The 144179-nt window shown below is 32.0% G+C and overlaps 9 protein-coding genes and 3 pseudogenes across 12 annotated transcripts; 5 read left to right on the forward strand and 7 right to left on the reverse strand.

Moving 5' to 3' along the window:
• The first annotated feature begins 17257 nt into the window (after positions 1–17257).
• On the forward strand, positions 17258–36871 carry LOC145944380 (uncharacterized; annotated as a pseudogene). Its single transcript, XR_014426665.1, has 4 exons — positions 17258–17303; positions 22762–23156; positions 27683–27920; positions 36136–36871. The product of XR_014426665.1 is annotated as an uncharacterized LOC145944380 (transcript).
• On the reverse strand, positions 18396–21636 carry LOC145944584 (uncharacterized). Of its 3 annotated transcripts, none has more exons than XM_083052991.1 (5): positions 21620–21636; positions 21146–21384; positions 20890–21064; positions 20310–20765; positions 18396–20164 (listed from the first exon to the last, which is right to left on the reverse strand). In XM_083052991.1, exons 2-5 carry the CDS (start codon positions 21296–21298, stop codon positions 20145–20147), a joined length of 804 nt encoding a protein of 267 aa, XP_082909117.1. In that variant the 5' UTR covers positions 21299–21384; positions 21620–21636; the 3' UTR covers positions 18396–20144. The 3 variants fall into 3 exon arrangements, with proteins under 3 accessions (XP_082909117.1, XP_082909118.1, XP_082909116.1); XM_083052992.1 differs by having other exon boundaries at positions 18397–20164; positions 20319–20765; XM_083052990.1 differs by having other exon boundaries at positions 18398–20164; positions 20272–20765.
• A 6884-nt stretch (positions 36872–43755) lies between the features above and the next one.
• On the forward strand, positions 43756–48914 carry LOC145944761 (uncharacterized). The gene is made up of 13 exons (XM_083053312.1): positions 43756–43773; positions 45043–45229; positions 45731–45907; positions 46165–46254; positions 46854–46892; positions 47107–47199; positions 47311–47436; positions 47516–47578; positions 47668–47760; positions 47839–48101; positions 48188–48347; positions 48422–48587; positions 48669–48914. Exons 1-12 carry the CDS (start codon positions 43756–43758, stop codon positions 48541–48543), a joined length of 1431 nt encoding a protein of 476 aa, XP_082909438.1. The 3' UTR covers positions 48544–48587; positions 48669–48914.
• Positions 48915–59709: 10795 nt separating this feature from the next.
• On the forward strand, positions 59710–67607 carry Eif4b (eukaryotic translation initiation factor 4B). The gene is made up of 12 exons (XM_083052665.1): positions 59710–59825; positions 60041–60169; positions 61078–61259; positions 61402–61509; positions 61593–61803; positions 62758–62979; positions 63084–63354; positions 66374–66407; positions 66491–66602; positions 66714–66813; positions 66900–66966; positions 67036–67607. The coding sequence occupies exons 1-12, from the start codon at positions 59816–59818 to the stop codon at positions 67102–67104; spliced, it is 1515 nt and encodes a 504-aa protein (XP_082908791.1). The 5' UTR covers positions 59710–59815; the 3' UTR covers positions 67105–67607.
• A 15184-nt stretch (positions 67608–82791) lies between these two features.
• On the reverse strand, positions 82792–83355 carry LOC145944762 (uncharacterized). The gene has a single exon (XM_083053314.1). It carries the CDS (start codon positions 83353–83355, stop codon positions 82792–82794), a length of 564 nt encoding a protein of 187 aa, XP_082909440.1.
• Positions 83356–83435: 80 nt separating this feature from the next.
• Positions 83436–84158, reverse strand: LOC145944763 (uncharacterized). Its single transcript, XM_083053315.1, has one exon. It carries the CDS (start codon positions 84156–84158, stop codon positions 83436–83438), a length of 723 nt encoding a protein of 240 aa, XP_082909441.1.
• A 3444-nt stretch (positions 84159–87602) lies between these two features.
• On the forward strand, positions 87603–88219 carry LOC145944764 (uncharacterized; annotated as a pseudogene).
• Positions 88220–100854: 12635 nt separating this feature from the next.
• On the reverse strand, positions 100855–101379 carry LOC145944765 (ATP-dependent DNA helicase PIF6-like). Its single transcript, XM_083053316.1, has one exon. The coding sequence runs from the start codon at positions 101377–101379 to the stop codon at positions 100855–100857; it is 525 nt and encodes a 174-aa protein (XP_082909442.1).
• Positions 101380–101383: 4 nt separating this feature from the next.
• LOC145944766 (uncharacterized) lies at positions 101384–103123 on the reverse strand. Its single transcript, XM_083053317.1, has one exon. It carries the CDS (start codon positions 103121–103123, stop codon positions 101384–101386), a length of 1740 nt encoding a protein of 579 aa, XP_082909443.1.
• Positions 103124–110732: 7609 nt separating this feature from the next.
• On the forward strand, positions 110733–111614 carry LOC145944767 (uncharacterized). The gene is made up of 4 exons (XM_083053318.1): positions 110733–110893; positions 110995–111112; positions 111208–111482; positions 111602–111614. The coding sequence occupies exons 1-4, from the start codon at positions 110733–110735 to the stop codon at positions 111612–111614; spliced, it is 567 nt and encodes a 188-aa protein (XP_082909444.1).
• A 19913-nt stretch (positions 111615–131527) lies between these two features.
• Positions 131528–137982, reverse strand: LOC145944768 (uncharacterized). Its single transcript, XM_083053320.1, has 8 exons — positions 137941–137982; positions 137047–137140; positions 133708–133940; positions 133228–133398; positions 132938–133090; positions 132747–132799; positions 132624–132665; positions 131528–131536 (listed from the first exon to the last, which is right to left on the reverse strand). Exons 3-8 carry the CDS (start codon positions 133937–133939, stop codon positions 131528–131530), a joined length of 660 nt encoding a protein of 219 aa, XP_082909446.1. The 5' UTR covers position 133940; positions 137047–137140; positions 137941–137982.
• Positions 134455–143041, reverse strand: LOC145944769 (uncharacterized; annotated as a pseudogene).
• Positions 143042–144179: the final 1138 nt, after the last annotated feature.

Raw genomic sequence — 144179 nt, forward strand, 5'->3', positions numbered from 1 at the left:
CGCATTGTAAGAGAGACTTCTTGCTTTGAATACAAAGTGTGTTATATTTAGAATACCCACACAATTGAAGCTAGTTGTAGCAATAAAAGCTTACAAATTATTGGCGGAAATTGCACAGATCATTGGCGATGCATTTATTTTGATGGCACCAAACTTCACGTGTACGACAGCTTACCTGATACTACGTATGATAAATTGCATGCTAAAGAAAAAGAATATATTCGCCTTCGTTATCCCAAGATAAACGAATATGATATAACTTTCGAAGAAGTGCAAACACAACCGGATTGCACCTCTTGCGGAATTTATGCTGCAGCTTTCGCTACAACTGTAGCCTTGAAAGAAAATCCTTGTAATAAAAAATATTCCAGTGACGTACATACAATACATGAGACGTCATTTAATTAAAATTCTATAAAGCAACAAATTATTGTCTTTCCCGAATTAATATTTTTCATTATCATCTTTATAAGCTTTTATTGCTGTCATTATGCAAAAATAAGCAATGATAAAATAAGATGGTAAAAGTTATCTGCAATTGTCATTGTACAGAACATATAGTAATATGTAATTGTTACTCTATCGTGCATGCGAATAAAAATTTCGGAGAGACGATAAAAGGGTATTGGTTGCGTTCTCACGGAAATGGGCGTTGGAGGGGCCCATTCTATTTTTTATATATGTAATATTAATATGAAATTTTATGTTATACTTTTGTTTTGAAAATAGTGCATTGCACATTAGATCGCAATTTGAACTGAGGTGATTTCGTCGCAAAGTGTTAATATTATTAGATAGGTTTTGTTTTGCAATGTACTATTTTCAAAAATATATAGTAATAGGCAGATAAAAATTAAACAAATTACAAAATACAAGTATAGAAACACATATACATAAATGATATAAACAAAGTTACACGTAAAATAACAAGAAATATTTTATAAAGTATATTTCCCATAATATGGTTGAGGTCACTTTGCGACGCAATCATTTAACTTAGTTTAAATTGCGATCCACTCGAATTATTAATTCGTGTTGTTTATTAAATATTATGCACAGAAACAATAGCAATTACATACATTTAAATTTTTATTTACTTCAAATTATAGAATAGAATACAAATTAATAAAACAGATATTTAAAAGTATGTATGTTTATATGTACATTGCTGACTATTGTTTACTGTACATTGTATACATATTATTATACATCTTTATCCCATGAGATGAGTTATCGTACTGTATTAAAAAATTTTAAATGAAAAAGATCTTAGAAATACAATCAAATATATAATTAATAAATTAAATGTTTCATTGCATTGGAAAAAAATTGCATATATCAGACTTTTATTAACATTTGTTATTTATATTAATTATATTAATAAATCTAATATTTTTATATTTATATTACATATTTTTTACAATATTTTATATTTAATATTTATATATAACGATTTTCGGGATAAGAATATGTAACAATATGTTGTAGCGCTTCTGTTGTTGTGTTTCCGATAAGCGCAAAAAATAATGATTTTATTCTAACTCTAACTAATTGATATTTTAAAATAATATAATTCACATTGTTTTCTTTTCAGAAATGAACAATTTATTTTATTATAATTATATTGATATTAATCTATGTATGCAGCATAGAGTTGCTTATTGTTACAGATAGATTTGGAGTAAACATGTCTGAAGGGCGGATCATTTTAAATGGAGAGGCGTGGATACCACTGAATCAACGCCATTGTATTGCAGCAGGTAACGTATGCACAGTGGGGGTTTTAGTGAGTAAGAATCTCACACTACCCCGGGAAACCGGGGTGCCTTTTGAAGGTTTCCCCCACTTAAAAAAAAAAAAAAAGCTTCATAAATCATTTACAACTACACATGCACGCTCACGTTCACGCTCTCTCTCACACACACACACAGAGAGCTACTATATAGATTTATTATAATTTATTTACGGAATTATTTTGCATTTATATACAAAATCCCAAGTAGCGAGAGAGAAAGAAAGAAAGAGAGAGAGAGAGAGAGAGAGAGAGAGAGAGAGAGAGAGAGAGAGACAGAGAGACAGAGAGACAGAGAGAGACAGAGACAGAGACAGAGACAGAGAGAGAGAGAGAGAAAGTATACAAAAAATTTTTAACTCATTTTCAAAGATATTTTATAAATGTAAAAATAAGTCCCTTTTAATTCATTAAAAAAACGTTTATTATTTTCACTGTAATATACGTATAAATATTATTTTAACGTTTACAATATTTTATTAATAAAATATGAATTAAATACTAATAAAATAAATATTTAATAAGTGTTAAATAAATATTTATTTTATTAATATTTTTTATTAATAATTTTTGAAATATTAAATATTTAAACTTTAAATAAAAATAGTGTAAAATAAATAAATGTTTTTTAATGAATAAAAAGGTACTTTATATTTTAACATTTTTAAAATATCTTCGAAAATGAGTTTTAAACATTTTTTATACATTCTTGTGCTATTTGGGATGTGTGTAGTTGTAAAATGATAATATTTTCAATATTAAAAAATTTTTTAGTTTGTCGCCTTTACAAAATATATTTTTAATTTTTGTATATTCCAATATATTATTTAAAAAAGGAAAAAAAAGAAAAAAACATTTTGATACTGATAGATTTGAACTCGAATTTTCTGGGTGATAGACTGAACACTCTCTTGCATTATACGTTTTTCGTAAGTCCTTTTACGTTATAAGTTATTTATGGAGCAGATTATACAATATCAATATAATCGAAAAGAAATCAGGAATCAACATTTTCGTCGATCTATGGTTGCAACAAAATAATATACAAAACATTCGTTCTCTCCTTGTCTCTCTATCGCGCTGACGATATATAAAGGGTGCATTCCGTTTCTCGCATGATGCGCATGAAGTGACAGAAAATCTATAATATGCGTGACGTGAACTATAGATTTTCTGTCACTTCATGCGCATCATGCGAGAAAAGGAATGCACCCAAAGTATCGATGAAAAAGTATATAAATGAAAACTTAATACATATATAATTTTTATATACAAATGGTATATTTATACGCACATGTGTGCATAAGCATATAAAATTTACAAAAAGCGGGTGCTTATTAGTCTTGCTACGCTACTGCCTTCTGCTACGAAAGGCCAAAAAGCATTTTCAGGCCGTATCTCGCGTATAGCATGGTGTGTGTACGTGTACAGACATACACCACTACATAAAACCTGAGAGTTAGTTTCTCAGCGTTGGCAACACTGAAATCAGAGTTTCGCGTTGTCACCGCGCGAGGTCTCCAACATCAATTCGGAGTTTGCCTGGGTGCCACCTCCATATAGTTAGCAGACGAATTAGAGATTTCTTATTTTCTATTATACCAATCGCTTGGGAATTATTTGGGCAAATTTAGGAATAGATTCTCATAGTTTAGGAAATAGTAGTTTATTTATAATTAATTAAAATAAATTGAGCGTATAGTTAGCAGACATAAATTTAAAAAAAAAATTTTTTTTATTGTAATTAACGTAAAATTATTTGGGAAACACGTGTGTAATGTTCTTAACGTTTGGGAAATAATTATTTTATCTGAAAATCAAGTTTAAAGTACATTTATTAGACATCAGTTGGACAAATTTTATATTTCTTATTTTTTTTTATTATTTCTTATTTTTTCTTACTGTAATCATTTGAGAATCATTTGGGACATAACTTTAAAACATCTTTCTTTTTATTTAAATCAATATGAAATCATTTGGGAAACGCGTTTTTAACGTTGTCAACGTTTGGGAAGCAATAGTTCATGAGGAGAATACTCTCGAGGCTTAAGGTTTAAATCATCTATTGTGGACCAAGTCTTAGAAGCTAAGCTCAAGAAAGACTAGAAATTTTTTATTTGATAGCCAATTGCTATGTCCGACAAACTCGTCGTATGTACGGCAAATGTAATATATTTATTATATATAATATAATAATAATTATTATTATTTAAGTGTGTACAATATAGAAAATTTCTTGAGTCTATTTTTTAGCCAATCAATGCACTTAAACAGATTGTCGTACGACAAATTTAATATCACCCTAAAGGCCATTGCACGTACAAAAATTTTAGTCGTAATCGTAAGGCCGTAAGCAAATCGTTCAATCACAGTCAAGCATTCTTATTACGTTATGATAATTCTTCTCTATGATTGAACGATTTGCTTATGGCTTTACGATTACGACTAAAATTTTTGTACGTGCAATGGCCTTTAGGGCCATTACATACTTGACGCGATGAGCGATGAGCGATATCCAATAAGAGCTCTATTTTTCGTCACAATGTGATGAAAATAAATATTAAATAATAATAATTATTATTATATTATATACCGGGTGTTCAAAATAAAACGTTACAAATTTTTATGTCCAAAAATATTATTTCTAGAAAAAAATATTTCAAATAAAAATTGCAGTATTTCAAGGGGGCGATAAGTTAATGTTATAGAAATGTTTGTAGGAGACGGTTTCAAGGTTATTTTAAGGTCAACTTGATTTTTTTCAATGGAATTACCTTAAATATTTTATGTAAATAAATTCCTTGTAACATTCTGCATAAAAAATTATAAGGGTAAGATAGTCAAAAATCGAAGCTCTTATTGGATATCGCTCATCGCTCATCGCGTCAAGTATGTAATGGCCCTAAGGGTGATATTAAATTTGTCGTACGACAATCTGTTTAAGCGCATTGATTAGTTAAAAAATAGAGACTCAAGAAATTTTCTATATTATACACAGTTAAATAATAATTATTATTATTATATTATATATAATAAATATATTACATTTGCCGTACATACGACGAGTTTGTCGGACATAGCGATTGGCTATCAAATAAAAAATTTCTATAGTCTTTCTTGAGCTTATAGCTTCTAACAAAAGACTTGGTCCACAATAGATGATTTAAACCTTAAGCCTTGAGAGTATTTTCCTCATAAACTATTATTTCCCAAACGTTGACAACATTAAAAACGCGTTTCCCAAATGATTTCATATTGCTTTAAATAAAAAAAAGATGTTTTAAAGTTATATCTGCTAACTATTCATTCTTAATTAATTTTCTGTAATTATAAATAAACTATTAGTCTTAAAACTATGAAAATATATTCCTAAATTTGTCCAAATGATTCTCAAATGATTACAATAAGAAAAAATAAGAAATAATAAAGAAAAATAAGAAATATAAAATTTGTCTAATTGATGTCTAATAAATGTACTTTAAATTTGATTTTCAGATAAAATAATTATTTCCCAAAGGCTAAGAACATTACAGACGTGTTTCCCAAATAATTTCACGTCAATTACAATAAAAAAAATATTTTTTAAATTTATGTCTGCTAACTATACGCTCAATTTATTTTAATTAATTATAAATAAACTACTATTTCCTAAACTATGAGAATCTATTCCTAAATTTGCCCAAATGATTCCCAAGCGATTGGTATAATAGAAAATAAGAAATCTCTAATTCGTCTGCTAACTATATGGAGGTCTGGGTGCCCTGCCGACCCTTAAGATGGTGAAATAAGAACGGACTATGAATACCGGCCATAAAGTTAGTTTTTATATAAATAAATAAATATAATGTTAATTTTTACATTAGAAATAAATATTTTTAATATTATACACCTTTTCGGATGATCAAAAACAGGTTATAATACAGATACTTACAGATTATTAATGTCATAATATCGTACATATGGGCGCAGCCATATCTTCAAATGTACGACCGACGCATGCGTACTGGAAATTGGTCTCGCAATAGAACAAAGAAGTGTTGCTACTGTGTATACTTATACTGTGTCAGGGTAGCAATCATGTAACTTTTCTTTAGAGCAAAAACGTGAAAAGTGAAAAATTTCGCTCTGATTCCGCCAATCACGCATTGGTTTTCATAGTGAAATTGTTCACTTTTCACGTTTTCACTCTAAAAAAAGGGTGCAGTCCCACGTAGAAGAAAAAGCGGAACGGAAAAGAAGTATAGTGGGGGTAACCAATCAGAACGTTTCTCCAAAAGACATATCTGTTCCGATTTTAAATAACCGGGTTTCCCATGTACCGGAAAAAGCGGAAATAAGTAAGAGTAATAAATTATTTTTTATGAATTATAGTTAACAAAAATAATCAATTTTGTAAAAAAATATCTTTTTATAATAAATGGAAAATTCCAATGCGGAATATAATTTACGGAAAAACAAAGCTAATTCAAAATTATTGCAAATTTTAGGTTAGAATTTTTTCCGTTTTTGCGTAAAATATATTCCATGGAGAACCCAGTCATATAAAAGCGGAATGGAATAAAGAACTTTATAATAATATAAATTTAACAAGAGAAATATATTATTTTAGTGTAATTCTGTTATGTTTTTATATTGTCTAAAAATATAAAATTAAACTAAACTATTTATATGAAAAGATGATAAAATTACATTTTATATTGTAACAAATATTTTATTCAAAATAATATATTTTTAATAAATATTTTAATAAATATTTTATAATAAATATTTTTTATTTATTTTAGGAAATTGAAATAAAAGCAAATAAAATATTATTATTATTAATAAAGAGAATTAGAGAGTGGAAAACAACTCCACAATTAAGATGCCATAAGGAATTGCGTCGGAGAAAATTACATACATCCATACATACATACGAGAACGCTAGGTATGATGTCTTTTGGAGAAACGTCCTGATTGGTTACACCCACTATACTTCTTTTCCGTTCCGCCTTTTCTTCTACACGGGACTGCACCCTAATAAAGGCGCAGTCCCATGGTGCGGAACATGCAGAATGCGGAATTGGCGGAACGAAGTTCGTCCAATCACAGACATTCCGTCAATTGCGTTCCGCTGAAATGTATTTTCCTATGTCCCATGGAGCGGAAAATGCGAAAGCGCAATTGGCGCTGGCCAATCACAAGATTCTTTCTCATAGATCCTTTTGTTGTCTCTATCGGAACAATGTATATTATTATTGGCTCGCGCAGATTACGCTTCCGCGTTTTCCGCTCCATGGGACATATAGGAAATACAAATTTATGCGGATCAGATTCACATATATGTATACATGTATGCCTACACCCGTCAAAATTCATAAATTCCATATATAGCTTTCGAAACTGATAACAATTGTTAATTGCCATGAACTTTATTTCGAGGACAGACAAAATTTCTTCTTTCTTTGTATAGGTGGCACCCAATATATTTTCGTTTTCTTTTAATATTTTCATTTCTTTCTGCGATTATATGTATAAAATATATGAATAATATATAACTTATTTATAATCTTGTGGCGTATATAGTTTCTGCTTTTTAATAAATATATATCAACTTTATTTTAATTCATTTAATAACTCGCAAATAATGAGAAACAATTAAAAAGAAAAAATATAAAAGTAAAAACAAATTATATATATAATATAAATTAAACTATAAATAAATATCTCTCACTTTCATTTAATTTATTTCAATATTGCCTTTTTTTAACTATTAACATTGATCGTTTGCGTGTTTAATTTATTATGTTATTCGTTTTTACTTATATATATATTTTTTAATATCTGTTATTAGGTCTGTATTTATTTATTATTTTTCTATCTTATTATATCCATAATGACATTTTTAAAATTATTTATAATTTTGCTGAAAATGATCCAAAGTAATGATCACGAACGTCCGCTAATGTTTTTACTCGTGTTTTTATGTCTTTTTGATTAACGAACATACAATTCCGTACAATAAATGTGAATAAAATAGAAACTTGCGGATAGAAATCGGCGGAACGAACGTAAAATAGGTCGAACCAGTCACGAGCGTTCCGCCAATTCCGCAATCCGCATGTTCCGCACCATGGGACTGCGCCAATGACATATATATATAGACGAAGCATTCCATCTGTGGAGTGAAGCCGGAAATTGGCAGAATACGACAGAGTGAGATAGTTGTTTTGACACTCTTCTTTCTCACTCTATCGTACAGAAGAGAATATGGCCGCCCTCTAGCTGTCAAAGCTATCAAGTATACTGTCATGACAGCCAAAAGATAGAGTGAGAAAGAACTATAGAGTGAGAAAGGAAAAGAAAATAGAGTGGGAAAGAAGAGTGTCAAAACAACTATCTCACTCTGTCGTATTCTGCCAATTTCCGGCTTCACTCGCTGCTACAGTAAAAGTATAGGAATGCTTCGTCTATGTATACATATATGTCATTGGATTGCGCCCTTATTACGCGTGGTGAGAAGGCGACGCGATAGCCAATCAAATTTCCGCCGCGCGTCAAAGTTGGATTTGATCCAACTTTTATTGGCTAAGGCCGAAATCACACGGTACGGAATAGAGCGTGCGGAATAGAGAGTGCGTCATAGAACAGCCAATCAGCGCTATTCCGCGTTACGCATTACGCACGCTTTGGTGTGCTCTGTTCACATGGTACGTCAAAATGACTTGAAAGACTGACAAAAATTTGAAATGTTTTAAAAATTGAAAAAATTGATTAGAATGCATAAAGTATTGTAACGAAAATAATCTTGTATACAATTTGAGACACAATATGTCATAAAGTCGCGTAATCTTTAAAAATAAAAATTTATTTTCTAAATTATATCTGTATTGGATACGTCAATAAACCTTCTATGACGCACCATGTGAACAGAGCACACTGAAATCGTGCGTGATCCGGAATGCCTGTTTGTGCATGCACTGATAATACTGTAATACAGAATACAAGAAATGTTATTAAATCTACAAAAATTCGCATTTTTAAAAACATTTTTTATTCACTTACACTAGATTGTGCTTCAGTCATGCTACTAACATCACTATTCATGTCTATTATTTTAATAATAACAAACTTTCCGTTTCAATTTTGAAATTTAACGGTGACAAACTCACAACGCACTTGCAGACGACACGAAAAAGTACAGAAACGTGCGGAATAGCGCTGATTGGCTGTTCTATGACGCACTCTCTATTCCGTACCGTGTGATTTCGGCCTTTAAGGCCATCGCACACGGATTTCCGTAACTGTAAGCATAAGACGTAATCATAAGCTCGAGAACCAATCAAAAACTAGCTTTGATCTAAATTATTCCGTAAGATCAGAAATAACCATAATCTTAAGGGTCGGCAGGCGACATGGTGGAGACCTCCAGCGCCCGGCCGGGAACTACGGATTCGTTTATTCCATATTTTAGCCAAAATACTGAATGAATCTCATTAAAATCATGATATTTATAATCAGTAGGATTGTCCGCAAGTCGGTAAAGAGCTATTTTTTTGAAAAAAAGATGAAAATAAAATTTACATAAAACTTGGGGAAATGCGCAGCTAGCAGCGGGTAAGGTTGGGTTAGCCACGAGTCCGTATTTCAATAATAATAAATTATTGAGAGCAAAAATGCAAAATTCGGCTCTTTAGCACCTTGCATCATTATATAAAGAATATATTTAAAAAAGTTTCACGAAGCTATCTAACTTATTTGATGAAATATCTGGTATGAACGAATCTCACTAGATCTATAAGGAACAGGTTATAGGAAAATTTTTATGGTAACATACTGACAGCTTGACAAGGAGAGAGATAATCGTTCTGTCTTTGTCTCTCTTGCATTACGTATATAGTAGCGTCCATGTAGGCACAAATACTAATATGTTGAGCACACGGATGCGATTATTGAAAGATAATGTCAACAAGAACCGGCTATCGTATTACCTTTGTTTCTCTGTATATGTAAAACGAGGATAACGCGATATCTTAGATCTTGCTCCTAACAATATCTTCCAATAATTGTATCTTATTGTATGCCGTATCTATTATCGCATATATTATGTATCTCAAATTATAGAATAATGATTTATTAAATATTAAAATATATATTTTTTTTAAAGATTATTATATATGTATAATTTAGAAAGAATATTTAAAATATTTATAAGTTTATATATATTATATATTTATAAGTTTATATGTACATATATATATATATATATATATATATATATATATATATGATTGACAAGTATGTGTTATCTTGATTTCTTTTCGATTGTATATTGATGTTACTGTATAAAAATATCAGCTGCATAAAGAATAATATAAAGAACTTATGAATAACATCCCAGATAGCCAAATCTGTCAAGAGCATGTATTAAAACTGTCTGCTATATATTTTTGCCAGCAAAAAAACTGCAGATTTTATACAAAACTTGTTATATCAGATAATGATAGCAGAACGTTGGCAGAAATGTTATAAAATCTGCTGACATAATTTGGCAGCAAGTCAGTAGCAGAAATCAAGCAGGATTTGTATAGAATTATCATAGCAGATTGGTAGTAGAAACCGAGCAGGATTTGCACAATGCAGTTTGGTGTCAGATTAACGGCAGAAATTGAGCAAGATTTGCGCGCGCACAATCTGATGGCAAATTGACAACAGGATCTGCATTTTGCAGTTATTTAATAGTTCCTTCAGCTACCGCTATGTGATGTATTTTCTCGCAATCAAATTTCTGTTAAAAATAGATATAAAGTCTGCAAGTCGTAGCTATTAATAAAAGATCAAATTATATATTTTTCTATCAGTTTAATTTTTGATATCTGACAAGTCTAACATGACAATATTAAACTTATTAGAATCAATAGGATATATACATGAAAAATTATCCATTTACTTTCTATTTAAAGCATAAAGCAGAATTTAATTCTCATATAAATTATATCTTAAATTTTATAAATCATATAAATTTAATTATTTTTACAATTCATTTTATTAATTTAATTAATAGATTAAATTAAACATTTAATTGCTATGTGAGATATAACTACATACAATATAATATGTTATACATTAAATATCATATTTATGAAAAAAAAATTATAAGTAGCGGATAACACGTCTTATGCATCTGTTATATTCATCGAAAAATATTGAATTTTATTATATTTATATATTCAAATGGCAAGGAACTGTACAGATCCTGCTCGATTTCTGCCGCCAATCTGCTATTAGATTGCGTTTGACAGATCTGCTCGGTTTCTGCCGCCAATCTGCTGTCAGATTTTGCTTACTAACTATGCTAGCAGAATATCATCAATTGCGGACACAGTGGATAGGAATCTGCTGTAAAGTCATGATTAGATCTGCTGTCATACTGCCGACATGCTGCTAACATTTTGCTATCTGGGATATAAATAGCTCAATGTAAGGTGTTCGGTCTATCACCCTGAAAACTCGAGTTCAAGTCTATCGGTATATATATATTTTTTTTATATTTATTATTATTGGAATATATAAAAATTATTAACTAAAGGCGATATACTTAAGAATTTTTAAATATTGAAAATATTTCAATAATTTTACAACTACAAACACATTGTATATACAGGGTGTCCGGTAATAGTCGCATCAACCGTCGTGTGCAGGTAGAGCTAGTTAAACCGAGTAGAAAAGTCCTCTACCATTTTGCGATATTCTCAATAATAAGAGAGATATTAATTAATAAAGATCGGCCAATTCGCGTGACGACGGCGAGAAGAGACAGCCCAGTTTTATGTCGTTACTAAGCATGCGGCGAAAAGAAACAGTATAATGTTACACGGTTGCTAAGCGCGCGATGAAGCGGGGAGGAGCGCTTTACAAAAGACAGTAACTCCATACGAGTAGCGCTAACTCTGGACCCCCGAGTGGGCTGTCTCTTCTCGCCGCACGCTTATCATCGCGCGAATTGGCTGATTTTCTTTAATTTATTTCTCTCTTATTATTGAGAATATCGCAAAATGGTAGAGGACTTTTCTACTCGGTTTAACCTACTCTACCTGCACACGACGGTTGATGCGACTATTACCGGACACCCTGTATAAATGCAAAAAATTCGGTAAATAAATTAATCCAGTAATAAATCTATCTCTCTAAATCAGTAATCAATATATATATATATATATTAGTTATTGATTTATTACAGGATACATTAATTTATTCACGGAATTATTTTGCATTTTTATGTATATGATAGTTGTAAAATAATTGATATTTTCAATATTTAAAAATTCTTAAAGTTAATCGCCTTTAAAAATATATTTTTTTTAATAATTTTTATATATTCTAATATATTATTTAAAAAAATCATATCGATAGACTTGAACTTGAGTCTTCAGGGTGACAGACCGAACACCTTGCATTGAGCTATTTATAATATGTTACTCGTATGTTCTTTACATCACGATTTATATGGAGCAAGTATTCTTATACAGTAACATCAATATAATCAAAAAGTAAGTAATACATATTTGTTAGCCTATAAATCTACAATTGCCACTACATGTTAGACAAGAATTAATACTCGTTCTCTCCTTGTCTCTCTATCGCGCTGACAATACATAAAATATCGATAAAAAAGTAGAAGTGAAAAAGCAATAAATTGCCAAGTCTAATAAGCGCCCATGTCTTACATGTTGTATATTAGTTCACTCTGCGAATTATTATTTTATCATTATTATTTATCATTGTACAATTTGGAGACAGTGAGCAATATGTTATCAAAAGAAATTCATAAAGTACTCAAGTTTAAGAGTCGGACTTCCAATAACTCCATCAAAATGATAATATTATGATATCAATAAGTCCTCCAATGCGTTGATTTTAGAGGAAAGAAAGACATCACATAAACGACATCTAAAAGAATTCCACAATCTGACTTCTTTTAAATATCCAAAAAAGGTTACCGTTAAGAATTGCTATTTGTAGTATTATATTTGTACATATTTTTTTTTTTTTATATTAAAAAAAAATATAAATCTTAGTATACATTTCTTTTATAACATTTTATTAAAATTAAAACAGGTTTCAAAATGCCCATAGACCGAATAAAAAAAACTTTATGATTGCAACGTGCTTTTTGCAGACATAACCCAACTTCTTTAGTTGGATATAGAGGCAACATAGAACAAATAACAAAAATATATATAATATGAAAATATATAATCTCTATTTTATGCTCAAATACATATTTAATAATATTTATAATTTAAGAAAGAAAGATTAAACGCATTAATATCGAAGAACGTAAATGCTATCTCCTTGAAATTCAACTCAGAGCACGCAGTTCACACACGTATTATGTGGCTTGCCCATGTGCGGCGTTCGTAAAATAGCGCGCTTGCTAGAGACTCTACAGACATCTATGAATAGACAACATAAAGAGCTCTTCTGAAAGATATCTTACAAAAAGATAACTTACTGATATCAGTTTTAAGAGAAATTAATAAGGTCTTCAAAAGTTCTCTTAAAGAGCTCTTCTGAAAGATATCTTACAAAAAGATAACTTACTAATATCATTTTTGACAAAAATTAATGAAGTCTTCAAAAAGTTCTCTTAGGCCGGTATTCATAGTCCGTTCTTATTTCAAGACCGTCTTAAGTAATGTCTTAAGATGCAAATACGGCTCTGTGACTACGTTTACACGGCTTCTAACTTCGACTTAATAACGCTGATGTTATAACTCCTACTTAAGATGAGTTGCGTTTACACGTTCAGACTTATCTTATTGCCATCAAGCTGAAATAGCTTAATAACTTTCGTTCTGTACGTACTATGGTATGGAATACAGAATAACCAACTCTGCAAACAATGGAGAATTAAAATGTTTAATTTTTATGGTTGGCATTATTGCCATCGTTACACTGCGACCGTTTACATGTCCTTTTTACGTCGATGTAATAACCCTAAACCTCTTCATCAAATGACTTTGAGTTACTACATCGATGTAATAACTTCGTCATAAAAGAGCGTTTACACGGCATCTACCGTCGGTAGTTATAACATCGATGTTAAAACTTCGGCTTAAATCGGGCCGTGTAAACGTCGTCTGTGATTGGTTAATCACATCTTAAGATTATACTTAAGACATTCTTAAATATAAGAACCGACTATGAATACCGGCCTTAAAGAGCTCTTCCTCTCAATAATACTCACTGGGCCGATGTTTGTGTGTGGCGCCTTTCCATCCGGACAAAAACGTGGACGGACAAGTTCACGAACGCACCAGCGCCATTATACACTTCGTCCCTATATCCCTAAATATATACCACTCACTCTCTCACGTACCGTTGTCTGAAGTAGACGTAGTATTATACCAAAGACTGATACCATAGTTAGTTGTAAGATAGATTGTTATACAATATATTTTTACATACCAAAAACAACCAACGGAGTATATTAATCTGCCCGGTGTCTAGTAGTAGTAAATCGGCGGCTAGTGGAATAGGTAACTAAAATACATGAACCCCCACATGTGCAGGTGTAATGAAAACGAGCGTAAAGCCTGTGATTGGCCAAGCTCTTTTACGCCATACGCCGGTACGCCGTACGCTGCTCCATGGGACTGCACCTTCACAATTAGATTTAGTTACTATTTCTCACTCCGGCCGCAATATTACTGAGAGGGCGCTAGTACACAGCGCTCTTTTTCCCGTCACACGAACTCCCGTAAGACCATCGGCAGAGAGAAGCCTGAGAGAGGCCATGCCGGCGATTTTCGTGGGACGCTTTTACTAGGCCGTACAGCAGCGCCGTGCATCCACTTTTAGAAATTGGAACTACGTATCCACATCCATTTTTCGATACCATCGATTATTTGGTTCATGTCCGTGCTAAATACATCCTCTTTCATTTCGAGAAGTAAAATCTAAAATTATTTTTTACGCATGTCTGTCCACACATCTTATATATCCATAAATTATAGATAAGAAATACATTTCGCGTATATAAATAAATTTAAAAAATATATATATTTTATATATATATTTTATATGCGATATTTTACATTTTAACATATACATATATACACTACGTACGCGCACGGATGAATATATATATGTGTGCATATATACAATTAAAATAGTAAAAGTAAAATTATATAATTATATATTTAAAATTAAAATTATATAATTAAAATAGTAAAAGTAAAATTATATACATTTTATAATATATTTTACTGAATTTTTGCAATTAAAAGACATCAAACACGACTTAAATCGGATAATTTTTGATTATTCATATATATTTAGTAATTAAAAATTATCCAATTCATGCGTCATCGTGTTTGATGTCGCTCTAATAACTGTAAAAATTTTATTAATCTATTATACATTTACTATCAAAAAGGTAAAATAAAAAATAAAGGTTTAAATCCTTATATATTTCATAAGACATTTAAATTCGTAATTATATATATATTTGTTATTATATATATGTATATAGATTAATTATATTAAAGGTCTCCGGATATCGAAGCGAGAACGAGAACGAGGATCATGTCGTCAGTTTCGCAGTCTTTTACGCGAGGCTTTCTTTATTTATAGTATTTCACGAATACATATGTATATGTATATGTCATCTTACTATAGAAAATAACATTTTTATAATTCGCATTTTGTCTGCTGAAAATAATTTTAATGGTTTAAAGATTAAATCATCCGATTTATGTCGTGTTTGGTGTCATTTTAATCGCTAAAATTTTATTAATCCATTAAAATTATTTCCAAATCGATAAAATACAAATTAAAAGTTTTAATTTTTATGTATAAAATGTTTATATTCGCGTGAATTATCGTAGATAAGGAAAGGTTCCCGATGTCATCGAAGCGAGAGCGAGAACGAATAAAGAGCGAGCGAGATGACATATCATCAAAGAGTTCCGAAGTCTCCTCGCGAGGCTTCCTTTATCTAATCTTTAAGGGGATCCTAGTCGGATGGTCGAACTCCGATAGGTTAGCACCACACATATCCAAACATATACACGTATACACATATACACACGATAGGTTAGCACCACACATATCCAACATATGCACGTATGCACACATGTGCGTGAAAATGTTTTTAATATATAACTTTTTTATTAGACTTGCAATCTCACTTTTTATTGTTTACTAATATTTCTTCATGTTAACCCTATCGCGTATACTATATTTTATGCACAGATAAACTGCAGAACTATTTTTATTAAATAAGTATTGTTACGAGCTGACATGAAAGAAGCCGATAACAAAACTGTAATTTTTGATTTTTATATGATTTATATATGGAATTATAGCTAACGCGGTCCGTTTTTATAAGTACTTTAATCGTGGAAAAGGATTTATTGATCTGTATAGTCAATAAAAAGATATCCCAAAATAATAAAGTTGGTTCTGCCGTACCGACAGAACTAACTTTAGGATCCGACTAGGATCCCCTTAATATATCATGTCATGTTACTATAGAAAATAAAATTTTGATAATTCGCAATATATCGAATTGAAAATAATTTTAACGGATTAATGAGACTTTTGCGATTAAAATGACACCAAACACGACACGAGGGCGGTCCGATAAGTAAATCGGATAATTTTTAATTAAAAATGTAATCAAAATTTTAATTATTTATAAAAAAAATTGAATACCGTACGATTTTTTTTCGCGAAGTTACGGCGTATCAAAGTTACCTATGCATTTTTGCCTCTACGAGGGCAGTTCGATAAGTCAGTGACTTTTACAAAATATATGGCACTCAAATCGCAATCTAATTTTATTTCTGATATTTACCATCTTATTTAAGTATACACACCAAGTTTCAAGTAGATCTGTCAAATATAAATTTTTTGACAGCGTTCTAAAGCGGATAAGTTTGTGTTTTTTGCTAAAATGGAAAAAAGTGAATTTCGTGTGCTAATAAAACATTACTTTTTGCGTGGAAAAACCATTAAGGAAACTGAAGAAAAGCTAAAAAAGTATTATGGGGACTCTGCTCCGTCGCATGGAATGGTTCACAAGTGGTTCACTGAATTTCGTTGTGGTCGTACAAGCACGTGTGTGTGTGTGTGTGTGTGTGTGTGTGTGTGTGTGTGTGTGTGTGTGTGTGTTGGGGCAGGGATATATGTGTTCGTATTTAAAATTGTATATTTCTGCCTCGTCTTCGGATGACTTCTTGCAGGCGCTCACGCATATTAATGCAGGCTCTAATTGTGGCTTGCAGAATTTTGAACCATATTCGATGTAGGGCTGCTTCCAATTGCTGGAAATTGGTTGGTAGTCTTTCAAAATCATGCAGCCATCTTTCCATAAAAGGTCATCCGAAGACGAGGCAGAAATACACAATTTTAAATACGAACACATATCCCTGCCCCAACACACACACATACATACACACACACACACACGATGAGCAAAATCCGACCAGCAACTTCCCCGTAGTGCCCATCGGATAATGCTAAGGTTGGCGGTAATTGAATACATAGGCAAAAATGCATAAGTAACTGATATGCTGTAACTTCGCGAAAAAAAATCGTACGGTATTCAATTTTTTTTTAAATTTGTAGAGAAAAGTCCATATTTTACGATAGTTATGATGATATTTGCGAAAAAAATTTAGTACACTCCGTAGAATTCGTCAAACTATGCAATTTTTTGAAAAAAAAACGTCCCTCCTTTTAAAGGGATGGAGAAAGGGGGAGAGAATAAAATCAAAATCGAACGAAAGTTCCTTAAAGTAGACTTTACCCTTTAAAACAAAAAAAAAATTTTTGAAATACAATTTTTCGCGGAGATACGCTTATTTGAATTTATGCTAAATTTTGATATTAATTACGTGTTGCGATAATTTTTTTGACGAGTATACATATATATGAATAATAAAAAATTATCCGATTTAAGTCGTGTTTGATGTCTTTTAATTGCAAAAATTCAGTAAAATATATTATAAAATGTATATAATTTTACTTTTACTATTTTAATTATATAATTTTAATTTTAATTATATAATTATATAATTTTACTTTTACTATTTTAATTGTATATATGCACACATATATATATTCATCCGTGCGCGTACGTAGTGTATATATGTATATGTTAAAATGTAAAATATCGCATATAAAGTATATATATAAAATATATATATTTTTTAAATTTATTTATATACGCGAAATGTATTTCTTATCTATAATTTATGGAGTTATATAAGATGTGTGGACACACATGCGTAAAAAATAATTTTAGATTTTACTTCTCGAAATGAAAGTGGATGTATTTAGCACGGACATGAACCAAATAATTGATGGTATTGAAAAGTGGATGTGGATACGTAGTTCCAATTCCTAAAAGTGGATGCACGGCGCTGCTGTACGGCCTAGTATAAAGTCACTAGATAAACAAAGTACCGCAATCATCCGCCATTTTGACGCCAACACGCGGCTCGTTCAAATTAAATATTTGAATGAATGTATTTTGAGAATAAAATAGAAAACCGTAAATTACATAAATCAGTATTTTTATTTATGCTTATTGCTTATATGTGCTTTCATAGCAACGCTTCTACTATTCTTAGTATTTTTTATATCGTTATTAGTTTCCTTTTTTAAGGAAAAGTGAATGCGTGCTATAACAAATGTTTTAATAAGTTTATAAATAATATTGTGACACGATGGAATAAAACTTATAGGACAATCTTTTAAAAACATTTGCACGAACTGTATGACCGGTAACTTATTTGAAAGTAATTTTGTTTCATTTTTCCTAAATAATAATTCACATTTATATATAATGTTATAGATATCCATAGTTGGAAATGTTAAAATATTTTCCTTATACTCTCTAAGTCTAGAGAAAAAACTTATATTATTATTATTATTATTTTCATCACTCATACAATTAGTTACAAGACTATTAAAACAATGATCGCAAATTTTAAAGTTTTTCTTGATCTTATATAATAATGCACCTGTTAAATGATACAAAGCTGTTTGTATTTCATCGCTTAAATCTGTCTCATCTCCAAGTAATGGATCATATATTTCTGTATCCCATATCTGATCTTCAATACTCTGCTGGCATTGTACTTCTGAAGAGGTATTTTTTAAGTCACAATTTTTTATTTCGTTACAATATTGAATGATATGATGTGAGTCAACAGTCGAGTAATTGCTATGATTAATATTAGCTTGAAACTGTGATAAACAAACAAGTCTCAATGTATGTTTGATTTCACGTGCTCTGGTACAGATTTTCTTGCTCGGATGACGGAAAATAGATTTTCTAAGGCATCTTGAGTAAACCTTCCTAATAGTAAAAACTTAAAATTTTCTTTCTCTAAATATTCTTCTTGCAAATCTAGAGCAGTCTGTGTACAAAATATTAAGCCACTTTGAAATGGTTTCCATTTTCCATCTGAGACTGTTATTCCTCTAACAATTTCTATAAAATCTTTAAGAAATGTGATAGTATCTTTGTAAACATTTTCATGAAGATGTGACAATGCCAGCTTTTCATATCGACCAGTCATAATTTTAAACCATTTATATATAATTTTAAGAAACCAGGCAGTAGTTCTATGTATATTTGCAATACGTCCATTGGCTATATAATACAATATAGCTGCAGCAACACTACTGTTTAATAATGCTACACTTAAGTTGACATTCATTTTATCGAAATGAGATGGATTAATAGCTTTTTCTGTTAGATATGGACACAATTTCAATGTATCATTTTTGTCTAAATCATATACTTCGCGAATGGGTGTTATCGATATTTCGTTAGACGATAAGTTATATTTTCTAATAAGCGTCTCGTCCAAATAAAATCTTTTGCCCGCTGTTAACGAGCACACAACGTTTTTATACACATGAACTGAATCTGGCATAATATATAATTTTTCTCCATTATTATATGGATGTGCAGTATAATTATTGATTTTACAATATTTACCAACTGTGACATTCATGATTCTCCACCAACTCCTATTTTGCGGTCCCATATCGGAAACGACTGCTTTTATTTTTAACCCAATATTACTTGCTTGTAGAATAATTGTTGTAATTATTTGAACGATTTCTTGTGAACAAAATGAATTTGCTGTAAATTCATACGCTATAGTTTGCTTCCACTTCGAGGAAATGCCGCACAGCATGAAAACAAGGGCATGCGTTGCTCGTAGATGAGAGCTGTCAAATCCGCCTGACAATTGTTGGCCGACCCACAACTGAAGCAATGGAATGATCGTACTGTAAGCCAGGTTTTATAGACATTTCGTCTAAGACAAGTACTGCATGTTTTTCTTCAGAGTTGAACGTTTCTATCTGAAATAAAATTTGAAAGCACCATAAGCAAAGCTAAAAATAGTTACTATAAATAGGAGTAAAATCACACAAAAACAAAAAAATAATACATGCTTTATGATACTAACTTTCATTTTTAATACGTGCAGAAAATCTTGTAAAATACCTGGCTTACATTTTAAGCCTTGTATGTGATGTATAGTTCGAATGCTCGGATAAGGCAAATTTTGTCTACGCATCTCTTCATATCCTTTTTGCCCACAGGATACATACAATTTCAATCCTTTATTAATAGTCTCAATAGACCACGATGCTCCTCTTTGTGTGTTATTTGCGATAAACTTGATTTGATCTTCCGTGAATACTTTATCAAAATTTACATTTCTTCTTCGTAACTTTCTTTTCAATTCACTGCACTGCCGCAATGTCTTTCTCAACGTTCTCTGTAAGTGCTTTATCTGTTCTTTTTCACTAATTGTATTTGATGTAGTGTCTCTTAATATGTCCACATTGTTTGCTTTAGTATTGGCTGCTTCAGTATTGGCTGCTTCAACATTATTTGCTTTAGTATTGGTTGCTTCAGTATTGATTGTTTCAACATTGCTTGTTTCAGTATAGTCACCTACACATTAATTTCCATTCGAGTAAATTACATTACAGTAATACATGAGATTATAAGAAAACAACTCAAGTAATCTGCATCGCTTTCTTATAGTATGAGTATTATTGTTTTATATAAAACTTACGAGATTCTAAATTCTGGATATGATTGGAATATGTAGCTTTCTTAGCCATATCTCTCTCTTCCTTCTTTTCTTTCTCTGCTTTACGGTTCTTCAATAAATTTGGTATCGCATTTGGACGGAGCAGTTTTTTTCCATCTTGTCGAGCTTGTTCATATTGTTCCTCGTCAAAGTGCACCTGCCATATTTATTAATAATTATTATTGCAATACACAATGTTTCAAACACGATTCTAATTCATTATATTCATTAACTATACCTCACAAATGTCAGCCCTTGTTGACAATGTATCATTTTTTCCAATTAATTTTAGCCATTGTTTGCGTCTTCTATTCTTACTTGTTGGGATACGAAATAAACGAAAACCGTTTTCTCTTCTATTTTTGCAGCCATCTACGCAGCAACCTGGCATGTTTTTAATATCGTTTTATTGTTCGTTACGCTTCTACAGTTCCAAAACTCCAAATAACATCTCAGATCTCAGGTTAGAAAACTGCACTTAATGTGTATGTACATACGTTACAAAAGTGTGCACTATGTACACTTTTCGACGCCATTTTGACGCCAAATCCTTAGGGCCTGAGCAGAATAGCTGACTTACAAGATTTGAGACAAAAGACAGTATTGTGCGTTACTTAAGACAAAGATTTAAAACAAAAAACATTGTCTCAAATCTTATAAGTCAGCTATTCTGCTCAGGCCCTTATACATTGAGTCTTATGGATTGCGGTACTTTGTTTATCTAGTGACTTTAGCCTAGTAAAAGCGTCCCACGAAAATCGCTGACATGGCCTCTCTCAGGCTTCTCTCTGCCATCGGTCTTTAATAGTACCTCGTCAGTGGCATCACGCACGATTTCAGTGTGCTCTGTTCACATGGTGCGTCATAGAAGGTTTATTGACGTATCCAATACAGATATAATTTAGAAAATAAATTTTTATTTTGAAAGATTACGCGATTTTATGACATATTGTGTCTCAAATTGTATACAAGATTATTTTCGTTACAATACTGTATGCATTCTAATCAATTTTTTCAATTTTTAAAACATATTTCAAATTTTTGTCAGTCTTTCAAGTCATTTTGACGTACCATGTGAACAGAGCACACCAAAGCGTGCGAAAGGTGCCTTTTCATGGTGACGCTCGACGCTCATTTTCTGCGTCAAAAAAGTCACGTGATCACGATTGTTGCTAGCGATAATTGAAATCCATGAAAAGGGGTACAGCGTCAAATTTTGAACGATTTTAACCGAGAAGCCTTCATTTGCGCACAATACAATTGCACACGTTGCAATTGCACACCGTGCTATTAGACACATAAAGTTGCGCACAGTTCTTTTGCGCACCGTTCGTTTGCACACCGTGCAATTGGACACGAAAATGCGCGACACATGCTCTATTCACACACACACACACACACACACACACGGGGGGTGCAAGGGGGGCCTTCGGCCCCCCTCCCGCACCCACCTCACCGGTCGGGGTGCCTGTGCCTACCAGCACGGTGCGCAAAAGAACTGTGCGTAAAAGAACTGTGGGCAAAAGAACTGTGCGCAACTTTATGTGTCTAATAGCACGGTGTGCAATTGCAACGTGTGCAATTGTACTGTGCACAAGTGAGCCTCTCCCATTTTAACCTATTTTATAGTGGCAGTAACCGCAGTGACATTCATAAATATCATCACTTTGCATGCTTTTCTTTCACAAATTTTGTGTCATTATATGTATATCTTATAATTAGTGCCAAAAGTAAACAAAAATTACGACAAAGTAATTTAAAATAAATAAGAATAAGTTATTTTTTTTCACATCAAAAATGATCCTTTTACAAAAAAAATTGTTTTTATAGTGATGAATTCTTTTTCCAATACAGAACATTTGTATCAACATTAGAAATGTCGTTTACGTACAAATATCATGCGTGGCTAAAGGAATGCATGACAATCATCAATAAAAAAAAGAAGGAAAATAAGCGAAGAAAAATACTTGCAGCACTAGCGATTTACGAATTAAATAAAAAAACAGAGAAAGTTTATAGTGATAAACGGTTTTGGATTGATCCAATATTTCAAGAACGTCATACTCATATGGATTTTACTCAGCAATTTTCCCGGTTATGTCATTACATGAAAGTCGATTTAGAAATTACTTTCGTATGACGGCAACGCAATTCGAAGAACTACTACTCATAGTTGCCCCTCAAATCACCAAACAAACAGTGATTCGAAAACCGATTTCTGCTGAAGAACGATTATCATTGACATTAAGGTTATTATTAACAATTATTATTGACATTAATTACATTATTTGTGTAATAATATCGGTTATAATGACGATTATTACTATAATTACTTTGAATCAGTATCTTTATTAGATGTCTTTTATGTTTGCAATTGACTGTGTCTGTCTCTCTCCTTGCTATGTTGACGCCTCGCCTTTTTGCACTTGTGGCGCTATCTCTACTTATTACACCTTCCCCTTAAGAAGCAATACAAACAATCGAAATCTTATTTAAATGATAATACAAACATAAACATAAAATTATAAACTTAAACAACTAGTACATTACATAATTATTAAATTTGGACGGTGCTTTTCTTACTCTGGTTGGTCTCACACTTTCTTTAATCGACTCCTCCTTGGTCTCATTGTTACTTGTATTCATAATACTCTCTTTACTCGGATTATCTTTATTAGGAGTATCATTGATTTTACTATTCATATCTTGATTACTACTGGTTTCTAATATTTCATTATCTGAATCTATACCGGTTATTTCATGTTTTATAGTTGATTTTTTAAGATGACTACTGTTCCTTTTTAATGTACTTGATCCAGTATCAATCAAGTACGAACGAGGAGATTTATGCTTATCTACTATCAGCGCAGGTTGCCATTCCTTTTTATTCTTATAAACTATAATATCTCCTTTTTTAAAATCGTCTCGAGGTTTTGCATGTCTGTTATAATAACTCTTTATTATTTTATTCTTATTCTGTAGCTCATCTCTAAACTTTCTTAATTTTGTATTTACTTTCTCCATTATAGGCAATTTAGTTTTTAATTTTCTCATATATAATAGTTCTGCTGGAGACCTTTTAAGACCTGTGATAGGCATGTTGCGATACTCCATAAGTGCTACATTCACATCCTCAGATTTCTTAAGGATATTCTTAGCCGTTTGAACAAATCTTTCAGCAAGTCCATTGGATCTCGGATATCTCTTGGACTACTTGTTTGAAATTCAAAATCATACTCTCTCGCGAAACGTTTACATTCATACGAAGAGTATGGCATATTATCTGCTATTACAATATCTGGAATACCATAATTTGCAAATACTTTTTTAAACGTGTCTATAATGTCATAACTTTGTTTACTTTTGAGTAGTATTATTTCTAATCACTTTGTTAAGTAATCGACAATAACTAAGTATGATTTTCCTCTAAACTCTAGTATATCTGAAGCTATTTTTTGGAATGGCAGCTTTGGTATTTCATGTGCTATTGAAGGTTCCTTAATATTAGCATATCTATACCGTTCACACACTTCGCAATTTTGAATCATATTTTTTATATCCATTGACATCTTAGGCCAAAATAAAATTTCGCGAGCTCTATCATATGTACGATTTACTCCGAAGTGCCCTTCATGCAATAATTTTAACATTCTTTCACGCAATATCTTCGATACTACTACCCTGTCGTTATAAAATATAATGTTCTTATGCACATGAAGATCATTTCTAATCTGATAATATACTTTTAACTCTCCCTCATACTTTTTACACTTCCATCCACTTATACAATACTCACATACTTTGCTTAAAATTATATCTTTCTTAGTGTATAATCTAAACTCTTCCTTTCTTTTTTCACTCATTCTTAAATGTTTTTCAACAGAATGTACCATTTCATTCATATCTTTATCTATTTTCTCTACTTCACTACTATAATTTCGAGATAAACAGTCAGCTACGTATAAGTATTTACCAGGTACATATTCTATTTTTATATCATATTTTAGTAATTTTAATCTTAATCTTTGCAATCTTGGCGAATGTACCTGACAAATGCGTTTGTTTAATACACTTACATTTGGTTTATGATCTGTTACGACTTTTATCTGCCTTCCATATATATAATTGTGAATCTTTGAGTTGCATAAACGATACTAAGCATTTCTTTTTCTATTATCGCATAATTTTTCTCTGTTTCATTAAGCCCCCTGGACGCATATGCTACAGGCCTTCCTTCCTGCATTAAACAACATCCAATACCATTTAAAGAAGCATCTGTTTGTATTGTGATTTGTTTTTTATGATCAAAATTCATTAATATAGTATTTTTATTTATCTCATTTTTAATTGTGCTTAAGGCTTTGTCATGTACTTTCAACCATTGAAACTCTACATCTTTTTTCAGAAGATCACACATGGGGCTTGCTATTTCGCCTAGCTTTGGTACAAATTTTCTTACATAATTAATTAATCCTAACAGCCTTTGCAACTCTTTTTTACATTCTGGTGCTTTCAACTCATTTATTGCTTTTATTTTATCCTTGTCTATACGCATACCTTCTTTATTAAATATGTGTCTCATATATTTTACTTCAGTTTTTCTATACTGTAATTTTTCTTTATTAAACTTAACGTCTTTTTCTCTAGCTCTATCTATAACATTTTGTAATATTTTATCATGTTCTTCTTTACTATTAGCAGTTATTAGTAAATCATCAAAATAAATAATTACATTTTCGATATCTCCAAAATTCTTTTGATTTATTTTTTGAAAGATTTCTGGCGCTGTTTTGATACCAAATGGTAATCTTAAAAATTTATAACATCCAAACGGAGTTGAGAATACCGTAAATTTGCTGGATTCACTATCTAATTTAACTTGATAAAACCCATCCTTAAAGTCTAATATCGAAAAATATTCTTTTCCACTGGGTTTACTATTTATTTCTTCAAAACTAGGAATTTCAAAAAATTCTCTTTCAATACACTTATTCAATTCTTGTGGATCTAAGCATAACCGTAAAGTTTTATTTGGTTTTTCTATAATAACTAACGGATTGACCCACTCACTTGCACCATGAACTTCAGCGACTATTTTTTGTTTTTCCAGTTGTTCAAGCTTTGATTTTAATCTATTTTTTATTACTAAAGGTACACGCCTACACGGTCTAGCAACAGGAACACTATTTTTCTTTAACGTTATTGTACAAATATCTTCAAATGTACCTAAGTCTGTAAATACATCAATATTTGACTGTATGAATTTTTCTTTATTATTATTTATCTTAATACTGTTAATGTACTTAATATAGCCTAACTTTTGAACACTAGGCAGCCCGAGTATCGATTTTACATTTGAATCAACGACAAAGAATTTTAAAACTTCATCCTTATTCTTATTTTTACATCTTAGATTAACTTTCCCTATTGGCGTAATCTTTGTTCCTCCATAGGCTTGTAGTATTGTACGCGTTCGTCGTATCTGTTGATTCCCGTCCAGTGCTGTTGACTTGTAGATCTCGAGTGATATTATGTTGACCTCAGATCCCGTATCTATCTTGAACTTCACCTTCGCTTTTCCATTGACCTCTACGATTTCATTCCAAATTGACTTGCTCGTTTTCGATAATTCTCCAACTTTGACTATGCTGTTTACATACAAGTCATCATCTTCAGACTCAGTTTCTTCATTTTTTGTTACATCTTTCACATTCCTCAGCTTGGCTTTGCACATGCTACTAAAGTGATTCTTTCTTCCGCACCTGTAGCATGTTTTTCCATATGCTGCGCACTTTCTGTATCCATGAACTTGATTGCATTTATTGCATTTAAACTGTTTTTTGCTTTTTTCTTCAGTTTTTCCTTTTTCACTTTCTTCTTTTTGTTTATTATACTGTTTCTTTCTTCTGACAAGATCAACCGTAGCCTCCTCCTTATTCCTTACACTTTGCAGTTGCTTCTTGGTGGCTTCATAATTTCTGCATGTTTCTACTGCTGTTTCTATTGTAACATTTTGTATGTTGAGTAGTTTTTCTTGTACTTTCGAATTATTTGTGCCTAGTATTACCCTGTCCACTAATATCGTATCTTCTTGATTAGCATATTCACATGATTGTATTAATTTCTTGAGATCCCCGAAGAATTTATCAAAAGGTTCATCCACTTGTTGATTGCGACTGTTGAACATAAATCTCTCATACGTTCTGTTTTTTCTTGGGGCACAATATTGTTTGAATGCATTTACCACATCATCATAATTGCCTTTTTGTGCATCAGTTAACCTAAATGTGTTATATATTTCGATGCCTTCACTGCCTATGGTGTTTAACAATATCGCAATTTTTACTGTGTCTGCTTTTTTATCCTTTTCAGTGGCAACTAAATACAGCTCAAAGTTCTGATAAAATCTCTTAAAATTCTCATCGAGATTTCCATCAAATTTCATTGGTTCCGGTAACCTTCCAACTCCTTCCATTGCTTGTGTTTTCGTTGCAATTTGTGTCTAATCGACTTTATTTTATGTTCTTACTGTTCTTCCACGACTGCGCCATGTAATAATATCGGTTATAATGACGATTATTACTATAATTACTTTGAATCAGTATCTTTATTAGATGTCTTTTATGTTTGCAATTGACTGTATCTGTCTCTCTTCTTGCTATGTTGACGCCTCGCCTTTTTGCACTTGTGACGCTATCTCTACTTATTACAATTTATGTGTTTCTCTTTGTTTTGAATGTATTAATAAATATTTACAATTTTTGTTGATTTATAGATTCTTGGCATCTGGTGATTCCATGACTTCTATGTCTTATCAATACCTCATTGGTTTGACAACTGTGAGCAACATTATTGATGAAACATGTAATGCCATATGGAGTAATCTTCAAAAAAAAGTACTTCCTCCTTCTTTAATAAAGGAAGATTGGTTAAACATTGCTCATGATTTTGAAGATTCATGGAATTTTAATCATTGCATTGAAGCGATTGACGGAAAACATATCTTGATACAGGTATAAGTCCTGTTGTGTGCCTCGAACAAGGCACTGGGGTTGCGCCGAATTAAGGATGAGGATCCTCGGGTCGTGCAGGACTTCGTAGGAAGTTAGGAGTGTTGTACTCTTTTCTTTCTCTTCAAATACACTTTTATTTCGGATTGAATATGGTTTCGCTTTATTTCTCGTCCTTTCTTTAAATATATATTCGCGTAACATTCGATGAGCGTATATTCGTATTCCTCTCAATAATTCAGGTCGTTGTTAGTGAGTCTCGTTCTGATGTTTTGGTTTCTTATTAGCGACCACGTCTTGATGTTTAGGAATTGTATTCGAGACTCCGTCTTGATGTTTAGGAGTTGTATTCGAGACTCCGTCTTGATGTTTAGGAGTTGTATTCGAGACTCCGTCTTGATGTTTAGGAGTTGTATTCGAGACTCCGTCTTGATGTTTAGGAGTTGTATTCGAGACTGCCTTCGCGGGCGGGCTCTCCGTCCTATATCCTCTTTGTTTCTTGGATTTCTTTCGGGAGAGGCCCTTGGAAACAGGTCTCTGATTGGTTAACAATACTCACGCGTTTTTGGTCTAATTGCAAGCGAAGCAGGTCGAAGTCTCTGGTCTTCGCTTGCATCTCGCGGTTTCCGGTGCTTCGCGCGTGTCTCGCTGCGTTAGCGTTTTCACGCGACGAGCGTTTGTCGAGAGCGCTCTTTTATAAGCAAAAATGTTTTACAGTATTCTATAAAGATATTCAGTAAATTCTAATTTCTAATAACTACTGGTTATAGTTCGGGCTATAACATTCCTCCCCCGTAAAAAAAAGAAAAACGGAGGTACGAAGTTTTTCGCTTTCTTATCTTATTTTTGTTAAGATTATTTCTAATGCTACGTACAGTTATAATTCCCGTTTACAATGTAGTTTTATAATCGTTTCTTATTATTTTATTTTCGAGCTGACCGTCACATTGTATGGTTATCGTTTGTTCGGCGTCCGTCGAGTATAACCAGGTGTGCTCTTGGTGTAATGCTATCCATAACATGTGGGTTGAGACATAGTGTCTTACATTACATTTGCTCTGATAATGTTGTCGCTGCGTATACATTTGAATTTCGCATGGTGCGTCTAAATCTACGCGGTGTATAGGTGAATTGCGTTTACATACATATTGTGTATTAATTTTATTACAGTTTCGCAATTCGCTTTCCGTCATTGTCGCATATGTTAATTTGTCTTTATTTATAACAATTATTTGATTATCTATTTTGATATAATTGTATACATTATTATAGGATGGTGTGGGGAATTTTATTACTTTTACAATATCATAGGTCGGTTGCGCAATTAAAGGGAAACGCAAAATAATATATATTGTTGTCGGATCACAGTAAGTATATAACAGTAAGTATTAGTTTTCTATAAATAGCTTTAGTCTATTCGTATGCATGCGCACTGCTTTTCTTCCTTTTTTAATTGTGTAGTTTATGTCAGAATTCTTTTCGATTATTACGTAAGGTCCTGCCCATAGTGCATCTAATTTTTTCGATCGTCCCCGTCGGAGCGTCTCGTCGTATACTAGTACTTTGTCGCCTATCTTAAATTTTGTTTCTTTCGCGGATTTATCGTAGTACCCTTTGGCTTTTATTTTGTCTTCTTTAATATTCTCTTTCGCGAGTTGATTTGACGCCCGTATTCTTTCTTTTAATTCTTGCGAGTAGTCGTCGTAACTATACGTTAGTTTGGGCGGTCTCGCTAGAGCTGTCGGTAGGTCCGCTTGATGCCCGTATACTAATTCGAAAGGTGTATGCCCCGTAGCCGTGTGTGGGGTCGTGTTATACGTAAACATTGCGTAGGGAATCCACTCGTCCCAGTCTGTTTGGTCGGCATTTATATAGTGTCTTAAATATTCGGCTAACGTACGGTGTGAACGCTCTAATGCTCCGTTGCTTTCGGGGTGATAAGCTGTTGTCTGAATTTTATCGATTTTAAGTAATTTGCACGTATTCTTAAATATTTCACTTACAAAATTTGTTCCTTGGTCGGTTAGAATTTTTTCGGGAATTCCGTATTCGAAAATTATTTTCGTGGCGAATTCTTTCGCGATCGTGTTAGCTTCTTGGTTTGCGATCGGTATCGCTTTGCTAAATTTTGTTAAATTATCTTGGAAAGTTAGTAAATATTTATTTCCGTTATTAGTAATTGTTAACGGTCCGACTATATCTAACGCGCATTTCTCGAATGGTTTACTCGGCGTGTCCGTAATAATGAGGGGTGCTTTTACTCGTCGCGATAATTTATTTTTCTGGCAGGATTCGCATTTCGAGATATATTTTTCGACGTCTCTTGTTAATCCTGGCCAGTTATGTTTTAATCGAATTCTTTTTATTGTGCGTTCGATTCCCTGATGTCCTCCTGTGGGTGCATCATGATATTCGTAGAGTATTTGTTGTTTCTCCTCTTCGGTATATACTCTAGCGTTATCGGCGAGTTTTTCTTCTTTCTCTTCTTCCTCTTCTTCTACTTTGAAGATTTCCCTCTTTCTTTTCTCGCTTGCATCTCGAGTTACGTGTCGACTTAGCGCGTCGGCGTTCGCGTTTGCTCGTCCGGCCTTGTGAATTATCTCGTAATCGTATTCTTCTAATTTTAATCTCCAGCGGATGAGTCTTGATCCGGGGTCCGTGACGTTAAATAGCCAAATTAGAGGTTTATGGTCGGTTATTATTTTAAATTTTGTTCCATAGACATATGGTCGAAAATGTTTAACTGCCCATACGATTGCTAACAATTCTTTTTCGGTCGTATTATAATTTTGCTCTGCCCGAGATAACACTCGGCTGGCGTAAGCGATAGGTCGGTCATTTCCTACCGGTCCCTGTGACAGCACGGCTCCGATTGCGTAGTCGGAGGCATCGGTGGTCACGTTGAATTCTTCGATGAAGTCCGGATATTTTAACACTGGCGCGGTCATTAATTTTTCTTTTAAGGTGTCGAACGCGATTTGTTGTTCGTTTCCCCATACAAAAACTTCCGTCTTTTTTGTTAGTTTTGTTAACGGTTTCGCGATTCGCGAGAAATCTTCAATGAATTTGCGATAGTAGCCCGCTAGTCCGATAAACGATTGTATGTCTTTTATTTTTTGTGGCGTCGGAAAATTTTTTACCGCGTCTAGTTTCGACGGATCGGGTAATATGCCGTTCTCGGAAATAATATGCCCTAAGTATATTACTTCTTTACGTAAAAATTCGCACTTTTCCGGTTGCAATTTTAAATTATGTTTTCGTAATCTCTGTAGTACTTCCACGAGTCTTTTGTTATGGTCCTCTAAACTGGATCCGTATATTACGATGTCGTCGAGATAAACGAGACATCTGAGCCCTTGTATCCCTGTTAGTACCGAATTCATTAATCGTTGGAAGGTCGCAGGCGCGTTTTTTAATCCAAACGGCATTCGGTTGAACTCGTAGTGTCCATAGGGGGTTGAAAAGGCGGTTTTGTTTTTATCGCGCTCAGCCATCGGTATCTGGTGATATCCTGATGCTAGATCAAGCGTCGTAAAATATTTGGCGTTCCCTAACTGGTCCAATATATCGGTAATATTAGGCAGAGGAAATGAGTCGCCTATAGTTAAATCGTTAACTTTCCGGAAGTCTACTACTACCCTGAGTCTTTGTTTTCCTGACGCATCGGCTTTTTTCGGCACTACTAATAATGGAGCATTCCATTGACTCATGCTTGTTCTAATAATTTGGTCTTTTAGCATTCCTTGCACTTGCTTATTTACTTCTGCTTTATGCTTCTCGGGAAGGCGGTATGGTCTTACGTTGACGGGCGAGGTGTCGGCGCGCGTGTTTATCTCGTGCTTTATCGTCGCGGTGCATGTCAGTGGTTCTTCATTTAAATGAAATATATCGCTATATTCTTCGCATATCCGTTGTACTGAGCGTTTTTCTTCGACGTTTAGATGATCCGTGCGTAATAATTGTCAGATTCGTTCGTCGCGCGTTGACGAGTTATGAGTGTCGCCCGTGTGTATCATGTATACTTTGTGTGCGTTATCTTCACATATGTCTTCTACGGTTACGAGCGGCGTACTAATCTCTACGGTCTCGTCGGTCGTATTAATTATACTGACGGGGCACACAAAATTTTTTGGTTCTACCAGGCATCGTCCGATATATATTCCCGGTGCTGTTTCTTCGGCCTTTATCACGCCTATCTTATTACGATTCGTTGCCGCTTGTATTATCGTTTCGCTACGCGGTTTTAATTGAATTTTATTGTACGATCGTAATTTTAATACGGCGTTTCCTATTTGAATCTCCTGTTTTTTGTAATCGCACGTGACTTGTTGCTTTTGTAGAAAATCGATTCCTATGATCCCTTCGTATTCCATTGGGAAGTCGTCCTTTACGACATAAATCGCGTGTTTGATTTTTCGGCTGCCTAGATCGATAGTCGCGTAGAATTTTCCTATTGTTCGCGCTTTATGCCCGGTTATGCCGATCAAAGTAATTTTGTCGTTGTATATCTCGGTTTCACCTTTCAGGTGTTTAACTTTTATTAAAGAGACAGTAGCTCCAGAATCGTAGAGCATGTTAATCTTGCCGTTCTTTACTTCGCGTATAGGTAGAGTTATTAAATTCAGGCTCGCTGCTCCACGAGGCGTCTGTCGCACGTGAGTCACCTGATATTCTATCGCGCGTGTCTTTTTATTCTTTTCTTCTTGCCGTTCTTCTTCGTCACTGCTATACTCGGATTCGGTATCTCTTTTTCGCGATTGTGGTTTCTTACGGTTTTCAATTTTATTTATGCTTCGCGATTTTTTATTATCGGTTCCCTTATCGCGGTCCGGTGTATTTGTTTTCGGCCTTCCATTTAAAGTCCAACACTCGTCGCGATTATGTCCGCGTTTTTTGCAATAATTGCAGAATTTCTCTACGGTATTTGCGCGAGGGGGCTTGTCCGGTTTTGGGAGCGCGTATTTACTGCTGCGGCAATCGCGTCCGTAATGTCCCGATTTTCCGCATTTATAACATTGCGTGGTTTTATGTTGACCTTGTCGCGGTTGTTGCCCAGTTTTGCTTTGTGATGCATTTGTCATTCGCGATGCGTTAGATCCTATTAACTTTTCTTCTGCGGTTGCGCCCGTTATCGCTTCTTGGAGTGTTGTGTATCGTTGTGATCGCACGAGTATTTTCAATTCGTTACGTAACCCGAATTGGAAATTGAGTAATGCTTGGCTTTGTATGGTTTCTAAAATAGCACGCTTATATGTGCTCGAACGCTTTTCTCCCTCAATCATTGAGCCATATAATTTCCTGGCAAGTTTGTCGACGCGTTGTCCGAAACTCTGTGCCGGTTCGTTAAAGTTTTGCTTGAGCGAATTGAACTCGATTTGTAAATGCGCTGTACTCCGCTTACTTTGATAAGAATTTTCTAGTTGGTCTTTCAATTCTTCGAACGTTTGAATGTCTCGTGTCTCGAAATCTTGCATGGCTTTTCCCCGTAATTTAGTAAATAATATTCCTTGAATTAACGCTTCCTCGTCATCAGGGTGAATATTTTTAATTGCGTACGTACAGGAGTTTAGAAATTCTTGTAATCGGGTTCGCGTTGTGCCGTCGAACTCCGGTATCATTATTCGCGCCTCCTTTAGTGACATGTACCGTTGTGAGGCATTCCGCCGATTTCGGATGTCACGCTCGGTTCGTCCGTAAGCCATACGAGGCTCGTGCTCTTCGTCCGAATCTTGATCATAAGCGCGTTCGCGGGATCTAATCTGCCTATTGTCTAAGCGCCTATCCGCTCCCTGTTCGCGTGTGTGTTCGCGTAGATTCCGTCGATCTCCTGCGTCTCGATTTCGAGAGTAGTCGCGGTGATCACGTTGATTATTTCTGTCTCGCTCGGGAGTGAGTTCGCGTAGATCTTGCCGACTGTCGCATCTCTCTTCCGCATTTTGATTACGGGTGTGTTCACGGAGATGTCGATTATCGCGGTGCCTATTTGCATCCCGTTTGCGTGCGCGTTCGCGGGAGCTTTGACGACTCTCGTCTGATCTCTCTCCGCGTGACCTCCAATCGTACATTTTATTTATTTCTGTCCGCATTTCGATTTGTAAATCTCGTAGGCCTTGCAATACGTCGCGCATCATAGGATTTTCCTCGTTCGCGTTGTTTTCGACGGGTGTCCTATGTTCGGCGGGTGTCCTGTGTACGTCGACTTCTACGCGATGTACGTTTCCGCGCTCTATAGTTTCGCGTAGGCGACCAATTTCGCGGTCCACAGCACCCACGGATACGTCCGCTGCACCATTTGGTGGGGTGTGCATTACCGACATGTTATCTTCGTTAGAGTCAAAATCGCTACTATCGTACGTAGTTGACCATCCGCTTTTCTGTGACGCGTTGCTAGGGGTTTTGCTTGCGCGTATTTTAATTTCTTTTATATTTTCGTTATTACCGTCTGTTCGCGTCTTTAGTATACTTTCGTCAAAGCTATCGAAGGGGAACTCGCGCTTAACAATGACGTTCGCGGGTAATTCGTTTTCGCTTTCGCTTGAATATTCGTTTTCTAATTTTCTACGAACTCGCTCGAGTCTTTCTACAGTTAAGGGTAACGCTTGAATCGCTCGTTTGGCTGAGTCGCTATGTAGCCAAGATTTGTTCGCTATCGGTTTCGGGGATGTCTTGTTCCCTTCCGACATTCACGCAGAAATATTATAAGGATCGGACTTACAGTATTACGGTTCGCATCGTTACGCTCTTTATCGCTCGGTACGGCTTGGCTGCTGCTGCTGCAACTCGATCGCTCGTGGGCTGATAACGGCTGGCGGCTCGGTGCTCGTGATTGATACGGCAGGTCGTCGCTCGGTGATGATGCGTTGTCCGTGAGATTGTCGCAGGTCGGCGTTGTCCTTGGGACGTTGGCGATCCTACTCGATTCTCAGCTGCTTGCTTATCGCTCTTCGTACTGCTTGCGTTGTCCGTCCTTCACTTTCACTGCACTGTGACTTCTGCTTATTTCCGTCAGCTGTTTTTCTAACTGACGTGCCTGCTTCCACACGTTGTGTATGTGTGTATTGCGGGTCTTATTTTTTAGTATGCTGCTTTCTGTGTTGTCCGTCGATTATTTCGACGTGCCTGATTTTTCTAATACTTTTGTATTGTTTTCAGGTCTTCAGGTTCCTGCTGGTCCTGGCGGTCCGTCGGCGCAATCCCACCGCTGCCACCAATTTTGTTGTGTGCCTCGAACAAGGCACTGGGGTTGCGCCGAATTAAGGATGAGGATCCTCGGGTCGTGCAGGACTTCGTAGGAAGTTAGGAGTGTTGTACTCTTTTCTTTCTCTTCAAATACACTTTTATTTCGGATTGAATATGGTTTCGCTTTATTTCTCGTCCTTTCTTTAAATATATATTCGCGTAACATTCGATGAGCGTATATTCGTATTCCTCTCAATAATTCAGGTCGTTGTTAGTGAGTCTCGTTCTGATGTTTTGGTTTCTTATTAGCGACCACGTCTTGATGTTTAGGAATTGTATTCGAGACTCCGTCTTGATGTTTAGGAGTTGTATTCGAGACTCCGTCTTGATGTTTAGGAGTTGTATTCGAGACTCCGTCTTGATGTTTAGGAGTTGTATTCGAGACTCCGTCTTGATGTTTAGGAGTTGTATTCGAGACTGCCTTCGCGGGCGGGCTCTCCGTCCTATATCCTCTTTGTTTCTTGGATTTCTTTCGGGAGAGGCCCTTGGAAACAGGTCTCTGATTGGTTAACAATACTCACGCGTTTTTGGTCTAATTGCAAGCGAAGCAGGTCGAAGTCTCTGGTCTTCGCTTGCATCTCGCGGTTTCCGGTGCTTCGCGCGTGTCTCGCTGCGTTAGCGTTTTCACGCGACGAGCGTTTGTCGAGAGCGCTCTTTTATAAGCAAAAATGTTTTACAGTATTCTATAAAGATATTCAGTAAATTCTAATTTCTAATAACTACTGGTTATAGTTCGGGCTATAACAGTCCATATTAATCATAATAATTATTATAATCATTAAGGGCCATTTCACAATAGGTTGCAAATGCCCCAGAGTTGCCAGTTGACAATTGCAGATTGATCAATCAGAGCAAAGCAACTTGTCAGCTGATTGATCAATCCGCAATTGTCAACTGGCAATCGGGGCATTTGCAACCTATTGTGGAATGGCCCTATTTATAAGTCGATACTAATCATTATAATCATTCTTTTTTTCAGTGCCCTGACAATTCGGGTTCATCCTATTTCAATTATAAAAATTCTCACAGCATTGTATTGCTTGGAATATGCAAAAATAAGTATATTTTTACATTCGTGGACATTGGAGCTTACGGTCGACGTAGTAATGGTGGTATTTTTAAAGATTCCTTAATTGGCGAATCATTTCATCATAAACGAATGAATTTACCTGAACCAGAACCTATTACATCGGATGGACAACCTTTACCCTATATTCTTGTTGGTGATGAAGTTTTTCAACTAACAGATTACTTACTGCGACCTTATCCAGAAAGAGAACATCTAAATCAAGATCGAATAATTTTCAATTATCGTCTCAGTCGTGCTAGAAGAACAATTGAAAACACTTTTGGCATTCTAGTGAGTAGATGGAGAATTTTGAAGCGACCTATTATTTGCAGTATGGAAAAAATAATGAAAATAGTTCAAGCAATAGTATGTCTCCACAATTGGCTTCGCTTACAAGATATTGAAGAGAATCAATATGTTCCTCCATCAATGGTTGATCAAGATGGTCCAAATGGTTTCATTCCTGGTTTTTGGAGAACATGCATTGAAAATAGTGCACTTTGTGACATAAGTAAATGCGGTACTAATAACAGCAGTCGCCAAGCTAGAGAAATTCGAGAAGAATTCTGTAGATATTTTAACAGTGAAGGAGCTGTACCATGGCAATTCGACCATTGTTAATTCGATCATTGTTATTTGTACATATTATCATCATGTTTTACCTCTATTCAAATTATCAAAATATGATATTCAATTCAATTAGTAATTTGCATTTGTGTGTGTATGTCACTTTATCTGTTTTTATAACCATTTTTATAATTTTGATTTTTAAAAATAAAAACCAATATAACATTTGATAGAATTTATTCCCAAAATTATCATTACATTAAAAGTACATTAATAAATAAAAACATATTATTCATATTGTTCTGTTAAAGCATCGTATGTTATAGTCAAAATTTTTTTCATTACTTCTCTTCGTTTGCGTAATGCCAATTCTCTCAGTTGGCATCCCAACATGGACAAGAAAGAATCAATCTCGTCTGGAACTGGGGGAGGCGGAAGATCAGGCATAACATCATTATTATCACATAATGCGTTTGCAATTCGTTCTATGGCGCTGGTACACGTAATAGAATCCCTTTTTTTTGTTTCGAGGTCCATGACCTAAAAAAAAGTATACATTATAAACACTAATTACTTTTTTTTAATACTTGTATGTACAATGCCATGGAATATTTTATTATCAATACATACTTGGTCCAATGTTTTCTACGCTTTCGCCGTTATCTTCAAAATCATTATTCATTGGGTCTTCAATGTTACTTACTGTGCTATAAAAATAAAAAAAATTATAAATTATACTAAGAGGCATATTCTGTAACCTTTAATGATGTCGTTATGAATCATTGCGCAGCTTTTACATGATATAAAAAATCTGCGCATGTGATGCATAACATTGTTAAAAGTTACAAAATAGGCCCCTAAATATATAATACCTGTACGGAACACACACCATAACACATAATGCATAATGCATAAGAGGAAATGAAATAATCAGAATCTTTTATTTTTAAAAGTAAATTATGCGTTATGGAAAAGTATATGCTCCCAACTTAACATTTATGTAAGACATAATTTTTACGTTTTCAGCAAGCAAGAATCTCGTATAAATTCCATTGAATCATAATGAGCCCATTTCTTTCCACTTTCTTTTCTGGCAGATCCACTGGCGCAAGTTTCCAATCTGATTATTCGTCGGTACGTGTCGTGAAGACTTTAAATTTTGCTTTTGCTTCATCGGCCGTAATTTTTCCGTTCAAGGCATTCGCCACTTCCTGCCACAAATTTTTTATAATTCTTATGTTTCGTTGTGGTAGCGGAAGTTTATAGTTCCAAAGAGGCTCTCGTGACCAAACTTCTAAAATGAGAGTTTCTTCATCGTCGTGATTCAGTTTGGCCCTTATTATGCCTTCATTTGAATTTTTGGGGGATTTCTTTGAAGCATTTTGTACTTCAGATAATACTCTTCTCCGTATTGACATAATGGAATCTATAATACAAAATTTAAATACATTAAAGTGCTGTATTTGCAGCATTTGCGTATTATGCGATTGATCAATTGATGAATTAAAAATATTGCTCCATATATGCATATAATTCTCATATTAATTACTTGTCTTCTTTTCCTGCAATCGCGTCGCTACCACTTGTTCTTCGTTGTTCGGCATTCTGCTTTTTCTAATTATGGTCACTCCATCATCTGCAAAATATGATTTAAAAACATCTAGTTTTATTTTAAATATAATATAATAATAAAAATGAATTTACCTAATAAAGGATAAAAATAAAACGTCTGAGGATCGGTTATGTACTGTGTGTATCCTTCAAGGCAAGAATGATTTGCGATGTCTGGTTGATCACAAATCATCTCACATAATCCACACGTTTGTACTAAGGATACGTCCTGAAAAATACATGAAATTTAATTAATATTACAAATAATTATATTTATATTTTATTTTATATTTATATTTTTATTATTATATTTATATTTATATTATACAAATATTTCTATTTATTTACTTCAACATTTATATTTATTTATTTTATTTATTTTTTATAAATATATTATTTTGATTATAATCATAATTTCCCATACAGCAAATGAAACTAAAAGATAACTAGAGGATGTCTTTTTCAAGTTATCTTTTCGACAAAGTGAGAAGATGTCTAAAAGACATCTTTTGGTCTTATCGAAAAAGACATCGTAAAAAAGATATCTATAAGACATCTTTTATACGTATCGAAAAAGACATCATTAAAAAGATATCTATAAGACTTTTTTTAATGCTCTCTTTTTTGGTAAAATGAAAAAAAAATAAAAATATCTTTCCGACCAATCAAAAACATATTATATATTTTATATTATAATTTAACATATTATTAAACTCCATTACTCAATATATCGATCAAAAAGTAAAAACTGTTTTATCATGCGTGCTGCAAGTTCAACTCGTAGCCCCCTCAAGATGCGAACTGCGACTGGTCTTGATCTCTTTTGTTCTCGACCATCACGGAGAGAAGAGCAGGTGCGAAGAGCGATCCCGCATATTCTTCATATTCTAAATAAGGTAATTCTTATTTCTTTTAATATAATTATAAGAAATCTTTAAATAAATTATTAGAAAAAATAATTTTATACTTATACATATATATATATATATATATATATATATATATATATTTGTTTTTTTGCTAATAACTGATTTTTTGTAAATTATATATATTGAAGCAGAGGTTATGCTCGCGGAACGCCAGAACCTTTATTAAATATTAGATCTTTTGTTAATTATTAGAACATTACCAAAGAAATAAAAACTATTAATCTTTTAATTAATACTATATTTTAAGAAATTATATACATTTATATAATTCATCGGCACAAAAGAGTAAAACAAAAGAATACGGGTACTTTTCCGTTTTACATGCCGAACAGAGGACCGTCGTGCACTGTTGCCAGTTTCGAAACGCGCAACATGCCAACCGCTTGGCTACCGCTTTGCTTCTTGCCGCGCGGTAAGCGTTTCCGCGTCCTATGTGAAGAAGCCCTACGACTTGGCGTGTTGAGCGTCCCGAAACTGGCAACAGTTCCGTCGTGGCACAAAAAAAAAATACTTGTTTTTTGCAAAGTTGATTTCATACCCCATGTTCCGATATTACTGCCAGTACTGAAAATATATAATATACGTAACGTAAACTATAGATTTTCACTACTGGCAGTAATATCGAAACATGCCCATAATGTCACATTTATCGAACAACATTGTTATAATGCTTTATATTTTTCTAGGAGAGAACAGTGACGATTTCTCATCAATAATTTTGAGGATATCGGAGGACTGGTTGTACAGTGAGTGCAACGATAGAAAAAGTTGACTTCCCGCAAGTGATGTAAATAGTTGTGTGTTGTGTCAATACACTTTCGTGCTTATTCCAATCAAAACCAGGATATTGAAGAATATAACGGTGAGTACAATAAAAACAATATCCAGAAATTATGTAAATAAACTTTTGTATAATATCTGATTATTCTCTCAATATTTTGTATACAGTTTGTATTAATATATATTTGCATGCTTACTTGTTTTTCGCAAAGTTGATTTCATACCTCATGTTCCGATATTACTGCCAGTACTGAAAATATATAATATACGTAACGTAAACTATAGATTTTCACTACTGGCAATAATATCGAAACATGCCCATAATGTCACATTTATCGAACAACATTGTTATAATGCTTTATATTTTTCTAGGAGAGAACAGTGACGATTTCTCATCAATAATTTTGAGGATATCGGAGGACTGGTTGTACAGTGAGTGCAACGATAGAAAAAGTTGACTTCCCGCAAGTGATGTAAATAGTTGTGTGTTGTGTCAATACACTTTCATGCTTATTCCAATCAAAACCAGGATATTGAAGAATATAACGGTGAGTACAATAAAAACAATATCCAGAAATTATGTAAATAAACTTTTGTATAATATCTGATTATTCTCTCAATATTTTGTATACAGTTTGTATTAATATATATTTGCATGCTTACTTGTTTTTCGCAAAGTTGATTTCATACCTCATGTTCCGATATTACTGCCAGTACTGAAAATATATAATATACGTAACGTAAACTATAGATTTTCACTACTGGCAATAATATCGAAACATGCCCATAATGTCACATTTATCGAACAACATAGTTATAATGCTTTATATTTTTCTAGGAGAGAACAGTGACGATTTCTCATCACAATAATTTCGAGGATATCGGAGGACTGGTTGTACAGTGAGTGCAACAATAGAAAAAGTTGACTTCCCGCAAGTGATGTAAATAGTGTCAATACATTGCACTTTCGTGCTTATTCCAATTAAAACTAGGATATTGAAGAATATAATGGTGAGTACAAATAAAAACGACAATTTCCAATTTCCAAATTATGTAAATATACTTCTGCTTAATATGTGGTATTCTATTTTAAAACATGCATTACTATTTTATGAAAACCAAGCCTTTCGTCGAAAAGTGTTTTGTATAAAAGTTGTAAAATTTTTAGGGGGATGTTTTGTTGTAAGCATAATCTTATTCCAAATGGAGACATATTGGAGATTTAAAGGTCATTATTATATTTTTAAATGGAACTACCATAATTTTCTTACATAAATCGATAAATCGATTTCTCGTAATATTTGGCGTAAAAAATTGTTAAAATGGAATAGTCGGAAAATAAATAAAATACGAAATATTTTATGCTTTATTCTGACATTATTTTGACCAAAAATATGAAATATTTTATAATGCATTCTTTTTTTCGATAATCATATCTTAATAATTTTCTGTATAGAATAAGGAGATGAATCAATTTGTATAAAAAAATCTATAATTATTCAAAAGAAAGGTACGTAGTTGCACATTGTAAATTTTTTTTTTATTGGAAGTTTTTTTCTTACATCGATTAATTTATCTCATTATTTTATGCAGAAAATTATTAAGGTAAGATTATCGAAAAATGAGTATATTATGACAAAGTAAATAAGTATAAAATACCTCGTAAACCATTTATTTTTCGACTATTCAACTCTATACAATTTTTTATGCCAAATATTACAAGGAATCGATTTATTTAAGAAAATTATTGTTATGTGTAAATAGTGGTTCAATTATTGTTATGTGTAAATAGTGGTTTAAGAAAGTAATGATCTTGAAATTTCAAAAATGCCTCCATCTAAAATAAGACTATAATATGTTTACAACACGATGCCCGCCTCGAAATGCTATAACTTTTGTATGAAACATTTTTCGATGGAAGCCGCGTTTTAGAAACATAGCAATGCATTATTTAAAATAGGACATCCTGTATATACAGGGTATTCCACATAAAGTGTTACAAAAATCGTGTGGATCATTACGCTGAACACTCTGTATATATATCAATAAATTATGTACAATTTGTTTCTAAAAGTTTCGCCTTTGTATTGTTTAGAATATATAAAGATAGCTGTTATAACAAATCACATAAAGTTTCTCCGTTTTTTTTTTTTAACTTTATATGAATTTGTATATGATTTAGAGAATTTTTACCGTATGTTTTATACGTGCCTTATATTTCTTTAATTATACAAAAAGTCAAAAACGTTTATATTTCTTATTTTCTTATTTCACACACACATTATTACACTTACATTGTGCAAGATTGTTTTATAGTGTATCCGATTTTCTCGTAAATTTTAAATTTAAAGTTTAAAAAATCATTTTAAATATTTTGAACTGTATTTTTTGAGAATTTTTGCTTACGAGAATATCACTTTGCAAGGATATATTTGAAAGTTTATGTTTTCTGATATATACAAAAGATAATCATTTAAACATAATTACGAAACATGATCATTAATTTCGTATAAAGCATAAAATAGCTGATCTAAAGATTTATAAATGATTGTAATAAATATAATTTATTTCAGTTTAAATGGTTGTTTCCAGTGTGTTAATTAATTTATTGCAAAATTCTTTTTCTTTTTATAATCAGTTATATATATATATATATATATATATATATATATATATATGGATATATAATCAAATGAAAAGTATATATTTTATTAAAGTAGATTTAAACAGGATATTATGTTTTAATATTAATTTGTTTTTATAATATATAGGTTCAACAAATAGCACTAGAAAATGCGACAAATGAAAAGATTTCGTGAATTATCGCGGCGACAAAAAAATCGTCGATTAAAGCAGATGCAAAATTCTAACAATTTCGTTCCACAAATTGTTAATAATTTAAATCAGAAAGCAAGCAATCCTTTATTTGATAGAAAAATCTGTCATCATGTGCCTCAATTTGTTCTTGATAATAACATTTGTGATAATTTTTCTGAAAATATGGTTACCAATGCAGCAATCAATCGGTCTAATGTAGTAGATGATTTTACATTTTCTATTTCTTCTGAAAGAGAACATCTGTTATCTAATAAGCAACTTTCACTTGGTAAAAAATTAATTCTTTGGACTGATAAACATAAAATTGAACAAAAAAGTTTAACTTCTTTACTTGGCATATTAAGAAGCGAAGGTCATAATCTCCTTCCTAAGGACGGTAGAACATTAATGCGTACTCCATGTTCTACAATACTTTATAACCGATCGGGTGGACATTACTATCACTATGGTTTGCAAAATGGAATAATTGATCAATTAAAACAATTAAATATATTAATTTCGAATAATATTATTTACATTAATGTAAATATCGATGGTCTTCCTATTTCCAAAAGTTCTAAAAGTCAATTATGGCCTATCTTAGCTCAAATCGTTTGTGAAGATTCTGTACCTTTTATTGTGGGCGCATACCATGGATATAGTAAGCCAACTTTATGTAATAGTTTTTTACAACATTTTGTCGAAGAGTTCAAGCAATTAAATACAGTTGGTTTTTCATATGAAAATCATATGTATTATGTTAAAATTAGAGCAATTATATGTGATAGTCCAGCGCGATCATTTGTAACTTCTACAAAAGGTCATAATGGTTATTTTGGATGCAGTAAATGTACTGTAGAAGGAGATTATGAAAATCGTCGAATGCTTTTTCTTGATGAAAATTGTCCTTTACGAACAGATGAATCGTTTAAGTTACGAAAAAATCCAGAACATCATACTGGAACATCTCTTTTTGAAAAAATTCCATTACCAATGGTTACGACTTTTCCGCTTGATTACATGCATTTGATATGCCTTGGTCAAATGAAAAAATTGCTGAGTTTATGGTTAAGAGGATCTACTCAAATTAAGTGTCGATTATCCGGCGAACAAATAAAAAATTTAACTCTGGATATGCTTACTTTAAAAAAATATGTTTGTTCTGAATTTGTCAGGATTCCAACTAATGTTGAAGAATTGGATAGGTGGAAAGCCACTGAATTTCGAGTTTTTTTATTATATCTTGATCCTATTTTGTTATATAAATATTTCCCCTACAATTATTTAAAACATTTCACTGCATTTCATTGTGCAATTCGAATATTATGTGATCCTCAAGATTATTTAAAAAATAATCGGTATGCAAAAGAACTTTTACTTTACTTTGTTCAATATTATAAGATTTTATATGGTAAAGATAATATGATTTATACAGTTCATAATTTAATACATTTAAGTGATGATGCAAATCAATTTGGACCGCTGGATAGTTTCAGCACTTTTCCTTTCGAAAATCATTTGCACAGTTTAAAAAAATTGTTGAGAAAGTCTGAAAAGCCTTTGCCACAAATTCATCGTAGAATAATTGAGAAGAATACAGCAAATAAATATAAGCAAAGTAAGAATATAATAAATTATCCAATATTAATTTCGCAAAAAAAAAATGACATTCCATTTGGATACTCTCATTCTTATGAATCGTTGAAATTTCGCGATTTTAAATTATCCTGTTCTTCACAAAGAGATTGTTATTGTTATTTAAAAAATAATAAAATTTCGATGATAAATTATATAGGATTACAAAATGGGAATCCTGTCATAATTGGTCAAGAATTTAAAAATTATTCATCTCTTCAATTTTATCCATGTAATTCCCAATACATGAATGTTTTTGTAGTCAGTAACGATTTAACTGAACTAAAATGTTTTTCTGTGAACGAAATTGTAAGAAAAGCTGTACTGCTTCCATATGAAAGGGACCAATTTTGTGTCTTTCCACTTCTTCATTCAAACTTAATATCAGATATATAAATTGATGACGGCACAAAATTAGTTCTTAATTTTTTATACTATTAATATAATTTTATATTGTTTTCTCCCTTTTTTTATATAGATGATGTTTTACGTTGCGATTGGTCATAAGTGGTGTTCAGTTGTACCACAATCATGGATTAATATTGATGAAAAATTATGCGCATGGCCATCACATGGTGTTAATACGTCAAAAGCAATTAAAAAAGCATTATTTCCACAATCGTCATGGGAGAACGTTTCATATAATTATCTCTTGGGACCATTTAGTATGAATAACAATATAAAAAATAATTTTTTAATATATTGAATCAGGCAAAGGATGGGCTAATGAGAGCCCCAGGAGCGGAAATAAGGCGCAATACTCTTGTTTGTTTAAAATGTTTTATTCTAATATGAACGTTTCGGCCCTTCCTTCGGACCATCCTTAGCAAATTAGGTAATAAAAATTTTATTGCATTTTCTTAACATCTGTCGACATCTTCAATTAGCTCTCTATTAATTTGTTTAAAAGAAGTGTAAAGAATTTCAGATAATCGGAGAAGTTTTATTCTTTCATTTAATTTTGTTAAAGATGGTCCAAAGGAACCGAAACGTGTTCATATTAGACTAAAAGATTTTAAACAAACAAGAGTGTTGCGCCTGATTTTCACGCCTGGTTATCATTAGCTCATTCTTTACCTGATTTTATATATTGTATATCACAGTCTTTTTTGTATTATAATTTTTTAATAATTATTTACTATTAATATTTTTCATCATTTTTGTAGATTCATTTGAAGAGGCGAAAAATAGAGAGAAAGATGCCGAATTTGTGTCATCGGATGATGCAAAAATAAACGCTCTCCAAAATAAAGAAACTATTCTTCCTTTAAAAAGAAAAATAAAATGTAAAGTATATGATAGTTACAATGATACAGAATCGACTGACACAGATTCGATTTCTGGTATGTCTTTTACATTTAAATTAAATAATATTTTTAATTTTTTCCTTCTTTCTTAATTTTTTGTTTTTATATTTACATTTTACTCTTAATTTTGTTTTTATATTATGCTTTTAATAATAATAATAATATTTTTGGTAAAAAATTTTTTGGAAAATAATCAAACTGATGTTAATTTTTTAATAATAATAATTATATAGTTTATATAGTTTTATAGATTTTTTAAATGTAATATCTTGTATATTTTTTTATATTTGCAGATGTGAAAACTGTTAAAAAAATTATTTTGACTCCTCCAAGTAATTATGACATTTGTAATAAAAATTCAAATATAGATTTTAGGAAAGAAGGTAATTTTTTATATGATTATAAATAGAATTTTAAAACAAAAAGTTATTTTTTAAATATAATTAAAGCTAGATTATACAGTTTTTATATAGTTGTATAGATTTTTTAAATGTAATATCTTGTATATTTTTTTATATTTGCAGATGTGAAAACTGTTAAAAAAATTATTTTGACTCCTCCAAGTAATTATGACATTTGTAATAAAAATTCAGATATAGATTTTAGGAAAGAAGGTAATTTTTTATATGATTATAAATAGAACTTTAAAACAAAGTTATTTTTTAAATATAATTAAAGCTATATTATACAGTTTTTATATAGTTGTATAGATTTTTTAAATGTAATATCTTGTATATTTTTTTATATTTGCAGATGTGAAAACTGTTAAAAAAATTATTTTGACTCCTCCAAGTAATTATGACATTTGTAATAAAAATTCAGATATAGATTTTAGGAAAGAAGGTAATTTTTTATATGATTATAAATAGAACTTTAAAACAAAGTTATTTTTTAAATATAATTAAAGCTATATTATACAGTTTTTATATAGTTGTATAGATTTTTTAAATGTAATATCTTGTATATTTTTTTATATTTGCAGATGTGAAAACTGTTAAAAAAAGTATTTCGATTCCTCCAAGTAATTGTGATATTTATAACAAAAATTCAGATATAGATGTTAGGAAAGAAGGTAATTTTTTATATGATTATAAATAGAACTTATTATATATATGTACACAATACACTAAACATAATATTTACATATTTCATATACAATTATACACACACACGTATACACGTGTATGGATTTTCATTATTAAATTATATTTTTCGTTTTTTTATTCTTTTTTTAGATGCACTTGAACAGATTCAATGTTTGTCATCATCAGATTCTTCTGATGATATGAATGAATCAACAAATATAAATGAACAATTATTGGATTATGGTAATTATTTTTACAAAGCAATGAATTTTTTGAAGTTAAAAGTTATTTGCTATTAACAATATTTATATTGCTTACAAAAAATTAATTACAATTTATATATTGTTTTAATAGATAATATACAGAAAGATATTCAAAGAGATAAATATTTGGAAAAACATCCAAAGAAGATAAACACATCTATGAGTGCCCCTTTATTTAATGTGAAAGAAAAGCGACCTGTTCCTGTGATAAAACACAGTATGTAATAATGCTATTATAATTTTATATTTTATTTATATTTTTTATATTTTTTCTTTTAAATTCTTTTGTTTTTTAGTTGATTATAATCCCGCACTTAATGTTAAGATCACGAAAGAAATGAAGCATGAATTTTGTAATGGTAATTGGAAAAAATATTTTTTATAGATTATTTGTACAATTTTTACCATCGGTCTACATCTTTAATTTTTGACAATTATTTTTTTCCAGTAAAAAAGAATGATTCTGCATTACAAATAATGCAAAAGTATAAAAATCAAAATGTAGAAACGGATGTTAATGTAAAAGAAACTTCAAACAAAGGTATTTTCTAGTATATTCGTATACTTAACTGTTTTTACATTTCATTTAATTATTTTATATTTTATTTTGGATTTTTAGAAGAAGATGCGCCAGAAGATTTAGTATCAATAAATCGAATACTGGAAACAGTCTTGGTTGTAAATAGAAAATTGGATTCGCTGTCTGCGATGAACCGAAAATTGGATTTAATCTTGGCCTTTAATGATGAGCAAAATCCATTATTAACAAATTGCTCTGAGGAACTGTTACCTGATTTTCCATTAAAGTCTATGGAAGACTTTAAAAAATTTTGTACGGATTTAAATCAAGAAAGCAAGCATGAGGAACAACGAAAACAATTTGTAAGTTGTTTTAAATTATTTTTATAAAGAGACAAATTAACACCTAAAATGAACATTTTAAGTAATATTTTGTATTTAATTTATAGCAAAAAAAGATTCGTAATATGGGTGGAAAATCGGCAGAAAATCATTTGATTAATTCTTTAGTCATAACTCTTACCAATGAACTTGCTACGAATCTAACATGGGAAGGGCAACGCCAGACAGAAGGGATTAAAAATACAGCTTTTGCGAATGTTATCTTAGGTAATTATAAATTGATAAAATTTCTTTAATATTAAACTAAGTTTTAATATTTTTTTTATAATAATTCTTTTTAGGCACTATTTCAAACATGTACACTTCATCAAATTATTACAATTTGAAAACTAAATTTTCGGAATGGTTGCGAAGAGCGGGAGACAGACATCGATATCAATTAAAAAAATTTAATCATACGTAATTTGATTTCATGAATGGAGGCTCTTGAAACAAGATATTGCAAAGGTAAAAGTAATGTTGCTTATTTAACATCGCACATCTTGTAGTTATCTTGATCTTGCTAAATTGTCGTTTCTATTTATGTAGGTTGCAAATTGTTCGTTGAATACAACAATGGCAACATTCCATCCCATGAGTGAGTTTAAGTCGTACGGCTGCAGTTATTTCCGGTATCGCTTCGGTCTCAGGACATCTCAATCATTCAGTTCAAGTTGCACGGCTTCAATTGTTTCCGGTGCCGCTTCGGTCTCAGGACATCTCAATCATCAGTTCACAGTTTGTATTGTATTCTGTATTTTATCCAACCGCACTGTTGCAATTTATTATTTAGTATCAAAACATTTCTTTGTTTCGTTAAGTTGTTGAACTTTGTTTCGCGAATGCAGCGGTAAGCTCAAAATCTTATTAAGGATGCTCTTGCAATGAAATTATAAAAATGCAAACTTCGATTAATACTAATTGTAAGTGTAGTTTTTGTAATGCAATAGCAATTGATATATATTTTTTATATTCTTTTTTATATGTTGCACATCCATTTATTAAATAACGAAAGTTAAAGTTAATTAGACACAGAGCCAAGTTATAGTCTCTATAATAGCAACTGTTTTTTATCTATTTGCACATATACATGTGTATGCATTTCATATATTGTATATACATATATGTACGCGCGCGCGCGTGTGTGTATGTGTGTGTACAAAGTGTCCAGTAATAATCACTTTACCTTTTGTATGCAAGTACAGCGGATTAAACCGAGTAGGGAAGTCTTCTATCAGTTTACGATCTTCAAAATAATTAATGAGAAATTAATTAAAAAAAGATCAGCCAATTCACGCGAGCAGAAGCACGCGGCGAGAAGAAACGTCCTATGATAACGCGATAGGTGCACAGCGAAACGGTGGGAGGAACGCTCTACAAAGGTCGATCGCTATGAAAAGTGGCGCATAACACTAGAACCTCGCGCCTAACTATTTTCTCTCTCTCAGAGAGAAAGAGAGGGGGAGAGAGAGAGAGAGAGAGAGAGAGAGAGAGAGAGAGAGAGAGAGAGAGAGAGAGAGAGAGAGAGAGAGTGTGTGTGTGTGTGTGTGTGTGTGTGTGTGTGTGTGTGTGTGTGTGTGTGTGTGTGTGTGTGTGTGTGTGTGTGTGTGTGTGTGTGTGTGTGTGTGTGTGTGTGTGTGTGTGTGTGTGTGTGTGTGTGTGTGTGTGAGAGAGAGAGAGAGAGAGAGACGGGAATAGACAGCAAACAGAAAGGAACAGACAAACGGACATAGAGGAACAGACAGAGAGAGACAGACAGACAAACAGACAGAGACAGGCAGGTAGGCAGACCGACACAGAAAGACAGACGTAGAAACAAACGAACATACAGAGAGGGATTGACAAACAGGGGTGCTTTCGCGAAAGATCAAAATGATCCAGATTAAAATGATCCGTGCATTCCGTGCGTTATAATTGGTCAAATCTGAAATTTCATTGAATAAAATTTCAATGAGATTGACTCTCATTGTAACTTTATTCAATGAAATTTCAGATTTGGCCAATCACAACACACGGATCATTTTAATCTGGATCATTTTGATCTTTCGCGAAAGCACCCCAGACCAAGACAGAGCGGCACAGAAAGACAGACGAAGAAACAGACAGAAAAGGACTGACAAACAGACAGAGACAGACAGACGATCACCACAGACAGACAGACAAATAGTGAGAGAGGGAGAGAGAGAAAGAGAGAGAGAGAGAATAATTTGATACGAGGCTCCAACATTATACGCCGCTCGTAGCCATCGTCCTTTGTAGAGGACTCTTCTTACCTTTTTGCCGCGCGCCTAGTATCGCGTTACCGTAAGATGTTTATTCTCACCGCGCACTTCTACTCACGCGGATTGGTCGATCTCTTTTTGATCAATTTCTCATTAATTATTGTGAAAATCGCAAAATGGTAAAGGACTTTCTTATTCGATTTGACCCGCTCTACCTGCACACGACAAGTGAGGCGATTATTACCAGACATCCTTTATACCTGTATACTGTGTGTGTGTGTGTATTCCGTTCAGCGAGAGCATACCCACCGATCGCACAAAAACTCGTTCGTTTTGCGCAGGTCTCCGCCTAAAAAACTGCACTCTGTACTGCTCGTGCAGCTTATACCGAATAGCGTGTCCTCACTTTGTTTGTCTATGCACATGGGTCTTGTTGTTCTTGTCCGTATTAAAAAAATATAAAAAAGCCTTTAACGAGTCATGAAAATGTGTGACTTATTATGTCTATAAATCCTAGATCGATGTTTTATTGTTCTGAACAATGGCGTACAACTTATGGTTTTTGGATTAACCAATACTACGTATTTTAATTGGCTTTATATTCGTAGTTATTTAATATCGACGGATGCATGTGCACATTATTTTCAACAATTTCTTTGATAGACGTTTGATCTAACATGAGGCGAGAAGTATAATGTTCTAAATATTAATTTATATAAATTTTGCCTTTGATAGATGTTTGATCTAACATAAAGCGAGAAAAAAAGCATAGCATATTCTCAATATTCCACAACTTCTGCCTTATCTTAATAAGAATTGACAATCTCTTGTCATTGGAATAAAGAGTAACTCTTCTTACTGAAAGTTGCATTCGTAGACATGTTTATTTTTTTGATTTGTCCAAATATTTATCTGTGGATATTTCTCTTTTTGAATATTATCTTTGTGTTACTCTTTATTCTAAGTCATCTCTTGTAAATATAAATAAATATTAATTTATACAACTTCTGCTTTTGATAGATATGTCTGATCTATAATACGAGGCGAGAAAAAAGCATAATATTCTCAATATTCGACAACTTCTGCTTCATCTTAATAAGAATTGACAATCTCTTAATTGTCATTGGAATAAAGAGTAAAACTCTTCTTACTGAAAGTTGCATTTGTAGATGTTTATTTTTTTGGTTTCTCCAAATATATTTATCTCTTTGAATATTTCTCTTTTTGAATATTATCTTTGTGTTACTCTTTATTCTCTGAATCATATCTCTTGTAAATGTAATAAAGTATAATAATGTTAATTACTGTCTTACTGCTCAACCGTAATTGGTTGATTCGCTTTACTGCGCTTACGTTTTTCTAAGGTGCCAGATCTCTTATTGGAAGTTGTATTTATGTATGAATATACATAAATACAACTTCCAGTACTGGAAAAAGTCTAGTATTGTAAACATATATGTTTGTTATATTGTTCAAATATTTGTTACATTGTCTTCAAATGTTTATTACTGTTTCCAAATGTTTATATTGTTGTTTCCAAATATTTAAAAATAAATTTGAATTAATTTTTGAAATATATTTAATTATTTTAATATTTAAGTTAACCTAACCCTAACCTAAAATTAAGAGCATAACCTCAAATCTTCAAAACGACTAAAAGATATCTAAAAGAAGTCTTAAAGACGTCTTAAAGATCTTTTAAAGCGAATAAAAAAATAACTAAAAAAAAGTCTTAAAGATGACTAAAAGATATCCAAAAAGAATCTTTAAAGCGACTAAAAAGATGTCTAAAAAATGTCTTAAAGATGACTGAAAGATGTCTACTATTGGTCATCTTTCAGTCATCATATGGATAAGACTTAAACGTGACTCAATTCGGGTCATGAGCCAACTTTAAGTCATCTTTTCGGCAACTAAACGCTTTGACTGAAAGATATCTTTGACTAAAATATGTCAAGTTTTAGTAATCCTTTAGACGTCTTTTTGCTGTATGGGTTTTTAAATATTTCTAACCTCAAAATCTTTAGCAAACAAAAATCTTCAGAAATTATATTTCTTATTTATATATAAAATATTACTATAAATCTGTAAAATATTACTATACTTAAAGATATATTACTTGAAAATATTTTACGTACTTCAAAGTCCATTTTTGTATTGGAATGCTCAACGACGATTCAGCGATGACGCTGGATATTGAACAAACCCAACTTTATTTCTTTGACGCTAGCATCAAAGTAAAATCATGTGAACATCCCTTGACGCTCATTTTTAGCGTCTCATGAATTGGCACCTTTACGCGTGCGTGCGGAATAGAAAGTGCGTCATAGAACAGCCAATCAGCGCTATTCCGCGTTAAGGCTGGTTTATAGAGGCCGTAAACCGTAAATTTAAGGATTCAACCAATCACGTTGCCGAATCAAGCAACGCGATTGGTTGAATCCTTAAATTTACGGTTACGGAAAAAATTTATGGCCTCTATAATCCAGCCTTTACGCATTAAGGCGCAATTTCACGTGCCGCTAAAACAAGTGATTGACAGATTTGTCGCTCATAATCCAGCGCCAACAATTTTGTAGTTTGAATCAGTTCAACTACAAAGCATTTACTGCTCAAACGCTGACGCACTGTTGATAGTGTCGTGTATACTGAAGAAAACATAACCACAGATTACTCCACGGTTAACGACACATAAATAATAAGTAATACTTATTTATAATATATAAATACATATTTATTTATAATATTAATACATATTTATAACATAATTTACACGTTAATACAGACGTTATTGCACACAGAACCGAGAATTATTAAAGAATACGTGGAAGATGCAAAGATGAATTCATTCGAGGAAAATGAACATGATTTGTCAACAGCAAAGGAGAAGCCTTCATTTGTGCACAGTACAATAGCACACGTTGCAATTGCACACCGTGCTATTAGACACATAAAGTTGCGCACAGTTCTTTTGCCCACAGTTCTTTTGCGCACCGTTCGTTTGCACACCGTGCAATTGGACACGAAAATGCGCGACACATGCTCTATTCACACACACACACACACACACACACACACACACACACACACACACACACACACACACACACACACACACACACACACACACACACACACACACACACACACACACACACACACACACACACACACACACACACACACACACACACACACGGGGGGGGTACAAGGGGGGCCTTCGCCCCCCCCCCCCTCCCGCCGGTAGGGGTGCCTACCAGCACGGTGCGCAAAAGAACAGTGGGCAAAAGAACTGTGGGCAAAAGAACTGTGCGCAACTTTATGTGTCTAATAGCACGGTGTGCAATTGCAACGTGTGCAATTGTATTGTGCGCAAGTGAGCCTCTCCCACAGCAAAGTAATGGCAAAAATAATATCATTGTTATATTTGATTTCACTTTCTCGAATCATACGATTACAATTTAGTAGCCAATTGTGATATTTTTGTTTTCTAGAAGCCATCGCGTAATATACAAGTTAATATAACTGGTTACACAAATAATGCAAAATTTGTTTTTAACTGATTACACAAACGATGCAAAATCTGTCTCTCAACTTTCAATTCTGTCGCGCTGCTATCCTTTTCATGTACAAAAATTATCGCTGTTTAGTTCAGCGACAAAAGTTGTCACGTGATTATTTTTGTCGCTCAAACAATCGGTTTCAGCGGCTCGTAAAAAGGCACCTTGACGCTTAAAAGCGCTTTAGACCGTTATTACATTTGTCGTACGACAAATGTAATATCGGCCTTAAGCGTGTAAGCGCCCAAACCGAACGCACCCATAGTCCAACCATCCGCCATATTGTTAATTGTGCGCGGCGCTTCATTTGAATAATTGAAATTAAAATTGACGACTATTGTAAAGTTACATATGATATATTATGATATATCTATGCAAGTGCTTTTTATTATTTAAAATTATTTATAAGATAGTGGAAAAAATATCTATAAAAATATTAAAATATATATATATTTAAAAATATTAAAATATTGGTATTATAATAATGTTATTAAATATTATTATCTTTCTATTAATATTATATATTTGTATGTATTATTAAATATTTTTATTAATATATTTATATATATTTTATAATTATTGTTATATGAATACAATTATAAAAATTGTGTTCTGTATATTTAATAAAAATTAAAAATAAAACATTTTCACATAATAAATAAAATACATATTTTATTTATTTTAAAAAAATATTAATGTTAATAAATTATTAATAACTTAATAAATTAATAAATAGATAATAGTAAATTATTTATTTTTAGGTTATTTTGTAGGAAACTCGACATTTCATGTATATAGCATTTTATCTTTAGTGTATATACTAGTGCATAATACTACGGATTCACTAATAAAATAAATAATATAAATTCACATTAATTTTATAGTTAAAAAACAAAAATATTACCGATTATTTACATTATACGCTGTGTCATCAGATCATCAGACTGCTATCGCCGCCATGTTATTAATTGTGCGATTCGTGCATGCGCGAGAACATACATTTGCCCTGAAATTTTAGGAAGTGAAACTACTGTTCTTACTTAAGGCTCATTCAGACAGGACGCGTCAAGCGTCAAGCAGCGAGCAGCAACCAATAAGCGAGGCAATATTTTTTACGCCATTGCTAATATTACCTCGCTTATTGGTTGTTGAATGGTTGCTGCTCGCTGCTTGACGCTTGACGCGTCCTGTCTGAATGAGCCTTTAGGGTACTTTCCGATTCACGCATGATGCGCATGAAGTGACAGAAAATCTATAGTTCATGTCACGTATTATAGATTCTCTGTCACTTCATGCGCATCATGCGTGAATCGGAAAGTACCCTTTTACTGTGGAATATTAGGGCCATTCCACAATAGGTTGCAAATGCTCTCGTTGCCAGTTGATAATTGCGGATTGACCAATCCGAATCAGTAACGTGATAACCACGGACTTAAGTGTACGTACTACGAGTCGGGTTCAATTCCCGTCACTCGCACTTTTTTTTATTATTTATGCAAATTAGAATATTTATTCGTCAAAACAAAATTAATTCAACAATTTTTTTAATTTGCACTATCAATAAAGCGTTTTATTATTTGTTTCATTTTATATTAAATATAACGTGTAAAATCAGGTTATAAGTTGAATAAAAATTATATCCAGTTTCTTGAGTAAATTAAAAAAATTGTTTTTTGAAAGCGCAAATTAAAAAAATTGTTGAATTAAATTTGTTTTACATGAATAAATATTCTAATTTGCATAAATAATAAAAAAAAAGTGCGAGTGACGGGAATCGAACCCGACTCGTAGTACGTACACTTAAGTCCGTGGTTATCACGTTACTGATTGTGAGTTGGGTTCGATTCCCGTCACTCGCACTTTTTTTTTTATTATTTATGCAAATTAGAATATTTATTCATGTAAAACAAATTTAATTCAACAATTTTTTTAATTTGCGCTTTCAAAAAACAATTTTTTTAATTTACTCAGGAAACTGGATATAATTTTTATTCAACTTATAACCTGATTTTACACGTTATATTTAATATAAAATGAAACAAATAATAAAACGCTTTATTGATAGTGCAAATTAAAAAAATTGTTGAATTAATTTTGTTTTGACGAATAAATATTCTAATTTGCATAAATAATAAAAAAAAAGTGCGAGTGACGGGAATTGAACCCGACTCGTAGTACGTACACTTAAGTCCGTGGTTATCACGTTACTGATTGTGAGTCGGGTTCGATTCCCGTCACTCGCACTTTTTTTTTATTATTTATGCAAATTAGAATATTTATTCATGTAAAACAAAATTAATTCAACAATTTTTTTAATATGCACTGTCAGAAAACAATTTTTTTAATGTACTCAGGAAACTGGATATAATTTTTATTTAACTTATAATCTGATTTTACACCTTATATTTAATATATTTAATTTTTTATATATTGCCCAAAGTTTAACGTCATAAAATTTTGTCCTTCTCGAATTACGTGACACGCTACGCACGAAAGGCGAAATCTCGTGCCTGCCGCCGCATGAATCCGCGAGACGTTCGTTGGTGGGAAAAAGTCAGAGCGATGGATTGTTGGTCCTTGTCTGACTCATCTGGTTCTCAACTCGGTTCTTATCCGAATAGTTTGGATATGAACCATATCACGGATTCGAACCATATTCTATATTTTTTACCGAGCGTTACGACGTAGTTCACGTCTACTTTCTCAGGGGGCGCATCAGTACACGCGTCCACTGAATCGCAATGGCCGCTCTCAGGTTTCTCTCTGACCGTGCTATTAGACACATAAAGTTGCGCACAGTTCTTTTGCCCACAGTTCTTTTGCGCACAGTTCTTTTGCCCACTGTTCTTTTGCGCACCGTGCTGGGGCCCTATTCTTGAAATAGTTGCGTATACGTAAGTTGCACATTGCGAATAATCGCACCTGAAAATCCCTAGAACGTTATTCTTGACGGTCGCAACTGAAACGTATACGCAATTTTTCATTCGCAATGCAACGAATGGGTCATACTATACTTTTCAAGAGAAACGTATACGTTTTTAGAGTTCGTTGTCGCTCATGGCGTGATATATGATTTATAAAAAAAAATATATATAGTATATAAATAAACATAAGAAATAAAAGAAATATAAGAAATTTAACGAATTTATAAGATAAAGATATAATAAAAGGCTCTGCCCACAATAAAGAAAATATTAAGAATAAAAATAAATATTAAATATACTAAAGAATAAAAATTAGGAATAGATATTAAATATATGTAACGCACAATGAAAAATATCAAAACATAATAAAGTATAAATATTAGAAATTGTGTCATTCAGTCATAACATAACAACCAAAAATATTTATATTTTTATAAATTTGCAAATTTAAACAATATATAGATTTAGAAATTATTAACCAAATATAATCTTAACCAAGTAAAAAAATCTGTAATCCCAGAGCAACATTTTTATTATTATGTTTAGTTTTTTAATTAATGGGAATTATATTTATATTAAAGATAAAAATATATAAACTTTGGAGAAATAGATGCTAGTGGATCTCATTAATTTACAAAGAGATAGTTCTAGATAATTTTTAAATATTTTTGTGAAAGAGCTTAGAATTTAAATGATGCAGATTTCTTTTTTCGTTATACTAAAATGACATCAGAAATATATTATAATAATCTTTCTAATTCTTGGTTCTGTTGTACATACCATAGGAGGAATAAAGCTGCGTCAGTTTGATTGAAATATCTTTGATACCTTTATTTGACAAAACTTTTATTCAAAATAATTTCAATGGTTTTTTCTTTGGTATTTTTTTTAAATTTGGAATATAGAATTAAATTTATATAAATTAGATAAAGCTAACTTAGATTAATAATAAGATTAGCTATTTGAGTATTCACGCGCATATCTGTTAATTTGCAATACTATTTATCTGTAATAAAATAATATTTGTACAAATAAGTAATAAATTTGAAAGTAATTAATCTATATAAATAATTTTAAAAAACAGTAAAAACGTTTGATTCAATTTTTTAATTAAATTAAGTTATTTAGTTATTTAGTTAATTTATAAAAAGTGTTCATTATATTTAATTACAATTTCATTAATTTTTTTATTTTTATGTGCAGTCATATTATTAAACAATCAATTTTTAGTTACAAATTTTTTACATTAAGGTTTCCATTAATTTTGCAGATTAGAAAATTATAAAAAGATATTATTATGTATATGTGTTGTTATTCTAAATAATAAATTTTTTATATTTATAGAAATATATTTTCTAAAAATAAATAAAAATGATATAAAATTTCATTGATACACAGAGAATTTTCTCTCGGAATTTACCCTGAAAATCGTGGTAGGTAATCGTGAGACAATATGGTATGGAAAGAATTTTGAGAATTTCGTTGATTAATATTGATCACAATAAAAATAATATCTATATCACGATAAAATATAAAACATGTTTGATTAATTTTACTAAACTGCATAGTAAAATTAATCAAACATATTTTATATATTTTGTTGTATAATAGATATTATTATTTTCATTGTGATAAATATTAATCAAAGAAATTCTCATAAAATTCTTGCCATACTATATTGTTCCACGATTACCATGATTTTCAGGGTAAATTCTAAGAGAAAATTTTCTGTGTATATAATTTCATAGTAAAACTTGAAATGCAAATCTTTCTGCAATTTATTTGTATAAGATTTTATCTTCTTAAGATATTATATATGTATATATAAATAATATATACATTAAATACATCAATACATACACTGATATACACGCGATATGTAACACATGTTGATATTTGCCCAATGTTTTTCGAAAATACAGTGCAATACAAAACGTATACGTTTCCAATTGCGAATATTACAAAAAAGTGTTCAAGAATCTACTTTCAGAAGCGTATACGCATTTTGATCGTACGAGACATGCGCATACGCAATATTGCGAACGAAGTCAAGAATAGGGCCCCTGGTAGGCACCCCTACCGGCGAGGTGGGTGCGGGAGGGGGGGCCGAAGGCCCCTCTTGCACCCCCCCCCCCCCGTGTGTGTGTGTGTGTGTGTGTGTGTGTGTGTGTGTGTGTGTGTGTGTGTGTGTGTGTGTGTGTGTGTGTGTGTGTGTGTGTGTGTGTGTGTGTGTGTGTGTGTGTGAATAGAGCATGGTTGCGCATTTTCGTGTCCAATTGCACGGTGCGCAAAAGAACTGTGCGCAAAAGAACTGTGGGCAAAAGAACTGTGCGCAACTTTATGTGTCTTAGGGCCAATTTCACCAACGTCGGTTAACTTTAACCTCCGGTTAAACTATATGTTTGTCTCTTTTTAATGAACGTATCTGAAACAAGACAAAGATATAGTTTAACCGGAGGTTAAAGTTAACCGACGTTGGTGAAATTGGCCCTTAGGCCGGTATTCATAGTCCGTTCTTATTTCAAGACCGTCTTAAGTAATGTCTTAAGATGCAAATACGGCTCTGTGATTGGTTAATCACATCTTAAGATTGTACTTAAGACATTCTTAAATATAAGAACCGACTATGAATACCGGCCTAATAGCACAGTGTGCAATTGCAACGTGTACAATTGTACTGTGCGCAAATGAAGGCTTCTCTTGTGGAATGGCCCATAGGCCGGGTCTACATTGGTCGTAGAATCGTAGATCGTAAGAAAATTGACCAACCACAGTCAATTATTTTAAAAATAATGAACTGTGGTTGGTCAATTTTCTTACGATCTACGATTCTACGACCAATGTAGACCCGGCCTAGAATGGGTCACATATAACATATACATCATACATCTCATACAGATATAGTTCATGCTTTACTGGTCGTAAAGTTGGTCGTGTGCTGCGCATAGATTCTGAGTAACACGTATTTTCGTGGATTTTGGATCGTTATCATGTCTTCAGGTACAATTTTATGCATATTGATGATTCCTGATGGAAAACGATTCTTTCAGAAGCAAAAATAATCCCGAAAATGTCGTTCGCATTGCCGTTTTTACTCCGCATGCTTGCATCTAACCAAACTGCTCGCGACGTGGTCACCATGCTTTTAATATTACACCAGCTCTGCGGTACACTTTTGACAATGACACGTTCAAATGATTTTGCGTATTTTGCAGGAAAGAAGGGTAAGAAGAAGAAGGGTGTGACTGTCGATCTATGGTCATTTCTGGCTGACGGAAACGGGCCGACTCCTAATATACCCATGAAATCTTCAAATTGGGTTGATGAAGTAGAGGATGAGCATGGTAAGGCCATTGATTCGCTGTGATGAATCATTTTCATTCGAATAATGATAAAAGTCAAATTTTTTTCTTGATTAAGTACATCTTTGTATATCCCAGATAGTCAAGTCTGCCAAGATCATGTATTGCAAATTATGTGCTGCATATATTATGTTGGCAGAACTCTGGCAGCAATTGAACATGATCTGCCATCTGCTATGTCAGTTAGTGTCTGCAAAAATATAACAGAAATTGAACATGCATTACCGTCTCGAAAAAGTAAAGATGCAGCAAAAACAGCGAAAAATACAGGATAATCTGTTGTAAAATAATGGCAGAAACATAACAAGATATCGATAAGATATATTATACTATCATATTTTTCATTTATTTATACAATGTGTATCTACATCGTATTCAAATCATCAAATTTTCATCAGAGACAATTATAAAAAATATACTTTATATCAATATCTGATATAATAGATTTTGCACGATACTTCCTATATATTTGTTTTTATTTTGTAATAGCAAATAATGCTCAATTTTTGTTGCATTTTTACTGTTCTACTATATCAGCAAGCTGCGCTGCTAGAAATTAAGCGCAATAAGAATGCAGCATACCGGAATCTGCTGCAAAGTTATTGAATTTTCTGAGATACTGCTAGCGTTTTGCTATCTGGGTACATGCCAAGAATACTAACTTATAAGTACTGTTTTTGTGCACATGTAAGATACATAAAAAATTATTTTATTTTATATTTATAAAAAATAGGATAAAATAATTTATAAGGTATTGTAATAAAGGATAAAATATTTGAATGCTATATATACTTCTCTGTAATAATAAATTTATATTGATATATGCAGTACTATTGGAGCATATACACATTTTTTTTTTTCTTATTACATTAATTTTTTTAACATTACAGAAGGGTATTCATCAAGGAGCAGCAAAGATCCAGTTATTTTACCAACAGCTCCACGAGCTGCACGAGGACCTGGAATTGATGAGGAAAATATTCCTACAAGTCCTCCATATGTAGCCTACATAAGCAATCTGCCCTATGATGTAGATGAAACTGATCTAGCTGATTTTTTTGCAGATATGAAGGTCGATTTCTGCAAATATTCTTATTAATATAAAATTTTGTTTACACAAATCTTAAGTTCTACATGTTGATCAAATATAAAATTCTAAATATTCTATTTTTATAAGCTAGTCACAAATTGTGTATTTTTTTTTTTTTGCACAGGTTTCTAATATGCGTTTGCCAAAAGACGCAAATAAAATTAGGGGTTATGGATATGTCGAATTTGTGGATCGCCAAAGTCTAATTGATGCTCTTTCTATGACAAATACAGTAAGCAGATATTTGTTAGCAAATGATACTTGTTAGCATCATTAAAATTTGAAATCATTTATGTCAAACATTTTTCTTTTCAGACTATAAAGACGAGACGAGTAAGAATCGAAGTTTCAAACAGCAGTAATGATGATCGTCGAGGTAGGATGGGTAGAGACAATCGTAGAGATAATTACGATGATCCAGAACGTACATCTGGCGATTGGAGAAGTGGACCGCGCGAAGATTTATTGGATGAGGATTCTCATCGCAGTCGATACGACGGTAGAGACCGGCGGGATGATAGAGACAGTATGTATATCCTTTCTAAATTGTATACAGGGTGTCCTATTTTAAAAAATGTTTAAATATATAAAAAACATTGCGTTTTAAAAAACAATGTTTCAAACAAAAGTTTGAAATGTTCATAATCTTAATTACAGTCATTTTTCAAGATCATTTAAAGGAATCTAGTTTTTTAAAATTAAATTATATATATCTTAATTTTTTATATAAATTTTTATATAAATCGATTTCTCGCAATATTCACTATAAAAAGTTATAAGGGAAAGATGGCCAAAAAGTAAATAGTTTATGAGATATTTTATACTTAAGTTTGACATAATTTTACATAAACTACAAAATATCTCATAAAACATTCATTTTTCATCGATCTTGCCTTTTATGCATAAAATAATGAAAGGAATCACTCGATGTAAAAGAAACACATAGTTGTTTGTAAGAAAAATTATATAATACATACTTTTTCTTACAAACTATGTATTTTCTTTATACCGATTGATTTCTTTCATTATTTTATGCATTAAAGTTGAGGTAAGATTATCGAAAAATGAATATTTTATGATATATTTTAGATTTTATGTAAAATTATGTCAAATTATAAAATATCTCATAAACTGTTCACTTTTTGGCTACTTTACCTTTATAACTTTTTATGCTAAATATTGCAAGGAATTGATTTACGTAAAAAGATTAGGGTTTCATTTAAAAAAACCTAGGTTGACTTTCAAATAATTTTGAAAAAAATAATGTTAGTTAAAATTCAAGATTATATATCAACTTCTTTCTTCGTCAAAACCAAACAACTTTTATTTGAAATATTGTTTTCTAAAACGTGATGTTTTGTTTTATTTTTATATATTTAAGCATATTTTTCAAAATGGAACATCCTGTCTTTATAAATCAAAATAAAAATTATTGTATAAAAATCAATTTTACGATGGAAAATATTCTTATATTAAATAGGATGTGATGATAAACCTGGTGCATGGCGTGAAAGAGATAACAATGATAAAGGATTTAAAGAGAGAAGTGGCTTTAGAGATGATAGTAGAGATAGGGACTGGAATCGTTATGGCGATAGAGGAAGGAGCAAAGATCGGGACGGGGATAGGAGCAGCAGTTTTGGACCACGTCGTAATTATGGTGACTCCGATTGGGATCGCCGGCAAGACCGAGATGCGAAACGTAAATATATAATTATTTATAGAATATATAGGTATAAAAGATACAAGAGGATATTGTATTTCTAATTAAATTATTTATATCTCAATTTAATTATAATTATTTAGCCGAGTCGCGACAAAGACCAAAATTGCAACTACAGCCTCGCACGAAACCCGTGGAACCTGTTACAATTTCGGAAGATTTAACTAAAGAAAGTTCGGCGGAATCGAAATCAACAACGGGATCGGAATCAACTCAACGAGCTCCAGCTCCCACACCCGTGCCGGCAGTCAACATTTTTGGCGCTGCGAAACCTGTAGATACTACTGCCCGTGAACGAGAAATAGAAGAGCGTCTTGCTAAGTCTTACGCCGAATCACGATCCCGAGAGGAAGTGTATGTATGACATCTAAAAATAAGATTAGAGCTTATGAATAGCCAGATGCCGACATTTTTTTAAATGTAACAATTAAATTTCCTGTATAGCAGGGCTATAATATCTACTTTTGACATCTCGAATTATTTAGCCACATCTATTTTTTCACATTGCTAGTATAATCGCCATTTGATGCATGTCCATGCAATATAACATTGAACAAAGAGAGATAATTTCATTGACTTTATTTCTTTTGCATAGCATAAGTGTAGCGTTTGTGACACTAGCGGATCCTGACGTCGATAATGGGGGGGGGGGGGGGCAAAATTATTTGATTTAATATTTTTGGTTTCATGTTTAGCTTTTATTCCAGAATCAACGACGTCGATAGCTCTTTAACGTTTATTTTTCTTTACTTATATTTTTTAAACGGATTTAGTAAAACTGTTTCTTTTAATTTGCAAGGGGGGTTTACCCCCCCCCCCCCCCCCCAAGGATCCACCAGTGGTTTGTGAAGGCATTTATACCAATATATTGTGTGCGTGTGCATAGATGCGACACTGAAATAACATATAATTATAATATTATTTATATAATAATACAAGTAATATAATAATAATAGAGCGAATGTTTAAGATTTAGGTCAAAAATATTTTTTGGCTTCTGGTGGAAAACAATAATGTAACAAGGCGTCACTTTTTCTGAATTTTACATTTGCACATATAAGCACTAAGCACATATATACATACATATTGTAGTTAAAAATTATATATGATTGAATATTATATGAAAAAGAATAATAACAGAGTGGAATAATGACTAATAAAGTAATCAAATATATGTATACATATATTAAGTAAGACGGATGTCTGACTGACCATTTGATTTTCTAAAACTTTTGTATTTAACATTTTCTTCCATAGTCATTATTTTCCAAGATATTTGACCGTTACGAAACTTTTTGCATCACTGCATATATTTTCATGTACTCGTTGCTTATTAATTTCATTTCCTTGGCTAAAGGTCAATTTAGTGGCCATTGCAGTGAAAAAGTTTTACTCATAATTGTAAGGTTTATATATTATTTATATATTTGTTATATATTTATATATTTATTTATTTGTTTATTCTATTTTTATCTATTATTTCATTGTTATTATTCTTTACCATACAATATATAGGGTGTCCCATTTTATTTTTGTCAGTCAAATATCTTGATATCACGTAGTTTTAGAAAAAAATGTTTCAAACAAAAGTTGTGTGGCTTCAAAGGGCATATGATAGTGGCAAAGATTTGACATTGGATAGTCGTTTGAAGGTCACCTTCAATTTATTAAATAAAACCTAATATTTTTCACTGCATATTCTTGCAGCTTATCTCGAGAGTTTTCCAAAACACTAAGTATTTTTCTCTTAAGTATTTTGAGTTATAAGGTTTGAAGTTAACAATTTTTTGCCATAAAATGTAAAATATCTTGTAAAATATTCAATTTTCGGTATTCTTATCTTAATACTTCTATGCACAGAATAATGAGACCAATCAATTGGTATAAAGAAAACACATAATTGCTTTAAAAAGTATGTAATTTGCAACATACAGCTGCGTACTTTTTTTTAAAAGCAACTATGTGTTTTTTCACACCAATTGATTGGTCTCGTTATTCTGTGCATAAAAGTATTAAGGTAAGATTACGTAAAATTGAATATTTTACAAAATATTTTACATTTTATGCCAAAAATTGTTAACTTTAAACCTTATAACTCAAAAAATACATTATAGTGTTTTGGAAAGCTCTCGAGATAAGTTACAAGAATATGCAATGAAAAATAGTAGGTTCCATTTAAGAAATTGAAGGTGACCTTTATGTGACCTTCAAATGACTATCCAATGTCAAGTCTTTGCCATTATCTTATGTGCTCTTTGAAGCTATACAACTTTTGTTTGAAACATTTTTTCTAAAACTATGTACTATCGAGATATTTCGCTGACAAAAATAAAATGGGACACTCTGTATATTCAATTACATACATAATTTTTAGCTATAATTTGTATACCTATAACTGAAAAATCATAATCACGTGGAATGTAAAGTATAATCTTTTCTTTAAAAACAGTACAAGTTTTGATTCGTTTGATTACGTTCATGTATTATTATAATATTTTTCATAAGTATATATCATCATTTTTGTTATGGGGCGATAAAATATTGAAAGATATACGATAAATTTTGTGTAAAATTGTAAGAGATCGCCATGGATTGTTATGAAAAGTTAAAAAAAGCATTTGATGATCATACTTCGAGCATGTTCCGATATTACTGTCAGTACTGAAAATCTATAGTTTATGTTACGTATATTATATATTTTCAGTACTGGCAGTAATATCGGAACATCACGTGCTTTTACTGACTTACAGCCAATCAAACACGAAAAACTCAGGCTCTACGAGTATTGTTTGATTGATTGTCGTATAATTGATAGGTTGTAGGTCAGTAACTATCCATTATGATCTTTGAGCCTATCCACATCTTTTGTTCAGCAGGTCATAAACTACAACATATGAGAAAACCAGTTGATTTTACCAAGATCTAATTTCATATAGGATTATGGTGCCTGATTCTTTAAGAAATATATACATAAGTAATTAAAATAGTAAGATAATTAATATTATGAATTATTATTGTTATTCAATATGAATAACGATAATAACTTTACCTGCTTTAATTACTTATGCTACTATTTGTATATGATAGCCTTTAATTTGCAGCCTTTAACATTTAATCGAATTTGCTAATACTTAAAACATGAGTAGAGATATGTGTATATATTTGACACACCTGTATATTGCACAACTGCAAGTATATGGCGATTGAGTTATAGTGAGGGTACTATAATAATTTTAAAAAAATTTTCCGTTCTTAAACTTTGTACCGGAAGTTAACCGCTTTAGACTGGAAAAATTACTTACGGTATTGTAAATTAATATAAAAGAACGCTCAGCCTTTACTTTTATAAAAAATTTTGATATTTTTCTTCCAGGGACAGCAAAGAACGTAAAGATCGACGTAATGGCGTAAGTATTTCATTTTGTACATAAATAATTTGGATTATTAAAAAAAAATATGACAATGCATGCTAAATAATTGCCGCTTGTAGGAAGGACGCGACGATAAGGAAAGAGGCCGACCAACTTGGCGATCAGAAGAAGACAGAGCTACTCGAGTCGAGAAATCCGCGCCGCAATCTCAACTTGCTTCAGCGCGTTCTGGTAAATATTATTTTTCAGATACTTATGAAATCTTTGTTTTTAATCCTTTAGCGAAAAATACTAATAAATGTGACTTGCAATGTATTTAATTGAAATGTATTTGCAAAATAGAAGAGCAAAATGAGTCCAAAACAACTTCGCGTCCTGAACCATCAACATTTAAAGTATATCACAAATCTACTGAGAAAGATACTCGTGCGACTTTGGAAAGGTATTCACAAAGAGAGATATTTATGAATATATTTACATAACACATATTTTGTGCTTATTTGTACTTTATTTATTTTGTTATTATAGAGATCATAAAGACAAAGAGAAAGATGAACTTAGCAGAATGCCAAAGGCAAAGGATGAACAAGCTCCGGTGAGAAAACTTAATTATTGTATATAACTACATTAATGAATGGTATATAATATTAAGATTTTTTTGCAGAATTTTGTAGCTTCCAACAAATATTCCATGCTACCTGATGATGTGGATCCCGATAATATTGATGAATAGTCCTAATCGATTTTCAATTTGCATCATCGACTAAATTGTGCCACATGCAACATTTGCGATTATGCATTTTATTAATAATTTGTTTTATCTGTATTAAATATTGTATGGATTCATTATACACCAGGCATTATGCTCTTGGCATTACTTTATTGGAATTATTGTTGATTTGTATTCAATCTCAATTTTAATTATTCTCAATATAATTATCTACTTATATATTTACTTTATATTTCAGTATAAACACGCGAAATGTTTCGGCATTATTAAATCGCAACATCGTAAATTTCTCACAATTTCAAAGTAACACTAATTGCAACGATTGTATCGATCATTTTACATTTGATTACAAGAATAATTATACAAGAAATGACAGAAATTGTGAAACTTTATACATCATATTAAATTTGTTGTACAATAATTGTACGATATTGTAACTTTCACTTTAAGTGTAACATAACAATGCCAATATAAAAAGATATAATTAAATTAATAATTAATATGGGGATATAATTATAGCTTACTTTAATTTTTAATTTTCCCTGCATGTATAAATATATTTTAAAACATTTAAATTGAATATATCAATGTTTCAAAAAATTGTTTGTGAAATAAAATATTTTACTACAAGAGAATCCTTGAAAAATGAAGTAATAATAAAAATGTTTGCGATTTTTTATTTTAATCAGTAGTTTTTAAAAGAGTACAAACGTCCATTTGTCTATATTCCGATTAGATACATAGATACAAAATTCTGTATATTATCGGGATGGACGTTCCCATTAAATTCTATAATATTGTGCCGCCATTTTTTGAAATCATATTTTTGTTAATCACGTATCGCTTTTATTCTTACATTATACTGATTGTGAGTGTTCAAAATAAACTATTACAAATTTTTATCTCTAAAAATATTTCTAGAGAAAAATGTTTGAAATAAAAGTTGCAGTATTTCAAAAAAGACATGATTTTTTTAAATGTTATAAATGTTTGTAAGTGACGGTTTTGAAGGTCATTTCAAGGTCAACTTGATTTTTTAAAATGAAATTACCCTGCTAAGTGTTTTATGTAAATAAATTTCTTGTAACATTTTACATAAAAAATTTTAAGGTTAAAATAGCCAAAAAATTTTAAGGTTAAAATAGCCAAAAAATTTTAAGGTTAAAATAGCCAAAAATTTTACGAGATATTTTACATCTTAATCTGGCATATTTAAAAAAATATGTAGTTGCATGTTAGCAAATCGTATATTTTTTTTTTAAACTGCATTTTCTTTGCATTAATTGATTCGTCTAATTATTCTATGCATAAAAGGTATTAAGATAAAATTATTGAAAACTAAAAATTTTACGAAATATTTTGTATTTTATATAAAAATATGTCAGGTTAAGATATAAAATATCTTGTAAATCGTTCAATTTTTTATTATTTTACCCTTATAATTTTTATGCAGAATATTACAAGGAATCTATACTTACCCAGATAGCCAAATCTGTCAAGAGCATGTATTAAAACTGTGTGCTATATATTTTTGCCAGCAAAAAAAACTGCAGATTTGGTATAAAACTTGTTATATCAGATAATGATAGCAGAACGTTGGCAGAAATGTTATAAAATCTGTTGACATAATTTGGCAGCAAGTCAGTAGCAGAAATCAACCAGGATTTGTATAGAATTATCATAGCAGATTGGTAGTAGAAACCGAGCAGGATTTGCGCAACGCAGTTTGGTGTCAGATTGACGGCAGAAATCGAGCAAGATTTGCGCGCGCACAATCTGATGGCAAATTGACAACAGGATCTGCATTTTGCAGTTATTTAATAGTTCCTTCGCCTACCGCTATGCGATGTATTTTCTCGCAATCAAATTTCTGTTAAAAATAGATATAAAGTCTGCAAGTCGTGGCTATTAATAAAAGATCAAAAGTATATTTTTCTATCAGTTTAATTTTTGATATCTGACAAGTCTATCATGAGAATATTAAACTTATTAGAATCAATAGGATATATACATGGAAAATTATCCATTTACTTTCTATTTAAAGCATAAAGCAGAATTTAATTCTCATATAAATTATATCTTAAATTTTATAAATTATAAATTTAATTATTTTTGCAATTTATTTTATTAATTTAATTAATAGATTAAATTGAACATTTAAAAAATTGCTATGTGAGATATAACTACATACAATATAATATGTTATATATTAAATATCATATTTATGAAAAAAAAATAATAATTAGCGGATAACACATCTTAATATGCACCTGTTATATTCATCGAAAAATATTGAATTTTATTATACTTATATGTTCAAATGGCAAGGAACTGCTCGATTTCTGCCGCCAATCTGCTATTAGATTGTGTTTGACAGATCTGCTCGGTTTCTGCCGCCAATCTGCCATCAAACTATATGTGCAGATCTGCTCGGTTTCTGCTGCCAATCTGCTGTCAGATTTTGCTTACTAACTATGCTAGCAGAATATTATCAATTGCGGACACAGTGGATAGAAATCTGCCGTAAAGTCATGATCAGATCTGCTGTCATACTGCCGACATGCTGCTAATATTTTGCTATCTGGGTATATAACATCCCAGTAAGCAAAATGTTAGCAGTATGTCGGCAGATTGGCAGCAAATCCAATCAGAGTATTGCGGCAGATTGACATCAACTGCGTCCGCATTGAGCTTGTGTTTTGTCAGCAGATTCTGCTGACATAACATTACAGCAGATTGGCGGCAGAAATGGAACAGATCTGCACAATACGTTTGATGGCAGATTGGCGGCAGAAACGGAGCAGATCTGTCAAACACAATCTGACAGCAAATTGGCGGCAAAAACTAAGCAGATCTGTCAAACACAATCTGACAGCAAATTCGCGGCAGAAATCGAGCAGGACCTGCAGTTTCTTGCAATTTGAACATAAATATATTAATAAAATTAAATATTTTTAAATAAATATAACAGATGCATAAGTTGTTATAGATTAATTATAATTTTCTTTTCATAAATGACATTTAATGTATAACATATATGTTATATCATAGTTATATCTCATATAATAAATGTTCAATTTAATTAAATTTTAATAATAAAATAAATTGTAAATATAAATTAATTTTTAAAATTTAAGATATAATTATTTATATGTGAGAATTAAATTCTTGCTTTATGCTTTAAATATAGGAAATAAATCAATATAGGAAGTAAATGGATAATTTTCCATTTATTCTATTGATTCTAATCAGTTTAAAACTGATAGAAATATACTTTTGATCTTTTATTAATAGGCCACGACTTTTGCAGACTTTATATGTATTTTTAACAGAAATTTAATTGCGAGAAAATACATCGCAGTAAGCGAAGGAACTATTAAATAACTGCAAAGTGCAAATTCTGTTGTCAATTTGTCATCAGATTGTGCGCATGCAAACCTTGCTCGATTTCTGCCGCTAATCTGACATCAAACTGCGTTGCGCAGATTCCTAGCAGATCCTGCTCGGTTTCTGCCGCCAATCTGCTATGATAATTTTATACAAATCCTACTTGGTTTCTGCTGCTGACTTGCTACCAAATTATGTCAGCAGGTTTTGTAACATTTCTGCCAACATTCTGCTATCATTATTTCATATAACAGATTTTGTATACAATCTGCAGTTTTTTGCTAGCAAAAATATATAGCAGACGTTTGGCAAAATCTGTTCAAACAGATTTGGCTGTCTGGGTGTGTATATATATATTATAAATTTGAGCTAAATTTTTCTTTTAAAAAAATACTGTGAATAAATGTTTTATTATTTGAAAAGAAACATCGTCATTTCGAAATATATACATGTACGATATATTTAAGGGTCGGCAGGAGACACGGTGGAGACGCCTGTCGGCCGACCGGGAATTACGGATTCGTATAGTCCAGATTTTAGCCAAAATAAGGGTCGGCAGGCGACACGGTGGAGACGCCTGTCGGCCGGCCGGGAATTACGGATTCGTATAATCCAGATTTTAGCCAGAATACTGAATGAATCTCATTAAATTTACGATATTCTTAATCAGTAAGCTCGACTGTAATCAGCTAAAGAGCTATTTTATTAAAAAAAGGTGAAAATAAAATTTTTTAATAAACTTGGGGAAATGTGCAGTTAGCAACGGGTAAGGTTGGGTTAGCCGCGAGTCCGTATTTAATTTATTATAAATTTTTAAGAGCAAAAATGCAAAATCGGGCTCTTTAGCTGATTGCATTATTATATAAAGAATATATTTAAAAAAAATCACGAAGCTATGTCACTTATTTGATGAGAAATCTGGACGATACGATTCTCACTAGATCTAAGGAACTGGGGAAATTTTCGTGGTAACATACTGACAGCTTGACAAGGAGAGAGATAATCGTTCTGTCTTTGTCTCTCTTGCATCGCGTATGTAGTAGCGTCCATGTAGGCACAAATACTAATATGTTGAGGACACGGATGCGATTATTGAAAGATAATGTCAACAAGAACCGGCGTCGTATTACCTTTGTTTCTCTGTATATGTAAAACGAGGATAACGATATCTTAGATCTTGCTCCTAACAATATCTTCCAATAATTGTATCTTATTGTATGCCGTATCTCGCATATATTATGTATCTCAAATTATAGAATAATGATTTATTAAATATTAAAATATATATTTTTTTTAAGGATTATTATATGTATAATTTAGAAAGAATATTTAAAATATTTATAAGTTTATATATATATATATGTATATATATGTGATTGACAAGTATGTGTTATCTTGATTTCTTATTGATGTTACTGTATAAAAATATCAGCTGCATAAAGAATAATATAAAGAACTTATGAATAACATATAAATAGCTCAATGCAAGGTGTTCGGTCTATCACCCTGAAAACTCGAGTTCAAGTCTATCGGTATATATATATATTTTTTTATATTTATTATTATTGGAATATATAGAAATTATTAAAAATATATATTTTTAAAGGCGATACTTAAGAATTTTTAAATATTGAAAATATTTCAATAATTTTACAACTACAAACACATTGTATATATAAATGCAAAAAATTCGGTAAATAAATTAATCCAGTAATAAATCTATCTCTCTAAATCAGTAATCAATATATATAATCTAAATATATGTTCCGGTTCCAGTTTCGGTTTTTTGATAAATAAAAAAACCGAAACCGTTTAAATTATGATTTTTTCGGTTACGGTTCCGGTTTTTAAAAATTTTTACTTTTTGTTTTTCTAATTAAATTAATTTCTAAATTATATTACTTAAAAAAATTATTATTAATTTTTATGCCATAAATAAACAACACTTCATATTATACATAAAAATATATTTAGATATAGGTATATATAATATAGATACATATATAAATATATTTTCATATGTCATAAAAATTAATAATAATTTTTTAAAGTAATATAATTTATATATACTTTATATATATACCTATATATATATATATATATATATATATAAAACAGAAAATATAATATCTTCACAGCTATCATTATTGCGATAATACATACACGTTTCAGAACATTTAAAAAATAATTATAATTAAGCAATTATTGTAAACGACCCAACTGGCTTAATTGATCTTTCTTAATTCGATATCATATATAAATATACAGACTACGTTTCGTGCTTTAGCAATTATTAGACAAGATTCCCTTAACAATATGTAAGTTCTTATTATGGAAATGTTCATCAGATAACAAAATAGCGTGATCGACTAATTGTAAGTTGTTAATGATGTAACCAAAGCGTTATAAGCAAACATAGAAATGAATATTTACATGACTTTAAATGGACAACCTTTAATATTTTACATCGTGAAACACATACTAGGAAAAGAGAGATAGCTGAAATGTTTTATATAAAAAAATTTAACAACACGATTAACCTACATAAAGACACAGAGAATTTAAACCCTATATGTGATAGAATAATAAAGGATGTCTAACTTAGTTCGTTTTTTACCATCTATACGAAACGTTTAGTACAGAGAGAATTGTAACATGTTGAAAAAAGAAAAAAAATTTAAGTAAGGTATGTTTTAATCATTTACTTTATAATAATTGTTGTTTTCAACTTGGTTTGCGCTATGCTTTTATAAAATGATTCCTTCTATATAGTATTATCCTTTAATTTTAGACTTGTTAAGGACCTGAACCAAAGGTCGAAACGTAGTCTGTATATTTATATATGATATCGAATTAATAAAGATCAATTAAGCCAGTTGGGTCGTTTACAATAATTGCTTAATTTTATTCTTCACTGGCGACACAAAAATACTCTTATAATTATAATTGTATAATATTGCACTTCGAGGAGACAGTTATCATGACACTTCCGTCATTTGCGCAAAAACAGAAAAAAATACCGAAAAGAACCGTAAACCGAAAATAATTTAACGGTCCGGTTATGGTTCCGGTGTTATAAATTTATCAGAATTTCAATACGGTTTACGGTTTCTGTTCTACTAAAAAAACGGTTATGGAACGGTTATCGGTTTTGGTCCGGGTCCCTGATATATATATATATATATATATATATATATATATATATATATTAATTATTGATTTATTACAGGATACATTAATTTATTCACGGAATTATTTTGCATTTTTATGTATATGATAGTTGTAAAATAATTGATCTTTTCAATATTTAAAAATTCTTAAAGTTAATCGCCTTTAAAAATATATTTTTTTAAATAATTTTTATATATTCTAATATATTATTAAAAAAAATCATATTGATAGACTTGAACTTGAGTCTTCAGGGTGACAGACCGAACACCTTGCATTGAGCTATTTATAATATGTTACTCGTATGTTCTTTACATCACGATTTATATGGAGCAAGTATTCTTATACAGTAACATCAATATAATCAAAAAGTAATTAAGTAATACATATTTGTTAGCCTATAAATCTACAATTGCCACTACATGTTAGACAAGAATTAATACTCGTTCTCTCCTTGTCTCTCTATCGCGCTGACGATACATAAAATATCGATAAAAAAGTAGAAGTGAAAAAGCAATAAATTGCCAAGTCTAATAAGCGCCCGTGTCTTACATGTTGTATATTAGTTCACTCTGCGAATTATTATTTTATCATTATTATTTATCATTGTACAATTTGGAGACATATATATAAATTTTTGATACTATTTGTTATATATACGCACATATGTGCATAAGCATATATAAAATTTACAAAAAGTGGGTGCTTATTAGCCTTGCTACATTCCTACCTTCTGCTACGGAATGCCAGAAAGCATTTTCAGGCCGTATCTCGCGTGTAGCATGTCACGTGATTAGCACGGTAGAGGAACAAGGATAACGTGATTATCGATCCTTGTCTCTCTACCGTGCGTCCGCGTGAGCAATGCAATAGTGTGTACGTGTACGGATATACACCACTACATAGAACCTGAAATTGGTTTTTCAACGTTGGTAACACTGAAACCGGAGTTTCGCGTTGTCACCGCGCGAGGTCTCCAACATCAATTCGGAGTTTGCCTGGGTCGCCTGCCGACCCTTAATGAATCTCATTAAATTTGCAATATTCTTAATCAGTAGGATTGTTCGCAAGTCGCTAAAGAGCTATTTTTTTTAAAAAAAGATGAAAATAAAATTTACATAAAACTTGGGGAAATGCGCAGCTAGCAGCGGGTAAGGTTGGGTTAGCTGCGAGTCCGTATTTAATTTATTATAAATTTTCAAGAGCGAAAATGCAAAATCCGGCTCTTTGGCACCTTGCTTCATTATATAAAGAATATATTTAAAAAAATTTCACGAAGCTATGTAACTTATTTGATAAGAAATCTGGATAATACGATTCTCACTAGATCTAAGTTGGGGAAATTTCCGTGGTAACATACTGACAGCTTGACAAGGAGAGAGTATCATTCTGTCTTTGTCTCTCTTCCATTGCATATGTGTAGCGTTCATGTAGGAACACACACTAATACGTTGAGCACACGGATGCGATTATTGAGAGATAATGTAATAATAATAATAATGTAATAATTATGCACTTCAAATTATAGAATAATATACATACATAACATACATATAAATATATGTACAAACGCACACACACACACACACACACACACACACACACACACACACACGCGCGCGCGCGCGCGCGCGCGCGCGCGCGCATATATAGATATAAAAAGAATATTTTTTATGTATAAAATAACATGAAATAAATATACACGTACGGATAAAATATAAAATATTTATTTTGAATAGTATAAGTAATAATATGTAATAATAACACATTATTATAATATTAATACATATAATGATAAATGTAATTTAAATAAATTTTAAATGAATAAATATTATGCCGACAATATTAAGTACAAGATGTTCAGTCTGTGCCATATAAAAGCTCAAAGCTTCCATCAATAATTAATAGTCCAATGAATATAGTATAATCAACAATTATTTTTATATAAAATTGTATATTTGAATATATAAAAATAATTGTTGATTACTATATATTCATTGGACTATTAATTATTGATGGAAGCTTGAGCTTTTAACATATATGGCACAGACTGAACATCTTGTACTTAATATATTGTCTGCATAATATTTATTCATTTCTTATTTATAAAATATAAAATATATAAGTATATATATATAAATATATATATATATATATATATATATATATACACACACACACACAAACACACACATACACACACATATATATATGACTGACAAGTATTATCTTGATTTTTTTCGATTATATTGATGTGTAAGGACATCTGCTCCAATATTTATAACGTGAAAGAACTTATGAATAATGTATGATAGCATGTTCAGTGTGTTACCCAAGAAACTCGAATTCAAATCTATCGATATCAATTTTTTTATAATATATTGGAATATACAAAAATTAGTAAAAAAATATATTTTTAAAAGAAGATTAACTTAAAAATTTTTTAATATTGAAAATATTTCAATCATTTTACAACTACATGCACATTGTATAGAAATGCAAAATAATTAAAATAAATAAATCCAGTAATAAATCAATTGCAACTACACATGTACGCTCACACACACACACACACACACACACACACACACACACACAGCTGCTATATAGATTTATTACTGGATTAATTTATTTACAGAATTATTTTGCATTTATATACAATGTCCCAAGTAGCAAGAGAGAGAGAGAGAGAGAGAGAGAGAGAGAGAGAGAGAGAGAGAGAGAGAGAGAGAGAGAGAGAGAGAGAGAGTAGGAGAGGGAGAGGGAGAGAGGGAGAGGGGGAGAGAGGAGAGGGAGGGGAGGAGGGGGAGAGGGGGAGAGGGGGTGAGGGGGAGAGGGAAGGGAGAGGGGGAGGGGAGAGGGGGAGAGAGGGGAGAGGGGGAGAGAGGGAGAGGGGAGAGAGGGGGAGAGGAGGGAGAGAGGGAGAGAGGGAGAGAGGGAGAGAGGGAGAGAGGGAGAGAGGAGAGAGGGAGAGAGGGAGGAGAGGGAGAGAGGGAGAGAGGGAGAGAGGGAGAGAGGGAGGAGTGGAGAGAGGGAGAGAGGAGAGAGGAGAGAGAGGAGAGAGGGAGAGAGGGAGGAGAGGGAGAGAGGGAGAGAGGGAGAGAGGGAGAGAGGAGAGGGGAGAGGGGGAGGAGGGGAGGGGGAGGAGGAGAGAGGGAGAGAGGGAGAGAGGGGAGAGGAGGGAGAGGAGACGAGAGAAAGTGAAAAAAATAAGTCCCTTTTTAATTCATTAAAAAAACGTTTATTTTCACGTTAATGTAATACACGTATAAATATTAATTTAACGTTAACTTAATTTCATTAATAAAATATGAATAAAATACTAATAAAATAAATATGTATTTATTTCATTAATATTTTTATTAATATTTTATTAATATTTTATTAATGAAATATTAAATATTTAATAAACTTTAAATAAAAATAATGAAGCAGTGGTATCAACGCAGAGTACTACTTCTCATTATTTTAACATTTTTAAAATATCTTTGAAAATGAGTTTTAAACATTTTTTATACATTCTTGTGCTACTTGGGATGTGTGTAGTTGTAAAATGATATTTTCAATATTTAAAAATATTTATGTTTGTCGCCTTTACAAAATATATTTTTTATAATTTTTGTATATGCCAATGTATTATAAAAAAATTGATATTGATAAATTTGAACTCAAGTTTTCTGGGTGACAGGCTGAAAATTATTCTTTCATTGAGCCATCATACGTTACTCCTAAAAGTTCTTACACGTTATAAGTATTTATGGAGTAGAGATTATACAATAACATCAATAATGTAAAAGAAATAAAGATTCATATGGCACGCCGTTTTGCTATTTAATACTATCATAAAAATTCTACTAAATTAAATTGATACTGAAAGAAAAGAAATTATTATTATGTCTAGACATATTTATAATTCATCGAATTATTATTAAGCTATCATTTAATTAAACACGCAGAATTAAAATTATGTCTAGAGAAAATATTAATTTTGAATTTATTTTATGTTATAACATAAAATTTTTTCGGGAATTAAAATTATGTACATAATTTTAATTCCTGAATTTTTATTATGTACATAATTTTAATTCGGGAATAAAAAATTATGTACATAATAAAAATTCAGGAATTAAAATTATGTACATAATTTTAATTGCTGAAAAATTTTTGTTATAACAAAATAAATTCAAAATTAATATTTTCTCTAGACTTAATTATGTACATAATATTAAAATCATGTAAATAATTATGTCTAGAGAAAATATTAATTTTGAATTTATTTTATGTTATAACAAAAATTTTTCAGCAATTAAAATTATGTACATAATTTTAATTCCTGAATTTTTATTATGTACATAATTTTAATTCCCGAATTAAAATTATGGGAATTAAAATTATGTACATAATTTTAATTCGGGAATTAAAATTATGGGAATTAAAATTATGTACATAATAGAAATTCTCAATAAATATTATGTCTTGACATAATGAAAATTTCTTTCGATTTAAAATTTAGTATGAAATCTAGAATTAAAATGACAGTAGCACGTAATTTTAATTTTCAATTTTTATTATGCCAAGACATAATTTTAATTCATTTTTATTATGTCATGAGATAATATTAATGTATTTTTATTATGTCGTAACACAATTTTAATTCATTGAATTATTATGATAGCTTACAAAATTTATACTCCTGCAATTATTATTATGTTAAGACATAATAAAAATACATTAATATTATTTCATGACATAATAAAAATGAATTAAAATTATGTCTTGACATAAAAATAATTCCACCTACGCTGTATCTTTCTCTATGTATTTTGAATTAATTTTATGTCAAGACATAATTTTAATTCATTTTTATTATGTCATGAGATAATATTAATGTATTTTTATTATGTCTTAACATAATAATAATTGCAGGAATATAAATTTTGTAAGCTCTCATAATAATTCAATGAATTAAAATTGTGTTACGACATAATAAAAATACATTAATATTATCTCATGACATAATAAAAATGAATTAAAATTATGTCTTGGCATAATAAAAATTGAAAATTAGAATTACGTGCTACTGTCATTTTAATTATAGATTTCATACTAAAATCGAAAGAAATTTTCATTATGTCAAGATATAATATTTATTGAGAATTTCTATTATGTACATAATTTTAATTCTCGAATTTCTATTATGTACATAATTTTAATTCTCGAATTTCTATTATGTACATAATTTTAATTCCTGAATTTTTATTATGTACATAATTTTAATTCCTGAATTTTTATTATGTACATAATTTTAATTCGGGAATTAAAATTATGTACATAATAAAAATTCAGGAATTAAAATTATGTATATAATTTTAATTCTCGAAAAATTTTTATGTTATAACATAAAATAAATTCAAAATTAATATTTTCTCTAGACATAATTTTAATTCTGCGTGTTTAATTATATGATAGCTTAATAATAATTCGATGAATTATAAATATGTCTAGACATAATAATAATTTCTTTTCTTTCAGTATCAATTTAATTTAGTAGAATTTTTATGATGGTATTAAATAGCAAAACGGCGTGCCATACCAATCTATAATTGCTACAGGATAATGAAACAAGACTCTCCTATTATCTCTCTATCGCGCTGCCGATACATAAAAAATATCGATGAAAAGTATAAGTGAAAAAGCAATAAATTGCCAAGCCTAATAAGCGCCCGTGTCTTATATGCTGTGTATTAGTTCACGCTACGAATTATTATTTTATTATTATTATATATCATTGTACAATTTGGAAACATATATAAATTTTTGATATTATTTGTATATATATATGCACATATATGCATAAGCATATATAAAATTAACAACAAACGGGTGCTTATTAGTCTTGCTACGTTACTGCCTTCTGCTACAGAAGGCCAGAAAGCATTTTCAGGCCGAATCTCGCGTGTAGCATGTCATGTGATTAGCACGGTAGAGGAACAAGGATAACGTGATTATCGATCCTTGTCTCTCTACCGTGCGTCCGCGTGAGCAATGCAATGGTGTGTGTACGTGTACAGACATACACCACTACATAAAGTCTGGGAATTAGTTTCTCAGCGTTGGCAACACTGAAACCGGAGTTTCGCGTTGTCACCGCGCGAGGTCTCCAACATCAATTCGGATGTAGAGATTCTAAGAAGAATAGAATGCCAACACCGAAGGTTCTTACGACCACGCGCAATAAATTGAGTCACACTGGTTAACGTATAACAGAATTTATTATTAATCAACAAATATATCAAATTTCCGAGATACAATGTTTGTAGGAACTACTAGAAGCTTAATACGACATGAGCAGGTTAATTGACGACATGAGTGAATGGTATTAAAGACAGAAACATTTCACATGGATGTAATGATTAGGTCGCGACTAAGCACGCACTTACAAGACTTATTAAGACTTCCAACCAGTACAATGGTTCGCACGCGAGAGACAAAGCACATGTAATCTCTTTGGAAGGCGGAAACGATCCGCACGCGAAAACTCGCGAGAGAGTTATAGACGCGCGCAGGCGCCGACGAGTTATAGAGAGACGCGCGCAAATATCGGCAATCGCTTGCCGATTGGTTCGCACGCTAGGGACTTAGAATCGAGTGGCAGAAGTCGCCACATTACTCCCCCCCGAGTGACTCACGGACGGTTCGTGAGGCGCGAAAGTAACGCGTTTACGAGGGGCTGGAGGATATGTTCTCGGGGTCGGCATTGTTGATGCCGGCTCCGCTGATGTACTCGGTACAGGCTCCTCTGTCGCTGTCGTCTCGATAAAGGCGGGTTTAAGCCTCGCGATAGTAATGGTTGTCGACTGGCCGTCTACGAAAACGTCGTCGCTCGGGCGGCTCTGCACCTCGTATGGTCCCTCGTATGGTGATTCAAGTGGTCGCTTTGCGCGATCAACCCTGACAAAAACATGAGTACAAGTATACAAAGTCTTATGAGCAAAGGGTTTACGTTTATTATGATGCGCGGTTGGAGCTGGTCGGAGCAGTCGCATGTGCTCACGTAACGGTTCCAGGAAGGTCCGCGGCTCGGTCCGTGGTTCTTCGTGCAAGAAAAATTCACCGGGAAGCCTCAGTGTAGTACCATACACTAGCTCGGCTGTGGTAGCTTTGAGATCCTCTTTTATGCAGGTACGCAGGCCTAACAGGACAGTAGGCAGTATGTCGACCCATTCTCGTTGGCCATGACACGTGATAGCTGTCTTCAGGGAACGATGCCATCTCTCGATCATGCCGTTTGAAGCCGGGTGATAGGCTGTGGTCCGTATTCGCTTGCTGCCGATGAGATTTGTCAGTGCGTGAAATAGAATAGATTCGAACTGCGTGCCCCGGTCCGTGGTGATCGTGACCGGTGCGCCAAAACGCGACACCCACGTACAGTAGAAGGTCTTGCTGATAGCTTCCGCTGAAATGTCTGTAATAGGTGTGGCTTCAGGCCACCTCGTGAAGCGGTCAATCATTGTCAGGCAGTAGCGTTGTCCTCTCGATGGCGGCAGTGGTCCGATGATATCCAAATGTACGTGATGGAAACGCACATTAGGCATCGCTATGTGCTTTGGAATGTTTCTCACGTGGCAATGAATTTTACTGCGTTAGCAAGAGAGACATTCCCATGTCCAGGTAGCAATATCGTTGTTCATGCCCGGCCATACGAAACTGCGTTGAATGGTCTTCCGCGTCGTCCGTCCGCTGGGATGAGATAATCCGTGGATTGTAAATCGTGTGTTGTAAATCGTCCAGCGTAATGATTGCGGGACGTAAGGTTTGACATCTTCTCCTGATACGTCGCAGTATAGATGAAAATCCGTATTTGGAATGCGTAGTTTGCGAAGATCCAAAGAAGATCCGCTCTGCAGAAGCTGTTTCAATTCGTCATCGTTGAGTTGATGTGTCGCCAGCTCGTCTGTTGTTACGATAGTTGGCATATTGATAGTGTTAATCCTCGATAATGCATCAGCGATAGTGTTGCTGTCGCCAGCAATGTGTACGATCCTGGTGGAAAATTGGCCGATCCAGTCGAGATGTCTCATTTGGCGTGGTGTTGCTTTATCTGATTTTTGTTTAAAAGCATAGATGAGCGGCTTATGATCAGTCGCTATTATCAGTTCTCGACCTTCGATGAAATGTTGGAAGAACTTGATAGCTCGATAGATAGCCAGGAGTTCGCGATCGTACGTGCTGTAGTTCACTTCCGCTGGGCTCATCTTCTTGGAGAAAAATCCAAGCGGCTGCCAGGAATTGTTGCAACGCTGTTCGAGGACGGCGTCAATCGCCGTGGCGGATGCGTCGGTGCGTAGCAGTAACGGTGCGTTATCCAGCGGATGCGCAAGCAATGTTGCGTCGGCCAACTGTGTTTTGCATGTCACAAAAGCACTTTCCGTCGCTGCCGTCCACGAAACTGGGCGCTTGTCTCGTCTTTTTGCCCCGGTGAGTAGGGCGTGAAGTGGGCTCTGGGCTGCGGCCGCACCTTTGATGAAGCGTCTATAAAAATTAAGCATGCCCAGAAAACGTCGCAATTCGGTGATATTATTCGGTTTCGGAAAATCACGAATTGCTTGAACTCGAGAAGGTAGCGGCCTGGTGCCCTGTGCGTCAACCAGGTATCCCAGATACTCCACCTCGTCTTCTCCGAAATAACATTTTGATATATTGATTGACAGGCCGTGTTCTCGCAATCTTTCGAGCACCAATTGTAGATGCTGATGATGTTGATCTGGGTCAGGCGATGCGATGAGGATGTCGTCAATGTAGCAGTGCGCGAAATCTAGTCCGCGCAGCACTGCGTTCATCAGACGTTGAAAGGTCTGTGCGGCGTTACACAGGCCGAATGTCATGACGTTGAATTCGTACAGGCCGAAAGGTGTGATGACGGCGGTCTTCAGACGATCCTCTGGTGCGATTGGTACCTGGTAATACGCCCTTACCAAATCAAGCGTCGTGAAAACGCGACAACCTTGCAGGCGATACGAGAAATCATGCAGGTGTGGCAAAGGATAGCGGTCAGGAACGGTGACAGCATTTAAACGACGGTAGTCTCCACAGGGACGCCAATCTCCCGTCTTCTTCTTAACCAGATGCAGCGGACTAGCCCAAGGGCTGCTCGACGCAAGTACCCTCGGCCAGTATATGCGCGAATTGCTTGCGAGCGACTTTCATCTTCTCGGGTGGCAGGCGTCTCGCACGTTCAGCGACAGGCGGTCCTCGTGTCTGAATGTAATGACATACCTTATGCTTAGGCTCGATGCGGCGCGCTGGTCTAGTGATTTCAGTGAATTCTCTAAGTAGGTCGGCGTACCGGACGGTACGATCAATCGTGGAAACAGCGGGAGACGGAACTCGAACGAGTCGTCCGACGGAACCCATCCTTGTCTCTCCATCCACAAGCTGACGTCGTCGAAGGTCAATCATGAGGTTGTGATGTGCGAGGAAATCAGCACCCAAGATTGCTTGCGTTACATCTGCGACGATAAAGATCCATTCGTATTTGCGGCGTTTGCCAAGGTCGACTGCGACTAATTTTTCTCCGTAAGTAGCGATAGTTGATCCGTTCGCAGCAAAGAGTCGATAGGTTTTCGAGATCGGATTATCTCTGGCTGCTTTGCGTGGTAGCACGGAGATGTCGGCTCCAGAGTCAACCAGGTAGCGCATACCGGATATAGCATCAATGAGTATGAGGCGTCGTTCTGTTTGACGGGCCTCCCCGCTTGCCTCGATGCGGTTTGGCAGATTCAGTTTCCCGACGGCGGGGGTGTGCCAGACCAGGCACACGGCTGTCGGCATTTCCTTGCATCGCTTCCAAATTTCGAGTGGTAATAACATACAGCTGTCTTCTGCTGTTGAGGTGTGCTTCGTGCGCGATAGCGTGGACGCGAGCGCGAACGGCGTCTCGTCCGACGATCAGGAGTATGACTTTCTCGGACTTGACGTGACAGCTCTTCGATGCGGCGATACAATTCGGCAACTTCCGTCGAACGTTCTGGCTGTGTCGACGGAGAACTCACGGCGTCGACTCGTGAAGCACCTCTCGTATAGTCCATTATTTTGTCGGCTTGAAGTGCGAGTTGAACTAAGTCTGCGGTATCGTTGGCGACGAGGATTCCTCTGACAGGATCAGGTAGTCGCTCTAAGAAAAGGGTGCGCAAAACGGTGTCGGTGCACTGACCTCTTGCCAAATTCCTCAAACGCTGCAGGCAATGAGACGGCCTTTCCTCTCCAAGGTCCAATCCCTGTAGCAGACGTCTGAGCTTCGACTCGCTAGATTCATCGAAAGACGCGATGATGCGATCCTTCACTGCTCCATATTTATTATGCGCGGGCGGTGATGTAACAATATCTGTGATAAACGGTAAGACGCTTGAGTCAAGATTGAGGATAACGTACCGAAACTTTGACTCGTCGCTCGAGATGCGCGACAGTGCAAATCCAGCTTCGACCTGGGCGAACCAAAGCATCGGGTTCTCACGCCAGAAAGGTGGCAGCTTGATCAGCCTCGCTGTGTTAACACTGGCCTCTTCGATATCACGCGAATGTGAAGGTCATATTGCACTCGCATCATCTACCACCGGTTCATTGTCCGCGGGCAAGGTATCGCGCGATGGAGAACGTCTGACCGACATCGTATATAAAACTCTCTATCACGACACTCAGATCACCCGATATATTCACGCGTCACGAAACGTTCGCGAAAAGTCTAGCGACACAATATAATTCTGTTCAAATTCGCAACGGATGTCTGTTTATACCGATGTCCTTGTGCAAAAGAGTGTTTTCCCGCGGCACAGCACGATCAAAACACGTGACGATCAGCTGACTCAGCGGTCACACAGGGTTGCGATCACGTGATCACGCGCAAGAATCTCGTGGCTCGCCGACACTTGAGAATGTTCATCACCCGCGAAAGAAAAATGTTAAAAAAAAAAATGTACGTCAATTAACGCCCGTAATTACGATGTCGCGCAATTATCACGCTGGTCGTGCGATTAATATCACGTCAGGGTCACCAATTTTCGATGTAGAGATTCTAAGAAGGATAGAATGCCAACACCGAAGGTTCTTACGACCACGCGCAATAAATTGAGTCACACTGGTTAACGTATAACAGAATTTATTATTAATCAACAAATATATCAAATTTCCGAGATACAATGTTTGTAGGAACTACTAGAAGCACAATACGACATGAGCAGGTTAATTGACGACATGAGTGAATGGTATTAAAGACAGAAACAATTCACATGGATGTAATGATTAGACCGCGACTAAGCACGCACTTACAAGACTTATTAAGACTTCCAACCAGTACAATGGTTCGCACGCGAGAGACAAAGCACATGTAATCTCTTTGGAAGGCGGAAACGATCCGCACGCGAAAACTCGCGAGAGAGTTATAGACGCGCGCAGGCGCCGACGAGTTATAGAGAGACGCGCGCAAATATCGGCAATCGCTTGCCGATTGGTTCGCACGCTAGGGACTTAGAGTCGAGTGGCAGAAGTCGCCACACGGAGTTTGCCTGGGTCTCCTGCCGACCCTTAAATAATTATATATAGATACGTGTATATATATAAATATTTCGTATATACTCGTATGTCGTATATACATAATATACACTCTAAAATGATTTTTTTTTTAAATTGCATTTCTCGTGTTACTATATACATGTATTATTTTATCATCTCTTAAGGTACATTTTCATGCTGACGCTCGACGCTGGATTCGAGCGTCAAATCTGGCCATGTGATAGATTTTTAAATTCCCGCGTCGAGTGATAAAAGCTAAACAGTGTTTAGCTTTAACGCTCGACGCTCATTTCAGTCAATCCAGTGGTTAGGCTATATTTCGCGTCCCTCTGAATTTTTAAATATATTATTGTTAAAAATTTACCACAAAATTATATCGATTCCGGTATTATTTTGAATATCTATTATAGTAGAGAGCAAGATGGATTCCCAACAGGTAAATATCAATTAAAATTATATTGGTATCAATGTAACCTCCAAATATGTTTTTTATTACAGAAAAAAATAGAATAATTGATGATACATTTTTTTTTACATATTTAGCAAATTCGTATTGTGTATACTTTTGTGGTTTGTGCGAGGAAATTTGCGAGAAGATTCAAGGTCATTCCTGTCTAGAGGGTTACAACAAGTTTTACTAAGGCTCTGTAAGAGCAGGTATAATCGTCCGCCATTTTCCGTCCAACCGTATGTAAAAGTTAGGTTCTCGCATATATAGGACACGTACGTCAATACGCCTTTCGGTCTCGCGATTAACCTAAAAATTAAACTTAAATATTTATTCCTTAAACGCGCGATAGTAAAATTCGTGTTATAAGTGTTGTATTTTTCGTTAATCAACGCTTCGTGTCTCGATTTCATTGCCGCATAGTCCTACTTGGATTTTTTAAATTGTCGTCAGTTGACATTTTACAAATAGCCAAAACTTAATCTAAAAACACAAAATATGAAAATATGACAAAACTGCAATATGAAGACAATTTTTTGTGATAAATATTATTTAAATAACATACCTTCGGCCCTTGAAATTGCTCCAAAAACGTGCTGATCCAAATACATGCAATAAAACGGAGACACGATGTGTTGATTTACGAAAAATACGACTTATAAAACAAATTCTACTGTCGCGCGTTCAAGAACACACCTCTAATCAATTAAAAATCAATCAATACTTATTTTGAGTTTCACATAAGTTAAATTTTTAGGTTAATCGCGAGACCGAAAGGCGTATTGACGTACGTGTCCTATATATGCGAGAACCTAACTTTTACATACGGTTGGAAGAAAAATGGCGGACGATTATATCTGCTCTTACAGAGCCCAGGTAGCAAAATAAGTCATTTTGACGTCATTTTAACATCAAATTACGTCAAAATGACGTCAAAGTGACTAATTTTGCTACCTGGGAGCCTTAGTTTTACATTGACGAGAATCACTACTTTTACCCCATGCTAGGTATGTAATGTATAATGAAAGTAATTTTTTATTACAGAATATTATATTATTTGTTTCTTACTATCAAAAATGCGCTAATTGAAAAACAAGTCGATAAAATAATACAATGAAATACGAGAAGCCTTCATTTGCGCACAGTACAATTGCACACGTTTGCAAGAAAAATTATAGATCGGATGATGTACGAGTTATTAAACCGAATTATATAGGCCGTCACGTAAACATCTGTACGCGCTGTACTACGCCGGATACAACAGCGTAAAATCTGTGATGGCGTAATGAAAACGAGCGTAAAGCCTGTGATTGGCCAAGCTCTTTTACGCCGTACGCCGGTACGCCGTACGCTGCTCCATGGGACTGCACCTTGACGCTATTGCCTCCTCCACAGATAGAGCGTCAAATGTAGTCACGTGACCAGATTTGACGTTCGAATCCAGCGTCGAGCGTCAGCATGAAAATGTACCTTTACAATTAGATCGATAGTTACTATTTCTCACTCCGGCCGCAATATTCATGGAGGTAAGAAATAAGGGTGCGATTTCACTATCAATTTGTCGCTAGCGTCTAACTGATCACGTGATCTGATTTGTGACGCTAGCGTCAAGAAGAAAAAGCTTTGGCTGCATTTTCACTTGACGCTGTGACGCTGGATTTCAGCGTCAAGCGTCAATAAAAACAGCGTCTATTGACGCTGGCGTGAAAACAGCCTAGCGTCCAAGTTTAAATAGCTTGATTCAGCCTAGCATCCAAGTTTAGCTTGATTATAAGCTATTTTGCTATTATATAGTAGCCTGATTTTTTATCTTTCTGATTATTAGAAGTAGATCTTAATTCGGCTTAAAAAAATGTCATTTAATCAAAGATATTACGAATGGCAAACAAAATGTTTGAAAATAATAAATTAAAAAAAAAGAAAAGACAAAATGGAAAAACGTTTAATTGTATGTGTAACAGTTATTAATAAATTGGAAAAAATGCAAAAAAACCATATAACAAAAAACGTTATTGGGTTGCACCAATATTTGAAGATCGAAAAGTGCATGGTTTTTATCATGCGATATTTCCCAATATCCTCTTAGAAGAAAGCACATTTAGAAATTACTTTAGAATGACAGCTACACAGTTTGAAAATTTGTTACAAATAGTAGGACCTTTTATAAGCAAACAAATAACTTCTTTTTGTGAGCCAATATCCGCTCCTGAACGATTATGTTTAACATTAAGGTTTGTTTTTATTTGTATATATTTGTAATATTATTTGCATTATTATTAGTATTACTTGCATTTTAAATGCATTACATTTTATAGATATTTAGCTGCTGGTGATTCTATGAGATCAATATCCTATCAGTATCTAATTGGCGTAACAACAGTATGTAACATTATACATGATACATGTAATGTTATTTGGTCTGTTCTTCATAAGGAGGTTCTTCCATCTACTTTAAAGAAAGAAGACTGGTTACGCATAGTAGATGAATTTGATGAAAAATGGAATTTAAAAAATGTCATTAATAAGATTGCTAGAAGAAAGAAATAACATCAGTTTCTTAAAAAACAAAATTCATATTCTTACCATTTAATGCATCGGACACTTCCTGCCACAGTATTTTCGTAACTTTTGAACTTCTTTGTTTCACATTCAATTGAAAATTCCATAATGGTTCCCGTTTTTGCACTTCTAGAATGAGCAGTTCTTCCTCGTCAAACATGTTTTTTTGTTTCTTTGTTCTGGAATTGATGGAGGAAGGTTCCTTTTTAAATGTTGATTACCTGTAAAAAATAATTATATATTATTTATTATATCATATTTTTCAATGGATGTATTTGCATTTTTAATCATATTGTTATAGCCCGAACTATAACCAGTAGTTATTAGAAATTAGAATTTACTGAATATCTTTATAGAATACTGTAAAACATTTTTGCTTATAAAAGAGCGCTCTCGACAAACGCTCGTCGCGTGAAAACGCTAACGCAGCGAGACACGCGCGAAGCACCGGAAATCGCGAGCTGCAAGCGAAGGCCAGGGACTTCGACCTGCTTCGCTTGCAATTAGACCAAAAACGCGTGAGTATTGTTAACCAATCAGGGACTTGTTTCCAAGGGCCTCGCCCGAAAGAAATCCAAGAAACAAAGAGGATATAGGACGGAGAGCCCGCCCGGGAAGGGAGTCTCGAATAAAACTCCTAAACATCAAGACGGAGTCTCGAATACAATTCCTAAACATCAAGACGTGGTCGCTAATAAGAAACCTGAACATCAGAACGAGACTCACTAGTAAAGACCTGAATTATTGAGAGGAATACGAATATACGCTCATCGAATGTTACGCGAATATATATTTAAAGAAAAGGACGAGAAATAAAGTGAAACCATATTCAATCCGAAATAAAAATATATTTAAAGGAAAAACCAAAGAGAATAATTCTCCTAACATCCTATGACGTCCCGGTCGACCCGAGGATCCTCATCCTTAATTCGGCGCAACCCCAGTGCCTTGTTCGAGGCACACAACAATATTTTTTACTTGATAAATTTTCTGTATTAACAGAATTTTCTTTATTTGCTGTATTTGATCCTTCGTTAATGAAAGTTTTTTTAATAATAGTTTGTTCGTCATCTGCAATAAAGTAAATATTATATATAAGTAGTTTAATCCTTACATTTTATAAAATTTTACCTGCCCAGATAACACACAATATTGCATGAATATTCTATGTAGCATCAAATATATTTTTTGAGAATATTCTCAAAGACATCATCTATACATCTCTATAGAATATCCTTGTTTATAAAGAATAATCTATAAATCTACCTAGAACATGTTAAAATCAGCTATAGGAATATATTGTTTATATATTCCATAAATGTTCACAGAATATTCAAATGTATTGAAGATGTAGATGGCGTTCAGAAAGATGGAACAATCACTCATTACCCATAACCAACAATCTCTTTTCCGCTTTTATTAATAAGTATACAGTTCGTTGAGTCCGTTCATGGTATATATATAGTGTACGATAAGTAAAAAGTGTGTAAGCTTGTACAGAAAAAGAAGCTCTTATTGAGAAGGTAAGTATATATTATTATCAAAAACAATAAATATTATTATCATTTCCTCACGTTGTATTATTTGCTTACAGTGATAGATTTTCTAACCTTTGATTTCTTACAAGCTCTTTTAATCATTAATTTATCATTAAGAATTTCACATCAATTTTTCCAAGAACAATATAATGAAACGTCGTAGTAAAGCGACTTTTTATAGAAATGTTAAAAGAGGAAGCGCAACATGTTTTACATTATCACAGGAGAATTGTAATAATTCTAAATATGATTGTATAAATGATAATGTTTTAATTACAAAAAATACAGAAGATTTCCAATGTAATAGTACTTCTAATAAAACAGAGGACTGTTTTAATACAGATTGCTTTAATGTTTCACATGACTCATATAGCCAATCTTCTGATAACTCTGATAATGTTATTGAAAGTTTAATGTTATTGATACTCCAATATCACAACAAAATATAGAAAATCAAAATTTACATAATCAAAGTATAATAATTTTATTAATGAATTACGATCATGGGCAATATTGTATAATATTTCACATAACGCCTTACGAAGTTTATTAAGTTTATTAAAATTAGAAACAAATATTTCTTTGCCTCAAGATCCCAGAACTTTACTTTGTACTCCTCGACATGTACCCTATAAATCTGTAGGTTCAGGCACTTATGTACACATGGGAATTCAATTTGCAGTTCAAAATTTAATTAATTTGTTAGAGAAACAGCCAGAAAAAATTAATTAATTTATTAATATTGATGGTTTGCCTTTAAGCAAAAGTTCTAGTAGTCAGATATATCCAATATTATATTCAATATCTGAATATCCACAATATGTATCTGTGATAGGTATCTATCATGGTTATGAAAAACCTAATAATGTTAATTTGTTTTTAGAAGATTTTACAGTTGAAGCTATAAAGTTATCAGAAGATGGTTTTATTTATAATAATCATGCTATACCATTTGCAATTAAAGCATTTGTATGTGATGCTCCAGCAAAATCACTCATTACTTCTTGCAAAGGTCACACTGGATTTTTTGCATGTACAAAATGTATGCAAAGAGGAAAATATATAAAAGCCAGAGTGTGTTATCCTGAAATAAATTATTCTGAAAGAACGGATGAAAATTTCCGTAATAGAGTTTAACCTGAACACCATACAGGAACATCAATTTTAGAAAAAATACCTTCGATTAACATGGTAAAAAGTTTTCCTCTTGACTACATGCATTTAGTATGCCTTGGCGTAGTAAAAAAACTAATAAATATATGGCTTTTTGGACCTATTTCACATAGATTATCAAAAACCAACATACAATCTATTTCAAGCTATCTCATTGAAATAAAATCTTGTATTCCTCCTGATTTTGTAAGAAAAACCCGGTCTTTAAATGAAGTTGCACGCTGGAAAGCAACTGAGTTTAGATTTTTTTTATTGTATTGTGGTCCAGTTATTTTAAAAAATATCTTATCATTTGACAAATACTTACATTTTATATCTTTACATATTGCTGTTAGAATTTTAATTAATGCTAATTTATATACAAAGTATTTAGAATACGCATGCTCATTATTAAAATATTTTGTGAAACAATTTAAAGTCATTTATGGAGCAGAATACATTTCACACAATGTGCATGGATTAATTCATGTTGTTGATGATTGCAGAGTTTTTGGACCTTTAGATCTTTACAGTGCATTTCCTTTTGAAAATTATATGCAATATCTAAAACGATTAGTTAGAAAATCTCATTATCCATTAGCACAACTTGTAAAGCGTATTCATGAGTCACAAAATATATTGATAACTAAACCGTCAAAAAAAATAAAATTGCAAATGGTACAAGAACATCATGAAGGTCCTTTACCTATCACACATTTTTCTGCTCAATTTAAAAAATTGATTGTAAATAATATGTCATTTAGTACACATTTTGGAAATAATTGCTGTTATTTAAAAGATAAGAGTATTGTGTTGATAGAAAATTTTGCTATTAAAGATAATAAGTACTATTTAATTGGAAAAAAATTTATTAATGTAACAAGTTTTATTTCTGAACCATTTCAATCTTCAAATTTTGATATATTTTCAGTACATGAACTCGGAGAATTATCTATGTCACTAGTGGAAGATATTTCCAACAAAATGATAATTTTTCCATATAATAATACTTATGTTGTGTTTCCTCTCCTTCATACATTGTGTTAATAATATAAATGTATAAATGTATATATGTATATATATATATGTATCTGTATATGTAATTATATGTATATGTCTTATGTAAATACGATATTAAGAAGAAATCTATATTAAATATTATATAAGTAGTTATAGTATATTAAGTATTATTGTGTTGCATGTTTAGCTTTGTTAACCAAATGAGAATGAAAAGAGTTTTGTAATTATTTCGACTTCAGACTAACAATAAGAATATAAGATATATAGTTGCCCAATGGAGTGGATAGTAGTACATTTTATAGAAGAAAATTTAGTCGAAGCTGTACCGGTCGCATGGTTGCATGATGATATGTGTTATTGGCCACCATACACTGGCAAAAAATTAATTCATTCTGTCGCAGTATGTGAAAAACCAGTATTTGGTGTATGGCCATTATTTAGAATTCGAAAAGTGGGGAATGGACGTACCTACAGTAAATGATATTCAAAGAATTAATTTGTTATAAAACATTTAGTTTTTGTCATATTTATTTTTGTTTTATAAGTAATTATTACATATTGCATTCTTTCGTTATAGCTGATTTAGTAAAAGCAAGAGCAAAGACGTGTACAGCAGAAGACACATCAGATTTGACATCAGATCCTGAAGGAAAAAGAATTCGGAGAAAGAAAAAATATCTTTATGATACAGACGAATCACGAAGTTCATAAATTTAATGAAAGTTCATCAGATGATGAAATCACAAATTCAGCAGATTTTCCTACTCTACCTGATTCTGATAACACAAGTAAGTTTTCAAAATCCATGAAAAAAATATTTTACACACACACATCTCATTAGACATCCTGTGTGTATGTACACATAGAGTGTTTGATAAAGGAATAACACACCACTCATGCAGTAAAAAACATAGATTAAATTGACTAGAAAAATATTTTGCAATTTTTGCAATAATTAACGAGAAATTAATTTATATGTAAAGATCTGTAAATGAATACATACATTAATTATTATAAACATTACAAAATGTTACAGAACTTTTTGATTAAATTTAGTCCTTTCTATTTGCCTATGAATGGTGTAATGCATGAATTATGAGACACTCATAAATATTTTTAAAAAATAAAATAAAAAAATAATTTTGTTTTAAAAAGGGACGTCAATAAACGCATAAATCCAGGACCTTCATTTAAAATAATAAATAAAGTATAAGAAAAGGATTTTGATACTAATCCCGAGGAACAAATAAATAAGACAAAAAAAAAATCTGTTATCAGTACAAGTGAAGCACGAAATGTATCGTTTACTGAAATTTCATCGAACAATGAAGATGGATGTTCTACACACTTTCCTGTTGTATCTGATCGTACAGGTATACTTTTTCAATTCAGAATTAAAAAAAACATTTTATAAATAAATTAATTAATATATATAATCTTTAAAAATAAGTACATATAATTTTAAAAATAAATATATATAATCTTTAAAAATAAAAATTTTTAAATATTATTTTAAAAATAGATGCGAATATGTACATAACTGATGCAAAACCACTTGGAACAAATGCAAAAAAAATTATTCGCGATAGCAATAAAGAAAATGCAGTAAAACCTGTAAACATTACAAGTAACACAAATAAATTGCAAAAAAATATAACTCAGTATTCTAAGGATGATACAATTAAGGAAAATATTCGTTATATTGATGAACCTGATAATGGTAAAGTATTTTTAGTAACTTTTGTTGTACTTACATACACACGCGTGTACGCACGCGCACACACACAAAATACACTAACCGAAATGCTATTATTAATTGACGAACATTTTCTATAATATGTACTTAACATTTTTAAATATTCTTTTAGATATTGCATTCAAACGACAAGTCTTACGTCAATTAAATATTAATTTAAGACAATCGCAAATGTCTGAAGATATGCAAATAATTTTAAGAAAGATTGGAACACAAGAGGATAGAACATTAATAAAAGATGATGAAGATAGTATTTAAAAAAAATTTGATTTTCGTTTGAAAAACATTAGCGAATTAAATGCTATAGAAGAGTATTTGACGGACGAAAACAATACTAATATGCTTGTATAAATAGAATTTAAATAAATAAATAAAAAAAATGAAATTTTTCTAAATATTTTTATAAATATATTATTTTACATTAATAGGTGATTGAATTATCAAAAATTGGTGGAGCTACGTATAAACATACTATTAAAAGAATAATGATTCAATTATTTTCTAATGAAGTGGCAGAACAATATAGTTGGATAGGATTTAAAGGAAAAAATAAATTTTCCTTACTACGTATTTCTGCTGCTATAATAAGTGAGTATTAATTTAATTTATACACATGCATATATATACATATATGTAAAACTATAATATCATAATTTATTTTACAGAAGCAGTGCAAAAAACACACAATACAATAACATTAAGCGATATTGAAACAGTTATGAAGGCATGGCTTGTAAAAGCAAAATTTAGAAATGCTAAACAGGCAACAAATCAATAAGCGCTATAGTGCAATATGAAATTTTATTATAACAGTATTATAAAACTATTATTATAATAATTATTATTATAACATTAGTATTTATTATAGCATTATTATAATAGAGTATTATGAAACATTTATATAAGTGCAATACTTAGGTATTTTATTATACGAATTTTTTTTTATTGCACAAATTTTTTTTTATTGTATGAATTTTTTTTAATAACATGTTTAACACGTACATGAAATAAATACTAACATGTACGTGTAATAAATACTAATATATGTAATAAAAAGTTGAAATTTATATTATGCATACAAGTTTTTATTATTACATATCATCGATCAATCAGATTAGATGCAAATACATATGTTGATAGAAAGGAAATAAAAATGAGAACAACAAAATATGTTTTATTATATAATTGTAATAGAGGATTAAAATTATATGTATATTTATATGTATTTGATAAATTATTTTTTCTCAAATATATAATATATATAAATTATAATCCTATATCACAATTATATTTTTTTATTATATATGATAAAACATATTTTGTTGCTCTCATTTTTATTTCCTTTCTATCAACATATGTATTTGCATAAATATTTAGAATATTAAAATTTAGTTCTGAAATATTCCATAAATATTCATTTAGATTGTCCTAAACATCTTCTTTGAATATTCTTGGAATATGATAAAAAATATTCTTTTAACCTTACCTGGAATATTTAAATTGGTCTCATTTCAACGTTCTGTGTACATTTATAAAACATCCTCTAGTACATTGTAAGAATATTCTAATATTCTCGACAAATATTTATAGAATGTTTATAGAAAGTGTTTGTGTTATCTGGATGTGTTTAGCATTTTCAATCTTATCATTTTGAGACTATATAATTATCAGAGTTATATTATTATATGTACCTGTCATTGGGTAAAAATAAAATGTTGAAAGATCGGTATAATATTTAGTATACCCTTCCAAACAGGGATGAGTTTCTACATCCCTTTGCGAAATTATCATTTCGCAAAGTCCACATGTTTGGACTATGTCCAGTTCCTATTAAACATTAAAATAATGTATATTATTTTATACACTTTATTATATAAATTGTACACGTAAAGTAGGATCAAGAAAAACAAATCGTAAAAAACTATTGTACAATAAACGTACAATAGCCTTTTACGACTTACTTACGTTGTATAATAATCTCTTTTTACAACTAACGTTTTTCTCTGCCTCTTTATGTTTACAACTATGACAAGCGTCTCGTTCTTCGTTCTCTGAAAGCTGAACAAAAGCCTTTTAAGTAGGGGGAGGGGGGGTAACAACACCAAATGTGATTGGTTGGCCACAGTAATATGGCGTTTTGTATTTTTTTTTTCATCTTATCTAACCTAACTGAACCAAGTAAGTGAGAAACACGTTTGGCGAATAAATCGGATCTCACATTAATTTTGTTTTAAAAAGATATAAAAGTTATAAAATATTATAAAATAAAATGCCCATGCTACTAAATACATACAGATTCGCTTACAATAGGCTTGTTTTCTATTCCTGAACTGATGCAATAAGTTAGAATGAGTACAATAAAGTATATTTTGTCTCACTCTAACTTATTGCACCAGTGTGCACAGTCACCGACGAGATATACCTAGTCGGTGGCACAGTTCAGCCAGTGCAGGAATAGAAAACAAGCCTTATATGGCATAGCACAATATATATATATTACTATTATACATACAATATATATATATATATATATCATATTTATAAATATTATTTATGAATTTTTTCTTTTTTTGTGTGTGCTTTCATCACTATTTCAAATGTCGCGCTTCGATAAGCCACACCAATATGGCGCTTAGTGTTCCCCCCTTACGTCTGCTTGCCAGGCAAGGGGGGTATATCCTCCCTTCTGTTATTTCTTACCTCCATGGCAATATTACTGAGAGGGCGCTAGTACACAGCGCTCTTTTTCCAGTCACATTATAACTTCCGTACACGGTCGTGTATACAGGTTTGCAACTCGCCCAATTTTCAGTGGTGGGGGTAGGTCGCTTATTGAAGCAGTTTCATTCGCTTTGCTGCCACGAGGTGAGGATCGTTGCGATCGGGTAATGTTGGCAAACGTAAGCAACAAATTATGATGAATTAAATTAAAACATTAAATTAAATAAAATTAAATAAAAACATTTTATTTAATTGTTTAATACTACAAATATTTATAAAAAATTATAAAAGTGTTCCAAATTTTAATGTTTAAATTCATGTAGAATTTCATAATTATGACGTATTTTTTTTAGTTTTGCGTACTAATTTTTATAATTTTTTTTTGTAGAATTTTTTCCGCCAGGGTGGTAAGAAAAATTATTTTGTCTACTTTTATATAAGAGATGCTTTATTGGTTTGTCAATTTCGATAATTTTTTTTTATGTACAAACTGTTTTTCCATATTTATATTCTTCTGATGAGCGTATTGTCTTATGCGTAACCTAATGCCTAATGTAATAAACAATTGCGTTGAAAGAATTTCGGAGGCATGTTGTGTGCAAGGAAAAGAAAATTTATATGTAGTCAGTACTTCGTCGACAGTAAAGTCAAACACATCGGAGCGAGAGCAATACTTTGTAAAATTGTAAAGCATGCTTCGACGTGGCGGATGAGATCAAAAAACTAAACGACGACAACGGACTGAACCACGACCGTGCGGAAAGCGAATGAAACTGCTTCAATAAGCGACCTACCCCCACCATCGGAGTTGCAAGACCTGTATACAAGACCGTGCTCCCGTAAGACCATCGGTCTTTAATAGTACCTCGTCAGTGCCTGTACGTTTGCATTGTGCGATTGGCTTAATAAGTATTGTTGTGAGCTGTCACGAGAAGCTAATAAAAAAAACTTGAATTTTCTAATTTTTTGTCTTTTTACATTAAATTCGGATCGCTTCGCCCTAAATTATTATATTCATTTTAATCCTGGAAAAGCTTTTTTTATTCTATTAAACCAATAAAAAGTTCTCGATATAGAAAAATATAACCGTTTTAGTCGGTAAGACAGACGCTTTAGGCCGGGTCTACAATACGTGCAGTAAGCTTTTCGCCTTCCAGCTCTAAGCCCTAAAAAAGGAATTATATCGGTCGAAAGTTTTAAGTCGTAAGCTTTAAGAGCTGGAATCTGGCCAGCTCGCTTAAAGCTTAGAGATTAGAGCTTCAGACAGTGCGGGTTACATTTTTAGCCAAAAATTGCGACACACTTTAGGGCTTAGAGCAGAAGGCTAAAAGCTTACTATACGTATTGTAGACCCGGCCTTAGGATCCCCTTAAGGCTCCTGGCTCCTTGCCGACCATGTCGAAATCGTAACGTCAGAGGCGAGAAAACACACGCTAAAATTTCTTAGATGCCATTTCGAAATAAAAAAATTTTTCGATGAAACAGCATTTCAGATGGCTTTAGCACATTCTTAAAAAACCCCGAAAACTATCCTTTCCCCTTTATAATCAATCAACAGCTGTAAAATGTAATATTATGAAGCCCAGTCCGTCTGGTCTTTGCACATGCGCAGTCATTCCGCATGTCAAAGTCTGATATCTCGATCATTTTACAGATGTTGATTGATTATAAAGGGAAAAGGATAGTTTTCGGGAGTTTTTAAGAGTGTGCTAAAGCCAACTGAAGTGCTGTTTCGAATCGAAATATCTTTTCATTAAAAAATGGCATCTAAGAATTTGCAGCGTGTGCTTTCTCGCCTCTGACGTCACAATTCAATATAGCCGCGGTGAGCACCCAGGAGCTTTAAACTCATTTAAACTATCATCGCTAAAAGAACTCACTTCAAGCAGTTGACCGGCTAGATTAAACCATTCCTAAAAAATCAATAAAATCATATAGACGAAATAACTATAATGAACAAAATATTCTAAGCTGATGAATAACTATATATGGAACAAGAACGGTATAAAGTATAAACAATTAATAATATAATACACCAGAAATTAATTTAATTATAGAATTAATATGGAATGAATTAATCACTAGAATAAAAGTAAGCGAATTAAATAATCGTTTTTTCACCATTATATACCGGGTGTTCAAAACAAAGCGTTACAAGTTTGTATCTCCAAAAATATTGATTCTAGAGAAGAAATGTTCCAAATAAAAGTTGCAGTCAAGGGGGATCTAAATTAATGTTTATGACGATTTTTAATTAAAATCATTTCAAGGTTAACTTAATTTTTTAAATGGAATTACCCTAAGTATCCTAGACAGCCAACTCTGTTTGAACAGATGTTGCCAAACGTCTGCTATATATTTTTGCTAGCAAAAAACTGCAGATTGTATACAAAATCTGTTATATGAAATAATGATAGCAGAATGTTGGCAGAAATGTTACAAAACCTGCTGACATAATTTGGTAGCAAGTCAGCAGCAGAAACCAAGTAGGATTTGTATAAAATTATCATAGCAGATTGGCGGCAGAAACCGAGCAGGATCTGCTGGGAATCTGTGCAACGCAGTTTGATGTCAGATTAGCGGCAGAAATCGAGCAAGGTTTGCACGCACACAATCTGATGACAAATTGACAACAAAATCTGCACTTTGCAGTTATTTAATAGTTCCTTCGCTTACCGCTATGCGATGTATTTTCTCGCAATTAAATTTCTGTTAAAAATATATATAAAGTCTGCAAAAGTCGTGGCCTATTAATAAAAGATCAAAAGTATATTTCTATCAGTTTTAAACTGATTAGAATCAATAGAATAAATGGAAAATTATCCATTTACTTCCTATATTGATTTATTTCCTATGTTTAAAGCATAAAGCAAGAATTTAATTCTCACATATAAATAATTATATCTTCAATTTTAAAAATTAATTTATTTTTACAATTTATTTTATTATTAAAATTTAATTAAATTGAACATTTATTATATGAGATATAACTACGATATAACATATATGTTATACATTAAATGTCATATTTATGAAAAGAAAATTATAATTAATCGATAACATCTTATGCATCTGTTATATTTATTTAAAAATATTTAATTTTATTAATATATTTATGTTCAAATTGCAAGAAACTGCAGGTCCTGCCCGATTTCTGCCGCGAATTTGCTGTCAGATTGTGTTTGACAGATCTGGTTAGTTTTTGCCGCCAATTTGCTGTCAGATTGTGTTTGACAGATCTGCTCCGTTTCTGCCGCCAATCTGCCATCAAACGTATTGTGCAGATCTGTTCAATTTCTGCCGCCAATCTGCTGTCATGTTATGTCAGCAGAATCTGCTGACAAAACACAAGCTCAATGCGGACGCAGTTGATGTCAATCTGCCGCAATACTCTGATTGAATTTGCTGCCAATCTGCCGACATACTGCTAACATTTTGCTTACTGGACACATTTTCCACGTCATTTCAGATATTATATATATATTATACACATTATTATGGAAATGACATAAAGGAAATGTAACAAATTTAAAAGCCAAATTTCTTATCGTTTAAAAATAATTTTAATGGATTAATGAAATTTTAGCGATTAAAATGACACCAAACACGACATAAATCGGATAATTTTTAATTAAATATGTAATTTGAATTACTTGTTCAGTGAAAAATTATCCAATTTATGTTATAATTGATGTCATTTTAATCGCAAAAATCTTATTAATCTAATAAAATTACATTCAAAAATATAAAATAAAAAATATAAAAAATTTAATACAAACAAAAGCCATTTGTCACATAAATAAAACAAGCCAGAAAAGTAAAATAAGAAATATTAAACCTCGAGAGAGATTTCAATGCTTGTTTACGAGATATGAAAAAAGAAAAGAAGAAAAAGAGAAAGAAAGAAAGAGAGAGAGAGAGAGAGAGAGAGAGAGAGAGAGAGAGAGAGAGAGAGAAATTTGGCTTTTAAATTTGTTACATTTCTTATATGTCATTTCAAAAATAATGTGTATAATATAATATATATATATATATATGTATACTAGCATTCCCCCGTCGCGGCTTCGCCCGCGTACCATATGCGTAGAATTTGGATTTATTGAAAAGTGTTATTATAGAACTTCGAAATATATAACATTTGTTGTATTAAAAAATAGAATAGGTTATTTGAGAAGTTTAAGTATTTTAAAATATGAAAGTTTTCGTTTTTAGAAATTTGAAGTGCAGCAAATGAGTTAATATGATTGAGTATAGTTGAAACGTAAACAAACTATTGTTCTGAACTAATAAAGATAATAATAATGTGTTGTAGGTCTAACAACGGTCAGATAGTTGGGCCGAAGCCCTTTGTTCCCATCACCACCCCTGGCATTTAGTTGTATGTATCCAGACAACTGACTTCCTTAACCGTCGACTGTTAGATTTTTCCCCTCTGGTTAATTGCGTAGGACCTCCCTATAAACCACATTTCTGGTTTTGCTCTCAGACTGAAAGATGACCAAGCTGTCAGGAGAGCTGACTCTGGAGCACGCCACGTACAATTGGCCATGCGAGAAACAGTCATTCCTCAGATCCACGCCAGCCACTTTCAAACTCTGCCCCTGTGCCTTGTTGATAGTCATGGCATAGCAGACCTTAACAGGGAACTGCAGACGTTTGAACTGAAAGTGGTAGTCTGACGGGATGAGAGGAATGCGGGGGATGAAAACGGTTTCTCCCTGGCCGACGCCTGTGAATATTGTGGCTTCAATGACGTGCCTGAACAGAGCCTTCACCTGCAGCCTGGTTCCATTGCACAGCTTTGGAGGATTAAGGTTGCGCAATAGCATTATTGGAGCGCCAACCTTGAGGTAGAGGACATGAGGTGGTACTCTTGGCGGGTCGAGGGTATGTAAAAACTCCACAGGATAGTGTATAGCATCCTCGACCTCCACCACAGAGTCCACTGACTCATACTTCATATGCTCAGTTGCTTCTCCAATAGGTTGTTGTTGCTATTATTGGCCGAGTCATTTGTAGGAGTGAGAATAGCTCTCTCTCTCTCAGCCAAAAAGCGCAATCACCTCCATGGTGACAAATGTTGGGGTATATTCTGTCAGTTAAGCTCTTCAGATCTCCTACAACATCGCAAAGGTTGCCAGGAATGTTTATTCTTCCCTCCTCCTCCGACAGCCTGCCATCACCAATTTCGAGAAGTAAGTTGGAAAATTCCTCTGCCCTCAAGTCGCCTTGAAGATGGACACGCATATTGACTGTCAAGGACAGGACTTTGACTTTAGGCCATAAGAACGATGACTTAAGACAGGCCTTTACCTCATCTGCACGTGTCCCTCGCGGTACCACAGGTAAGGTCTGTCTGAAGTCACCAGCCAGCAGCACCGTCACTCCACCCATTAGACGGTTTCGGCTCCTGATGTCTTGCAATGTCCTGTCTAGAGCCTCAACACCTCCCTTGTGGGCCATAGTGCACTCGTCCCACACGATAAGTTTGGTTTCTCGAAGCACCTGAGCCATGTCACTTTGCTTAGAAATGTTACAAATTGGAGACTCAGAGTGATTTAGGTTGAGAGGCAACTTGAAGGCAGAGTGAGCTGTCTTGCCTCCATCAAGCAAGGTAGCTGCAATACCTGAAGAAGCGACTGCGATGGTAATGTTGTTTCCGCCCCTTACTGTGGCCAGCAACAGATTGATTAAAAATGTTTTGCCGGTGCCACCAGGAGCGTCAAGGAAGAACAGCCGCCCAGAGTCTGAAGTAGTGCTGTACATGATCTCATCGTAGGCTTTCCTCTGTTCTTCATTTAGTCTTGGAACATTAACAGCAACTGCTTCGGACAGCTGAACAGTGTCATAAGACAGCTCCCTGAGGTATACACGGTTGACAATGACGGCTCGTTGCTCTCTCGATGGCGATGGTAGTCCAAAATGTTGGAGGGGTTGACCAGACGTGGCTATGACTATATCTTCAAGGAGGACCAGGCACTGGTTGTATATAACGTCCATGACCAGCTGGGCATCACTGCGCTCTCTCTCTGTTTGCCTCCTCACATCTTCCGCGAGACTGTTTCTGTGATATTCCCACAGTCGTACGGGGTCTTTAACTCGGCAGAATACCAGCATGATAGCGAACAGCTCGCGGATCTTCTTAGGAGAGTCAGAGAGGGAAGCTTCTTCCAAAGTACGGTCCCAGCAAGCAACGTCCTCCAGCAAGCCAAGTGCTCTACACGCCACTTGAAATGTTGGGTGGACTACCCCTGCCACATTCTTAAGGGCAGTAAATGATACAGGGCCACGAACTTCGTGCAAGAGGAGGCATAGGTAGTAGCACTCAGCATTGCCGGGATGGACGGTGTACACTCTGCCCAGAACTAGGTTTTTCTTCACACCTGGATAGCCTGGCACGGCCTTCCCTTGTTTCCTCCTGCAGAACTTGTTGTCTTTCCAAACGTAGTACGATGCAACTTCGCAATACAATAGTGTTCTTGCAAAGGCATCGACATTGCACAGGTCGAAAAAAGCCATAAGTGTAGTTTTCGGAGGGTTGCTGATACTTGCAATGACATTCTCTTCTGTGAAATACACTCTCTGGTCATTCTCAAGGTGTACAGTAAGGTGCATGACAGAAGGAAACCTTTCGTGGATCGGGAAGCACAGAATGCGCCAGACTGCCTCAGAACTGCTAATGTAGCGTCCTGTCTCATATCTCATCACTTCGTCTAACTCTTCGATGGTGAAAGCTGCCTGGTCAGACCCTTTGTTGACGTACTTGCAGATGTATTTTATTGATTTCACCGAGTTACACAGTACTCAACATTAATATGGGGCGAGAAGGTGCGAGACAGGACGGGATTGTAAGGCACCACCCAGCGATTATTAAGATCGACACCGTTGATGTTGACAGTGAACCCGCCGTCTGCAGGGGACCGCCTGCGGTACTGAGGATGCTATCCTCCCTGGTTTGAGTTTCCTTTAAAAGGGGCCGCGGATATTTCTTAGTGCAGACTCCTTCCATCATGCAGTGTGAGTTCTTGTTGAGAAGTCCAGATGGGCCGTGAATCATGGTCGTCTTGACAATCTGATGGAGGGCCGGATCGAGATCGGGATCAGGTATCTCAGCACTGATCACCTTGTCAATGGATTCAGGCCTTATCTTGTCTTTCAACCACAGGAGAATGTGAACGTGGGGGAGTCCTCGTTTCTGCCATTCCACAGAATACATGTGACACATGGTAGGGCCAAACACGCATCCCACAGTGAGAAACTTTATCATTTGCTTGACTTTTAAATGGAAAACCCGCGCTATTATGTCATGCCTATCTTGAGTTTTTTGGCGTTGTTTCAAGAGCTCAACGATTTCTGGCCATTTCGGATTGCACATAAATGTTATGAAAAGATCCGGCCGTCCGAAATGGCGCACATAAGTCATAGCATCTTGAGTTCGCTCATGCATGTAGCGGGATTCTCCTGTGAAAGTCGACGGCAACACAACCATCTTACCAAGCTCCGACAACTGGCCGTCGGTTTTTGAAATGGCATCCTTCAGGTACACATACTCTTCACTTCTCAACTTGTTCTGGTTGTAACGAATCCAGTTGAGCCTTTCAATTTTTGCATACATATCACCAGATATTGGTTGAGAAGGTTGCGAAACAGCAATAGATACGATTCCTCCCCATCACGCTCCATTATGCTGTAGCTGTAAAAGTTGGCAGCAGACACGGTTTTTTTGAGAGGCTTCTTGGTCTTAGGGTCGCGCGGAGGGATGTTGATGTAATAACCATCTTCTCCACGGCAAAACATCAGAGGGTACTGGAGAGCATCATATGCACGGTGCGTCTCGCAAATTCGTATCAATCTGCTGTCTCTGCTGTGGAGCACAATATCCCTCCTCTCAAAAGCCTGACAACGATAAGTATTGCAACTTCTTTCGTGGTGGGGGCATTAAAGCGGCCTCGGTGCTCTCCAGAAGGCTTCCTATCGGCATTGATCACCACTTGGAACTCCTTCTGGTCCTTAGGAACAGATTTAACAGCAGCCTTAAAGTCCAGAATATACTTGTTGTGATCATGCAGCAACTTCTGCAGTTGGCCTACCAGTTCAGGCTTAACACATAGGTAGATGCCACAACGGATGTCTCTCTCGCTGTCACCATCACCAACAAAATATATCTGTAGAAATGAAGGCTGCGGCTGAGGTTCCGGTATGAAGCTCCCGATCCTGTGGTATACCTGCCCCTGCACCTTGAAAGTTGGCATAAAGTTGCCCTCCTTCACTTCTTTGGCTCCAAAAGAAGTCATTTGGAAGCACCCGTTGTACTTCCGGATGGCAGAAAGGAAGTGCTCGGCCAGAGGGTGCTGGTGGGTGAGGAGACTGTGCAGAGGTTCAGGATACGGCTCAACGGTGGGGAGGTGGACTTTGTCGCTACTGCAGCACATGGGACTCTCCTCCTTCCATTTCAGGGCACAGCACCAGGTACAGAGCGTTCGAGGCTCGAGGTCAACGATCTTGTCTTTGGCATAATCAATGAGGGGATCATACCGAAAACCAGATAAATTCTTTTCAGTCCACGGTAACAGCTTCTTTTGTAAATATCTTGCAGCATATTCCCGAACTTGTCTCTTCCTAATCGCGTTAATGAATCTTTTCCTGCGTTTTATCCCTCTTCTACCGTTAGCTGGTACAATGGGAGCAACAAAAGATTCGTCTGAACTTAGAGGATTAATAGACAGGATCAGTTGCGACTGGGGAACAAAACTGGATGGGCTTTGTTCACATTCCAGTGGCTCACTGGTGGTTGGCATTTGTTGTGAATTATTAGAATTTGTTGAATCAGCCAATGGAATAAGAACATCAAAGTGCCCCGCTCTAAAGTCACCCACGAACCTTAATCTTTTTGTTGCTTCCAGTGCCTCCCCGAAATTGACAAGGTGGATGCCATCTTGGAATATCTGGAACTTGTAAGGAAATATCTCTCCCGCCGCCTTGAGTTCGCAGAGGGTTCCATAGGTGGTACGTTTAGACATATCGCCAAGGTACCGACGTTTAGCCACAGTATAAGAAAGAACAGTAGGCTCACTCGATGTCGGCACTTTTGATCTGAGAACTAATAGATCGCCATATTGCTGGTTGTGCGCTGGTTCTAATTTGAAAAACTATCGATACAATCAAATCTCTGTACAAATATACATTTGTTATATAAAATTATTATTAAAGTAATAAATCGTAATAAAAATAAATTGTAATAAATGTATATAAAAAACATCAATTATAATAAACAATCCACAAAAGAATAAAAAACGTGATAATATTTTAATAATAATAATATAAATTGATTATAATATTTCTTGATCAAGATAATATTTGTAGTTATAAAATGGTGTGTAAGGATACAAATGTAATAAAACTTCTATATATACAAATAAATTTGCTAATTATATATATGTATATGTGTATATGTAAAATTACAAAAAAATATAAGTTGATATATAAAATATATAAATGGGTATATCCATCTTCAATTATTCATGATCCACAATGTCCAAATCTTTTTTCTTCTTTAATTTAAGTTTATTGATGTAAACCTGAAAAAATATTTAGGAATATTAATTAATTAGCATAACGAATAAATAATAAATTATACAAGACTAAATGTGAAACATTTTTACAAACCATGCAAGAATTTAGAAATTCTGTGAATTGTTTATATAAATTGTGAAAGAAATGTTCACCAGGAAGTTGTAGTAGAGATGACTTTCATTAGAAATTATATAAAGGATTTTTTGTGTAAAGTTTTATTGTTAGTAAGATTTGTTATAGAGTTCATTTGAAGTTATATTAGGTATTTATTATGGAAACGACTTATAATAGAGTATCACACGAAAAGAATATATAAGAATATATAAACAGATATAGAATATATAGTCAGATATATAAAATATATATAGAATATATACAATATCATCCGACAGGAACATATAGAAAATATAAAAAACAAACAATATAAAAGTATCACATAACTTATAGATATTTAAACGAATAATAAAATATTGCATAACAGAATATATAAATTTTAATTATTTATGACATAAAATAATAGCTTTTCTTTTACTCTGTTTATTGGTTTTCAAGTCTCTATTAATAAATTTTAATATGTAATATAATCTTATTCTAATAAATAGTTTTAACAAATAAATCTTAGGAAAATCACAACAAGGATGAGAAAACTGAATAGTGGATAAAATTTGTATAAACTTTTGCATAACATTTGGTTGAGTAATAATATTAATATTTTCAAAAAATGTTGTGTGCAATTCTGTGATGTAATTAACAAATACTGCACTTGGTACATATAAATTGCCAAATATATTATCTGCATTATCATATGTTTTAAAATAAGTGTATAAACGAGCTTTATCTAAATTACAATCTCTTTCGGCTAATAATGCACATGTATCACAAAAATGTTTACTATAAAGGCGACGCAATAAATATCCACAAATGTAAATAAAAACATTTTCTTCAGTTACTGGTAAATTATGATAATCATACTTATTTATATCTGAATTAATAAATTCTGTTGCTTTTGAAGATGGTTGAAATATCACATTTTGTGTTTCTTGAACGTCTTGATATCGAATTAATATTGATTCTTTATCAGCTGCGCAATTTCCACTATCTACTTTAATGTAATCAATAGAAAATAGTTTTTTAAAGCTATGATAAAATTGTACAGGTGTAGGATTAAATGCATTTCCACTTTGTTTACGTATGGCTCCAAAAAAATTTTCCAAACTGTCTTGATTTAGTCGTCTAATTAATAAATACTGAATAGGAATCGATGATTGTTGCAAATGACTCCATAAGTGTAGTACAGAGTTAATTGTAACAAGCCAGCATTTTATTGATTTAACAGAATTTGTTACATCCTTTCCATCTTTTCTGATTAATTTTATGCGTTGCAAAAACTGTATTGTTTCATTAAGAAAAGTAACTTGCTCGTTTGAATTTGTGTATGCTTGTTTATTAGAATTACTGCTATAAATTTTCGAAGAATTCAAAATGTCAAATAATTTATCAAATAATGCTATAAAGTTTGCTGTATAAATACCCGCAGCAGATAAATACCCTAAACTAACAAATGTATTTATACCAGCTGAAACAGAGTGACTTAATACCTGTGCTGCATATTTAACTTTCATTTTTTCGAAATTATTTGGGTTAATATGGCTATCTGTCAATCTAGGAGCCGCTCTAAATTGTGCCTTTTTATCTATTATATAAAAGTCTTTTATATGGTTCCATGAAGCAATTTTATCTCCATCATATACGTAATTGTGTTTATATAAGTTATTCCTAGTCGCTTTTAACAAATGAGGAACATCAAAAAAGTAGTATATTTTATCTTCATCTACTGTAAAATATGGTTTTTCATCATTAATATCTAGTAATCGGGTTAATTGATAAAAATTGGAGCCCATATCTGAAGTAAGACCAATTATTTTTAAACCAATGCTTTTTACCTTTCTTACTGCTTCTGGTATAATTATTAATAAATCAGATGCCTTTATTGTGAAGTTTAAAAAAAAATAACATAATGGTTGTTTCCATGATTGACAGATGCCTTTAATCATAATCACTGCTACATTACATGCAGGTAATTGTGAACAATTTTGTGAATATCCCATGTCTTCAAAACCTATGACTTTGTCTGTTGTTATGTTGTAAAACAAATGTGCTTTCAAAGACATTTCGTCTATACAAAGTATGCAGTTATTAATTTCAGACAAACCGTCTATCTTTATTTTTAGTATTTGAAATACGTTCTCTTGTAATCCTGAACATATATAACAATTTTGTGTAAATCTTTTTAGAGTTGCACAGCTAGGTACACAAAATAATTTTGATTTATTTCTCAAATCTTTATATACTTTAGAACTTGCAAAATATATGGATAAACAATGTTGTTTGAATGAAGCGTTATCGTATCTTCTACCTTTTGCATCCTTTTGAAAGAGACGTACTTGCATTTTTAAAAATTCAGAAGTTTGTTTTGGAAAATATTTGTCCAGTAACAAATCTAATGTATTAATATCTTCCGTCTTCGTTTTCTTCGCTTTTTGTACTTCTAATTCCAAATTGGCTATTCTTCGTTTATATCCTCTAATCTGTTGGTAAAGATGTACTTTTCGTGGAGATGTAGAAAATAGTGACAAAGGCGTTTGTGTTCCTGATTCTGATACATCTGATGCTTTTGCTATTGTTTTGTCTATATGTATAACGTTTAGGTCCTTTTCATTAAATGTAGCCATATCTAAGTCAGTATTTTCTTTTTGTATGTTTTCTTCTTGTGTATTTTCAATATTTAAGGTGTTAATGTAGTATGTTTCAACGTATGAGCTACTTGAACTTGCTTCTTCATCTATAAAATAATATTATGTTATAATGTTATTCTATAAAATATAATATTATTGTATTATTTGAAAATAACTTACCTTTATTTCTTACAATATCACTTGGAACGGGATGTGATTGCAATCTCGTTTTCTCATAATTTAAGAACATATTATTTGAAAAATGGAGTTTGCATACTCTATAATTATTATAAAGTTGTATGACTGTCTTTGAAAGCAATTCTTCTCGACCACAAGCTAACACCCACAATTTTGACCTTCAAAGAATAGTTTTTATGTTTTTATATTTTCCAAATTTGTGTTATAAATGTATATCAATAATTAAATAATTAATTTTTTTATACTTTAAGGCGTATTAAATAAAAACATGGAAAAATATTACTTTTATTAATTGTTTAACAATTAATTATAAAACATAATTTAAACATTAAATCGAGTTCAATTTTAAATGCAAAGATAAATTTAAAATTAGTCTAATATAATTTTAAACACTGTTTATGCAATTGTAAAAGTTATAATAAATATGGAAAACAAATAATATAATAAACTGACCTTTCTATATCCTTTGGGAATCGAAATAAAATTTCTTTTATCCCTCGTTTCTCACTACTTGCACTTTGACAACCTTTAAAGGAACAACGATATCCACCTCTTTCAGTCATACTGAATTCACTCATGTATTTATATGTAATTAACTGATATAGAATAAATAGCACACGTGATTTTTTGGATTTAAGAGTGACAGATAGAGGTTATGGATGCATGTTACAGCTACTACATATGTTTACAGCCGCCATATTGTTGATTGTGCGATTCGGTCATGCGCGAGAGACAATTATTAGTACGCTTTTTGGCAGAGTGAGCCTACTGTTCTATCTTATACTGTGGTTTAACGGTGTAGGGTATCCCAGACCGTGTCTCGGTGATGGTTTAAATCTTTGCCAATTGTTGGACACGTGACGCACAATATCAGCCCGAATTTGAGCAGCCATTGACACATCGCCGTGCACGAGGTAGGATATGGATGAGAATAGGCACGCGCCGTCACCACGGATATTAACCACTTGGTGAGGAACCTGCATTTCATCGATTAAAATAGTTTCCACCTCCATATTAGGTCAAATTTCTCTTTCACCAAGTGTAACTAAAAGGGAAAATAAAAAAAATAGAGGGTTCTTTACCTTTAAAATCAAAGAAAACAACAAAAAAGTAAAGATTTAAACCAAAAATAAATGCTAGTGAGATGTCTTCCAAAGATCCAAATTAGATAAAATAAAAGTGAGGAGGAAGAGTTATTTAAAAAAAAAGTTATTTTTTCAACTCAAACAGGAGATACTTGACTGAAAGAAAAAAGCAATTTTTTTACATATAATTGAAATTTGCGGATTTTTCGCGGTTTTTTAAAAAGTCCTTACCTACATGATAATCTAACACCCATGAGGCACATACATGCCGAATTTCGCGTACGTAGGTGTTTTGGTTTAGGAGAAATAATGTTTTCAATTTTCGCGGTTAGACATTGAATTGTCAAAAATCCTTACCTACTTGATAACCTTACACTCAAGAAGCACATACATGTGGAATATCGCGTACGTAGGTGTTTTGGTTTAGGAGAAATAACGTATTCAATTTTCGCGGTTTTTTCGCGATTTTCGCGGTTAGACATTGAATTGTCAAAAATCCTTTCTTAGCAAGCACCTAACACCCAAGGGGGACCTAACTACCAAATTTCAAGTTTGTACGCATTATGGTTCCGAAGATCTGATGTTGAGTGGTGTGGTGTCTTTTATATATATAGATTAAAAGCAAATTGTGAGAAATTATCAGATATTTATGAATCTTCCCTGCTAAAATTTTCTTTTGCTTATATATCTAATTCTATTTGTATATATATGTTTTATGTAGCAATGGATTGCCAAACACGTTGGCTTCGTCTCCGCCAACGTTTTAGTAAAGAAAGGCTGCTACGAGACATGGAAACAAGAAGTGGAGCAGGCAAATGTACGAGACAGAAATGGGTTCTGTTTGATCATTTAAATTTTTTGGGGCAATTCATCTTTCAGAGAAAGTTTGTTTCATTTTTCATTACAAGAATGAATATTACCTCATCTCATATATTTTATGACCTTCGATTTTATACATACATAATTATAACTTTCATGATTTCAGAAGTTTTAGTAATGTCGATGCAAAAGCCAGTATGTCAGTAAGTCAAACTCTTACTCAAAATGTGCAAAATGAAAGTGACCATCATTACCAAGATGACATCGACATTAATAAGCTGCGAGTAGTTATTATTAAATAAATAAATATATATATTTTATGTAAAATAAATTGCATGTATAGTTACAATAAATTTAATCATTCGTTTTGTGGTAACAGTATCAGAAGATTCCAGGAAAAAATAGGATGAATAAAAAGGCAAAAATCGATCCTGTAGAAATAGCCTTTCTTCAAATGAACAGTACGCTAAATATTATGGCATCTACAATTTCTCAAAATAAAAATAAAAATGAAAATGATGACGATGATACGGATATGTTAATTGGCAAACTTGTGACAGCAGAACTTAAAAAAGCAACAAAACCAACGAAAACTATATTTAAAAAAAATTTATGCAAATGTTATATTCGTCGAATGATGATTAAAATAAATTTGTATAACATAAATATATAACATAAATTATAACATAACTATTTACTATATATAATAAAATTTATTTTATTTTAAATATAAAAAATGTCTCTTTTATTGTCACTTCATATACAATTACGAGTTATCACATATAAATTATTATAATTTTTTAAATTAAATATAAATTTTTTAAATTAAATTACATAAAATATTTAAATTTATTAATATTTATAATATTTAAACGATATTTTAATATATAAATAAATTATTACAATGTATCATTATTATGTTGTCCACGTTTTATGTATTCGTATTGCCATGGTACCTCGCCAGCCGGTGTTAAAAAATAAGATGAGAGAGTATCTTGCATTTTATATGCATCTGTAGTAGCTCGATGAGGACCACTTGGCAAAGATCTTAAATTATTGTTATCTAAATTATCTCTCCAGTCGCCAGCAATTATGTTTCCTTCGACAGTTTCTCGATCCACATATTGACGTGAGCAATATCTTTGGTTATCTGGTAATTTCTCGTCATTTTTACTTTTCAAGTAATTATGTAAACACATTACTGCTATAACTAATTTGTCAGCAACATCTGGACTTGTGCATATCGGCTTTCGGAATATTCTCCATCTAGACACGAGAATACCGAATGTATTTTCAATTGTTCTTCGAGCACGCGATAAGCGATAATTGAAAATCCTTCTCTGTTCATTCAAATACCGTCCTGGGTAAGGTCGCATCATTATTTGTCGACATTTGGAATGTTTCATTGCCAACAAAATAGAAAGATGTTTCCTTCTCAGAACCAGGTAGACATGTTGTTCCTTTTGGAATATTTAAAGTACCTTTGTACAGAGTCTTGCCAAACGCTGATTTTAGACAGGATTCCTCCGTCATTTTCACTACCAAATGCACCCACATCGAATAGAATGAATTTGTAGTTGCTATCGCAAGCAGCCATTAAAACAATGCTAAATGTTTTTTTATAATTAAAATATAGTGACCCAGAATTTGATGGTGCTTGTATGGTAATGTGTTTACCGTCTATTGCACCAATGCAGTTCGGCAAATTCCATGTGGTTAAAAAATTCCTGGATATGTTTCCATTCATCATCTTCTGAAGGAGCTTTCATATATATTCCCATTAAAACATTGGCAATCACTTCACACGTTTCCTTTATAATCTTATAAGCAGTAGATTCTCCCACTCTGTATGCAAGAGCTACTGACAGTACTTGATCGCCACTCGCCATATATCTATAATAAAATTGATAAAATTGAATAATTGATAAAATTGAAAGAACTAAATGAATTTAATTATTGTACTTTCATTTATCATTATAAAATGTATATATGAGTTATCAGAATAACACTTAATAACTCTTTTATCTCAGTGTAATCGCAAGCCGCTGTTCGGGGCAAATTGGTTTTCTTATGCTTCTTTTTTATAGATAAGGTCGCACCATGTCTAGAAGTTCGTAAAATGTTTCAACATCCATTCGTGTATATCGAAAGAAGAGATTAGGATCTTCCTTCAACTCCGCAAAAAGGTTTGCGAAATCACCGCACTGTCTTTGTCTTTCGTTTATGGGTCGTACCCATCATCTCCTATTACTCCAGCATTTAGATTTTTTTCTTTTCCATACGATAAACAAACCTAGCCTAAGTACTTGCATAGTGGAAAGAAATAGCAACAAATTATCCTCATCCATTGCAAAAACATCTATAATAGAAATGTAACATGTAAAAAAAATATAAAAATTAACATGTAAAATTTAAATGTAAAATTTACATGTAAAAATATGTAAATAAACATTACAATGTACATAACAAAAAGAAAAATTCATAATAATAAATAAATAATTACATGTTAATAAAAACACAACTATTTTTAATTCGTATTTGGAAGTTGATGGTTATGTTCATTATACGCACATGCGCACAAGCAGAGAAGCAGATGATTGGACTTCTATTTCGTATTCCTATTCCCTGTTCCCTCTGTTCCTATTGCCTGTACTTTTGCATTGTGCGATAGGCTTTACCAAAACCGTGTTGACAGACGTAGAAAGAGACAAGACGATGTGTGGCCAGTAGCGGCTCATGGAGCTACGGGGCCATGAGGCATTTCAAAATTTCATATTGTTTTGCACAATAAACAGGCAAATGAAACCATATTATTAATTATTTATAACGAATATAATATAACATTTATGCTATTATACTCGTTCATGCACACGTTTATACAGGGTGTCTCTAAAGTTTGACCCAGGGGCTTGATTCTTGAATTCATTCGCAAGAGAAACGTATGCGCAAATTCGGCTCTTACAGAAAAGTTGCAAGTTGATTGGCTAAAAGCCATGCGATAGCCAATCAACTTGCAACTTTTCTGTAAGAGCCGAATTTGCATATACGTTTCTCTTGCGAATGAATTCAAGAATCGAGTCCCAGGCTCTTTATCTCGGAAACGGCTTTAGATATGGAAAAATGTTTTAGACACAAATTGTAGGACTTGAAGGGGGACAGATGATAAAAATATGGACTTGACCTTGAGTGACATATTGAAGGTCAGGTGAAGGTCATCGATGTTCTCTTAAATGGAACCCCCTATTTTTTATTGCATATTTTTGTAATCCTTGTCGCGACGTTTTCAAAACACTATACCTATGTGGGTCTTTTGCGGAAGCCGTTCCCAAGATACAAAGCTTCAAAGTTGACATATCATCGGCATTCGCATTATCCGATGTACACCGCGGGGAGGTTGAAGTCGAATTTGTACATACATCAAGTGGTTCTAAAAAAGCAGACTTTGTATGTGTGTGTGTGCTTCTTTAGTAAAACTTTTCTCTCTTTTTCTCTACCATTTTTTTCTCCTTCCTCTTACAAATTAGAAGAAAAATAATTAGAGAAAAGTTTCACTAAAGAAGCGCGCGCGCGCACGCACACACACACACACACACACACACACACACACACACACAAAGTCTGCCCTTTTTAGGACCACTTTATGTACAAATTTGACTGAACATTACATATTGATTTTTTTGTGTATATAACGCATACAAATGTATGTGCATAATGCATATATATAACTGGATATTATAATGTAACGTTTTAGTATAAATTACAATCTAACAGTTCGTTTTTTTCTAATCGATATAATCGACGGTTATATACTATAACAATGTATTATTTAGATAAACATTATAGGTATATATATATTTTTGATTGTATAAATAAATATTTATATATAATAGAAATTTATAAACGCAATTTACGTTCACACATATGAATAATTGTGTTCAAACATGTATGTACACGCACCGGCAGGAATGGTGTCCGGCGTTAGATGTGTGCGAATACGTGTAAGACAGCCGAAAGTCATACACATATTCGCACACATCTAACGCCGGACACCATTCCTGCCGGTGCGTGTACATATAATAAAGGCAGACACACATATGATATACTGTTATCTATGCGCTTCGATATTCTTTGATACGCGTACGAAGCGATAGAACAGTAGAAATAATATATGATGTCTTTTGAACATATTGAACACAATTTTTATTTGCTTTTTTATTGCTCTTTTAATATGCATAACGCTGTCGGTATGGCAGAACTAAAATTATCAACAATTTTAGTTCCGCTCAGATGAGGGCGCAAACCCGTCGGAGTTCGGCCGTAGCTTTAGGATCTCCTTAACTTCTCAATATCAAGTGCTGAAATATAATCAAAAATAGGGAGTGGACTTCCGGTGGTGCTTCCATACAAAGTAGTTGCGTGTGAGAGTTCAGCTTTGATTTTTTTTCAAGATTTCTCCGAAGTTTATTTGAATTTATTAAGTTGTTTGTCTGTTAGTTTATATTTACGTTTCGCAAAAAACCTCGTTTTTTCGTTGCTTACGGGTAACTTCCCAGACAGCACACGGATGTCCAGAAAATATTCTACAAATATCCTTCAAGGATATTTAGAATATCCATAAAATGTCCGTTTTATGTTCCTCAAATATACATTGGATGTCCATGGCATATTCAAATATGAAATTGGTGGACATGATTTAAGTCCAAAAGATATCCGATGGACGTCTAATGGACATAAATTAGTAATAACAGATATACGCAACGGACTTTATATGGACATAAAACGAACGTGATAAGGGGATGAAAAAGGCAGGAAATCCAAAATTTTAATTTACATTAAACCCACACATTCGACATCCATTAGATATATGTATTCATAGATGTCATATGGACATCATATAGAGTAATCATAAATATTTCATCAAGCTTTGATGACGAATAATGAACATTAAAGAGGTCATATAAATTCATTATGGACACTCTTCACAAAAACTAAAAACTAAAATTTTTATTTATACATAAATTGATGAAATTATATATCCCAGTAAGCAAAATGTTAGCAGTATGTCGGCAGATTGGTAGCAAATTCAATCAGAGTATTGCGGCAGATTGACATCAACTGCGTCCGCATTGAGCTTGTGTTTTGTCAGCAGATTCTGCTGACATAACATGACAGCAGATTGGCGGCAGAAATCGAACAGATCTGCACAATACGTTTGATGGCAGATTGGCGGCAGAAACCGAGCAGATCTGCTCAATATAATTTGATAGCAGATTGGCGGCAGAATTTGAGCAGATCTGTACAAAATGATTTGATGGCGAATTGATGACAGAAATCGAGCAGATCTGCACAATATAGTTTGATGGCGGATTGGCGGCAGAAATTGAACAGATCTGTCAAACACAATCTGATGGCAGATTGGCGGCAGAAACCGAGCAGATCTGCTCAATATAATTTGATAGCAGATTGGCGGCAGAATTTGAGCAGATCTGTACAAAATGATTTGATGGCGAATTGATGACAGAAATCAAGCAGATCTGCACAATACAATTTGATAGCAGATTGGCAGCAAAAATCGAGAGAATCTGTCATAATAATAATGCTGCTCCAAAAATATTATTATTCAATATATTATTTAAAAATAAAAATAAAAGATGCATTTTTAATCATTTATTTATAAAATTATACCTAAATATACAAATATATACATAACTTATACATTAATATAATAATGTAATTTAAAAATTTTCTCATTTTAAAACTTTTTATTCTATAATATAATTAATGAAATATTTATTCTACACATAAAACTTTTAACTTATATTTCAAATTTAAAATTTATATAAATTTATTTATATTAATATATATTATATTAAATTTATATAATTAATATATTATAAAATTCATTTAATTAATATATTTATATAATAACATAAATTTATGTAATTGTTATATATTATATATAAATATTATTAATACATATAAATATATTTATATAATATATAATTATATTACATATAATTTACCGCCAGCATTAGTATTTGTAATAACTCCGCGAAAAAAAATCGTACGAACTTTGCTTTTTTTTTAAATTTGTAGTAAAAAGTCCACATTATACGATAGTTATGATCAGATTTGCGAAAAAAATTTATTCCACCCCGTGGAGTGCGTCAAAGTACGCAATTTTTTAGAGACAAAACACGTCCTTACTTTTGAAGCAGTAGCGTACAGGGGGGGGGAGGATAAATTAAAAATCTGACGAATGATTTTTAAAGTAGAAACTTCAAGCTTGACACTGAAAAAAAAATTTTCAAATACGATTATTTTTAGCGGAGTTATGCTTATTTGAAATTATGCGAAATTTTGACTTAAAATACTTATGCGTTAATTTTGTTGACGAGTGTATTATATAAATATTTTATATATAAGTTTATATTTATATAAATATAAACTTATGGCTGTTCTTCCAAATGGGGCACACCTCCGATGGGGTCCAATTTTTTCAGGTGACTTCAGGAGATCATATTAAAGTCAGCTATCAAGGTCTAAACCGTGGCTTTTTAATAATTCAAAAGTTATCCCCTTTTAAAAAAGGCATGTTATTGATATTGTCCTCGCTTTTCCGCGATGCTGATTGGCTATCTCGTTGCTATGCGCTTGCTTCACTCGATCGTGCGACTTGCTTCATTCGTTTAATTTGACAGTTTGACAGTTTGACGGTTTTACATGTCACAATTCAGAAGACGAAGAAAGAATAAAGAGAAAGGTATGTAAAAATTAAATTTATTAAATTATAATTTATTATAATTAGTCGCTTGCGAAAAGTTACGCGCCGAACGCCAACCGGGGGTTGACGACCGATTATCCGACGAGAATTGCCGGAATAGAAAGAGCTCGAGGCGATCGACTACTACGAGTATGTGAGTACACGTGATAATATACGCGCGTGATATCTCCTACGCCGTCGATCTCAACCGGAGCGAACCAAGATCCGAGAGTCCGAGGATCCGTGAGAATGTCGAATGTCTCGTGACGTGAAAATGTTTGACGGTTCGGTATCGCGAAACGAGTCCTCGGATTCCAGTTCCAGATAAACGAGTTATTTCCTAAAAATCTAATAGAGAGATGCAGATAATGTAAGGGTGGTCAGGATGGTCGAAGTATTGACCATAAAATAAATAAATTAATAAAAAAAATAAATTATAATTATATATTATTAAAAAATAATAAAAATAAAAGTATGAAAAAACTATGGCCATCTTACCCGAGTTTACCCTATTGTTTTTTTTTATTACTTATATATAAAGTCATTTTAAATAATGCATTGATATTTTTATATATTTTGCTATTTTTATATATTTTATATTTTAATCTGACACATTTTGAAAAATAAAAAATATATATATATATTTTTCGGTAATCTTACTTTAATAATTTTCTGTACAGAATAATGAGATAATTAAACTGGTATAAAAAAAACATGGTTTTTTAAAAAGTATACAATTGTACATTTTGGTATAATTCTATTTAAATTATTTTGTATTTAATAAGATATAATTGATTTTATATATTTATATACATCCTAATTGTTCCAATCTTTTTTAAATAATAACATAAATGTTTTATTTATAGTTCAAGAAGAGTGGAGAGAGAAAAGAAAAGAGAGTGGGAGAAAGAAAAATTATTGTTTAAAATTAAAGAAGAAGGAAAATAAGCAAAAGAGATAGAGAGAAAGAGAGAGATAGATAGATAGAGAGAGAGAGAGAGAAACAGTTATAGTTGCAGTTGAGGTGTCATAATCATAGTTAGACACATAACGAAGGTATATAAATTATAATGTAACCCATAATTTTTATTTCCGTTTTCACTATTTTCTTATAAATACTATTGTCATCTTTTCTTCATAATTTGGTTGAGATGACCCACTTTCATTATTAAAATATTTATTATTAAAATATGTGTTTTGTTTATTTATGTATATTTTATTTATTTACTTCTGTTCTGTTTTAAAGATTGTTTCAAAGATTATTTTTAGTTAAAAAAATCAACCTGAAAGATCATATTTAAAATTTAATTTTTTTATAAAAGATTTTATTTTATATTAAAAAAGTATATTAATGTTTATATGTTCAATTTATTAAAAATAAAAAAGCTAAATATGTAAAATTATAAATTTATATTTAATTACTTTAACATGAAATATGTATAGTCAACTGTCCTATAATACTATCCCAGCGAGAAATGATATAGAAAAAAAATAATACATTATTTAAAATAGAATATTTTGTGTATAATTGTATATTTTTATTTATAAAGAAATATATATATATAATATATATTTATAAATATAGTATATTGTATACATATAATATTATTGCAAATATAAATGTTTATTTATAGTTAAAGAAGAGTCGAGAGAGAGAGAGAGAGAGAAAAGAAAAAAAGGATTTCTTTAAAATTTAAGAAGAGAAAATATAAGCAAAAGAGAGAAAAAAGAGAGAGAAAGAGAAAGATATAGAAAGAAAATAAGATAAATAGATAGATTGCGAAAAAGAGAAAGAAAAAAAAAGAAAGACAAAAGGACAACAAGAAAGAAGCTGGAAAAGGATATAATATTAGGTAATAGTATTGTTAAATATAATTATTAAATATTATTAAGTATTATTAGGTATTATTAATATTTGTTATTTAATTTTATACTAAATATTTTGTTTATAGCATTGTTGTGTGCCTCGGGTAAGACACAGGGGTCGCGTCGAAATTGAGATTGGGATCTCTGGATGTCAGGGTTGTCCGGTCCGGGATCTTATATTTTATAAATAAACTTGTAGATCTTCGTAGAAATATACTTGATTTTATTTAACTGTTTACACTTTTCTTTGTTAATTTTGTTAGAGGTTTCGCGGTTCTTGAAAAATCTTGTATAAACTTGCGATAATATCCGGCTAGTCCAATGAATGACTGGATGTCTTTTACTTTTCTCGGTGTCGGAAAGTCTTTTATCGCTGTTAATTTTGATGGATCCGGTAATATTCCATTTTCGGAGATAATGTGTCCCAGATATATTACCTCCTTGCGCAGAAATTCACATTTATCCGGTTGTAGCTTCAGGTTGTGTCTTCGTAGTCTCTGCAGGACTTCTACGAGTCTTCGGTTATGATTCTCCAGGCTAGATCCGTAGATAACGATGTCATCTAAGTAGACTAGACATCTGAGCCCTTGTATTCCAGTAAGTACTGAATTCATCAGGCGTTGGAAAGTTGCTGGCGCATTCTTCAGTCCAAACGGCATTCGGTTAAATTCGTAATGTCCGTAGGGGGTTGAGAAGGCTGTCTTGCTTTTATCCTGTTCCGCCATCTGTATCTGGTGGTATCCTGATGCCAGATCCAAGGTGGTAAAATATTTGGCGTTTCCCAGCTGATGTAATATATCTGTGATATTTGGCAGCGGGAATGAGTCGCCTATTGTTAAATTATTTAACCGCCTGAAGTCTACGACTACCCTTAATTTCGGTTTTCCGGATGTATCTGCTTTTTTCGGTACTACTAGTAATGGCGCGTTCCATTGACTAACGCTTGTCCGAATAATACCGGTCTCTAACAGCATAAAGAGACGAAGAATACGCGGGACGAAGAAGCACGCGGGCACAGAAAAAGAGATAGAAAGAGTGATCGAAAAGAAGATGTAGAATAAGTGAGAGGGAAGGAGAGAGAGAGAGAGAGATAGTGAGAGAAAGGAAATAAAGAAGAAAAACAATATATTATTAATAATTTATTAAATAATATAATTATTAATTAAATTATAATTATTGTTATTACTATTATTATTTAATTATTATTATTAATATATTAATAATATAATTTATTATTTAATTACATTAATTATTTATTATATATTAAATATTATTAATATTTTAAAAATTATTTGATTTTATTAATGTTAATTCATTAATGTTATTTAACGAATAAATACTATATAATTAAATATAATTTATATAATATATAAACCTTTTATTTAAATTTAAAGAAAAATAGAAAAAAGATAGTTTTATTGTATTAGAAAAGAAGAATATTAATAATATTTGTAATATTATTAATCAATTTATAATTATAATTATTGTTAAATAAGTTATAAATAATAATTGAATAATGTCATTAATAATTAATAAAAATTACAAATAAATAAATATTGATGATAATGATGATGATAATGATGATGATGATGATGATGATGAAATAATGATGATGATGATGTTTATGATGATTATGATAATGATGCTAATGATGATGAAGATGATGATTATAATAATGATAATAAATTTAATGATAATTAATATAATGATGATTATGATTTTGATGATGATGTTGATAATGATTACAATGAGAATGATGATCAAATTACATAAAATTACAATTATTTAAAGTTATATAGTTCTTAAAAAAGTTCTTAAAAGTTCTTTTTTTATTGTTCTCTTATTGTTAGTGTAATTAATTGATTAATAAAATATTTTAGTTAAATTATATGTAACATTTAAATTGCATTAAAAAATTATACATTCTATATTATAAATATAATTTCAATTTTAATCAAATATAAAATATCTGATTTGAATTATAAAATTAATTTAAAAGATTCAATAAAATTCAATATTTTTCCTTATCACATCTAATTAATCTTATTATTTACTTTATAAATTCTTTACAGATTAATTTCCGTCTTCTTTTTATATAATTCTCTTTATTAACTTAACTGAAATTAAAAAAAAATTAATTATTGTTAATAATTATATTAAGAATTCTTTTAATAATTATTTAAAATATATTTAAAATAAAATGCCAAGACGTAGAGTAGAACGTACGTTAGAAGAAGAAGAAGAATTCCAACGTCAACGTCGTAAAAGGAATACAGAGAATAGGCGTCGTCGTCGCGAGATTGCGAGAGCAATCGCGAATGTTGTACCGCTTTATCAAAATTGTGCAGACAGTCAATCTCGTTATCGAGCGCGGCAGAGAAATCAGCCTCGTTTAAATAATGATAATATAATGTTAATTAATAATGTCGTCAATATGGGTGTGTGAAGTTGGCACCCCTATGTTACGATATCATAGTTCTGTTAAGAGTTCTGAATTATTTAGAAGCTAAGGAAGAGTTCTTGATAGTTTTTATAAATAGTTCCGGTCATTATGATAATGAAAATTGACTTTGAAAAATGGGGGTGCCAACTTCACGATTTTTTTACACATCGAGTTCCAATAGTTCTGAGCTTAATTTTAAAACTCTTTTGAGTAGATCTATAGTTCTTGATACTTTTTTTAAAGAGTTCTGCAGTTTTTAGATAAAAAAAAAAACTTAAAAAAAAAATTTTTAATGTTTTAAAATTTGATTTTAAGATACGATAGTTCTGGGATATTTCTATTATTATTTTATTGATTTCGAAGAGTTCTCTGCAATTAAAAATAATTTATATCCAAAAATGAAAAAATTCTACACTTTAAACGAAATTTCAAAAACCAGTTAAAAATAACACGTATCTTCTTACTCCGTCACTCGATTGCATTGACTCATAAGACTTTTCGTCAACACTCGTCAAGAACTGTTCAGAACTCCAGTCAGAACTAATCGGAACTCTGAAAAAATTTTCGACCTCGAAACTTGGAAAATTTTCAATAACCGTTCAAATATATTTGACATGTTGCAAACCGTTGGTCCGATCGCATTAACCCATAAGACTTTTCGTCAACACTCATCGAGAACTGTCCAGAACTCCAGTCAGAACTAATCGGAACTCTGAAAAAATTTTTGATCTCGAAACAGAAAATTTTCAATAACCGTTCCAATATATCTGACATCTTGCAAACCGTTGGTCCGATCGCATTAACCCATAAGACTTTTCGTCAACACTCGTCGAGAACTGTCCAGAACTCCAGTCAGAACTAATCGGAACTCTGAAAAAATTTTCGATCTCGAAACTTAGAAAATTTCGAGATCGAAAATTTTTTCAGAGTTCCGATTAGTTCTGACTGGAGTTCTGGACAGTTCTCGACGAGTGTTGACGAAAAGTCTTATGGGTTAATGCGATCGGACCAACGGTTTGCAAGATGTCAGATATATTTGAACGGTGATTAAAAATTTTCAGTCTCAAAGTCGAAAATTTTTTCAGAGTTCCGATTAGTTCTGACTGGAGTTCTGGACAGTTCTCGACGAGTGTTGACGAAAAGTCTTATGAGTCAATGCAATCGGGTGACGGAGTAAGAAGATACGTGTTATTTTTAACTGGTTTTTGAAATTTCGTTTAAAGTGTAGAATTTTTTCATTTTTGGATATAAATTATTTTTAATTGCAGAGAACTCTTCGAAATCAATAAAATAATAATAGAAATATCCCAGAACTATCGTATCTTAAAATCAAATTTTAAAACATTAAAAATTTTTTTTTAAGTATTTTTTTTTATCTAAAAACTGCAGAACTCTTTAAAAAAAGTATCAGGAACTATAGATCTACTCAAAAGAGTTTTAAAATTAAGCTCAGAACTATTGGAACTCGATGTGTAAAAAAATCGTGAAGTTGGCACCCCCATTTTTCAAAGTCAATTTTCATTATCATAATGACCGGAACTATTTATAAAAACTATCAAGAACTCTTCCTTAGCTTCTAAATAATTCAGAACTCTTAACAGAACTATGATATCGTAACATAGGGGTGCCAACTTCACACACCCGTCGATATTGGCTCTATGGATGTATCGTGTGTTCATTGTAATGCAAAGCATTTTACATCTGAAAAAATATCTAATAAAGGAAATTCGTTTCACGATTGTTGCAATCACGGTGCAGTGTATTTGCAACCATTACATGAATTTCCTTATTTTATTCGTAGTTTATTCGATGGTAGTCATATAAAATCTAATAATTTTTTTCAATATATTCGTAGCTATAATAGTTCGTTTTCCTTTGCATCATTTAATGCTAATTTAATTAACTTTCAAGAGAGACGACCTGGTCCATATTGTTTCAAAATACAAGGGCAAATTTACTATCAAATTAATACAGCATTATATCCTGCACAAAATGAAAGTCCTACTAATGGTCAACTTTTTATTGTGGATTCAAATGAAGCAATAGATCATCGTCTTAATCAAAATTCGTATTTAGATTTAGAAATTGTACAAAACCTTGAACATATAATGCGGGAATTTAATGTATTTGCTCAATCTTATCAAATGATGGGTGAAGAATTAGAAAATCAACGGCGTTTAGAAATGGAATCTGGTGACTTATTACCCGAATTACAATTATTATTTACTTTAAAGCCAGGAATGGATCGATATAATGCTCAAAGAACTAATGAAGTTGCTGCTGTTTTTTGTACTACTGCTGATGGAGAAATTCCAGAATCATATGTTACAATACGTAATAGAAATACTAAAATTTTACAAAATGTTAGTATTATGGATCCAAATGTTGAACCATGGATATATCCATTGTTTTATCCATATGGCACTCAAGGATGGCATCGTTATTTAACAAAAATAAATAGTGATAAACGAATAACTAGAGGACAGTATATTAAATATCGTATGGCTATTCGTGATGAATTTAATGTTTTTTTGTTAGGACGTCGCTTATTTCAGCAGTGGCTTGTAGACAACTATATAAAAATTGAAAAAGATAGAATTGATTATTGCAAAAATCATCAGAAAGAATTACGTACTGAAACATATCAAGGTTTAAGAGATTATTTACAAACTACGGCAAATAACTTAAATGGACGTATTGGTAAAATGGTTATATTGCCCTCCACGTTTATTGGATCGCCGCGTAATATGTTACAAAATTATCAAGATGCAATGGCAATTGTTAGTAAATTTGGTAAACCAGACCTTTTTATTACTATGACTTGCAATCCAAAATGGCGTGAAATCGAAGAAAATCTATTGCCTGGTCAACAAGCTTCTGATAGACCTGATATTTGTGCTCGTGTTTTTAATATTAAAAAGGATTATTTAATTGATTTAATTGTTAAGCAAAAATTTTTTGGAGAAGTAGCAGCGTTTGTGTATGTTATTGAATTTCAAAAACGCGGTTTGCCACATGTTCATATGTTAATTATTTTAAAATACAATTTTAAAATAACAACTCCACAGGTTGTTGATAAATACATTTCTGCTGAAATTCCTGATCCTGATGAAAATCATATTTTACATGATATAGTTATGAAACATATGATTCATGGACCTTGTGGCGATTGGTGTTTAATAGATGGACGTTGTTCGAAACACTTTCCGAAATCTTTTCTCGAAGAAACTAGAATGGATGAAAATGCTTATCCTTATTATCGTAGACGAGATAATGATCGAAATTTTGAACGTCCTGGAGGATATATAGTTGATAATCGTTATGTTGTTCCATATTGTCCTATTTTATCAATTATATTTAATTGTCATATTAACGTTGAAGTAGTTTCAAGTATCAAATCAGTTAAATATCTATATAAATATATTTATAAAGGACACGACGTTGCTGCTATAACCGTTGAACCAATAACAGAAAATGTAATTATTGATCATGATGAAATACATAATTATATCGAAGCTCGTTATGTTGGACCTGTAGAAGCCACTTGGCGTATTCTTGGTAAGAAGTTACAAGATAAAAGTCATGCTATAATACGTTTGCCAGTCCATCTTCCTAATGAACAAAATATTATAATCGAAAATGAAAATATTGACGCCATAACTTCTGCTTTAAATCAAGTTACTATGTTAATAGATTATTTCTCATTGAACTTACGAGATGAAGAAGCAAGACAATATTTATATATAGAAATTCCATGCTCTTATACATTTAAAAAAGAGAAAATTAATGGCAGAAATGTCTCGCGTTGGGTTAAACGTAAAAGTCATTTTAATTGTGTAGGACGAATGTATTCCGTTAGTTCAACACAAACAGAATTATATCATTTACGATTATTATTACTTACAGAAAAGGGGGCTACAAGTTTTAATGATTTGAGAACTGTTAATGGAGAATTTTGTTAATCATTTTCAGCGGCATGTTTAGCCTTAGGTTTAATCGAAGATGATGATGAATGGAAACGAGCTATGAATGAAGTTGAATGGATGATGCCTCGACAACGTAGATTATTTGTACGAATATTATTACATTGTCAACCATTACATCCTGAAGAGTTGTGGGAAAATTTTAAAGAAGTAATGAGGATTACGTTCGACATTTTGGTATGTTACAAGGACAAAATAAAGCTTATATGCAAATTAATAGTATGCTTCGTGCTGAAGGTAAAAGTTTAGCTAATTTTCCACAAATGGAACAGTTAATAGAAAACAGTGCAGAGGAGGATTACATGACACTTGAAGAAACTATGGAAATAGGCACCAAACAATACAAACAATTAAATGAGAAGCAAAAAGAGATAATTGATCTTATATTAAACAGATTAGATAATAATAATAATGATGATAATAATTGTTTTTATATTGATGGTCCAGGTGGATCAGGTAAAACATTTATATACACAACTATCTATCATTTAGCTAAAATTAGAAATAAACGTGTATGTACAATGGCTTTTACGGGTATTGCAGCAACATTATTACCTACTGGAAAAACAGTTCACAAGACATTTGGATTATCGGTTCCATTATTTGCTGATTCATCATCTGCTATTAAAATACAAACTAAAGAAGCTCAATATCTAAAGGAAACTGATATTTTTATTTGGGATGAAGCACCAATGGCACCACGATATGCTTTAGAGATTATGGATAGAACGTTGCGTGATATTATGAATAATAATTTTCCTTTTGGTGGAAAAATTATTTTATTAGGTGGTGATTTCAGACAACTTTTGCCTATTAAAGTACATGCTACTCGAAGTGAAATTGTGAATCTTTCTATTAAATTTAGTTCTACTTGGAGACATTTCATAAAATTTTCATTAACACAAAATATGCGTGTTCTTCCAGAAGAAATTGAATTTGCTAAGTTTTTATTAGATATGGGAGACGGTATATTAAATGATTTCAATGATAATATACAGATACCTGAATGTTGTATGGCACCTATTAATGCTGATATTGTGGAAGATACATATGATGATTTAATACGAAAAAAGGAGTTTGTTAAAGTAGCTAAATGTGCGATACTTTCTGCAAGAAATGTTGATGTAGACGAAATCAATAAAAAAGTTGTTGAATTATTAGATATAACTGGTGAACGAATTTATACAAGTATAGACAGCGCAGTAAATGATGACAATGATGATATTGGTGAAGCTTTGTTACCGGAATATTTAAATAGTTTATCTCCACCATCTCTTCCTCCTCATGAATTACGTTTAAGGCCTAACTGTATTATTATACTGATTAGAAATCTTAGTATAAATGAAGGTCTTTGTAATGGTACTAGACTAATGGCTATAGAGCTTGCAGATCATTTATTGAAGTGTAAGATTTTAACAGGTGACAAAGCAGGAGATATTGTTTTTTTGAATCGTATAACATTATATTGTGAAAATATATATATCCTTTTACTTTTTCTAGAAGACAATTTCCGATAAAATTAGCTTTTGCTATGACAATTAACAAATCACAAGGACAAACGTTTGATAGAATCGGTCTAGATCTTTGTAAAGATGTTTTTAATCATGGACAACTTTATGTTGCTTTTTCACGAGTTCGTTCTTGGTAATCATTAAGAGTTTATCTTGGTAATCAACGAAATAATAGATATGTAAAAAATTATGTATATAAGGAAATATATATTTAATTTTTTGCTTTTTAAATCTGATAAAAAATGATTTATATTAAAATAACAGTAACAATAAAAATAATTTAATTTAAATTTAATTTAACAAATAAATATCTTATCAATATATTAATACTTGTTATGTAATATTAAAAGTAATTATGGTTTATTATTTTTATTAATTATTATTATTGTTAATATTATCAATAATATTAACGATATATGGTATTTATATTTAAATTTATATTTATACATTTATTTATATTAATTCATATATGTACATTATATTTTTAGTTATTATATTTATTTATTATATATTTATTTATATTTTTTTAAATCTCTCATTTTATGGTGTTATATATATAAATAAGTCAAAATTATAAAATATTTAAGGGATTTTGTTCAGAATATTATTATTAATTTTTTTATGAATTATTATTCCAAAATCAAAGTAAAAATAATTATATGTAAAACAATATATATGTTGTACATTAATAAAGAAATAAGTAAATAAGGATAATAATATAATTTTTATTTTTATTTAAATTAATCTACATAAATTAACTTAAATTAACATAAATTAACTTAAAAATTAAAGATTTAAAATTTTAATTTAAACATTATTTGAATTAAAAAAATTTTTTTTCTTCAAAAGTTTTTTAAATTTATGAAGTGCAACTCTTCTTATTCTGCAACTAAAAGAAAGCATTTTATATTAATTTTAATAATTAAGGGGATGCTGGAGGTATGTTTTTACCGACCGAATGCGAATATAGAGATTATTTTGGGATATCTTTTTATTGACTATACAGATCAATAAATCCTTTTCCACGATTAAAGTACTTATAAAAACGGACCGCGTTAGCTATAATTCCATATATAAATCATATAAAAATCAAAAATTACAGTTTTGTTATCGGCTTCTTTCATGTCAGCTCGTAACAATACTTATTTAATAAAAATAGTTCTGCAGTTTATCTGTGCATAAAATATAGTATACGCGATAGGGTTAACATGAAGAAATATTAGTAAACAATAAAAAGTGAGATTGCAAGTCTAATAAAAAAGTTATATATTAAAAACATTTTCACGCATATGTGTGTGTATATGCGTATACGTGCATATGTTTGGATATGTGTGGTGCTAATCTATCGTGTGTATATGTGTATACGTGTATATGTTTGGATATGTGTGGTGCTAACCTATCGGAGTTCGGCCGTCACTCCAGCATCCCCTTAAAGCAATTTTTATATATTAATATTTTATACAAACACACACATATATATATATATATATATATATATATATATATTCCGTAACGTTAGAAAAAAATGAAAAATAGAACGTCAATGAGAGCGCAAAAGGTCGCGCATACGCGTTATGGTTTCGGCAGACCAGCGCGATTTCCAATGAGCCTACTGTTTTTCGAAAAAAAAGCTGTACGCTCGCACTCATTGGAAATCGCACGTCGCGTGTCGTGAAATTGCGCAGGTCTGCCAGAGCCATTATTCTATGTGAGCCTGTATTGTCAGTTTCATAGACGTATAATATATAGATATAGACTCTTTCTAGAGTGAGCCTATGTTCGTGGTAGAGCCTCCTCTTTCTCTAATGACGTGTAGTGGGGGGAAAGAAGCTTTCGTTGATTCGTAGAATAGTAAAGTAGAGGGGAATTTTTGCTCCACTCTAGATATTGATAGACAGAGAAAGATACACCACGAAAGGATATTGTCTCTTTCTAAAGTTTGAACAGCTTCTTACCTAAACGCGAGGTCTATACATATATTATATGTCTATGGTTTCGGAACGTGGAACACGCCAAGTCGTAAGGTTTGTTCGCGTCACATACCCAAATATGCTCCTTCTTACACCAAAGCGATTCTATTGGATAATTTGAATATATCTTCCAATAGGATCGCATTGGAGTGAGAAGGAGCATGTTGGGGCATGTGATGTGAACAAACCTGTAGTGGTGGGGGTATAGAATCGAGCTTGGCAGGTTCGCACGGTACGCCTAGAATCACTATATAGGGACTCTAGATACGCTGCGTCGCGACCCCCCAACATTACGACTTGGCGTGTTCCGCGACCCGAAACTGGTATGATGAGAACACTGTGCGAAATATTGCAAAGTACTTTAGAATCTCATCGGAAAGTACGCGTGAATAATTATGCCCGCGCGATCAATCATGAAGTGTCATCATCATGAACGCAATATCGTGATAAGAAGTGGATAGTGCAAAGAAAGAGAAGAAATAACATATCAGCATGTAATACAGCACGTGAGTACTGATGGTCTGTGACCATCCAATCTAATCTTCCGTAATCACGTGTTAATGAAAGACGCGTATTCTTTATATATTATTTCTATAGTAATTAGATATAAATTAAGATATATGATAATTTAAATCAAGATTGTTAATAAAATAATACGAATCGCGAATCGATGCAAATGAGAATTAATTCGTACTTATTAATGAGTATGTTTATAATCCGATTTAATAACTACCGTATACTATCCGATCAAAAATTTATGTTTTTTTTAATTATGACTATTAAAATACGAGTTTATTTTGATATTCTAAACATTTGAACCAATCTCTTTTAATATACGTATACTAGAAATTGTTTACAAGTATCAAAAGTTTATAAGTATCAAAAGAGACTCATATTTAAATGATCATTATTATTAAAAGAATACAAATTTTGGATCGAATAATATAAAATAGTTATTAAATCAGATTATAACCCGCCGTGTAAACGTAGTTAATGAAACAGAGATGTTTTAAATCGTGTAAATAAACAATAAGAAAGAAAAGGAACATACCCAGCAAACACAGATATATAACTGTTACATTGCCGTAATGAAACAGAATGTAACAAGTAATATAACGTATATTTTACATGTAAGATACATGTAAGTTGTAATTTCCCACTCAAACAAAATTACAATTATATAATAGAAATATAATTTGTTATAAAAATGTTATATAACTATAATCAAAATAACCTAAATGTTATATAATAGTTATATAAGTTGTGGGGAAATAATATAATTATAATATAACATATTGAACAGTTATATAACGCTGTTATTTTGTTTGTAATAGAATTGTTATATACCATACTATTGGTTTTTTTGTTATAATATTGTTATAAAACAGTTATATAACACACTAATGCCTTTTTATCGAACGCGTTTTAGAGCTACATCGACCAATTTCCAATTAATTCGTTTTCCTTTCCCTTTTAACGGATTTCTGTCGTAAAAGGAAAAGGAAAACAAATAAATCGGAAATTTATCGTAGTCCTAAAACGTGTTCGATAAAAAGGCATTCGTGTTATATAACTGTTGTCAAAATAGCCATTCAAAATTGCAGGAAAAATGTAAAAGAAAAATTTTTTATGTATAAGTATATATTATTTATTATATATAAACTTTATATAAAACAAAACCGCACAGTTTCTTTTGTTACATACTATCACAAACATCTTACAAAATATTAATAAAATATTTATATTATTGATAATATATTTTAAATCACAGCTTGCAGATGTATATATATTAACTTAAATTACTATTTAATAAAATATATAAATCATCAATAAATAATCATCATATAAAATAAATATTTTAATTATTTGTTATATGTTAATCTCTAAAATGAAAATTAAATGAATAATTAACTGGAAAAACAAATTAAAAAAAAATCTACCTTGTCGGTAATTTTATAGGGAAGGAATCACATTCTATTCATATGTTCCTTTTTTGTTGCATCATATATAAGTTATATAGTAAATAAAGAATAATTATATAACATTTATTCTTGTTCTTTTTCCTGTTTTTTATCTTCCCTTTGTTTTCGTTGTCGAGCGAAACGAAACCATTCCGCCGCAATGTTGTCAAAATCCATTCTGTCAAATTGACATAACGTAAAGTCATTTCTCCTGAAACAGAAAAAATCGAAGTATGAAAAACATGTTTTTAAATAAAATATTTCAATATATAGGTTAATTTTTCTATATACATACTTCTTATTATTTTTACGAGATTCAGATTGTATAGCTTAAAGTTATTTCTTATTCCTTTCCAGGAACATTGTAGTACGCATTCATTTGTGAATATTTTTTGTAAAATTCTACGAATGTAATCTCGCGGACTATTTCCGCCTATTTTTGTTATAAACCCTTTCTGTAAAAATATATATACATAAAAAAATTTATCACAGTAATATATACATAATAATATACATATAGCATATATTTATAAAAGGACATTTTTTATGCAAAAATGTTTTAATATTTTATACATAAATAGAAATGCATTTAAGAGTTTAAAAAAACGTTTCTAAATAAAAATTTTTTATACAATGAAACAAAATATTTATTTTTACTTACAAATTGGTTGACAGCTTCACCACATACTAATTGTGAATCGAATTCCTTTATTCTTTCAATTGAATTGAGAGGCAAGAATTGTATGATTAAATTGTCATCTTCTTCTGGAACTATTTTTTTTTTTAACATATCTTCTATGTTTTTTAATCGTTGTTTTATTTCTTCTATTTTAAGATTTGATGATGCTTGCATCCGTGTTAATGTTTTTATATTATCTACAACATAAAAATACTTACATAATAATGTCAAGTATACATATAAATATAATAATATTTATGTAAATAATGTATATTTACTTTGTATTTTTGAATGTGCATTCTGACCTGATGAGTTGCATCCTAAAATATATTAAAAAATATATTATATAATTATATATTTAATTGTCATTAATTCAAATTTTTGTACCTTCTATTATAATCGGTATATCTGTCAAATTCATCTGCTGCCTTGGTGCCGATATCAAAGTTTCTATATTTAAAAAATATTTTATAAAAGTTGTAAATATATGTAAAAGTTATAAAATGTATAGTGATTGTTGTACAATTTATGTTACATATATATATGTATATGATAATATAATGTCAAGTATATATATATATTATATATAATAATATTTGTGAAAATAATGTATATTTACCTTGTATCTTTGAATGTGCATTCTGACCTGATGAGTTGCATCCTAAAATATATTAAAAAATATATTATATAATTATATATATTATTAATTGTCATTAATTCAAATTTTTGTACCTTCTATTACAATCGGTATATCTATCAAATTCACCTGCTGCCTTGGTGCCGATACCAAAGTTTCTATAATTAAAAAATATATTATAAAAGTTGAAAATATATTAAAAAGTTGTAAGATTTATAGTGACTGTTGTACAATTTGTTACATATATATGATAATATATATATATATATATATATATATATATATATATATAATACCTTGCTCTAAATCCATTTCATGTTCATCCTTTATATCTTCTGTGTCTACATCAGAATCTTCTTCATTGTTTAAGTCAAAATCTTTAGGTGGAGCAGGAATAGAATATGATTTTGAGTGAAAATTTTTAGGTGGAACATAATGTGATTGTTTCTCTATAAAAAAACCGATAAGATTAAAAACCGACAATAATTTATTTAAAACTCGAATCATGAGTGTCTGCGACACTCTTGTATATAATTAATATATATAATATATAATATAATATAAAGTACATTTTATTTCTACATACGTCTCTTACTAGAATTTGTTTCCTGTTCATGAGACTCTTCTTCTGAATCGTCGACATCTTCGTTGAATCGTTGAGATGGTACATGCTGTCTTTTTCCTCGCCCCAAACTTTCATCATCCGTTGTACTGTATGTACTGTCTGCTGCATTTTTTCTTGCAGTTTCTAAGCTTGCTATTATGAAAAAAGTTTAATATTTTTATATTCATTGTACAAATCACCATCATAAAATGTTTTTCTTAAAACATTATTTTTAAAATGTTATTTTCAAAAAAATATTTTCGTACACATACACACAATATTTTTAATAAAATATACACAAATATAAATAATAATATAAATCAAACGTAAACAAAAACAATTATAACTCTAAAAAGTGTATTTTGTGTAAAACAAATATTTGTTACATTTTGAATAAAAATACATTTAATAATTCTTATGTTATGGATTATATAGATGAAATAAAAATACATAAATAGTTACCACTATATTTTATTATTTCGACGTTGTAGAGGACCCACGTGTCACAATTCGGAGTTGAATAATTTGCCATTAATAAAGGAGTATTTGAATTACGAGGCGGCCACCAACATTGGGTTTTTTCCCCTTCTTTCTCTGCTACCTTAAGCCATATCGTTGGAATTTCGGAATAAGTATCATCCGAAAGAAATTTCACTACCGCGTACTTTGTTTTATCTTTTGTAGCAGGTGCCATTCTATGGTATAAAATTATTCTATAAAATATTTTTTCAATAAAAATGTAAATCAATATTTCTGTAAATCATTATTTTTAATTAAACAATATCTTATAAGAGCAAAAAACCTGTCAATAACTGAAATAAAGAGCCAAGAAGTCAACAAAGTAGTTTTTGTATGCCTTCGCAATTAATCTAGTATCAGTCTTTGATTACATTTATTCTCTTTTTCTGTATTTAATTTTGATCATCATGCCAATCTTGCTATATATGTTTGTTCTAATTAATTATATAATTTGATTTATAAGTTTTCACGAACAGTATGTTTATTCAAATGTATATATGATTAATTGTATATAAGTATATTGTTATTTTTTATATTATATTGTATATTTATCTATTTAATTTTTTTACATTTTTATAGCATTTATGTTATAAAGAGTAAAGTTTCAATGCAAATTTTCAATCATTTTTCATACATGTAAGTTCAAATATAAAAAATGAAAGAAATATATGTGCTCATATTATTATTTATTTAATTATTGGTATGTAACAACGATATGACGACGTAGGAATCAACTGCATCTAATTGTTTTAATTTTAAACATTTTCGTTTTATTCGCGTTGCAGGAATTTGTATAATATCTGAAGTACTACTGTTTCTTATAAAAAATATGCCTAACTTTTTCGAATCACATGGGATGGTAAAAAAAGACTGTGTCTGTAAAATACGTTGTACACGAATAGATAAAACATGATTGTCTTCTAATATATCTAATACAAAAGCAAGAGAATTATCATCAAGTAATACAGTTATCGAATTTCTTTATTAAAATTTTAAAAGTTTTAAACTGTAAATAACAAATTTTATTTTTTTTATAAATAACAATTGGATATTGCATTATGTTACATTGTTTAATGGGAAGCTGTAATTCCTCAGATACACGATTGGACAATTCTTGCAAAGGTTTTCCACATTTATGTAGTTTTCTTTTTATCTGTTGCATATAATTTTCGTATTTAAAACAACTTATATTATCTAATGAACCAAAAGATTTTACATCGTTAGCGAGATGAAGAAGATTATGAACGTTATACGAAAGATATTTGTCATCATAAAGTTCTCCATAGTGAGAAACAAACCATGATAATAAAGAATTAGCATAAGAATTAAACTTCACACATAGATGCGGATCTATTAAAATTCTTATAGCGATACTAAGACAAAGAAAGTGCTGGTACATAACCGGAGATAATATTAATTTCATAATGACAATTCCAGTGTACAATAAAAATTGGCGAAGTTCCGTAGCCTTCCATTGATCGATATCACTTAAACTTCTAGGTTTTCTTGCAAACTCAAACGGAATACAAGGCTTTATTAATATTAAATAACTGGATATTTTTTGAATATTGTCCATTGATAATCGTACATGTTTGTTTCCTCTTAAATTTGTAATAATCTTTTCATTACACCAAGAGAAACAAGATGCATGTAATCTAATGGAATTTGAGACACCATGCCAATAGGAAGATTTTCCAAAATAGAGTCCCCTGTGTGATGCTCAATGTGTACACGATTTTTAAACGTGTCATTTGTACGTAAAGTATTATTGATTTCTAAATAAACTACTCGATTTTGTACAAATTTGCCTTTTTGAACACATTTTGGACATGCGAAGTATCCCGTATGACCTTTGGTACATGTTATAAAAGATTTAGCTGGAGCATCACACAAGATTGCATTGAGAGAAACTGCATATTTTTTATTAGACACAGTAATACCATTCTGATTAAGGAGGAGGAAAACAAAATCCTTAAGAAATTCGTTAGGATCACTTGGTTTACACATACCGTGATACATGCCAATTATAAATGGTGACGTATAAACATCTATTCCTTCAATGGATGCCAAAATAGGCCAAAACTGGCTACCCGAACTTTTGGAGATTGGTAAACCATCAACGTTAATGTTTAATTTTATTTCGTTTTTTTTTATGAATTTGGAATATATTTTTATAGAGCGTTCAAGAAAACGACAAAATGTGCATAGTGGCCACTGCCTATTACTTTAATGTTTACGGACGCATTTCGTGGTGTGTTAACTAAGCTCCTTACATCATTAGGTAAATTTATATGGCCATGTTTTCTAAGAATTGTTAATAATTGGTTAGCAGTATTATGTGAAATATTATGTTCTACAATTAATGTTTGTAAATCCTGCCACAAAGTATCATCAGTATTACTAGAGTGAAAATCTATTAATGTATCTGTTTGTGTATCTGTTTGTGTATCTGTTAATGTAGGACTGTTGCATTGTAATGTATTGTCGCTTTCTTGATTATACGACGTTTCTTTTAAGAATTCATTGCATTCGTTTACATTTTGGAATAATGTGTAAGTATTTGTAATAAGTGTATTATGAAATTTTTCTGCATTATCAAAAGTAATAATTTCTTCCGCATTATGCTCATTATTCGCAATAGTTGATTCAGATGTATTATTTAAATATTTATTACGATTTATTTCATAATTTATCAATTGATTTTTTCTTCTTTTTGTTAAATGCTGTATACTTTTTGGCATGATGAGAATATTTAAAAAAAATATAAAATCTAAAAAAATTCAAATATTGAAAAATAATCAAAAAATTGCAAATTTCAAGCTACTAATTACATTTCTTTAAGGCTTCTGATCATTGTGGAGCTGTTAAATATGATGTTAGAAATGAAAAAGACATGAAATTTAAAAGGAGCATCTAAACATTCTCTTTTTGATTCTTATTTGTTATAATAATAAATAAATATAAATTGATTAATAATATATTAAAATTTAAACCAGTGTTTTTAATAAACATTTACAATTAAAATGGCACTTAATGATGATTGATTAAACGATGAAGAATTATTATGAATTAAAATTTAAAGTTTTTTACTAATTGAACCATCAGAAAAAAAGTTTGTATAGTGTACTAGTCTATTTTATCAAAGGTAAATATATATTGAGATGAAAAATTTAAAACGATTTCTTGCTTTTATACAGATATAATTTCATGTGTCCACAGATAATAGATCAAGAACCTTATGAAAATAATAAATTATTTTATTGAAATAATACTTTTACTTACAAAAAAGAATAGGCACAACTTTTATAAAAGAAAGAAGAAGGCACGATTTGTTGTTTTATATTTGTCTCCACTTTGCGAGATGAATAGAAATGGTCTGTAAAGTAAAATAATTAAATTATAAAATTATAAAATGATTAAATTGAGAAAAAAGTAAAACGCAATAGAAAAATGCAGAAGTTATATATACATTTAAAATTTTAAATCAATATTTTTTTACCATAAAACATATCTTTATAATGTTTCTTTAGAATGTGCATGCTGCGTAGAATATATATATATATATATATATATATATATATATATATACATGTATGAATTGTTTTGATAAAAGTAATACTAATAAAAATATGAGTAAAGAAACATCAAAATAATGATCAAATTCTAAATTCTGCAACTTATATGTACAAGTTAATGAAAGCTGTAATTTCTTTCACCGGACCAATATGATGATAAACAATTGTTATTAAAATTATGTTTATCATGATATTGGTTCGTTGAAAGAAATTATAGAGAGCTTCCATTAACTTGTATATATGTAAATTATGCAAGAACGTGGAAAGTGAAAAGAACGTGGTAAAATTGTTAAAAATACAATGAAAGCAGAATTAGCATATAAAAAGAATATGCCATGTTTACAGGTTAGGTTTACAGGTTAGCTTTATAATTTTTAGAAATTATAAAAAGAGACCTAAATTTATTATTTTATAAGCTACTTATTTTTATAATTTTATTTTAAATACTTTGTTACCGCATAACCTTTCTTACTTTTCAAGAGAATGAAATTATGTAAGAAACCACACAAATGTATGTATAAAATATTATATAGTTAAAAAAGTTTTTATGCTTATCAAGTTATTTTATACAATGTGTATATAGTAAGATAATGAGAATTACCTTTATAGCAAATGTACACAGCACACGTGTGTTATTACTTCGATAAAGCCAAAGGACAAAGGACACGAGAAGAGAGCACATGGCAGGGTGCAGGGCTGGATTAAACATGTTTGGGGCCCCCGGCTATCTCTTGTAATGAGGCCCCTTAGTACCATGTCCAATAATACTGGCTATTTGGCTTTATTAAATATTGGGTTTCTCTTGGTCAGAAATCGTATTCCTAAGCTCCATTACCACGTCAAGGTGGAGACCCGTCAATGGAGTTTTTTCTTCTTGTTTTTTTTGTGTTTTTATAGTTTTTATGTTTTTTTATTGTATAGTTTTTATGATTTTTATGATTTTTTTAAATTATTTTTTTGAGATTTTTGTTTTTTTTTTACTTTTTAATGAACAATAAAAAATTTTTATTTGTCTTTCTTTTAATATATATCTTAGTGTTAATATTAGTATATATATATATATATATATATATATATATATAATTTTCAAATAAATCACATTAATGTACCAAACGTCTTCTTAACTTTTTATTCGCGAAATCTTGAATAACATCATTGAAATTTAATGTTTTAAAAAACTCGTTTTCAATGCTAATAATACTCAAATTGTTCAATCTTCCTTCTGTCATTGTATTTCTTAAAACATTCTTAATTAATTTCAATTTTGAAAATGATCTCTCCCCTGTAGCATTACTGATCATCATACAGAGATGAATGCGCAATGCTATTTCTACATTTGGAAAAGCTTCAAAGAGGTGATTTTCATATAAATAGTAATACAAACTTTTTAAATTTAATTTTTGTATTGAGGCATTTTCAGATTTTTCTTCATTAAGATCTGCTTCTTGATCACTGTCACTTTCTCTATTGGTAGTTCTTTCCGATTCACTCATTTCTTCCTCCTGCTTTTTTATTTTTTCCTGACCTTCTATATCTTTTGTCCCATCTTTAAATTCCTCCTTCTCTGTAGAAAATTTTTCTTTTTGCAATAAGTGTGAATTAATTTTTAATTCATTTTTCAAATATGCTCTTAAATGAAAACATTCTGATATCAATTCTGTTTCATTTACGTCCTTATTGTAAATAGAAGCAAAATGTGTACATGAATTTGTCAACGTTTGTTCATTTATATCAATCAAAATTTCCAAAAATCCAAATATTTCAAAAATGTTTTCATAAGCTTTAGAGCGTTTAGTCAAATTATTTAAAAGTGTGTCAATAATAGGCAAGAAAGTTTCAATTTTAAATTTTTCACTTCCTTCTAGAATCACATCTGGATCTGGTGTATCTGTATTATCGAAATAAGTCAAACGAGTACTACGTTTTTTGATGCGTTTGTTAATATCTTTGTAAACAGAATTTGGCGCAATCTCATTTGCACGCTTTTCGTACCAATCAAATTTATTTCTCTTTTCGCTAATATATAACGTTAAAGATTTCAACATTTTGACAGCAACAGACAAGGTCAACGTTGTTTTCTGTAACATCTTATTCGTTTTATTAAGTCTCATTAATACATCGTTCCAAAAAATAGTTAGAAAAACCGTTTCCAATCTTTCCATATTTTTCTTCAAACCAGTAGCTCGGGTTTTAGTTTCTTCGGATTCATTTTCAGCAGTAATGAGTGTTTCTAAAGCTGTTTTGATAGGTTTATATCCATTATTTAATGCGAAAACAGCATCAGCACGAGCTGACCAGCGCGTATTAGACAAATTTTTAACTACTTTTTGTCTTGGACCTAAAGTAGCTAATGCTCTTATTAATACAGCCCATCGGTGCGTTGACGCAGAAAAGAAAGTATATAGGTTTTGAACGAAATCAAAATATTTACAAACTTCTTCTGTTGATTCTGCGGCCTGAACGCCAACAAGATTTAGAGAATGTGCACTACAGGGAATAAAAAATGCTAAAGAATTAATGTCATTAATTCTGGCCTGCAATCCATTATATCGTCCAGCCATATTTGCGGCATTATCATACGACTGGCCTCAGCAATTTGAAATGGATATATCATTTTCATTTAGAAACTTGATGACAACTTCACACAGATTCTCTGCGTCGTGCCCATAAATCGGTATAAACTTTAAGAATCGTTCAACTGATTTACCGTTTTTACAATATCGGATAATGAAAGTCAACTGATCTACATGACTTACATCAGGCGTTGAATCTATTGAAATAGAATAATATTTCGCTTGTCGTATCTCGGCTATAATTCCCATAAATACTTTTTTCCCCATAATCTCGATTAATTCTTCACATATTGTTAAGGAAAGAAAAGAAGTTTTTCCTCGTCCACTATTTCCAAACTTTTTTATATGTTCGCGCAAAAATGGATCAAATTCGCTTATTAGTTCTAACATTCCTAAGTAATTACCATTTCTGTTAGAACCGAAAATTTCATTGCTACCTCTAAAAGGCAAACCTCTTGATGCTAGAAATTTTATTACAGCAACTATTCTTCGAAATACTTCGATCCAGTAATTACGTTCTTCGTTAAGTTGAAGTTGTAGTTCAGTATCTATTCTTCCGACTACTTTTGTGCGCCTGATATAAGTATATAAATTTTTTCTATGCTCAGAGCTATTTTCATGATCTGAAATGGATTTTAATCCATGTTTCCAATCATTAAAGCCAGTTGTAAATGAAGTATCCGACTCATTGAACAATTTACAAGGAAAGCAAAAAATTTTGCCTTGAGACGGCGAATATAAAACCCACTCGCGTTTAACCTTTTCTCCATTTTGAAGTTCCCGGTAAAAATAGGAATTTTGTAATTTTCTGGGTCGATTGATTTTATTGTTTCCTTCAATACTTTCATAGTTTCGAACTGACGCCTTATAATCCGCATGTATATCGAAATTTTGGCATTTTGTAAATCCATTTTTAATCCAGTATTCCTGTAATGCGTTTCGACTTCCTCGAAAAAGCTCCCATAAAGCTGGATCTGAACTTGGTTCATTTAATTGACTATCAGAAATATGAGGAATAGCACTTTGTCCATTATCATTTATCCGATCATCAGTATAATTTGATTCAATATAGTTGGGAGTATTAGATGTAGATGGACCGATTTCCAAAACGTGTGGTTCCAATGGTGGATCTGTACTCTGTTCTTTAGATCCGTTGTCATTGTCAGAATAAGAAATGACAGTTTCAGTATTATCATTTTGATCGACAGGTAAAATGGAAGAAGAATTAGACACAGATGAATCTAAATTAACAGACAGAGTAGTGACATCTGTACTATTTTCAGTGCTAGTATTTGTTGTTTGAAAATACGAATTTATATTTTTCAGATTTTTAATGAATAATTCTTCTTTTTTAACTTTTTTCCTTTTTTGAGCTCCACTTTCAAAATTTCGTTTCATTTTGCTATAAATGTGCCGTAAAAAATAGCAAAAGACAAGGAAATAGAAAGACACAAAGCAACAAAAAAGACACTAATTAATTTCCTGGCTTCTCTTTTTTTAGTATTTCTTATTACAAGCGTTTGAAATAAATTACTTTATTCTCAATCAAAACTTAGAAGTTTCATTAACCCTGAGCGCTAAAAAACTAAATTATCTCTTAGAAAATATACGAAGCTGTTCCTTGATCTAGAGTTACATTTCTCTAGCGAGCGCAAGAAGTAGTAGCGGACAAATGGAGCCTATTGCCGACTTGTCGAATAGAGTCGAAGCGCCGCGCGCCGCTGCCGCCGCTATCAGCTATCAGTGATTTCGGATTTCGGGACGCTACGCTAGCTGCCTGCTGCCGGAGCGCGTGGTGGGGGCGCATACAAGAAATGAAAATCGTAGCTCGGTGCTCGGCGACTCGGCGCTCGGCGACTCGGCGGCGCTCGGCGGCTCGACGGCTCGACGGCTTGACGGCTCGACGCTGTCGGCATCGTCGGCGCATCACTGAGCGTCAAGCACCGAGCGCTACGAGAATTTTCACAAATTAAAAAAAAGTTTTCATTTGCTAATTTGCTGTTAAATGGTTTTTTTTTTCTTTTTTTTTGGAAAATATTTCAACAAACTTGAGGCCCCCCTAATTGCGAGGCCCCCGGCAAAAGCCGGGTTGGCCATTACGTTAATCCGGCCCTGGCAGGGTGTACACTTGTACGACGCGTTTGTCGAACGTAGCGATTGGCTGCCGATGAACACCCAAGTGGCGGGACTTTCGTCGGATCGTGTATAATAAATTTTTGTCGTATTGAGGTGTTCATAAAAGATAATACGTTTATTTGAAAAAAGACTTACCTCTGATTTAAATGGCGCTTTAGAAAGACGTCTTCTTTTATGTGTCACTAGCAGAAAGTATATATATATATATATATATATATATATATATATATATATTAATATAACACGCGAGCTCATCGAAACTCGAAAGCGCGGAATTATGCACATGCAAAGTTTAAATTATATATATATTATCAATATAATATAAACATAATAACTGTTATGTAACATGCAATATAACTGTTATATATTACTATTCACCTACAGTTACCATTCACCTTAGTAGGTGAATACTATAACAAAGTAATATAATAGTTTCATAACTTACAAGTAAACCTACGGAAGTGTCACTCACCGATTTTAATGAAACTTTGCACATTTGTAGAACTATGAAAAATATTCGATACGTATTTTTTTTTATCGGCCAAGGTTCGCTCTGAAGGGTTGAAACGACAAGGGTTGGATTTTATGCACCAGGTGGAATAAGTTGAATATTTCAAGACATTAAATAAGTATAGGGGTTTTTTGGGGTCGCTGAAACTGAATCTGATGTTAAAATTATGGAAATCAAAATGGTCGACCCAATATGGCCTTCAGGTACATAAAAAAAGTGTTCAGTTCGGCCTTGTAGGGTATGGAAATATTGTAAAAAATGTTAAATTTGAATTTTGATGTTTCTCAAGGTTTTTGATATCGCTAATCACAATTCTGATTTCGAAATTTTACGCAGGAACAATGTTACCAACGTAAGCTGCACTATGAATATCAGTAGTTATATTCATGCATAAAACTTTGGTACATGATAAAAATATTTGGTACAATATACCCTACAAGGCCGAACTGAACACTTTTTTTATGTATGTACCTGGAGGCCATATTGGGTCGGCCATTTTGATTTCCATAATTTTAACATCAGATTCAGTTTCGGCGACCCCAAAAAACCCTTATACTTATTTAATGTCTTGAAATATTCAACTTGGTGCATAAAATCCAACCCTTGTCGTTTCAACCCTTCAGAGCGAACCTTGGCCGATAAAAAAAAATACGTATCGAATATTTTTCATAGTTCTACAAATGTGCAAAGTTTCATTAAAATCGGTGAGTGACACTTCCGTAGGTTTACTTGTTAGTTATATTTGTAAATATAAAATAAAGTTATATAACTGTAATATAAATATAATGTAACATGTATTACATTACATGTTACTTCTAAGTTATATAACAATTATATTTTTACAACATAACATATGTTATATTACGTGTTTCTCTTAGGTTATATAATATTTATATTCTGTGTTTGCTGGGTATATACAGTATTCAAATTAACACTTTTTATTTTGCAGAGAAGCTATATGGTATGTACATGGTATGTGCGATATGGAAGTATAAATGAATAGAAGAAAAGAAGCAATAGATCGGCGTGTAATAAAAACATAACACATGTGAGTATTGGTTTGTGGCTGTCTAATTTAACATTTTCCCAACAAAAAAATAATTGTATAATATGTAACAAACATGCATGTAACATATATGTTAGTTGCAATTAATGGACATGTTCCGATATACTGCCAGTGCTAAAAATTTATAATATATGTAACGTAAACTATAGATTTTCAGTACTGGCAGTGTATATCGGAACATGTCTAATATCGAATCATCATATAAATCATATAAATCATATAAATCACTGTACTATCTGGGATATAATGACAATATAACTACAATATAACATTATATTCTAAATATTACATCTAAATAGATATAATACACCTAAATAGATATATTGAAATTATATATATCCCAGATAGCATAAGTGATTTATCGATATTATGTTGCATGTTCCGATATACACTGCCAGTACTGAAAATCTATAGTTTATGTTACATATATTACAGATTTTTAATACTGGCAGTATATCGGAACATGTCCATTATGTCCAGGATGCTGTGGAAATTTGATTAGTTTCAATAACTACAATAACTAAAATGTTACATCTATGAGTGAAATTACAAAT

This window comes from Prenolepis imparis, unplaced genomic scaffold, assembly GCF_030444845.1.
Source record: "Prenolepis imparis isolate NDT839.2.m4 unplaced genomic scaffold, iyPreImpa1.0 SCAF_13, whole genome shotgun sequence".
In the NCBI taxonomy this organism is placed as follows: Eukaryota; Metazoa; Arthropoda; class Insecta; order Hymenoptera; family Formicidae; genus Prenolepis; species Prenolepis imparis.

Bases quoted from the DNA above. Each gene is read 5' to 3' on its own strand.
- LOC145944584 (XM_083052990.1), bottom strand. From the start codon at position 21,298: ATGCCAGGTTGCTGCGTAGATGGCTGCAAAAATAGAAGAGAAAACGGT. The intron at 21,065-21,145 runs GTATAGTTAATG...TAAATATGGCAG, and splicing joins CAAGGGCTGACATTTGTGAG to GTGCACTTTGACGAGGAACA. The intron at 20,766-20,889 runs GTAAGTTTTATA...ATTAATGTGTAG, and splicing joins TATCCAGAATTTAGAATCTC to GTGACTATACTGAAACAAGC.
- LOC145944761 (XM_083053312.1), top strand. The intron at 46,255-46,853 runs GTAATTTTTTAT...TTATATTTGCAG, and splicing joins TATAGATTTTAGGAAAGAAG to ATGTGAAAACTGTTAAAAAA. The intron at 46,893-47,106 runs GTAATTGTGATA...TTCTTTTTTTAG, and splicing joins AAGTATTTCGATTCCTCCAA to ATGCACTTGAACAGATTCAA.
- Eif4b (XM_083052665.1), top strand. The intron at 61,804-62,757 runs GTATGTATATCC...TATATTAAATAG, and splicing joins CCGGCGGGATGATAGAGACA to GATGTGATGATAAACCTGGT. The intron at 66,967-67,035 runs GTGAGAAAACTT...ATTTTTTTGCAG, and splicing joins CAAAGGATGAACAAGCTCCG to AATTTTGTAGCTTCCAACAA.
- LOC145944762 (XM_083053314.1), bottom strand. From the start codon at position 83,355: ATGCGCTACCTGGTTGACTCTGGAGCCGACATCTCCGTGCTACCACGC.
- LOC145944763 (XM_083053315.1), bottom strand. From the start codon at position 84,158: ATGCTTTGGTTCGCCCAGGTCGAAGCTGGATTTGCACTGTCGCGCATC.
- LOC145944765 (XM_083053316.1), bottom strand. From the start codon at position 101,379: ATGAAGTATGAGTCAGTGGACTCTGTGGTGGAGGTCGAGGATGCTATA.
- LOC145944766 (XM_083053317.1), bottom strand. From the start codon at position 103,123: ATGAGATATGAGACAGGACGCTACATTAGCAGTTCTGAGGCAGTCTGG.
- LOC145944767 (XM_083053318.1), top strand. From the start codon at position 110,733: ATGGATTGCCAAACACGTTGGCTTCGTCTCCGCCAACGTTTTAGTAAA. The intron at 110,894-110,994 runs GTTTGTTTCATT...TCATGATTTCAG, and splicing joins CAATTCATCTTTCAGAGAAA to AAGTTTTAGTAATGTCGATG. The intron at 111,113-111,207 runs GTAGTTATTATT...TTGTGGTAACAG, and splicing joins TCGACATTAATAAGCTGCGA to TATCAGAAGATTCCAGGAAA.
- LOC145944768 (XM_083053320.1), bottom strand. From the start codon at position 133,939: ATGGCACCTGCTACAAAAGATAAAACAAAGTACGCGGTAGTGAAATTT. The intron at 133,091-133,227 runs GTATGTAGAAAT...GTTTTTTTATAG, and splicing joins AACAAATTCTAGTAAGAGAC to AGAAACAATCACATTATGTT. The intron at 132,666-132,746 runs GTAATAGAAGGT...AATATATTTTAG, and splicing joins ATTTGATAGATATACCGATT to GATGCAACTCATCAGGTCAG.